Source organism: Numenius arquata, chromosome 22 (genome assembly GCF_964106895.1).
Source record: "Numenius arquata chromosome 22, bNumArq3.hap1.1, whole genome shotgun sequence".
In the NCBI taxonomy this organism is placed as follows: domain Eukaryota; kingdom Metazoa; phylum Chordata; class Aves; order Charadriiformes; family Scolopacidae; genus Numenius; species Numenius arquata.
This window is the reverse complement of record NC_133597.1, coordinates 6,949,084-7,091,831: the sequence shown is the minus strand read 5'-3', so window position 1 is coordinate 7,091,831 and position 142,748 is coordinate 6,949,084. Positions and strand designations below refer to the sequence as shown.

Genomic DNA, 142,748 nt, shown 5'->3' with positions numbered 1-142,748 from the left:
AAAGCAGAATTGCATTGATTTTCAAGGATAAAGCACTATCTCATTGCTAACTGGGACCTGCAGGTAGCAGATGCTGTTATTACTGGATTTTTCCTCCATAAACCTGGATCCCAGCAGTATCATATGAGTCAGCCACGCACGTGACCCAACCATGATGGTATTTTTTTCCGTATTTTGAGACACCAAACACCTTGTCACTTCCTAAAAAGAGCAGGTTCCATCTCAACACCCATAAATCAAAAAGCCCAAGCTCAGAATTGGACTCACCCACATCTTTGAAGCATGCTTTAGTTTGGGGTGGGGTGGTGGCTTTTTTTTCCCCCACTCTTTCTGAAAATTATTATTTTTTAACAAACTCACTGCCAACCAAAGACAAATTTTCTTTGAATGTCAAAACAGGATGTTTTTGACAATTTTAGGACATTCTAAAAGCTTTTTTTTATTTTCTTTTTGAAACAGGAAGCTCGTTTGAAAGCCCTTTCCTGCAAACGCTTTCAGTTGTGACAAAACTAGCACTTTCTGACAAAGTTTTGAGGTTGGTTTTTTTTTTTTTAAAAAAAAAAAAGATGCCACACGCAAAAAAAAGTTAAAAAAACCCCTCTACCAGATTACTTGGTACTGAAGGTGTGTGTGGATTTCTGTCCCTAAAAAAGCCCATAAATGGGTGATATGCCAAGATTGAAGTACCGCGACAGCTGGGTGGTGGGAATGGGGATGCTTGACATGGATATTTGGAGACCAAGGTCATGGCAAGTCATTGAAATGAATGTGTCCATGACATATACTGAACCCAGACATCTACACTGCACCTCCAAAACTGGGCAGGTGGCACCTTTTTGGGTGCAAGTGTGATGCAGGAGGGAATGGAGGTGGCAGAGGGTGGTGGAGAAACCCCGGTGAAACACGGCACTGCCCAAAATGCTCAACTCTCAACAAGGAACTGAAACAATATTTGCAAGTCAAACTCTTTTCCCCTCTTTGCACGCAGAGGGAAATGGGGCTAAGGCAGGTCAAGGGGACAAAAGATGGGTCAGGGGGGTTTATAGTGGGCTAAAGCATAGGAGTTCTTCAGTGGGGCTGGAAGGTAGTCAAGGCTTTGTTAAATCCTGGTTGCTTTGCAATGTTCCTTGAGCTGGATTCTCCACAGACCACCCGGGACTGCAAGCCAGGGAGCAGTGTTGGCTCCTCTTCCTCTGCCCCACTGATGTATTTAATCTGAGCTCTAGATAGGATTGCAACAGGATGAAATCCAAGCCACATCACTACCAAAAACTGATGCGAAAGGGCTAACCAGGGTCTCTGGAATCCTGGATCTTAACACATTAACCTGGATGCATTGATGAAGCTGCAGCCTTTCCAAAGAGGTGTCCTGCTTTCTGAGTCCCTTAACCAGCCCTGGCTCCCTCACAATATGGGGACAGGAAAAATAACCTGTTTTACACACAGGCACAGGTATTCCAAGCCGTTAGTCTTTTATTTTATTAGAGATGGGACCAGTACATCCTGGTCTGGCTTTAAACCATCACCACCTTGCTTGGTTCCCACCTGGTCCTCAAGAGGACGAGCACCCAGCTTTCCAAATGCCAAAAGAGCAGATACTTCATTGAGACGTCTCCTCCAGGGGCTGCTAAATGTGGCCTGGGCATTGCATCTGCGAAGCTATGGGAAGTCTCCATGAGATCCCATCTCTGTCAAAGCTCAGTATCACCCACCAACCACAAATGAGCCTGTGTGGGGCAGCAGGACCCCAAACCGCATAAGAGCGGAAAAGGTGAAATCACCATTGAGCACCAAGACTGGTTTCTGTATTGTTGGGTGGTCTGAAAGTTATGGGATTAATATGATGCATACACAGTACTTTGCATTCATCTTCTCTATTTTTGCCAGGTTTTTGTGGTGACTTGCAAGAGAAGTCAATGTCAGAAGGAATGTAATGAAATATTCATTCCTTCTGTTAAGGAAATTCAGAGAAAGGCAGGAAGAAGGAACCAAATGTGAGATCAAGACAGTAAGATGTGTCCTGCTCATTTCATTTGCATTTCTGTAACCCAGAGCAGGGAGAGGAGAAGTCTGTCCCGTCATCATCATACTGAATACAGCAGCACAAGCAAAGAGCAAAAGCAGGACAAGGGCACTGATGGGAGAGACAAAAATCTCCTTCTTGATCCACAAGAAGAGAAGTGCAGGTTTATTTGAATTTTAGCAAAGGGAGAACATTACAGTGAGAAATATGTCTTGATTTTCTCCTGTACAGCCCAAAGCAGCAGGGCTTCGGTGGTGGAAACAATGTTCACCTTCATCCGCTTGCCCCGGACAGTGCGGTTGCTGAGTGGCACTGCCTGGATGAGTTAATGCTCCAGCGCTCCCCATCAAAAATGTTCTACAGGAGTGCAAAGCACTAATAAAATTGTTCCCCAGATGGGATTTTCAGACTCCTTTTTCCTTGTCTTTCATCTAATTTGATTAACTTAGCTCATTTCCTGTTCTCCCTGTGATCTCGCTTATGAGATGTGCAATCACAGGTTTTATTGCAGCCTGATTAGGATCAGTAAATGACAGGAGGGAGCTTTGCAAGCACGACCTCAGCCCGACTCAGCTGCTTCCGTGTCCTCTGAGTTCCCCAAGCTACGTCTCTGTACCCCGCTGTTGGGAGAAGAGGTGGCCTGATGTGGCCCGAGATGGGCCGAGGTGGCCCAAGGTAGCAGGAGCAGGCTGGGGGCTACTGGGCTGCCCAAGGAGCGTGGGAGCATCTCAGGGCTGCAACTCACAGGTTATGGGCAGCCCAGGACCTGCTGTGCTTGGGCATCATGGATAACGCAGCAACGTGCTAGACGGACTCCAAATTTTCTGCTCTTGCTCTGCTTTTTGGGGGTACCAGCTCTGCACTGCTCTGTGTGGAGCATCACCTGATGTGCAGAGAACGGGAATTGGGCGCTTGTGCTCCCAGCCTTGTTATCTGCTCTGACCTTACTGTTTAAACAACTTGAAGCCTTCAAAAAATAAATACGCTGGAAAGAGTTTGGCTTTATTCAGCTCACCGCCTGGCAGTGCTCCTAAAACATCCAGGAGTTCTCCAGAGTTATTTAGCTTAATATTTGACACTTCTATCACTCCTTTCATCCTGAAGTGCTTCTCAAACCCACGACCACCACTGGAGTCAAACTTCTCATCAGACAGCAGGATCTTTCCCTAAGGACCAAATCCCACATCATCCTGCAACCCCCGTGCACCCTCCATCTCCCTAAAATCAATGAGAGCTCAGCACATTACACATCCATGAGGATATAGCTGGGACAATGCGACTGCAAACAGGTTGGGAGCACAGAAAAGTGATCCTGCTTTTAGAAAAAGTGGTGCCTTTGGAAAAAACATGCCAAAACTATACAGAACATTGCATTTGGCTCTGTAATACTCTGCTGGAGCACAGGCTGGCAGGGTGTTGTTGTCAATAATACCCAACTCAGGACAACAACCTTCCTAGAACTGAGTCCTGCACAATTCTACGTTTGGAGCAACTTTGTGTCCAGATAGAGTGATGCTTTCTGGGCTTTAGTGGTGAAAGAGCTCCGAAGACATCAGTCTGTCCCAGGACAAGGATGCAGGGACAGGGTGAGGGCAACACAACACCTCGCTTGACACCTCCTGAGGACAAATTGACCTTGGGCTTGTTTGGTTTTTCCTGTCTGTCTGCCCTTGGCCAGACCCAAGCATTTAAACTTCTCTTTCTACCCCAGTGTAGGTGAGATGAAGAAGCTCACCCCATTTTTGCAGAGTTTAGATCTCCCTGTAACACTGTTTATTGAGAAGCAGATAAAGTCTTGGATAAAAAAAACACCCCATACTTAAACCCGACACTCAACAAACACCAGTATGAAAAACCTCCAGCGCAGCATCGGGTCACAGCAGCCGCACAAAGAGGGTTCAGTGCAAAAGGCCCTGTTCTGATGTTGCACTTGGACTCGGTCCTTCCAGCTCAGCGAGATTTTAATCTGTTGTTTTCCTTAAAATCACCACAAAGAGGCAATTGGCCCCAAAATCCTTGTTCTTCTCGATGCTGGGCTGCAGGAAGGTATTTGCTGAGTGTCTGAGAGGTGGTAGAAGATGCTTTTGGGTCCAGCAAGAGCCAGTTTGTGCTAGTGATGAAGGGATATTTTTAGTTTGGAGAAGAGGAGGCTGAGGGGGGACCTCATTGCTCACTACAACTACCTGAAAGGAGGGTGTAGAGAGGTGGGTGTTGGCCTCTTCTCCCAAGGGAATCATGACAGGACCAGAGGAAATGGTGTAAAGTTGCGGCAGGGGAGGTTTAGATTAGATATTAGGAAGAATTACTTTACTGAGAGAGTGGTCAGGCACTGGAACAGCCTGCCCAGGGAGGTGGTGGAGTCACCATCCCTGGAGGTATTTAAGAAACATGTAGACATGGCACTTCAGGGCATGCTCTAGTGCCCGAGATTGTTGGTTTGTGTCTGTTTGTGGGTGGGTGTGGGGTGTGGGGTTTTTTGGGGTTTTTTTTTTTTTTGGTTGGACTCGATGATCTCAAAGGTCCCTTCCAACCATGAGGTTTCTGTTATTCTGTGATATGTTTCCAGGCAGGCTCTGCAGAAGCATCCTTGCAATTTAAGGCAGGATTGGTAGGAAAAATGAACTAAATCTTAAAAAAAATGAGGCCGGGGCTCTCTGCGGGAACTCTCCCCCCTTCTCCGGACACCCAAGTATTGCCCAGCCCTGGAAGTTGTCAGGCGCATGGAAATGGGGTCTGGCTGTTGTTAAGCAGGACGGGGACCGGCAGGTTTTATTGGCAAAATGCAAACAGGATTGTAACCGAGACTTGAGCGTGTGTGGCTGGGGCAGCAGGACACGCTATGGGGAGATGTTCTTTGGGGAAAGAGCACATTAACCCCTCCATCACTGAGCTGGTGGGGTTAATGCAACCCCAAATCTGCCCCTGCTTCATCTGGCTTTTGCTGGTTGGGCACTGGAAGAGGGAGCAGGGTCCAAGCAAGGTAGTTGGAACTGGAAAGTTCGTTAGAGAAGGATGGCATCTCCCTGCTAATGAGGCTGGCGATGGGGAATGTGCAGCGTGTTGGGGAGCTTCCTGCACAGCCCGGGCTGAAGTTAAAGGGAAGGCAATTATATGATTACTGGCTAATAAAGGACAATAGAAATGGATAAGCCGTGCTTGGAAAAACCAAATGAGGCCAACCAAGGAGTTTCTAGGGAGACCAAACTGTTGTGATCTCAGCTGAAACAATGACTGAGGAGGAGAAAGGGAGGATGCAGACCCCTGCCAAGTCAAGCTGGGGATGATGATGTCTCTTCTGACTCTGGATCCCCAACTTTGAACCATCTCAGAACCATCACACACATCCTCCTGTACCCCAAACTCAGTTAAAGGAAGACAACAACTTCCTACAGTCTGCTTGAAAAAGGGTGAAGACAAATTACATTTGCTACCCCTGTACCCCACCAGTGATTCCTTCTTCCCCCTCCCCCCGCCCCCAGCATGGTGCTTTTTCCAGCTGCTGTGACTTCAATCACGTCTCCTAGTTCCTGGGCAGAGCTACACAATGATGTTTAATGTGTCTGACTGGGCAGGAGGTTATTAATTTGTCTGGGGGCACAGGGGTATTGGTGGTGTTTCAAGTGATGGTGCTGCTTTCATCCAGGACTCTGGAAGCAAATCAGCAGGCACCCAGAAGACGGGGCATCTATTTATTTCATTTTTTTAATAAATATCTTTAATCCTTAAGCCTTGGCTGGCCTCACAGCCTAAGCAGACCTCCTGCATGAATAGATGCTCTGTTGGGGAAAAGTCGGAGAGCCGGCTGGGCTGCGAATCCCACCCGAACCATGGTAGCACCCACTTGCCTGCATCCCTTGGTGCGGGTGAGGATGCTGTGCGTGGCCAAGGGGAAAGGGCAGGGAATCATGTTCTTGGTGTGGCAAGAAATACTGGCATGGCTGAAGGCCTGAGCAGATTATCCATAACACAGCACTCAGCTGTGTTATTTCTGCCGTCGGGAGATAAAAGGTTGTAAATATGTCCAAATTGGGTGACCCAGAGATATATTTCCTCAAGACAGGTGAAACGCTCACCAGTGGCAATTGAACCAAAAAGCAACGGTGTTTGGAAACATCCTGCTCATTGGGGATGTCCCATCCCCATTCCCAAGCTCGGTGCTGCTGAGCTGCCACGGTTTCTCCCCCTCCGGCATGGCGAGTGGGTCCAGCACACAGACAGGAGGGGGTCGCGCCGGGCTGATAACAGCCCCGGAAACCCATCAGAGACACCCAACCCCAGCCCTCTGCCTCTCGTCAAAATTACCTGCCAAAGGAGGCTCCGCTCCAGCCCTGCACCTTGTCAGCTTTTATGGTAATAGGAAACAGCTGCTTGTGGGGGATGGCGAAGCAGAAGTGAAAGGGGCTGGTGGGAAGGGGGGGGGGAAGAACCATTCATAATTTTTGCTCCTTGCCCAAGGCTCCGGCGTGAGGCAGGGATGGGGAGGAGGCACCCAGAAAGCCTGGCAGTGGGATGCTGAGGATGCTCAGACCCCCCGGAGCCAGCCCTGGGGACCTTCCCACCTGCTCTGCGGTCATGGCTGCAGCCAGCACATGTGCTGGGGTTGATTTTTCCAGCTCGGTGGGGTTTCCGATTCTCCCCAGGGGGTCTTGGCTCTGATGCTGGTTCCTGACAGCATCCCTTTGCCCCTGCTCGGGGGAAAGTTTTGCACAGAGCAGGTCCCATCTAGCACCAGGGCTGCTGTGCTTCCCAGCCCAGCCTCAAGGTCATGCCCGGGAGATAAGCTCAACTTTTCACCCAAAATAACCATTCCACACCCCAAACTGCCTGCAGGGCTCAAATCACTGCTCCGCACAGCTCACAGATCTCCAAGGAGGCCTGGTCCCATGGGCATGGTTGTCCTCTGGATGAGACAGCATCATCCCTCCCTGCGTTCCAGCACCCCAAGCCCTGCAGCATCCCAAATTTTTGTCTTTCCTTTCGGGATTTGCACCTTCCTTAGCGTTAGGAATAGGAGCGGGGTGAGGATTTACACGTGTGCCCAGGATGGGTTTCTGGGAAGAGCAACATCGTCAAGGAACCAGCTCTGTAATTGGGTTAGCTACGCTCATTTTCAGGAACAGGTTGCTGCTAATGAGTTTTAATTAAAACCATCTTCACGGTGTCAGCAAGTTGAAATCAAGGGCAGCTATTAATATCGACAGTAATTCTCCCTGCTGGATCAGCAGGCAGGCAGCGGGTAGGACCAGCCGTCTGCTGGCATTTCAGTTTTGGGGAAAATAAAGCAAAATTTGCCAACGCAAACAGCTCAAACCCCTCTCGGACCCCGCACGCAAAGCCCGCGGTCGGCTTAACCTCCTCCAGCAATGTAGATACTTTCTCACTTTCCCATCTCCCGAGCTTTCTCCAGGCTAATTTTAGTAACCAGAAGGTTTCTCCAGAGCTTAATCCCACTCATGGTGGGGGGAAGGAAGAGTTTTCCTGCTGTGGAGTCACTCTCTCCCTTTTCTTTTTTTCTTTTTTTTCTTTTTTTTTTCCATGAAAATGCAGGTTTTGGGCCCTCTGAACCTCTGGAAGAGATTTTCCCCTTCTCTTTCCCAGCCCTGGCTCTGCCCTGAGATTTCACAGCTCATTGCAGCCATGCTTTGAGTACATCTTGAGTGTTTTAAAGACAGTTCCTTTATGCTCTCTCCAGCTTTTAATGCTTGTGGGAGACGGGGCTGTGGTGGTTTCAGATGTACCGATGTTGCACTGTGAAACAGGATCCGTGCTGGGGACCATTTTTCTCATTGGAGGAGGATGATGGGTGCTGCTGAGCATCACTGGGTGCAGGAGAGGCTCAAGCCGATGGGAGTGCAGCTGCCTGCATTTGCAGAGCTGCATAAATTCACTTTAACAGAGGCCAAGTGTATTTCGTGCACAGAAAAAAGGGCCTCTGTCTCCATCCTTGCAGTTCTAACAGTTGGGTCAGGCTCATGGCTTGCTCAGGTAAGGGATTTAATTCTCTCAGAGAAAAAAAATCCAGTTCAATCTATAAGTGGAAAATGAATATTGAATTCCAGAGGCTGGCTGGGTCCATACCATTTCCCTGCTCAGACCCCGATACAAGAAGAGCTGAAACATTGTCCTTCTCAATACAGAAACGCAACGTTTTCCATTTTTTCCCACAAAACCAGGTCTCCAACCCAAACCTGCAGCTGCTGTTGGCTTTTTGTCTCCCTCTTGTGACTGGCCTGGAAAGGGTTTCCATCTGGCTCCCTGCGAGGAGCTGGGACGCTGCTTTCAGTACATCAGGTCTCAGTTCCACACTGAAGATGGGCTGAATGCGAAGGGACTGTCATGACATGAGGCAAGAATGAAAGGCAGCTCAAAGATCTGCCTTCTCAGTGCAGGACTGTCCCTAAGGAATTGCAAAGGCACAAACTCTGCATGGGCACTTGCATCACATCCTCCACGACGCCCAAGGACCAGCACCTGAGGAGAAAAGCTGAATTTTTATACAATCTGAAATCTGTCTTGCTTACCTGGAATAAAAAGACCCTACTTTGCTATTAAATAAATGGAAAAACCTGCTGGAGTGTTTTTTTTTAAGGCTGAATGGCTCCAGAGCAGGAATAGGGGGTGGGTTTTGTCCACACACGGTGTCTTTAGGACCCCAAACTGGAGCGAAAGCTTGGCTTTTCCCAGCCCTGGTCAGATGAAGAGGCAATTGGAAGCAGATGTTGGAGGCAGCAGCTTGTTGCACGGGGGTGGACGGGGCACGGGGAGGGGTGCTAGCGGCTGAGACTGAGCCCCCACTGGCAACCCAGAGCTCCCGTCGCTTGAGGGGGGGCCTGAACTCGCAGCCCCCCGGCAGCGCGCTCGGCAGACGGACTCCTAACCCAAACCAGATGGGAAAGGATGGCTTTTTTTTTTTTTTTCCAGGGAGAGAATGAGGACCTGGTGAGATAAAGTGATTAAAATAGATCATCTGCAGTAAGACAACCGAGGTGCCCCGGGAATAAGGGGATAAAATTTGGGATAAAGCTTCCAGCGATGGGGATTTTGCTGTATCTCCCTTGCAGAGATGTTCTTGCAGGGATGGCTAAAAGCATGCATGTGTGTAAAATGTCTGGAGAGTAGGGTTTTTTTCCATCCTAGGAAGCAGAGTTAATCCATTTTCCTTTCCAAGATCCAGCTTCTGGTAGGTTTGACAGTCCCCAGCTCTGCCTTCCCATTTTCTCCCCATCCCTCACCCAGATCCTGCAGTGGGAGTGAGGTGTGAATGCAGCATCCTCCTCCCTGCCCACTGCTTGGATTTCTCACGGGAAAAAATACAAGGAGAAGTCCTGGTTCCCTCAGTCCTGGGGAAAATTTGGGTTTGTTTTTTTTTTTGGCTGGGATGGGAGATGATACCCCTATGAACTCCATGTATCTGTTTGGACATGTTGGGAAGGATTTTGGGGTTGGCAGGATGCGGTGTCGACATGTAGAACACTGGCTGTCTCTTACAGAAAAAGCCCCTCAAAAAGCATGATGAAATTTCCTCTTTTTACCCTTTAGTTCAGGAAAAGCAGAGGAAATAGGACGGGTATGTCATTGCGATGGCTGATCTCCATCTCCACCACAGATTTCACGGGCATCTGTGGGAAAAACTGCTATTTTTGCAGCACCGCATGGTGCAGGGGATGGCAGCTCGATGTGCTGGCTCCGGACGAAACTGAAGTGCTATGAAAATCCAGTCTTTACTCAGTGGGTTTTTTTGCTGACATCCTCCCTGCAGACTGCCCTATACAAAAAAAAAAAAAGAAACAACCCAAAAAAGCCCTTTTCTTTTGCCTTCATGAGGCTGGGACTCTGCATGCACAAATTCCTCCCACTCCCTTTCCAAACCAGCCTTGGAAAAAAAATAAAATCATTGAATTAGCCAAGTTAATCAGGTGAGTTTCTGACGCACCTCATTTATCTTTCTTTCGAGCCTGAGCCTGGGAGACCCAAAAATGGGATTAAGTGCAGCGATAAACAAAAGATCCCAGACGGCCAAAAGATTTGTGGATTTTCCCCTGATCTGAACTCTGGGCTGAATGGTCCAACATTTGTTTTTTATTTTTGAATAATAGGAAATGACGGAATTGGGTTTTTTTCTGCCACAGTTTAGTGACCGATTAAAATAGCCTGATGGAGATGGGAGGAAGGTCTGGCAAGGTGATGGCCAGCGGGATCCATTAATTGACCTTGTTTTGGGACCTAAACGAAGGATCTTCTCCACCCTGTTTGTGCAGAAGCGTTGCAGATCCTATCTCCCCTTGCTCAGATGTTTCCCTGCCTGCATCTCCCTGTCTGGAAGGGGAACAAGAGCTCAGTTTTGGGTTATGTGGAGTGCAAGGATTGGGATGAGAACATTCATGAAGCTTTCACAGCCTGCCTGCAGACACCCTTGGCCACCTCCATCCATCACCTTGGATCCAGCCCCTGTAGGCAATCCATCACTTGCGGGAGCCCTCTCTGCCCACAGCATCCTCCTGATGCCTTGCAGACACACAGCTAAATCCCCCTTCCTCCCCACCAAGCCCCTGGCCAGCCCTTGGATACAGCAGAAATCACATTTTCTGTTTAAAAAAAAAATCCTTTCCTTGCAAACATTCCCACCACCCATCACTATTTTATGTTCAGCGGGGGATTTTGGGTGCTACGGAGCTACTGCTTACACTGAGCATAAGCAGCAAAGCAAAGATGGTCTGTGTCTGGAGGATGTCACAGCAAATAGAAATGCATCCCTAGACCTTTTTGGCAGTGTTCTAGTTTGGGGATAAGTGGAAGTCCTTTGCTAGGATTATAAGAAATAGAGACATAGAGGGTTTCAAAGTCCTTGAGTTAAGTGAAAATTTTCTAGCAGCTTTCTCCTTTCACATTTGGCTTTTCTTCCCTGAATGAAATATGTTCCTTCATCTGGAATTTCCTGAGAGGAGCACAGAAACCCATAGTCACGGTTTGAAAAATTATAATTGATCTCTTCAGTTCTGTATCTTTAAGGAAACCTTTTTCACTGGAAGATTTTAAAGGTTTCATTTAAAAAAAAAAAAATCCTACATGGACAGCAATGAGCATCTTTCAGTGTAAACTCTTTTAAGAGCTGCAGTCTTACTTCTAAGGCTCCTAAATCAGCATCATTCGCAAATACTGAATCTAAGGAATACATCTTCATAAGAAAATGGGTAGTTTTCCTTTAATTTAATAGAGAAACCACACTGGAAGGACAGAATTCAGTGCTGGATGGAGGAAACTGCCTTTTTTTTTTTGCTGTTTAAAATGGCCTAAAACTGGCCTGCAAGGGTTTGGGTGGACTGTGCAGGTGCTGAAGTGGGCACGCACTGATCTGGACATAAAACTCCAGACACACATCCACCACAATAAAACTCAGCCACCGCACAATTTTAAGCAGTTATCCAAGTGCAAACTGTATTTCTGCAGAAATCAGTAAGAATTTGTTTACGGGCTGGTGGAGGGGGAGAGACAGGGAAATCAAAAGAGATGTTTTCCAAAGAATAAGTGTTTCACACCGGCTTACATGAGCATTGAAATTTAACCACTCAGGTCAGCTGGAAATAGCTCCCAAAGACCCTATGAGCCAGGAGGTTTGGGTTCTTCCTTTTCCCTAAGACCTTTCATCTTTTAGGGTTTGGGTTTCATGTTTCCAGCATCCCAAAGATGTCCCAAAGCGTCCCAAAGGAGTGAAGCTGGGCTGGAGGCAGGAGGAAGAGGAAGAGGAGGAGGAGGTGGCCTTCTGACCCCAACCCAAAAGGAAAGGAGACATCTCTGCCCTTATAACCACTAGATGGTGCCAAGAGAAAGAGTGTGGGAGAAACATGGTTGAAGGAAGGAGGTGGGGGGCATCCAGGCCACCAAAAATTCCTTGGGGATGGGGGATGTTGAGCATCATTGCCAAATGTGAGTCTTGATAAACTGACTGCAAACTGCTGAGCCAAGCTTCGCATGGAGAAATGGACAGTTAGCGGCTGAAGACCTCCCAGATGTTGTCCATAGGGAGTTGGTAGGCTTCACCCCAGCTGTGGAGCACTTAGGACATGTCCAACGGCTGTGCTGGGTGATGCAGGTATAGTAGGAAAGTCCTTGGTTGGTTTATACTGGGTTTGCAGGCTGATTTCACGGCACACGTTTTTGCTTGCACCAGGGGTGTACCTCTGTCCCCATCTGATGTCCCTGGTTTCCTCAACTAACGGAGATGTGACGCGTGGAAAGAGGGAGGTATCTCTACCATCACATTGGAAACTTGTAACTATGGTGAGAAGGGTCCTGACCCACTTATCTATGGAGATGCCCATGGAAATGAAGTGCTCCCTGCACTGTAGGGGATTTTCTCCTGCTAGCTGGGCACCTACAACTGCCCTCCCCACAGACATCTGTGAGCTGTAAACTTGCTATTTCCACCAACACATAATTTGGAAACCTAAAAGACTCAGGTGGATCATATAATGTCATCAGCAGATCTTTTGTTTGCAAATCCCTCTGCTTTTGAAGCCAATCTGTTGTATCATCTCCTCTATTCCTCCCTTGCAGCCAGAGGTCCTTTTCCACAGCCGTCCCTGCTCTTCTTCTTGCAGCTCTTGCTCTCTTCCCAGTTCTATTTTACCAATGATTTACTGGTAGAAAGCCCCGCAGCTATTCTGAAATCAACTCCTGGCTTTCCTCAGGTCGTTGCTTCATCACTGTGTCATATCTTGATATCGATCTTGTCCACATTCATAATCGAAGCCTAACCTCTGCAGAAACCCAATGCATCTTCAGCTCCAGGGGAACATTTCAGAGAAACCTGATAAAGTATGACCACGTCGCTCAGGCCACACATTACCTAAATTCAGCTGAACCAAGAGCCAGAGACGTAACTGCAGGTTTGCCATGCTTAGATTGCTCATAACAGTACCCTTGTAGGCTCCTGCTACAGGAGAAAGCATGGATGGAAATACTGCTGGGGCGGGGGAGATTTAGGTGCATTGGGTGGGCCTGCAGATATTACAACCTCCTTGCAAATTCAGGGTATAAAAGGCCTGGAAGGATTTGGGGAGCATCTCTCAGTTGCGTTTCAAGATCAAAAGCCAACCTCATTTGGCTTCATTTCAATGAAAGCTGAAAGCTTGAAAAAAACTATAAAAGCCAAGTGAAGTTTCTCTGTATCTGTCAGCCTGCTGAATTTGCCTGTCCATGCCAGGTTGCCTGAGCGGGTTTTGTGTCTCTATATTTCTATATTTCTCCTAAAAGCCCCAGTTCCCAGAATCCCATCACTACAGCTGAACCTAAGCTTTCTTTTCTTTTCAATTGAGGTAGTTTCTGATCCTGACTCTACCTCGAAAACATGACCTCGGGGCACCTCAGAGGCTCAGAAAATTCTTGTCTGGTCCCAGAGGATGTATAAAAAGAGCTCATGAACCTTGAGGTCCTCTCCACGCTGGGGAGGGGAGAAGGGTGGGCTCGTGATGCCGTTTCCATCTGCCTTTCAGTATTCATTTGCCACGAGAGGAGCTTCATCACAGCCAGCCAGGTTGAATGGGCCAAACTCATTGCATATGCAAATGCTTCAATTTTAAACTGGAGTAGGAAAAGAGCCAAAAAGTGCAGAAAAAGGTAGAAATGTTGGGTTTCCCATGGCTTTCCCATGGTTCCCATATCTCCTGTGTAATAATGAAGATCAAGGAATAACGCCATGGCACACATAGAGATGAAGGGATGGGATCCTCATCACCACGCATGATGCTTTCCTGGGGAAACTGAGGCACAGAAGGATTTTAACTGTACTGGAAATGTGCAGCACAGCTGGTAGCTGGATGTAAACATGCTGAGTGCCCTTTTCCCATGTGTTTTCATCCTAAAAGGCAAGAAAAAAATCCCCCGCAGCATTGGCATTTCTCAGGACTTGCCTGCAGTCAGTCAATAGAGCTGGAAAACCAGTACGTGGCATGGGGATGTGTCTCCAGGCCCCCTTTCACCCTTCTTGTTCTCTTCTCAAAGTCCTGGGATTTGCTTTCTTCATCCTGTATCATCCAGGCTGGAAAATGGATGTGAAAGCAGCGCTGGGCTGGATTCTCTATCCACAGCATTCCCAAAAGTGGTAGTTTCTTTTCATTTTTTTTCCTCCCTTATCCTGCAATCAGTAAGGGGGGTGAGCAACATGTTTCCAGAGAAGAAACCACTTGAACTTGTCCACCAAGCCAAGCTCTTTTTTGTTCCTCACGTTCTGCTGCAGCTCAGCATGGAGCAGCTGTCCACCATGGCTCAGCTGTGCTGTGCTGCCACATTCCAGTGTCCAGGAGCTTTTCCTCTTTTAAAAGCAAATAAAAAAAAGGAGCAGATCAAGCTTGGAGCCAAAACCCAGGGAGAAAACCCCTTCTCTTAATAAGCTGCGTGCCAAGCATCTCCCTCTCGCCCCTTCGCCCGCACGTCTCCATCCTGGGGAGCCAGCTGCGGCGTGTAGGAGAAAACGACCCTGTCATGGCTGTCTGCGCTGTGTTATTGTTAGTGTTACGTTACAAATCCCCTTTCCATGCGGAGGTCCCGGGGGGGTCATAAACGGGGGGGGAAGGTCAGGACCCTGCCAATAAACAGGCCCCCCAGCCCCACCGCGGCCTCCCTGCAGCGGCTGGAGAGATGCAGACGGGATTTACTTGCTTGTTTGCAGACTTGGTCCTCCAAGATCCTGGAGATGATCAGCATCCATTCCCAGCCAGGCAAGACACATAAATCCCCTTGGAAATCCAGCACAGCAGCGGTGTGAGGAAGCCGGCGCTGCTTACAACCACTTGCAGCTCGATTTTGTGGATACGAGGCTTTTACAAATAGGTATAAGCAGGAATTGATGTTTTTCCCCCCTAATTAATTTATGTGTTTGGCTGATGTTGCCTAGTGGCAACCTCCAACCAAGAATTACTTTCCAGTGCAGATTCGGCCTCGACGATCTCAATTTGGACTCGATGATCTCAAAGGTCCCTTCCAACCATGAAGATTCTGTGATTCCCTGCACAGCTCGGTGGCTGTTCATAGGCATGTAAGGGTGCAAAAACACCTTTTAAAAAAATCAAGTGTGGATGGAGACTCGAGGTTGATACTCTGGGTCCGTTCCTTGCACACAGCATTGAATGGCTTTGCAAAGGCTTTTCAGCATCTCCTGGTGCAAAGATGATTTTGAGAGCATCCTGGTGGGAGACACAGCATTTGGGATCCTGAGCAGCAGCAGGGAAAGGGCAAACGCGAGATCCCACAGGAGATGGATCCCATCAGAACACATTAGAAAGGTGCACAGCAGCCCACTGGGCAAATATCAGAAGCATCTTACCCTCTTCTCACTGTCCTCCCCTGGACCATGCCACTGAGGATGTTTCTTATTAATTGAGGATATTTCTTATTAAGTGAGGATGTTTCTTATCCTATTAATGTGTGGATTTATTTTGCTGCACAGGCTGGAGAAGCAAAAATCACCCAAGTGAGGCCCAAAACTCAAGCTCTTCTGCTTGCATCCTCTTCTCCCACAGTCTTCTCCAACACCTTCTGCCCTCCCATGGGCACATCTAAAGCCCTGGGTAGATATTTGCAGACCAGGGGGACGATAAAGAAAAAAAAGGGACTTATCCACCATGAGGACAGAAATAAAACTCCGCAATAAATCACAGATATTATGAAGACCATATAGTTCAAAGCAGTGAGGTTTCCAGATGATTTAGGAGCTTGAACCTCACTCAGATGGGGTTGAGTGAACCTGTGCTCCACAAGCAACAAACGTCTCATAAAAAAATCCCTCCCGCGGGGCCTGTGGGAGGGTTGCAGGGGTGGAAGCAGTAGTTCATTGCCCAAGTCCGAGCAACTTTCGGTGATGCCTCTGAAAGCCCAACGCCCAAGGAGCAGTTTGCTGCCCACACACTGAAAGAAGGTCCTCCTGCACCTGACTCACGCACCCAGGCTCAGCTGCTGTGAAACCACCTTGCAGGTAGTTTGCTACTAAGAAAAAACAAAGAAAAAAAAAAAAAAGAGAAGAAAAGATTATAAAAGAGGGAAAAAAAGAGAGAAAAAGAAGGGCTGAGCTGGAAGAAGCTGCTCAGGTCAAGCTGGTGATGGAGCATCTGGGACCACTCTTAGGTCCAGCATAAGAGCAAAGTTTTAATAGCCAAAATCTGTTTAAAAGCAGAGTTTCTACTACTGCAAACTGAAACTTTTCAGAAGGGTGCAGCTCATGCTTGGCCCATTAATCTGCATCTGGAGGAGTCAATAAGGGACCCACATTTCTTATCGTATTGGGCCATATCGCAAGGGATCCTCAGCAGTAGAGGAGGCTTTTGGGTGCTCTCCATGCAACGAGACACGTCGGTTGTTTTAAACATCTCTTTTAGGTTGCATCTCTCTGAAAAGCAAAGTGTGTAGATGCAGCAAAGAGATTTCTACGAGTCCTCTCATGCTGAGATCCTGAGTGTTACCATGTACACCCAAAAAAACCCGAGGCAAACAGTGTGGTGACTCAGAGGTATGTGTGATATCGGTTTCGGGTAGATGTGAAAAGAGTTCCCCGTCTCATTTCTGCTTGCGGGTCGGGTTGGTAACAGCTCCTTTTTTAAAGGCAGGTTTGTTTTTTTAATTTTTTTTCATGTTTTGTTTTATTTTGCAGATGGTTGCTCAGAAGCTGAGCAAAGTGCTGGAATCAAGATAAAGGGCTGAACAGCAACAGAGGACTCTGTGATAGCAGAACAAAATAAATAGGTGTAGAGAGCAAAGAACCACAAGAGTCAATACTGGGGTGGTGGTTGGGTTGGTGCTCTGGCTCTTGAGCAGTTCCATGGTGGAGAAACCTGGGGGACGATTCAGCTGGAGCAGAAAATGGCTTTATGAGCTTCAAGTCTTTCCTCCAGATTACATTTGTAAATAGAGGTGGAGCATCTTTCCTGTAAGAACTTGCAGATCAATGCAAATCTACTGAAAGGGGTCGAGGTAGGAGAGAAAAATGCAAGAGCTCCTGGCCCAGAGGCTGCCATAAGCTTTATTTTGGGAGATTTTAATCCTTTTGCAGATCAAAGCCTTTAATTGCATCATTTTTCACTGGAGGATGACAAAGTCACGGTGTGCTTTGCAAGGGTGAAAAAACCCCCTGCTTGTAGAAACAAGGAAACTGAGGCAGGGTATGGGGACGTGACTTGGATGGGATAAATCATAGCCAGCTACAATATTTCACATTTTCCAGATTTTGGTGGAGTAAATCAGGAGCTGGTAATAAACCAGTAAGAAAATATTCTCATGTCCAGGGCAACTTTGACTGAGTCAGGGGAGGAAACGGTGCTGAAAAGGTCAAGTTCATCCCCAAAAATGCAAACTATTGTCTATTTTGACAGTCTCCCTTTTTTTCTGAAGGCAGCTGATGTTTTCCCATGTAGGTTGTATTTTGCCCATTAAGAAGAGGAGCCTCCTTCCCTGTTCAAGTATCTCAATAAAGGTTTAATAAATAAATAATGAAGAATATGTTCAATTAAGAAGATATATAGGCATCCTTGCTGAGTCCTTCTCTGTCCCTCAGTCAAATGGAGAGGTCTGTGCAGGAGCATCAGCAACTTCAGATGAAAATAAACTCTCCCCTTCCTCTCCATTCACTTTTCCTCCCAAAACAGGCTTTTCTTTGGAAACCAGAAACCTCCAGGATCAGAGATATTCAAACTTTCCATCTTTCTTTTTATGGGAAAATTGGAAAGAAAGCTTCCAACCCCAGTGACAATTTGCATCTAGTAAAATCCTGATTTTCCACGGATACATTCATTTTTTTCTGATCAGCCCTGAGGCCTTCCCCTCCATGAGAAAATATTTTAAAGGTCTCAGAAGAAAGGAGCAATTTGGGCTCAATTCAACCCAAATATCAATAAAAAAGCAAAGAGCCTCCACCTTCTTCAGCTTGTTTTGCCAAGTGGTGAAGGGCTGGAGCATCCTGGGGACCAAGGACTTCGTCTTCATCCCCTCTTTGCCCATCTTCACATTGAAAAGCAGTTTATTAATGAAGCCTGGTGTAATTATAACCCCTCCTCATGCTACTGTAATCTTCAACAGTCTCTAAATGAATGGATTTATTGCATTTGATTCCCATTTTCCTTCCAGCCCCATCCCCCCCCGGCCCAAATTTCCTCTTCCCCGCCTCATAAAAGGATTTTCTCCTCGAGAAGTGCAGTTACTATTTTACTGATGGGGTCAGGACCTTTCTTTTTTTTTCTTTTTTTTTTTTTAAATCCATTTTATTGCCCCCCGGGGAGTGAGGCTTTCCATCTGGGGAGATATGTAATGCAATCCAAAAATAACAATGTGGCCAGAGAGCAGGAGAAATGGAGATGGACAGTAAAGCCCTGCATCAAAACATCCATCCTGTGATGCAGGACCAGCACTGCACACGTTTGTGAGGAAGATTTATATATATATATATATATATTTGTATATTTATCCCCAAGGCACTGATCCTGAGCGTTGCATACTTAAAGAAACCCTTGGTTATTAAAAAATGAAATGGATGAGGATGGGAGCATCTTAAACTAGCTTTGGCTCCATAGAGATCTTGGCAACATCTGTATCTGAATTATTCCCCCAAAAAAGCTGTGCTTCAGGGTTGATGCTGGGCCAGCAGCACAACCCCATGGATTCACCCTAGTGAAAGGGAACCCGAGCTGGGCAGCATTTTCCTTGTAAAAAAGGGGGGAAAAAGAATAGTGTCTTGTTTGCTTTTATTTCACCCTGTGGCCAATACTGCAGAGCCTGAGCCATGTCCAGATGTGCAGGCAGATACTGATAATTCACCTGATAATGATAACCCCAGTGAAATGCTGCTCTATTCCAGCACAAGGTGGATTATATGCACTTAAAATAGCACTTTTCTTATTTTTTTTCAACTTTCATTAAACTTCCTGTGCTTCTTGCTGTGTCTCAGAGCCCAGCAGGTACCTGTGCAGGCATGAGGTCCACCAAACCCTGCTGTGGAGGAGCTGCAGGTTACCAGGTCCACTCATCTCTGGAGCTCTGCCTCAGGCAGTAATGAAGCAAAACCACCTTTTCCTCCCAAAGAAGTGGGTGTGTTGGCAAATCCACTTTCCCCCTCCAGCTCATGCTTTTCAGCATCCCATCTCCCTTATCTTCTCTTTCCATTTTGCTCACCTATGGCTTGGTGTCGCCGTCCCCCTCCCCACCCACCTGCCTTCTCCTCCAGAAAAGAGAAAAAGCTATAAAAAGAAGAGTGCCCTTTGGCATCGCCGTGTTCTTCGCCTCTCACCATCTCTCCCTCACGCTGAGCATCATCACTCATCTGGTCTGCACAGCCCCACCACCTCTGCATTCATCCATACTAATCATTAGTATTAATGTTCTTATCACCCATAACGTAATTAAGGAGAGGAGGGTGTCCCTCCATCCTCACACATTGAGGTCTTGCTGTGTTATTTTAAGCGTGGGCTTCTCAAAATGGCATCCGGCATCCAAGCTTTGTGAACGCCATCAGGATGTGGGCATGAAGCCCCAGGGACCATTGGAGAGGTGCTTTTGGGCTTGCAAACCAGTAAAAAGGGCAGGTTGGGGCTCAGGGTGGGCAGCTGAAGGATGTTGAATTTGGGGTCCCTTATGCAGAGCACTCCACCAATGTGCACACACGAAATTGCACCAGAAAACTACATTTTGAAGCCAAATTCACACAAATCTGTCAACTCTGTAGCTTAGATATCTCCCCAAAATAACCCAAGAACGACCTTGACTTTGGAAATCTTGCCCAGCCTGGGGTACCGCCTCCCCCAGCCCCGTCCCGGTCCCCTGCACCTCTGCTCCACCCTCCCTGTGGCCTGATCTTATCTGTGCCCCAGCCTCAGCAGGCGTTAGGTGATGCCTCCAGCCCTTTGCAACCCCTACATGGGGGGAAAACAGTGGCTTTTGGCATCGAGAAAACACCCACAGAAGCTGCCAGACTACCGAGGACCGACCCAACTCGTGTCACGCACCACCCAGCCCCTTCGCATCAGAAGGGATGGGAGAGACATTTTTAGGCTGACAATTCAATATGACATGGGAGATTTTTCTGAAAGCCACTCTGAGCACAGGCTATGAGTCTCCACGTGAGTTATTTCCCCTGGATACACACCAAAATACCCCCTCCATCCTTTTTTTCAGGTTCCTGCCCAAGCCTGTCTGCCCCTGGAGATGGATTCTTGGGTAGCAGACAGCAGAAATCCACCCCAAAACTTTTCACAGCCCAGACTAAAAAAACTGCCTCTGTCTATGCCCACTACCACCCCTAGAAACAGCTGTTTCTGGCCAAAAAAAAATCACACCCCTAAACCAACAAAGCTACAGCATAAATATCAGTGTGGGGGGCTACTTAATGTATGAGCAGAAGACAAAGCTTCATGTCTCTTATGGAAAACTGGGATAGGATATGAAGGACAGGGTGGCTTTGGGGATTATTTTATTATCTATGGTTTATTTAATAAACAAACGCCAAATATACAAGGAGGATGCTTTTCAAATGGGATGCTTTTCCCATTCTCCCCTTTGTTAAAGAGTTGCAGCTTCCAGCCAGGAAATCTAATTCAAATAATTTTTTTCCCATTGCAACCAAAATAAACATTTATTTATTTTAGAAACACAGCGTAGAGAGGGACACGTAAGCTCTTCATAAATCCACCGTCCCTGTCAGGTCCCAAAGACCCCTGAAAAGTCATTTTCTTTGGAAATGGAGAGCGGGGAAAAGTAAAGGTTAATAAAAAAGACTGGTCCCCACATAGGCCTGTTTCTCCTCCCGCTGCATCACTCCTCCTTTAGTTTTCAAAAGGTTTTTTTTTTTCAGTTTTGAAATGAGTGTTCACCCACTGTTCGTTGATTCAAAAGGTGCAGAGAGAAAGGTCTCAACCGGTCGAATGCACAGCTCTTTCCACAGGTGTGATTTAAGAAAATTAAATAAAAAACCCACAAACCCCAAGGACTGAGGCTTTTTCTCTTCATTTAAGGAAAAATAATAGGAAAAATATTAAAATTGCTTCTTTTTGGGGTGGTTTTTTTGGAAGCAGAGCTGACCCTCAGCACAGCCAACACCACTAGAGGGCCCAAAAAGTGTTTCAAGTGATGCTGGTGCCTTAAAAATGGCAGGGCTGCTTGAGCATCCCCCAACCCCTCCAGAAAAAATCATAGTTTAAAAAAACCAAAGACCTGAAATTATATAGGTACTGGCGGTAATTTAGAAGGATTTTGCCATAGAGACTCCTCCAAGTCTCCCACAACAGCGTATCTCAGACCCCGTTACAGTTGCCACTATGTTTATAGGTATTTATAATCTGTATTTTTGGTATATTTGTACCTGTTGAAAGTTCTTTTGTATCAATACAATTTGCCTGGTTGTAATTCCCCTTCTCAGGGGTGGAATTCAGCCCCACACTGACCCTCCTTCCACAGCTATTGCCCATGGGCTGTGGGACCCCATCGGCTCCAGGCAGCTGCGACTGAAAATTGATAATTATTTCTCCTGGGGTTTTGAAATTGCTTTTCCACATTCCACAATGAAGTGAAAAAGGGAACTGCTTTTCCTGGCATTCTTCCGTTGCGATATTTGGTTTTCAACTTATAAAATATAAAGGTTTAGACCCCACAGGAGCCAACCCGGGGGTATTTCGGGTGTTCCTGTCATGAGGACTCGAATGGATGCCTCCAAGGCAGGGATGTCAGGACATGTTATCCCCAGCCATTCCCAGCTGTCATCACTAATTGATATCTGCACCTCCAGCATCCCGAATTAACCCTGTGGTTTTAGCTAATTCCCAGGGAGGGGGGGCAGAGACATTAAGAGCAAGCAGCATCTCCTTGGGGACACCATTAAGGGGGAGAAATGGGAAATGCAATATTTAATAGGGGATGGGATGAGGGGAGAGATGGTCGAGATGGTCTTGCAGGAGACCTCAAGGTGCACGGTCCAGAGACCCAAGCAATCACCCCAGCCCAGCTTCTGACCTAAATTAGGGGATTTCCGGGGCTAAATTAATTGAGATCTCTGTGATTCTCAAGCACTTTCACATGCAGTGGTTAAAAAGCCCTTTCAGGCAGGAGTACAAGCCCCAGGGGGACATTGTGATGCCCAGTGAGCCTCTCTGAAGGGCCGGAATGGAAAATCAATGTCTATGAAGATATTGGCAGAGCAGAGCAGCTTCCTCAGCATCCCTGCGCCAGGGGACCATGCCGCGTCTGGGGCGCAGGAAGGGGCTGGGCTCCCCTCCAACGCCGACACGATGCTCTCGCCAGCGGTCACGAGCGGCCAAGATGTTTCCTGCAATTCTTGCCGGCCCTGACCCAGCTTTCGTTATCGAGTGAGGTCCTGATGCTCAGCACCCACAGCAGCCGGCTATCGCTGACCTTCCCTGCTGAAGTTGAGCCAGGCTGCAGCATCCCCCTTTATGCCGGTTTATCTGTCCATGGCTCTTGCTTCCTTTGACGTCTTTAGATTAGGATGGAGCAGAGGTGGCTTTGTGGGGTGGATTATACAGCTGGGGAGCATCGCAGACTCCTGTGTCCTCGAGAATTGCGGGAATGTGCATGGATAACCCCATGAGATGCTGGAACAGGGTGGGAAAGCCTGCCCTGCCTCCAGCCAGTGCTGGAAGAGCAACCTAAGATGCTCACATTGTCCAAGAGCAGCTCCCTTGTTACTAGATGCCTCTATTTAAAATGGCATTTATGTAAGGTCCTGGCTAGATTTAGGGTGTTCTTGCAAAGTCCTACAAGCCTTGGTGTGGAGCAGGAGGTGTCACTCCTCCTCTCAAGGCTGTTGGGATGCTCAGTGAAACAATGGTGGTGTCTTAGATCATAGAATCATAGAACGGTTTAGGTTGGAAGGGACCTTGAAGACCATCCAATTCCAGCCCCCCTGCCCTGGGCAGGGACACCTGCCACTTGACCAGGTTGCTCAAGACCCCTCCAACCTGGCCTTGAACCCTTCCAGGGATGGAGCAGCCACAGCTTCTCTGGGCAACCTGGGCCGGTGTCTCACCACCCTCAGAGTGAAAAATTTCTTCCTGAGATCTCATCTAAATCATCCTGTCCAACATCAGCCGGGTGCTGTGTCCCTTGCCATGGCAAGCCAGCATGCATGGAGGTACCTGCACCCCATTTTGGGACATGGAAAACCCAGAGCCAGCAATGGGGAGCTCCAACCGCCAAACCAAAAACCCTCAGAGACCATCCCACATCAAACTACCCAACCCTACAAAAAAAAGCCAGCACAGCTCTGTTGATGGGGGGGTCACAGTGCATCTTGGGGAACACTCCCCACCCTACAGTGGCCAATTGCAATCCCAAGCTCACAGGAGCTGAGCTGCATCGCTGCGTTACCATCCAGCATGGCGGCCTTGGCCCCGCGGCGTGAACAGCTCGTCCTCACCAGCCTTTTCCATCCTCCCGCTCCCTATTGTTTGCTGGAGCCTGGCCCTGACCCCAGGTATTTATAACCCCCCTTTCCGGCAAGGCATTGTGTGCCGGCAGCCCCGGCGCGCACCCCACGTCCTGGATGAGCCAGGGCTCGACTCCTCGCTTCCTCGTTTTCCTGTTTACGAGGCTCAGGAGGAGCCGGTCGCAGCCACTCCTCAGAGACCTCCATAAAATCCTATTTATCCTTCCAGTGGAGAAAGGGACGGTGGCTTGGGATGGGTTCAGCGAATCCATAAAGCCCCTGAAATTTGAGAAAAAATGGGTTGAGCAGGGATGCGCTGTAAGACATCCTATTGCTATTGCAAACAGGTCATGCATGCCATCAACTTGGAAACCCTGATAAGTTTGGCCCGAGACTGATCACCCATTGCAGAGGAAAAATGGGTGCTGTCCATGGGAGAGCAGCTCCCGCGAGGTTTGTCCGTCTGTGGGATCAAACCCTCTCTGCATTCATTGTTTCCTCCAGGACAGGTGTATTTTGCCCCAGGCAATGAGATCTGGGCTATCTCAAGTCCTTTAACCTCCTTGAAATGTTGTGTAGCACCAAAACAACATCCAGGCTCAGATTTGGGCCCCAAATGGGCTTTTTCTTCTCTCCTTCTTCAGTGATTCATGACCGTGGCCATGCCTTGATGCAGACAAGTCTTGTACATATGCTGTAGTAGGAAAGGGGAAAAAATACCTACACTCTGCCCTGGTATCGTGTGTGAAACAGTTTATTACAGCAAAAAGAGACCTTTTGCCCGAATACCTTTTATTGTTGGGGGAGGTAAATTAATAACGCTGGCAAAGGACCTTCGCGAGGGCGCGGGTGTTGCTGAGAGCTCACAGGCATTTCCCCCCGGCCAGTCACCTCTGCGACAGAGCTGGGCCAAAACAGGATGGGGTTTGGGCTTCTCTCTGCTGAAGGGATTCATTTCAGGCTGAAAAAAAAATTAATGAGAAAAGGTGTGTCCAGAAAATGTGAGCGCCCGACCCCAATTTCAGCTGCTTTTCCTTGGGTGGGTGGATGAGCGTGAGGGTCCCCCAGCCATCACCATGGTGCTGTGGGACGCACATCCCTGCAAAAAGCCAAGGCATAGGGAAAAGGCATTTTACTCATGCCAGAAAGAAGATAAAATTGCAAACAGGAGGAAAACCAGCCCTTGGGTTTACTCCGAATAACTTATGATCAGCAGATCGAGCATAAGGGTGGCCTGTCCCCACCATCATCCTCTCTGCGCTGCACAGAGGGATTTTATCCCCATTTTTTCCACGTTTTTTTGCCTAAAGGGAGACATTGCTAATGCCATAGTTTGCAAAGGTTACCCACAGGGCCAGACTTCATTCCACATCCAACATCCTTGCTAGTACTGTCCCCTCCCGCCGCCTCAAATCCGCCTGGTGCAGTCCCAGCAGCGGGAATTAAACAAAGCCAAACAAGAACCCTCCCAGCGTTAATCTAACCCTTGCAAAAGCTGGGTGGAGCGAGGGCTGCAGGAAACCCCCATTCAAAGCCATTCATTAGTCAAAACGCTGTATAAATAATTATCTTTGCTGCCGGTTCCCCAGCCTTCAACCTCTGGGTCCAGGTGGGGACGTCAATCTCCGCGTCTACTCATCGCTGGAGGAACACGAGTCGTTTTTTCCCCCTCCGACGTGCAAACAGCGGCATGCGAACAATAGCCTTGCGTCACCCCCGGTCCCACTGCCGTGGCTCATGAAGCTCCAATATTTGTGTTTTTTTTCTCGGTCCTGATGGAGAATTACCCCCCAAAATCCCACCTGGAGCCCTGGTTGGGCTGTCAGATGTGCAGAGCCCATGGCTGTCACTTAACACTTATTCTTTATCTGGCTATGACAGGCGAAACAAATATATTTCCAGATGTTTCCTACCCCAGAGCCCAGCCCAAGATTTTCAGATTTTTCAGCTTTGGGCTACCCACTCAGCCAGGCTGGGGTGGGGGGAGCAGCCAGCTGCAAACATTGATTTTCTCACCAAAAAGATAAAAAAAACCAAACCAAAACCCAAGAATTCCATAGAGCACCTATTAATCAATATTTAATATCAAAATAAAACCTCATGTGCGTTCTTATTAGGTCATTGATATCACTATTTGTGGTGTTTAGGGCAGGGGAGAGGGATGGATAACAGGAATAATCCCCCATAAAGGAGTTGGTAGAAATGTCACCGCATCATGGCTGTGTTCATCAGAGCTGGTCTTTGCAAGGAAACTGATTTTCCTTTGCTGAGGATGGTAACACATGGGAAACCCAGCTGAAGGCTTGCCCATACACTCCACAGGTTTCACCGGTCACTGGTAGGAAAGGGACTGAAGCAGCTCCCAGTATGATTTTGAATGTGTTGGTTTGGGCAAAACCAGATCTCATGAGAAAAATTTAAAAACTAGACTTTAGTTTTCATTTTGAATTTTGTTTTAATTCTAAAGCAAAATAGTGTGTGCATTTTCCATGGAAAGCCCTCCCTCTGGACGTCACCATCTCTGAGGTGGAGCTGGTGAACCAGATGCAAAGCATCCCACCCACATCCTGGCAGAAGGTCCTGCTGCCAGCATAGGCTGAGGTTTCTTGGTGCTGTGACTATTTACTCATCAGCTAAACGTTGGTGCAAAATGAGCTTTCCCTTAGCACTGTGCATCCATCTGCTGGTGTAAATCCCATCCTGCATCACCTTCATCTCCCTGAAACTCCTTCTGCGAACAAGCAGCAGCTGGGGAAGGAAAGCAATTTCTTGCAAGCAAGGTGACACTTTTTGGTGAAAGAAATTGTGCATCAAGGAACAAGGGGGTTGTGCGATACGTGAATTTACAGCTGGGAAATGTGCATTTTTTTCAGGACGAAAAGAAAGGGTGGTGCTGGTGACACACCTCAAATAAGCAGGGAAATTACAGCTGATGTAGCTGAGGTTGGAGACCCATCTTCCTTCAGATGGTGGCCAGGATGCTTCTGAAAGAGTTCTGAGATCCTGCCATGGGTTTACCCCAAGTATTTCCTCCCTGCATTAATTCTTCCTTTGGACTGTCCTGGTTGAGTCCTTACACAAGTCCCTGGCTGTATTAATGGTCCTGGTGCTGTTGATGAGGTGTCCAGACATCAACTCATCACTTTCTGATCTCTCCCTCATTTGGAGGAAAAATATAGTTCCTACCTGGATCTGAAATCTACAGTCCCTAAACTCCATCCCTAATTAATAAGGAGAAGCAGATAGAGAGAGAGCAGGGTCACACATTGATGGTGTAATTAAAAAAACCTACGGTTCTTCCAAGTCCAATGGAGACTTCCCAAAGCCTTCGTATGCTATAGGACATCAAGCCCAGCTGGATGTATATTGAACATTTAAAAAGATCTGAAATAAAGTGATTGGAAAGGAAAATCTCTTTCTTTAACTGACTGGTTAGTGGAGACACCAAGGCTTTAGCTACGGGAAGTGAAATTTCACTTTATTTATATTCAGGTCATTGGAAAGAAACACTGCAAGTTGTGGGTTTCTTTATCTCCTGGTCTTCTAGATGAAAGGCTGGACAAGTGCTCGGTGAGGTGCGCAGTTGTTTTTGTTTGCTAAAGGTGGGACCCATCTTGCTTGGTACAGGTCATTGAGATGTCTCTGTGGGGCTAATGCCCTGGACTTTGTAGGGACATGGGTGCAGGGCTCCAAAATCGGCCCCTTGAAACTATGGGAGCAGTTTCAAAGTGCTCTGCAACTGCAGAAGTGGCTGTTGGGTAGAGGTGGTCCCATATGCCACATCCTCATCACACTGAGTAAGTGGTGATGGTTTGGGCTACCTGGGGACAAAACCACTGGGGCACGCAAGTTTAATTTCCCCCCAGCCTCTCCTGAGATGAAGAAGAAATAAATCTCAGCTCTACACCCATAACACCCGTGGGTTTCAATCCCTCTTGGATCAGCCAAAGCCCATGGAGCCCCTGTGTCTCTCAGGGCCATCTTACTTCACATCCCGGCATCTACACAAAGCCACGTCGCAGCCTCCCACGCGCTCCCCTCGCCTCGCTGCTGTGACTCAGGAAACCAGAGCCTCCCTGTTTGTAAACTCAGCAGCTTTTATCAGAGCCCGGGCCCCAGCGAGGGGCACGGGGGAGAGGACACAGGCTGCTTTGTTGTGCAGGCAGGCTGGAAGGAAGGAGATGGCATGAGACCTAAAAAATGTCCCCAAGCCACAGCTGGGTTTGTGGAGTCTGCATGACATGACACTGCCCACATAAACCCACCCATTCTACAGATGGGGAAACTGAGGCAAGGTGTTACAAGAGAAATAATGATACTCTGTGGCCTGAAAAACTTGCCTAATCTTCCAAATTTATTTCAGAAAGCCACCTTAATTCTGTGTTTCTGGTCCAGGCTGGTGGCTCTCATGAGAGATGGGCTGGTTGGGGCTTTTTTTTTCCGAATATAGGTAGGCTTTCAAAGCAATTTGGCTCATGCCTAACCACACGTTGTTCTCATTCACACTGTGAGATGTTGCTGGCTCTGTGGTCTTCACAGCAGCGCAGCAGAGAGCAAAGACTTTTCAAGGCACATCTGCCTGTCCCCATCCTCCCCTGGGCTTGACCCTGAAATTTCTGCTACGTAAGATCACATATTTATTTTTAATATAACTTTATAAATGCTTAGGATAGTGCTACAGCACTCGCAAAGGTGGCTTTTCTTCTCTGGGGAAGAGATGGCTTCAGCATGGGTATGGCAAGAAATGCCGGAGGAAATCCCAGCCCATGTCAGATGCTTTGGGATGGTGCTTTGGGATGGAGCCAGGACCAGTTCCCCCAGGGCAATCCAAAATTGTCTGGAGGGTGATTTATTTTACCGAGGGCAGGGGAAGCGATATCGTTTATAGGATGGGTTTTCCTTCCTATAAACAGAGCCCAAGCGCAGCTTAGCTGCCCTTCAAGCCCAGGATGAAGCTCTGGGGTAAACAAGAACGTTGCAGGGATTCGATGGGAAAAGGGATTTAGAGGAGCAGGAGAGCTCTTAGTGAGGACAAACAGGAGATCTCAATGGCAGGGATGGGAAGAAGCCAACGACAGGGGTTTGTGGGAACATTTGTGGACCTTTAGAAGCTGGAAAATCAGTGGATATGCCAAATCCCACAAACACCCACCCTTGTTTCCCGCGCGCACACACACACACACCCCCTGCCCTGAAGTGGAGGTGGCTATGGCTTCCTGTGCTCAGGATGGGGGAAGGAAGAGCAAGGAGGGTTGGAGTGGGGAAAATTGTCCATGGTGCTGGCTGGCATGGGATGGGGAGGCTTTGCAGAACAGTTCAGCCCTGAAAAGGGGGAATTTTGTGAAGAAATTCACATTTTTTGGCAAAAAGCCCAAAAATTCTTTTCTTTCTTCTTAATTATCCACTACTTTTGGTGAGAAAGCAAACTAGTCCCCTTGAAATTTTTGAGGTTTCAATGAAAATCAGACGCCTGCCCCTCCTCGGATTCACCCAAACCTCTTGCATCCATTTGTGTTGCAACATCCCTCTCCCCATCCCAGGATAATAAAACTCACTTCCCTACCAGCCCTTCCAGAAACCTTCCCAAGCTCTGATCCCTTCCCCCTTTATTTCCTCCAGAATCATCCAGGCTGTGAGGAACCAGGAGAAGCAGAAGATTGTTTAGGCAGGAGGATAAACACCCTGTGAGAAGAAGATGTGTGTGATACGGTGACATGTCCCCACTGGATGCACCCATGGGGCATAGGGACGTTGGAATGGGACCCTTGGTGAGCGGCTTTGGGCAGGTCAGCAAAAGCCCATAGAAATCCAATAGTTCCTCCAAAAACTGGCTCTGGAGATGTTGAGTTTGAGTCCAGCTTACCTAGGGACATTTAAAAATACTCATCAATGTCTTCATTGCATCACTGTGATGCCACCAGGCATGGAGAAGCACCCGCAGAGACGCTGCCCCATTCCTGCCTCAGTTTCCCCAGACAATCAGACGGGATTAATGATCTTTTCCACCCCAGATCAATGAATACCTGCATGGCAGAACGGATCCATATAATAAATACTCTTTTTTGATTCCAGTCTGGCTTTAGCATCTTAATCTTCACAAGAATGGAGCCAGTCAATGGGCACCTCTGCACCATGAGCTATTACAAATCCATTGCAGGGCTCTTTGTGGGGGGACAAGCATGGAGAGAAGGTTGTCTTCTTTTGTTTTCCAGTGCACTTCAAAGCTTTGGTGAATATAATCAGGTCCCTAAGATTTTTTCCCCAGTGGTGTTAGTCCCTTTCCATCCACTTGCTGAGCAGAAAAAGGTGAAGGGCCATGTATTTGCCAAGCCTCCCTCTGCAGCTGGGAGATGTGACCTGCCAGTATTGATACACCATTAATAACAGCAAAAGGTGCTTTGGAAAAAGAAGAAATTCCAGGGAAATTAAAGAGTGAGGCAGGATAATGCAATGCCCTGAATTGCCCCACAGGTTGGAGAGAGCTGGGATAAAGCCTCAGTGGGTCCCCATCCTCTGCAACCCTTGGGGCAGGACCATGTGTATCTCCAGAAGTTGTATATGCATAGCCTGGACATAAAGAACAGGTTAGTTTGGGAACTACAGGATAAATCTCCTACACAGGTCAGTTCAGATGGTCTCACCAGTGCACTGTATCCTCTAAAACTTATAAATCTCTTAACTCAGGACTGCTAAGCTAATTACAGCTGGTTACACTTCCAGCTAATAAAATATTTGTCATTTTTAAAGCACATGGGAGTTTTTCTTCAGCTTAACCAAATCACCCTGACAATTCCTTCAACTAAAGAGATTCCCAGCAGCATTTTTGCCAGAGGTAGGAAAAATCTGATTATGTGAGATGATAAAAAGGTGCATTCCTGCAGTTTTCCTGGCTGGAGCATAACGCAGTGGATGGAAATGATGCATGGCTGCATCGCTCCGGCATCACTCCCATCAACAATCCAGCAGCAGGGATGGAGGGACAAGGAAATTCTGGATTTGAACCTGCAGGAACCCGTTGGACACTTGGGTTTGAGGGGATTCATCACTTTGGCTTCATCCTTAAGCCAAGTTTTTCTGAGCCTGGGAGGATTCAAGTTCACGTCTGGTTTTTTTGGTATTTTTCATATCCTGGCATGCTTGAGACATGTTTAATTCAGCAAAGGAAAGCAAAGCCTTTTGAATGAGTTTCTGCATCTAAAGACAGCTTTTTTTTTTTCCCCTTCTATCTTCTCTTATTATTTAATGGACTTAATAAAAAAAGGAAATGTATTAGCCAAGTCCAGCCCATGTGTTTTTAATAACTCAATTTAATTAACATCTCCCAAACAGTCTTATTAAAACTAAATTAAATCCTTATTTGAGATGTTTAATAGATCACACAGACTTTGTGCAGAGACAACTGCAGCTGTGAGAGTGCCAGAAAAAGGAGCTGAGATTTTCCTTGCTCACCTTTGCAGGGGCCAGACTTGCTCCTTCCCCCATTCCCAGGCCACAATCCGGGTCTCCTTCTGGGATAAATCAGCATTAATTCACTGGGATTGGAGAGAACTGGGGGGTAGAAATGGGCAATAGCTCCCCAGCTCTGTAGTCTATCCCGGAAGGCAACAAAAACTGGCAATGCAGCAAATTGTACAAAATATACCACTCTTTCCATGGTGTTTTCCATTTATCTAGACCGCTTTTTGACTTAAAAAAATGAGGATGCCCAGGTTAAATAAGAATTATCCCAAGAATTGCACTGTTTATGATACACATTATATGGGAAAAAGTTTGGCTTTGGGTTTTCCTGGAAGCAAGTCATTTTTTTGAAGAGAAACAGGGAAGAGCAAGAAAATACTGATTTCTTTTTCAAATGTTTTCTCTCAACAAGAAGTCAGCAGGAAAGTGCCAGCTCCATTACCCTCATCTTTTGTTGAGAAGCTGGTGCCTTCTCCTTGTGCCTTGTCCCTATCATCTCCTCCTCCTGTGCCCTTTTCTGTTTATTTTCCTTTGCTTCCTTTCCACTTTCTGTGGATTTTTCCCTCCCACCCTCACCCCGCCCAGCTTTTGTGGATGTTCACACTCCCCAAAACCTCTTGCCACGTGCTTCTGATCATGCTTTTCCCACCAGGACCTCCAAAGCCAGAGAGTCAACGAAGACGGCATCTGCTTTCCATCACACCTGCCAGGCAGGGCTTAGATCTCCTCCAGTTTAAGACATGTCGGGTGCATTAAATGTATCCAACCAGATTAAAACCATGTTCAAACAACCCTCGCTCGTGGCCGCTGTGGCCCAGCGGGTTGGAGTTCAAAGGAGTTTGTTGAGGGCGATGGCCTGAGATAGCACAGCCTGAAGCTGTTGGCAAGGATGTCTTGGACCTCATGGATGGATGGACAGGACCGAAATGCTCGCTGGAGTTTTTATTCAACCTCTGCTGGCTCATGTCAGCCACCGAGGTGATGTCAAACACATGGCCCATCTCCTCCCCAGTGCTCTGGATGGATGGGCTTGGTAGCAGGGTTCAGCTACTGCTTTTTCCCTGCGGGAACGCAGAGCTGCCCCGGCTGGATGGGGGCACCCATAATGGTGGGAATGGCCAGCCCCTGGAGATAATGTCCGTCTGGAAAACGTCTCAACTAAATACGGAAGACACTGTGCAAAACAGCAGACGCAAAGGCCACGGGATTTGGGGAGAGTCATGCAAGAGGGCTCAAATCCTTTAAATCCAGCTGGGCAGAAGGTCAGCCCTCAGAGAGGGGTTGGAAAGTCCCACCCCTCGGTGGGTGTATGAAGCTTGTTTTCCCTGGGCACAAAGCAGCAGTGGAAAGTCTGTGATTCATTCATTTGTGAGCCCAAAAGACACCCCATGCCTATCAAAATCAACCCCATGTCTCAGCCAAGAGCATGGGGCACGCAAGGGAGGGCTACCAAGATGGGTCAGACACAGGAATCAAGCACTTGGGGAAAAAAATGCTTAAAAAACATATTTAAAAACACAGTAATCAGTTCAAAAGCCATTGTTTCCTCATTTTGCTTTAAGAGAGCAACTTTCAGCCAGCAGCTGGTCGTTTTGCAATTCTGTTGACAACGATTTTCCAACCTCACGTCCATTCCTGCTGACGTTCGTGGAGTTATATCACCTGGAAATCTGCTCCAAATATGTCTCGAGCAGCATTGTTTACTGGAGTTTTTTAATCCTCCATTTACAGCTCCTCTGATGCAAAGTTACGCTGAAGTCAGTAAAGGCATCTACAAAAAAAAAATAGGAAAAACAAAAAAACTCCTTTGTAAGTGGAAGGGGAAGGAGATTTGAATCATTGAGTGCTGGAAAACTTCTCTCATCTATTTGTTCCTGGGCCTGACATCTTAAAAAAAAAAAAAACCCAACCAAAACAACCACTTTCCAAAGCCAGAGAGGGTCTGGAAAGGTTAATCCTGGCACAACTTTACCATCAGCCCTTCTGGAAGCCATGTCCCATCAGGAAACATTATCTTTGGTTGGGTTCATTATCTGTGGTTGGGTTGGGGTGCCCCTGGATGCTCTGCTGTGGGGAGGGGTGAGGGTTAGCCCCTGCGCTGTGTTTGCACCGTAACTCCTTTTACTGGAAGATAATGATCATGTGATAATTGCCTCGGAGCAGAAAAAGATAAATTTTCAACGTTTCTCTGCCATTGCTTCTACAGCTCCAGCCTTGCGCCGACCCTGCTTGGGGAAACTCTCCCTTTTTCCTAAAAATCATTAAAAGGATTGACGGAAAACTATCACTGGGCATTTTTCTTGCACGGCACCTTCCAGGGGCAGCCCATGACTTCTCCCAACGAGGATTTTTGGGTATTTTCTTCTCATCACGGGGCAGCAGTTTTAGGGAGGTGTGTTGTGGCGTGTGGTGATGGCTTCAGCAAATGGTGGCATCTCCACTGGGTTTGGCCTGGAGCCTCCGAGCATTTCAGATGAAACATGGTATTGTTTCAAAGCTGGAGATCTAGTTAGAAGAGTGATTTAGAAACTGAGCTCTGTGGGTTTTAAAGCTGTTATTTTCTTTCTATAAAATGTCCTTAGAGCCTCTTACTTCTTGGTACCAAAACTCTGCTCTTTCCTGATAATTCAGATTTATAGCTCTTTAGTTAAGCCAACCCTTCCAGCATCCCAAGCAGGCTGGCTGCCATCATTAAGGACACACAGAAAATCAGGCAAAAGAGGAAAAAATGTAGAAATTCTTTTTCTCTTTTATAAAAGCCCTTTCCCCTCTCTGCCACCTTGGCCTTTTTCATCTGTTTCTTTCCCTTTCACAGAGTAGTTGGTTGAAAGCGTGGTTCACCTTCTCATTTTCAGATTGAACTTTTCAAAGAAAAATTTTCAATCTTAAAAAAAAACATTTCCAGGGAAATGGCACAGTAAAAAATATAAATCACTGTCTTAAGTGAAAAATAATGGTAAAAAACCAAAGTTATGGACAGTCCTCTTACTGATCAATATGCAACCATCCTCCTAGGTTTTATTTTTTGGGGGTTGCTTTTTTTCTCTTCCCCAAGCTGCCTTCCTCTCCCCCAAGGGCCCTTTCAATGGTGTGAGCACCACAAAGAACCCATGGAAGTGAGGTCTCCATCGCATGGACCCTTGGAGCTTCCTCCTCTCCCCTTCATCAATGCGATAACCTGAACTTCCCAGGGCAAACAGGAGCAGACATCAAAGCCAGGGGGAGTTGGGGCTGGTGTACAGAAGCCGGGGGCTGGTTTCAAGGGTTTCAGGAGGCGAAATCCCCCCAGTGAATCTCCAGTTTGAACCGGAGAGGTTAATGTGGCCATTTATAGATGGGAGCAGAGATTAGACATGTTGAAAGGGGAGAGGAGGAGGAACCCAGCGTTGCTTTTGATCCCTCTCTGCTGTTCCCCCAAAAGCCACCATGTGCCCAGCACCTGATAAATGCTATTTATAAACCTGGAGGGGGAGAAGGGAGGCCATAAATCTTCCTCCTTTCCTTTTCTCTGTGGATTGAGAGGAAAATTAAAACCATGCGCTTGATTTCCCAGGGATACCCCATCCTCCTGCCCAAGGACAGAGGTGGTCTGTGGACCTTCCTGTCCAGACCCTGTGATAACCTAAGTCAGGAGGTGAAATCCACACACCAGTGAGGGTGGTGTATCATGAGGTGAGAAATTGCCCTATAAAACTAGTGGGGAAGAAATTTTACTGATGTTTTGGTGGGGTTTCACGTGAAAAAAACAAGGCTCCGGGTTCATAAATTTCGCTGCTGAACCTCCATCTCCGGCACTCTGTTGATGACCGTATTCCCTCGAGTCATTACCAAAGCCATTTTATTGGAAAGCAGAAAGCTGATCGCTTTTGGTAGGAAGTGAAACCCTTGATATTACCAGGCAGGAACCACAGGGTTTCCACTAGGCTTATGGAAGCTTCAGTGGAGATTCTCTGATGTCTAATAAGGGGTTGAGCTGGTGCTGCAGCCCAGCACTTCTATGCTCATGATAAATTTGGTTGCTGGATCCAAAATTCTGGGTGAAAAGGTGGGTGCCAAGCAGACAGCACACTCATACATCATCAGGCTCAGTGATGCACAGCACCATGCTGGAGCGACGATGTCCCCACCAACACAGAGTTAGCTGCTGATGGAGAAAGCTGCTTTCCTTGAGAGCAACAGGTCAAAGGCCAGTGCCACCAAATTTGACCCACATGGATGACCTCGTGCAGGAGTGAGGAGCACATCCAGATGCCAAAACTCATCACGGGAGCATTGGAGGCAGTGATAGGGGGAGATAAGGGAGGGTGTGATGCTCCCTCCTCTGTCCCCACCAAGCGGGCCAGGGTGAAAGGGGAGATTGCTGGGCAGAACCAGTGACCCAAAAGGCCACGGGTGAAGTAGGAGCAGATGTTAAACAGAAGCTCGCAGTGTTGCTGTGGCCAGCAGGAGACTGCCCTGGAGGAAATGACCCTGCGTAAGATGCATTGTCACCGAAATTTCTTAACATGAGCTGGCGACTAACTGATTAGGACAAGCCGCCCAGGGGCGTCAGCTGCTAAAAATACCAGGAGGCAGAAAAACTGGCTCCTCCTGTCCCTGCAAAAAAGGTGCCATTGGGAATTCTTTGCATGACAATGGAAATGGGACTTTCCCCCAGTCTGGGGTTTTTTTCTCATTCCTCCATCCTTTCCATTGGTGCTGTTCAGCTCCATGTCCTGGATCTAAAATGCAGAGGCTGGGGATCCCTTCTGCCAAAAAAACCCACAGAGAAGTGCTTTTTTATACCATTTTTAGGGTGGGGAAACTGAGGCACAGCACAGGGATGGATATTTCCCTCCCCTTCATATCCTTGGGATGAGACAGGGAATTTTGTGCAAGCTTTCATGCAATTCTGGCCAAAATAAAAGCTGCTGCCTGGCTCCCCATGGACACATGTGATGCCCTTCACCCAGAGCAATGCCACCCTCCACCCTGCTGCCCAAATCCATTTGCATCCCCTTTCTCTCTGCCAGAGGAAAAATAAATAAATCAAATAAACTGAGTCGTCAAAATCCCTCCTAAAAGCCCAAGTTCTCACGGTCGGCAGCGAGGAGCCTCCCTGCAGTGCTTTCCTTGGAAAAACTTGGGGTTTTTTATTTGAGTAGGAGAATCAGAGCAAAAAAGAGCTTATTTCAAAGCCACAAGTCCCACGGTGAAGAATCCAACGTGGATACAGAGAACCACATGCAAGAACCATGTTTTTGGGGTGTAGTTGGGCACAAAATTGGGAAAAGCAGCAAAAGGAAAAAAGGTAAAATATCCTCCAGCACCCTCTCAGTGTTTCCTAAGGCTCCTGGACTGGGCTGTGTGCGCAAGAAAACAGCAATAATTCAGTAAATAGGAGCAGGATTTCAAGCATTGGGAAAAGCAACGTCTGAAGTTTCCAGAAACGTCCCACAGCACCTGCGTAATATTTTTTCTTGCTGCCTCCCCCCTAATTGCATCCATCTGGGACAGAGTATCTCTTTCAACGCTGCAGTGCGTGGGCAGGAACCATTGGTTTTTGCCCCATTTTTTTCTCACAGATCGCAGATAAACATGACCTCTTCCCTCGGAGAGGCTCTTAGATGCTACAATACTGCAAATACACGGTATTATTCTTACAGTGCTTTCAACAGAGCCTTTAAGAAAGAATGTTTTATAAAATTAATTATTTTCATTCTCTTTTCTTCATATTTTTGGGGAAGGGGGGGGAGAGATTCTGAAGATAAAAAGGAAAGAGCAATCTCAGCTTTCCTTTTTTTCCCAGGAGCATCACTGGGGGATACAGGCACTTGCTGCCAACTCCTGTGCCTGGCTGTGTGCCTCAGTTTCCCTGCTTATCTTAAGGAGATGCTAAATCCTCATGCTTAGGTGAGCTTTGCCAAAAAAACAATGTTTAAAGTAACATTTCCCTGTGCTGTCCCCAGGCATTATGTTCCCTCAGTCGGACCAGAGTCAAACCAGCAGGAACTTAAAGAGAAAGAGAAACTGGTCCCATTATGCATTGAAACCTCTGCTAGAGGGATAACTCCTAGGAGACGAGGGACTGGGGGGTGGGTTGAGATGTTTGGAGTTCAGCATCCCCCCAGGGAACAGCATGAGGTTGCAGCGGGGGCTGGGATTGTCATCACATTTTTTTAACATTTCTATAAAACATCCAAGTTTTCTTCTGGTGGGAAAGAGCTGCAGCGAGGGAGGATGGTTGTTTAGGGGGTCTGGGGTTGGTTTTTTTTCCTGATTGCAGTTTTCTTTGGATGGACGTAGAGCCCTGATGCTCCAAAACACCCCAGAGATGGGGATTCTTAGGGACACTGACTTGAAAACAATCTTTTTGCTTTTTGACACCATCCAATAAAGTCGTGGAGAGATTTATCTCCCCATCAGAATCCTCTATCAATCACTTCCTAAACACTAGGGACAGGAGATCATTTAGCTGCCATTTCAGTGAAACCTCATTTAGTGTTTCGAGAGTCCGTCTCCCCTAAGTGCTCGTATGGTCCCTTCCACTGCAATTAGTACCATGGCCATCTTTTGCTGAGCTCATTCCATATCATGCAGATGGAGAAGGGAGAAAGATCCAAACGTGAGATGCCCAGGGATGGAGAAGGATCAGGAGCAAGGATTGAGACCCAACCCCTTGGGTGACATCTCTGTTTCTCATGGCAAAAAGGTTGGGATGAGATGCTTTAACATCAAGTGGTGGCACCTGAAACACCCATGGGACTCACAGAGGTCTTGTAGGATGGTACAGCTGTGATGCCACCTCAACACCCTTTGTGCCAGGGTGCCATGAAACCACTTGCCAACTGAATCATAGGAGGCTTTTCTCATTCCCAAGGTCCTACCCACTCCCCCCAGCCCAGCCAAACTTTGTGCAGGGAGAGGGAAGAGCTGGTCAGGGAAGTAGAGAAGGGGGGCAGAAGAGGGAGGAAGACGAGGGAGGTTCAGGGCCAGTGGATTGCTGAGGTTTCTGCTGTTGTTTCTATTTTTACTCCCTTTATGTTTTTCCAATTTTGAAATTCCACTTAAGAAAAAAAAAAAAAAAAAAAAACCCTGCCTGGAATTTCTTTCATGCCCCGTTCTCAGCCTGCGTGCGTATTTCCCAACGCGTCGTCAAGGGTTGTATTGACTCAGCGGGGACAAGAGCCAGCTCTGGTTTCTATTACCAGTGATTAATGCCAGGGAACATGTTTAGACTCCCAGGGCTTACACGCTGCTCAGGGACTCGGGGAATTTTTGGTACCAGCTCTGGTAAAACCCTTCATTCCTCCAGGGCGGCTGGGTTCACGTTACCGGCTGGCGTTTTGAAGTCGGCTCCCCAGGAGGGTGGGAGCAGGGCGGTGGGGCAGGGCACCCCGAGTCCCAGCGGCTTTCCCTGCTCTTTGCGGAGGATTTCTTCATGCCCAGGTGCTAGTTTCTTTCTTGGGAAACCCAGTGGTGCAATATGGGGAGGAATGGGAGTGAGTGGTGGTAAGAGCTTTGCAATGGCAATCACAAAACAAAGCAGATCAAAGCAATATTCCTCCTTCTCCATCTGCCAATAAAGTCCTGGGGACATCAGAAATAACCTCCAGGACCAACACCTTCCTCACCCCAGCAATTTTCAGCTAACTTCAATCCCTTCCCTATCAAAAGGATCACTAAATTAAATTTTACTTTATGCCTTATAGTTTTATTTGCTTTGCGTAGTTCAAATTGCAAAGACTGGAGCTGGCTACTCCCAAATCCTAGATGATTGAGGGATTTTAGGAGGAATCAGGAAAGCTGGGAAGATCTTCAGGGCCATGGAATTAAAGCAACATTGTCCAACCCATGGACACCAAGATTGGGGTTAGGAGCCACCATGCTCCTGTGGTTGGGCTTCAGAGGTGAAGCCACATCTCTCCTGGGAGGGTTAAACCCCATGTTCCCCTCTTCCAAAGGGACCATGACAATCCCAGGCTCACTCGTAAAGCTTTCCCCACTCTGGGTTAATTGGATTAGCCCCAGGAGGAAATGCCCAGGCTCCCCAAACTCCTTCTCCAACAGATGTTCAAATAACACTGCATTAAAAAATAAAGTTTCCTCTTCCAGGTAGCTTTAGCTGTCAGCGATGTAGAGCTGAAGTTTATCCTTTTGCTCTTGACAGTATAAATCCTTTCCTGGGCTTCAGGCCAAGGCAGCTGCTGTTGAGGGGCCGATAGATGCTCAGAGAGTTAATTCCTGCTGCCCTCACACCAGCCAGCCCGGACCTATTGGGGGAAAATCCCAACTGCCTTGAAATCCCATGGGGTTGCCCCATTTCCAGCTTCCAGACTTCTGCCTACCCAGAAAAAACAGGTGGCCTTGGAAGTGCATGAATTATTCGGGGTACTTGGGTGGCATCACCATGCATCAGCAAGACCTCAGCAGGTTGGTTGGGTCACCTCTCTCCACCCAGGAAGATGGAGGTATCTATCCCTCTCAGTGGCCTCCAAAGCCTTGGATGGCCACTAAAAACTCCAGCCACCAGCACTGACCTCTGACAGACATTGCAGTGGATTGCAGACCCTTAAGAAACCCCATTGACTCTGATTTTTTCTGAACATTTCCCACATTCACCTCCATCCCCTGCTCCTTCCAAAAGGATCCTCAGGGCTGGGCTGTCTTTGGAGACAGAGATTTCTGCTACCCAAAATATCAGCACAGGGTTGCTTACAGACCTGGGGGAGATTCCAGCAACGAAATCGTATCTGACTTAACTGTCACAGCCAACTTTTATCTCCTTTACTGCTTATCCCTGTGCCTACCGGAGATGGGTAACCTCTCTCTCACCTCAATCTTATCAATGTTGCATTATCAGCTTCATCTCAGAAGATTCAGCTCTTTATACCTGCCCATGGTCAGCTATTTCTAAGCTTTTGAACTCATCTCATTGGAGGGTTACAGTTCTCAAAGCAAGATTCAGGGCTTGCTTTTGCAAGAAAGGGCTACAAGGTGTGGAAAGGGATGGAAGAAAGAGCCCCTGTGCCATGCTAGGAAAACTGCTTGAGTTAGAGAATCCAGTACCTGGGAGCCTTTGGGAGAGAAAGATGTTGGGATTTTCTTGGAGAGCAGGTCAAGACATGTTTTGATTGAATTTGGTTCCTCTCCACCCCAGAAAATTGTTATTTTTCAGCTGCGAGTTAAACTCTACTCGATTTACTCCCACACAGAGCATTTCTGTGTAAGACTGTTGATTCCTTCCCCTCTTTTGTAACGTCAATCCCAGAATTTCTATGGAAAGCAGACATCTTTTTAAAAAAAACTACCAATGTATCAGAAATCCCATTCTTCACCTAGAAAATTGTCTTGAGGGATTGTTGCCTTTTCCAGGAATGCAAATTATGTCCTTTTCAGGCTTTCCTTTCATTCAGCAATTTAAGCCACCAAGAAGCTGGCAGAGCCACAGGGCTGCAGGGTAGACACGTCCTGCTTTTCTGAGCATCCGGCGTGGAAGAGGAGAGCAAGCTGGGGCTGCTTTGGCCCGTTCAACTCTGCTTGAGGTCATGGTCCCCTGTGTTCATCCTCCATTCCTGGAAAGCAGATGGATATTGTCTTCTCCATCCTGACTTTCAAGCCAGGCTTCTTGCTTCCCAGCCCGTCCCACAGTCTCCTGCGTGGAGTTGGAGCAACCAGCTCAACCCCAGCTTTGCTGGTGATGGGGATGAAAAGCCAACATTGCCTCCTCCCAACCATGTTCCTAAATAATAACACACGCACACACAATCGCATACTTCCCGCTGACTTCGGCGAGACCTCTTGTCTGCTTCCCCCCGTGTCCTTCATGGGGAGAGAGAAAGTGGTGGGAAAGTTATTTCCCAGGGCACCCAGCCGGCTGCGGCAGCATCTTCAGCCTTGGAACAATGCTTGGAAGGGAAGATGGGGAAAAAATAGACTGGGATGATGATGTATGGACTTATCCAAGTAGCAGCAGTGCATAGTTTGTGGTGGAAATGTCCTAGAGTTATTTCCTACAGAAATCTGGTTTAGGTTAGGCAGCCCTGCTAGCGGGCTGAGATCTTCACAGCTCCCAGTTCCTTTGCTGGACTTTCATTCATTTACCACCAGCTTTTCTGCTACAGGCTTTGCTTTGCCCAAAGAAGAACTGTTGGCCTCCTCCCTGGTTGGTTTTTCAAGGGATGTTCCCAGAGACACATTTGCCGGTGGCTGAGATTTCATCCATAAGAGGACACCATGGGACTCCCCACCTGCACATACAGGGCTGGAGTCCCCCAAGGCTGAATCTTTGCTCTTATCATCCATCACATCCCTGTGTTGGGGCTTCAAGAACGAGCCAGGGACTCTGGCAGAGATTTTGGTGGCTGCACTTGGGTGAGATGAAGCTCACAGAGAGGGTTTGTCCAGCAGAAATGGGGACATGCATGGCTTGGACCTCTCTGCTTCTGGACCATGACAAGAAAAGCCAATGGGCAACTGAGTCTGGGTATTTCTCCAGTGACCCTCAGCGTCTTGGGAGGGAAACAAGGAAGGTAAGACCTGAATTCCCGTTTGTCAGCACTTCTAATATCTATGAGGACATGAAGCTTATCTACTAGGTGCTTTTTGAACAAATCAGCCCTTGTTGATTTCATCACTCATCACCACCTTCATCACTCATAAGACGTGCACATGGGAAGGCACTAGCGTTTTTTCCTGTTGCACCTTCATGCATGTCGCTAAGTTTGGACACCCCCCCGCTCAGTAGCTCCATCAGCTCCTACTCGTGACACTTTGCCTTAAATTCTGGGACCCCACTTTTAAGGGCTTTGAACAGCCCTGTTTTTTTCCCAGAGAACGTCACCAGTGCTCTCCGACAAGCCGCCCTCTTCGAAGCATTTGGAAGTTGAGTGCACAGAAGTTGGTCAGTCAGAAACCACAAGTCATTTATATCCACCACCAGAAAACTTCTGTGTTTATTTCTGTAGTTACGGCAACCCAAAACGAAGATCTCTACGGCTTAAAAAGAATGTCTGAGAAAAATGTCAAGGCATTTGAAAGACCATCCAGGGAGAGGAGGGATGTGCTCAGCAAAGAGAAAAGGATGCTGGTCCTCATGCAGCGCTGGAGGACCATCATCAGCACTGTGCTGGTGCTCCTCCTGCACCACCTCGTTTGGGTCATGGTCAAGGCAAGATTTGGGGCTAAATGCTTCAAATCCTTCTTCTGACCACTTTCCTGAATTAATCCAGCCCCTATCTGCGATGGGTCATCTCCACACGTGCTCATGGGGAGTGAGGACCAGATTGCAGCTTCGTGCAAACCCGGCCGGCACACGCATACCAGCCTACGACTGATTTGTATCAGTTTTGCTTGTGTGGTTAAGCAAGTTTGAATCATAAACCAAATTGTTTATTAAACTAATTTAGCTAAAAATGTGCAACTTCTAGAAGCAGCCTGAGCTCTATTCCCCCCCCCGGCACCTCCTCTCTTACAAGCCTGGTGCTGACAGTGGGGGAATCGAACGCTCCAGCTGCCGAGATTTCTAAATCCACACATAAAACTTCATTTGTTCTCTTTCTGTTTATCATTTCCATAAGCCATCCCGGTAGGAATTGCACATTCCTCGTTGCTAATTTTAACAGAGAAGGATTGCCCAGATCCCCAGGCCGCCAGCAGGAATGCTCCTATGGAAATTGCATGGCCTTTTCCTGCCAGTACGTTGTGTGTGCACTGGGTGGCTCTTCCTGAGAAGACTCACAAATGGCTTTTTGTTGCGTTGTTGGACTCGCCTTGGCATTTTTATTCTCTTTGCTGGTGGGTGAGCAAGCAGTTGACACCACCTCGCCGGTCTTGAGGTTGCCGATGACTCACCGTGACCAGGCAAAGGCAACTTTTTCCCTGCGTGTCTGGTTCCAACCACCCTTTTGGGTTGGGGTTGTGAGGTTTTGAGGACAGGCACCAACTTTACTCTGGGCAGCCCAAGGTGTTTGGGAAGAAAAAGGCAAAAGTCCCATTTTGCTACTGCTACAACATCGGGATTAGTGAGGGATGGGCTTCCCATTGGCACCAAGGTATGTTTCCAGCTCAAAATAAGATTTGGTCACAAAAAGTCTCCCAAAACTCATATAAAAATCCCAAGTTTGTTGTCAGCATCTCTCCCTTGGCAGCTTGGTGGGGTCTCCATGAGGAACTGCTGTGCCCTCTGCATTTTTTTGAGCCAGAGCAAATATTCAAGGGGTTGGGGGAGCAAAACAAGACCCCCCAGGCTCCATTTAAGCCACAGTAGTCATGACCAAACACTTCCAGCGGTTAACGAACCTTGCTGCTAAATACGCCTTCCTCATTTCCACTTTCAATTTGTTCACTGCCCGGTTTTTGTCTCCAGATTCCTCAGCCAAATTTGTCTTCCCCGCAGGCGGAGGGAGCCGGATAAGCCCTTTCCTACCCGCAAGGAGAGAAACGAAGCTCCCGAAGCCTCATTCCAATCATTTTCCTTGCTCTGTCCTGAATCACAGCCAATTCTGCAGCTCCTCCACTCCAGCCGTAAATATTGGTGCTGCTGGAGCCCAAAAGCTGTCACCCTGCGGGGATGCTCCTCACTGCTCCTAGTTCATATCCCCTGTTTATTCCCCCCAAAATCAGACCCATATATTGTCAGAGCCATGAGACCAGGCACTCCTTTTTTGATTGTTATCCTTATTTTAGCTGGGGAGAAGGATGCAGGGACATTAAATTTGAGGACAAAACCTGTCAATCCCTGCGGCAGCACCAAAAAAAATCTCACACAGCGAACAAAATCTTGGAAAAAAATCATCATTTCTGTGATATCTGAGACTATCAGATGCTTCCTTAGCTGCTGAAACCACTTTGAATTAGCCAGCCAGCACAGGGCAAAGGCACCCATGGGTGCTGGGAGTCCCAGGGGGGCTCAGGCAGGTGCTGGGGGGCTGAAATCACCGCAGGAGCTGTTGACATCCCAGAGAAACCAAAATAGATTTGACACTGTGGGATCTAAACCCCTTGGCACAAGAGCTTGGCACTGCCTTTAAAAAAGTCAGCGGTGACAGCAATTTCCAAATTCAACTGGGAAACAGGCTGTAGGGTTTAGATTCACACTTAAGGGCATAAATCGGTGCGGATCCATTGCTTTGCACCAGCAAAGAGGTTTTCCCCTGCATCACCCAAGGACAATGGCGAAATCACACCATTTTAAGACATTTCCCCCATAATAATACCCACAGCAGCCAGCAAACTCCTTGCATCCCCAAGCCCCCTTGCAGCCCAACGAGTGCCACTGGCTTGCCTTTATTTATTTATTTTGCATTTCATCCCCTCTGTCTCCTCTTTCCCTTGCTGGCATGAAGCCCCCAGTTTCTATTTTTATCGCCAGGGATTGGATCTGCCACGAAAGCTGCCACGTGGGACCTCACAGGAGCAGCACCGCGACCCCAAAAAGGGGGAAAGGAAAAATAAATATACATATCACCCCATGCCAGCCTGATTCTCATGGAGGAGGGAAAAGCCAAACTGGAGCTGTGCCAGTTTTATGCTGAGTGCGATATTTCCCCCGCTTGGTTTTGGGTTTTTTGTTTTTTTTTTTTTGGGTGTCTTTGTGATGAAAAACAAGCCCCCAGTGATGCAGAGCCCAGTGATTTACGGGGAGCTCTGCTCCGACAAGGGCTTTCCGCTTGGCCAGCCTGAGAGCTGCAGAGGAGAAGGGGTTTTTGGGGGGGTTCAGGGGGAGACGAGCACAAACTGGTAGGCAGATTGGAAACAGATGCTGATGGTGCTCACACCAAGGGCTGCGAAACATCTCCAGCCCAAGCCTTCACCCAGGGTTTGGAGCAGTTGCCAGGGGACACGGTGCCTCCATCCACCTTCGCCCTCACCTAGGTACAGCTACTGCCAGCAACCCCATTTCAAGTGTCCCTGAGCCCTTTGGACCCCCAAAAAGCAGGAGGGGTGCAAGCTGGATGAAGCAATGCTCTGCAGAGCAGGGTTTGGCTTTTGGATGTCACTGAGGTCCAAACCCACCCAGGTTAATTTTTAATCCTTGATGTTAATGCCTCTGCTTTCCCAGCTGTCAATCATCTTCCCAGAAAAGCCTTTTGGGGACCCAGGTGAGGGTATTTGGGTAAACATAACCACTAGCAAAGGCTGTTCACAGGGAGCAAGTGCCCTGAGATCTTCAGACAGAGCATCCTACTGACCTTTCCATGGGACCCTGATCCCTGCAGCCCCATGCAGAGGGTCCCCAGCCCCCAGGTTTTGTGTGCGGTGTCCCCAGGGAAAGCCCAGACAACATCGTCCGGTGACCCCCATCCCTCCCTCCTGGGACATATTTGGGGTAGAGCTGGGGAACAGCTGTCAGAGATGGGTTTATTCTGGCCAGTAGTTATTATGGGTAGTTGGAAAAAGGGTTTGGTGAAACAACATAGCGGTGGTGGAGCTGGCAGGAGCAACCATCCCATCCCGTTCCCAAACAGACATCTCTGGGATTCATGTGGCCTTTTTAAACCAGGCAGGGAATGCTTGGGAAATAGGTTTGCACTCAGGAAAACTGAGGCAGGGAGGGTGAAAGGAGTCAAACTTCCTAACAGCTCCACAAGTCAGAGCTTCTGTCTCCTAAACCCACACTGTGGGACATCTGCCAACCTCTCCTGCTCTTTCAGACTGGCAATAAACCTCTTTCTTGCTGCCAGATTCCCCTGCCTGATTTCTTGAGCTCATTTATCAACAGGTTCGCCCCCTTGAGCGGAGCCCCTAGCATGAGGACAACGATGCCATCACCAGCGCAAACCCACAGCTGGGATTTTTACAGGAGCAACCGGGATGGGGAAGGGGAGAAACACAAAAACCCCCACAGAAAAACCCCAATGTGGGCATTTTTATTTTTAATTTTCCTTGGAGCACCTAGTCCCTCAAAGGATGATTCCCCCCTCTGAAATAAACCCCTTCCTCTGCCGGGGTTTGAGCTCAACAACACTTTTCTCTCCCTTCCATTCCTCCCAGCCCACACAGATGCCCGCACTCAGCTCCCCATGAGCCCTGGGGCTTCTTGGGTTTGGGCTCGGGCCCCCGGGCTCACACTGGTGGTCTGCACCGAGCCAATGGTCTGCACGGCTCTGGCTTTGCCTCGTCATTTCCAGCTGGTAAATGTCATTAATTGAGGCTGAAAATACATGGCACTGTTCCTGTGATGCTTTTTCCACTGTGCAGGAGCTGGAGCAGGAGGAGATGGGAGGGAGGTGGCTGAGGATGATCTCAGGCAGGAGATAATAGGTTTGGGATGTCAGGAGGGGAAAAGGAGAAGGGGATGGGAAGGAGAAGGGATGTAGAAAGGCAGGTAAGAAACAGCACAGAGCTGGGCTGGGGCATGGAGAGGGAGGCAGGGAGTCTCATCACTCTGGGTCCACCAAGGGCAATTCAAGCTGGGGGGGAGGAATTAGAACATCCTGGGTTTACCCCATGCAAAGATAGTGCTGTCTTAAGGAAGAAATAAATAAGCTCAGGCTGAAAGTGCCCTGCTCCCATTCCAGACCCCGAAAGGATTCTGCAGACAAGAGGGGATGCAGCATCTCAGGCAGCATCTTGGGGAGCATCTCCACCTCAGGGATGCAGAATTTTGGGGACCATCCCTACCACAGGAATCCAGCATCTTGGGGAGCATCCCTACCCCAGGGATCCAGCATTTTGGGGAGCATCCCTACCCCAGGGATCCAGCATCTTGGGGAGCATCCCTACCCCAGGGATCCAGCATTTTGGGGAGCATCCCTACCCCAGGGATCCAGCATCTTGGGGAGCATCCCTACCCCAGGGATCCAGCATCTTGGGGAGCATCCCTGGCCCCAGGCTCCCCTCGGGGCAGCTGGGTGCTGGCAGACACAGGCCGCCCCCTCAGCAGCCAGGTTTTGGCCCCGGTGGCTGCCTCCCCTCCAGAGGAGCCTGGCACAATAGCTCATTGTGGGGCCAGCTTTCAAGCGAGGCCAGGGAACGGCAGCACTCGCCAGTGTGGGGGAAAGGCCACTGGAGGAGCCGGAAAGTTGCTGTTGGATGGTGTTCAGAGGCCTCGGCGCAACAGGAGGGAGCTGGTCGTGGAAAGCAAACAGCGCGTGGAGTGGAAAGTGCTGACTCCAAAAGGCGGCCCTGGAACCACCTGCAGCAGCACCACCCTGGGCACGGTGAACCCAGGGTGGGTAAATGGGACCCAAGTGGCTAAATACCTTCCAGAAACCCTAAATCTGCAGTTATTCTGGTGTAAGGCCCTCCTTGTCCCCAGCAAGCTCTTGGCCATGAACAGCAAGGGTGTGCATGTAGCTACATGTGTGTGCATGGATGTGCAAGTTCCACATCACCAAGGGAAGGAGCAAAGCTCCTCGCCCTGCCCCTGCAGCACCCCAGTCCACCTCATAGAATCATAGAAGGGGTTGGGTTGGAAGGAACCTTGGAGATCACCCAGTCCCACCCCCCTGTCCTGGGCAGGGACACCTCCTACCAGACCAGGTTGCTCCAAGCCCCCTCCAACCTGGCCTTGAACCCCTCCAGGGATGGGGCAGCCACAGCTTCTCGGGGCAACCTGGGCCAGGCTCTCACCACCCTCACAGCAAAGAAGTTCTTCCCCACATCTCATCTCAATCTCCCCTCTTTCAGCGTCAAACCCTTCCCCCTCCTCCTATGGCTCCCCTCCCTGATCAAGAGTCCCTCCCCAGCTTTCCTGGAGCCCCTTGAGGGACTGGAAGGGGCTTGAAGCTCTCCCCGGAGCCTTCTCTTCTCCAGGCTGAACCCCCCCAACTCTCTCAGCCTGTCCTCACAGCAGAGGGGCTCCAGCCCTCCCAGCATCTCCGTGGCCTCCTCTGGCCCTGCTCCAAGAGGTCCACGTCCTTCCTGTGCTGAGGCCCCAGAGCTGGACACAGAACTCCAGGTGGGGTCTCACCAGAGAGAAGTAGAGGGGTGGAATCACCTCCCTGGACCTGCTGGCCATGCTTCTTTTGATGCAGCCCAGGATGCTGTTGGGTTCCTCGCACCTCTCCCTCTCCCTCCTCCAGCTGCCTTCCCCAATATTCACGTTTCTCCTCCTTCCACACCTCTCGCTTTCTCTCAGAGATTTCTAGAGAGCCTTTCCCTTAGTTCAGCCTTCAGTAATTTCAGTTCCTGTTTCAACCTCTCTTTATTTCCCTCAAGGCCCAGTTTAGATGTCACATTTCAAGACACCGACCTGAAAAAGACCCGTTTGCTCTCTGGCCTCTATTTCCAGCAGCAGCTCTTGGCACGTGTGGCTGCTTTTGAGCGTGCAAAAAACCACCCCCATCCCACAGGCCCCCAGCCCCCGGGATACGCTGCCTCCTGCTCCACCGCTGGGTGCACACATCCCTGGACACATATACGCTGGAACCTGGAAAAACGGAAAAATACCCTGCTCGCTGCTCTGGCTTTAAATCACACGCCTGAGCAGCGACACAACAGCACCTGGGGCCAATAAACTGTGCAAAATCCTCCTAAAGGTGCAATTCCCCACACAGGCAGGTTTTTCCTGCTGGGGAGCTCATCCCTCCCAGCAAACCCCTTCCTATTAAGCTCAATTTCGATGCCTTTTTAAATTATTCACGGCTTGCAACAGCTGGGGACTGCTTTTGGGGTGCAGAGCTGCGGCAGCGATGCTTTTCCCATGGGAAGAGCTCCGGCTCCCTCCCCGAACCCCGCTTTCCCCATCCCAAATTTCTTAAGCGGGTTATCGCAGCCGGTGCTGGTACGGGGAGCCTGGGCAGGGGAAAAACTGATGGGGGGACAGGGCAGGGACATCGAGGGGGGAGCACTGGCTTTGTCCGCCACCCCCGGTTCTTCCTTTGGGGGAGCAGGGAGGTGGGGTGCTCGGCTGCCGGGGCCGTTAACTGCTGGCCATCATTTCCGTAGCGGGTACCCCAGGTGCATGGGGGGATCCCCCGACAGGCCACCGGCCGGTATTTTTAGTGCGAGCGTTAAAGCCATCGTCTGCAATTGCTGGGGGCGGGGGGAACGAGGGATGCCGCCCGTCCGCGGCGCAGCTTCCCCTTCAGCTTTTAATTCCTCTCCTCCCCTCTCCCTTGCGAGGACCAGCAGCATCCTGGGGTTTTGTGGAGGTTTGTGCAGCGCTGGGCGCCCCCCTTCTACAAGGGGAGGGCAAAACCCTGCCAAGAGCTGGGGCACCATCACCCCTTTGGGTTTTTTTAGCCGAGAGGCCACCAGCTGCAGAGAGACTTGAAAGCGGCGGATTGGGAAAAGGAGCTGCGCTGGCCGTTTGTTTTCGCAGGGCGGCCGGGCTCTGCCGAGCACGAGGCCACGTTGCCAGCCCCGGCAACTCCAGCTGCGATGAAAAGAGCCACGGCAAGATCAAGGTCCCTGCAGCAGCTCGGCCGGCGGCAAAGGAGGGCTCCGCTCCTGCCTGGAGCTCCCTGTCTCCGAGGCAAGGATGGAGCCAGCTGGGTGCTCGCCTGGCCGGTGTCCCCAGGGTGTCCCCATTTTGGGGTCTCGCCTGGTGCCAGACCCTGGTGTAATTAAACTTGGGGATTCGCTGAGCTTTCGAAACACAGGGGTGTCCTGCAGGCGTCACGGCACCACGCAATGAGGACCATCATGGTTCTCCACCCCTCGTCCTTCAGGACTCATTCTTTCCCCAGGACTTCGTGCTTCCTGCCTGGCTGCAAGCTGCCTTACTATAAATGGAGTTATTATAAATATTCCTTATCCTGGATTCATCTGTTGCATCCTCTTTACGCCGATGACTCCTCCGCCCTTCTTGGTATTCAGCAAATCTGAGGGGTGCCTTTCCGCGCCCAGTGTCTGATCCCCTTCACGCTGATTCAGGCAAACCAGCCTCAGTGACACCGTCCGCTGGGAATTTCCCACCACGCAAACTCACCAGCCCCATGAATAAGCGCCAGCTCCTCCTGGACCATGAACCTCGCCAAGAACCCCGCCTCTTCTCCCAAGTCACAGGCGACAGGACCAGGGGAAACGGCCTCAAGTTGCGCCAGGGGAGGTTCAGGTTGGATATTAGGAAGAATTTTTACGCTGAAAGGGTTATCAAGCATTGGAATGGGCTGCCCGGGGAAGTGGTTGAGGCATCATCCCTGGAGGTGTTCAAAAGACAGGTTGACATGGTGCTGGGGGACATGGTTTGGTGACGGGGTTTTTTGTCAGAGTTGTCCCTTCCAACCTAGATGATTCTATGATTCTATTCTAAGATGCTGGCCTCGTCCAGCAGCCCTTCCAGACCTACATGCTAACAGGCTCCAATCAAACGCCTGTTTAATTAGGCTCAACACAGGTTTCCTCCTGGCTTGATGAAGACAAGAGCCACCATAAAACTCACTGGGGAAAAAATAATGTATAGAACTATATGTATTTTTCAAAGACCTGAAGCGCAATGGCCTGATTTGATCTATTAGGAGCCCGGAGGCAGATTTCTCCTCTTGATGGCCCACAACCCGAGGTCTCCAGTAGGCAAGCAGATGCCCAGCAGCATCTTCACACTGCGGCGAGGGCGAGCTGGTGGCCATGGGGCTTTGGGAGCGGGCTACCCCTTTTACACAAGAGCCAGATGAAGAAAATACCACTGGAAAAGTCATTTGGGGTGGTAAACCACAGATATCCCAAGCTGCCAGCTATGATTCAGGATGAAAGATGGTTTTGAAACCCTGGACTTGCCTCCGGGACAGCGATGTTGAGTGGTGACGGGCTCCAAGGATGACCCACGAGTCCTGCTCCCAAAGCAGGGTGAGCATCTTCCTTCTCTGGCCCCCAAGACCAGAGGCTGTGATGCCAGACCCTGATTTCCTATAACCACATGATTTTATTCAATAAACCAAAGAAAAAAATCAAAGTCACTGGGATTTCAAAGTTTGTGCATCGTTTTTTCCACTCTGCTCCCCAAATTTGAAGAGTAAAGGCAACCAATGAGCACACTGACACAGGGGGGTATGAATTATTCCTCTTTTAATTTCACATGGTTTAAAATACGATATGAAATAAGGCTACAGTATATAAAAAACTCTCCAGCAAAATGATGTGCCAGCATCAGCAATTAAAACAAAACCAATCCCCTCCTTCTTTAAGAATTCAATGTAGGAGGGACTTTTTTTTTCTTTTTTTTTTGTATCCTTTAAAAAACAAAATGAAACGAAACAAAACAAAACACAACACACGGACACACACACACTTCGCTACATCTCTAAGCTACCTCAGCTCAGTTTTTTTAAAAAGCACCTGCTTTTTTCCTTTTTTTTTTAATCTTGCTTTTAAAATTTTTTTCCACTTTTAAAAAATATAAATTATATGAAAATACAAGTTGGAAAATAGTCAAACAGCACAATATAACAATCTCTTTTTTTTTTCTTCTTCTTCTATGTTTATCAGCTTAAAAAAAAATCCCATGTGTAAAAACAAAACAAAATAAAACAAAGACTTTTTTTTTTTTTTTTTTTTTAACTGAGGCAGTTAATTCCTGGAGATATTCCATTATAACATATATGTATACATAGATTTATCATTTATTTAAACCTCTTTGGAATGTAGACAACAGCTCACGGATGTTATATAGACCCTACCAGAGAGCAGAGCACGCCAAGGCATCCAAATTTTGCGACGTTAATGCGGAACAAGCAACCTAAAGCCCTAAAACATCGCAGAAACCCCTCTGGAAGGGCAAGAGTCAGAAGGCGGAGACGTTTCCCACAGCATCTGAATTTATCGGTGCCTGCAGGGACCTGGTTTTTTGGAGGAGGTGTCAGTTTGGAAAGACGCGAGAAGGTTAAATCATACAGTATCTTGGATTTCTCCACCTGAACAATCACGTCTGGTGAAAATAAAATGGATCTACGCTTGCACGAGTGTCTGTTGGTTACGGTCACCCCACACACGGGGATGGAGAGAGACGGGCAGCAGAAAAAGTGCTTGAGTTTTTCACCTGGTTGTGTTTTTTTTCCCTTTTCTGAGGTCCCAAATATCAACTGCCAAGGCCCCATAAAGCTGCTTGCAAGGCTCTGTTGGGGGGACCAAGGGGACATGCCCCCACATGGAGAACAGCAGATCACGAGCAGGACACAGAAAATATGCCCCAAAAAATCACCAAAAGCACCTGAGACATTCCAAAACAAGACAAAATTACCCAATTTCCAAAAGCCATGTGTATCTGCTGAGGGTGAAGCTCGTCCTCACCTAGAGCCCAGCACAGAGCGAGTCCATCCCCGGCAGATCTCCATCATCCCCTCTCAAACCCATCCTTCTGGTCCAGCACGTGGCAGGGCGGGGGGGGAGGGTTTAAACCAAAGTTTCACGGCCTCAAAAAACAGAAGGGGTTGGGTTCCAGCACATCCCTCGCCAGAAGTCAACACGCAATTAAAAAGCAGAAAGAAAAATTAAAGAAAAAAAGAAACAAAAACAAATCTGCAAATTTCCAGTGTATAAACAGCACACAGCCCTCTCCGGGATGGTCTCTAGACTGGGAATAAGAAGTAAAAGGAAAATGGAAAATGACGAACCTGATGTCCCTAGGACTGCATGGCCCTTCTGCCCCTGCCCTTGCACACAGGTTGTGAGCTGGGAGGGCAAACGGCCAGGAGAAACCACAGAGAAGCTCCAGCCGGGGGCTACTTTCAGAAACCAGAGCCACTTTCCACCACTCGCCGTTTCTAACCTTTAGACCCTCTTCCCAAAATCACCGGGAACACACGGGTTCAGGTTGGAAACCTGGAAAAAATAAGCACAGCGGAGTGGGGGAGGAATTTAGCCTGGCAGAAGGATGGGGCTGGTACCCGAACCCGTGTCTCCATCCAGAGGAGGGAAATTTTATCCCTGTTTTCTGCTTGAAAAAGGCACTTGGGCTGCAGTGGAGCATCCAAGCAAAACAGAAGCCGTGTCCCGTGGCACGACATGGTACCCAGGGCAGGAGCCAGGGGGGCTGGTGTCCTGGCAGCACCCTTTCCAAGGGTGTCAGGGTGGGGTTTCAAAGCCCTGAAGGGTAAGTGAAGAGCACTCTGCAGCTGCAGGCAAGGCAGCAACCCTGAATGCCTTAAAAAAGCCCACCCGGCTGCTGCAAACTCTACCCAGGACATGTTGGGATGCTCTTTAACTGCTCTTTAACATCTTGCCCAACTCCCCTCTCCAGCCGGCTCAGCGAGCCTTGGCTCTGCCGTACAGCTCTGCTCCTGGTGTCCTGTCGATGGGGGGACCTCATCCATGATATCCATGTGACCCTTTCCTCTCTCCAGCTGCTTTCTCCCCATCTGCCCAAGGAGACAAGCTGAAGTTCAACCTCCCAGCTGGCAGCATCCCTCTCCTCCTCTGGTGCATGCTCCTGTCACCTCCCTTCAATCTCATTTCCCTGCCTTTCCATCCATCTCCCCCTTTTCTTTCCATACACTTCGTGGGATGATGCGCAGTCCCTGTGAGCCAACAGCACAATCTCCCTGACCAAAACCACCAGCTTCCACCCACTTTGGCTGGAGCTCCCTCTGGGCTCACTCATTTCCCCTCCACCATCACCTTTTTTTTACACACGCAGCGGTTTTGGGGCTGATTCACCCCAAAATGACCAAGTGGGGCCACAGAGGTGCCGGAGAATGGAAAGCCCAGCACCTCCAGTGTCACCTTGCCCCAGGGTCGAGCTCCCCATCCAATCCTGCCCCTCTGCAGGGGGTTTCTGTGCCTGGATATTTTGGCTCTTTGCACCCAGAGCCCTGTCCTGCCAAGCCCTTATATCAGCCTGTATTGGGCAGGCAGTGCCCAGCGAGCTTCTCTGGAGAGCTTGTCCCCCCCTCGCCCCCACTGCCATCTCACAGTGCCTCCGTAAGGAACCAACTCCCTAAAACACACAGACAAACAAACAACACAAAAAGAAGGTACTTTTGGTTCAAATGCGTAATACTGTCTTTAAAAAAACACAGTGCCCTGTGGCTCTCAGGGGCCAAAGACCCTCATTTCGGCAGCCGGATCCACACGGGGGTCGGATGGGGATATGGAATCACTGCCCCATCCTCTAACTCACACCGAGCCCACCCGAGCATCCCTGGAATTGCTCCCGGGAGTCGCTCGGCGTGGCAGGATTTAACACTCTGAAGGCAAAAGAGCTGGAGGAAAGATGGAGCGGCTCCCCCGGGGAACGACCCCCTCGGGCAAGCCCAGGAGACCTCTTGTTTGACCTGGTCATATGCTTTGTGTTAATCACTCCCCGCCCGGGTTCGGGTTCGCAGGATCAGCCTTACAAAGAGCAGTAAAGAACCCATTTGCAAGGACAATTTCCTTTCTGCACGCACCCAGGCTGCTTAAGACACACAGCAATAAAGATAGAGCTGGTGGAAACAGGAAGGAAAAAACATTTCCCTTTGGTTTTTCAATTTTTTCCTGATTTTTTCCCCCCAAATCAACTTATATATTTTCCATTTACCACATTCAAAACAGGGAAAATTCTCCCCTTTCCGCTCCAAAAATAAAAAAAATATTCTGAAAGCACCGAAGTTTTCCTTGAGCAAAAAAAAGTGATTTGGAAAATGTAAAAAAAAAAGACATTTTCCCTGCAAATCTTGATAGGTTTCGTGCACGAAACAGCCCCCGTTTTTAAGGACAAAGAAAAAAAAAGCAGAAATTTCAACAAGCTTTATCAGCAAACGACGGAGCAAAGCGTGTGGCGCTGGAAGCAGGAGCCAGCATCACCAGGAGCCAGTTTGGAGTTCAATTTTCCTTCACATACGATTCGGAGCTGGCGAGCCGGAGCTCTACACTTCTCCAGTGGGGTCTACATAAACTAATTTGCCTTTTTTTTTTTTTTTTTTTTCCACTTTTTCCTCACTGATAAAACTCTCTGCTGGCATAACAGAAACAAACACACACAATATTGCAATACTGAGACCATCTTAGAGCTTAAGACTATTTAAACAAAAAAAATACTGGCACAAAATTTAATAAAATAAAACTTTAACAAATTTTTTTTAAAAAAAAAGTCTTGATCCCTCCAAGCAAAAATTCTGTCTTTTGTAGAAAAGCCGACAACCGACAGAAAGGCGATGTAACAAGAACGACAAAGAGTTCTTGTTTTTTTTCCTATATTGCCCCTCCCCAAAGCAGGAATATTCACCCATGTTGGTTTTCCCACCCCCAAAAAAAGTTTAAAATCCTCCATCCTCGGGAGCACTGTCATTTCCTGAACTGTCAGTTGGTGTGTGAATGACACAGAAACCGAAGGGATCCATTTGATAATATTTTTTCCAAACAGCAAGGGATGGGGAGGGGTTGGTTGGTTTGTTTTTTAAGTGAGCTACATTTTTCTGGCTTTCTTAAAACTCAGAATTTCACCCCAAAAAAGCCTGTCTTGGAGCTTTCAGGAAAGAAAAAGCCCATCCTTTTTTGAACCAAACTTTTTAGGTTTCAACCAAAAGTTTGCCTCTTCCGCCACCCTCTCTCCCAACATCCTCAAAGCATCAAATCTGAGTTACTCTTTTTCAAAATAAAAAATAATGAACAACAAAAATAACAGCAAAAATTAAAAAAAAAAAAGAACCAACACAAAAAGTCCCATCGACTCTCCGAAACGACACGGGGTGATCCTTCCCCCTGGCCCACCCGTCTTCACTCATCGGCGTCGGGCTTGACGTCCAGCATGGCGTGGAGCTCCTCAGGCGTGTAGCCCAGCAGGCTCTGCAGGTCGCAGACGAAACGGTAGACGTAGCGTTTCCCAGCCGTCTTGTGGATGATATTCTTGTCATAGTAGTAGCGCAAGCCGCGGCTCAGCTTCTCGTAGTTCATCTTGGGTTTGTTTTTCCTCTTGCCCCATCGCCTGGCCACCTGGGAGAAGGGTGAGGAGAGTCAAGGCAGGGATGCACATGGCAGGGAAGGGAAGGGAAGGAAAAATCAGTCTGGCTTGGTTGGGCAGGCAGCAGTGCAGGAAAAGAGGGGAGAGGACATTCCTCGTCTTTAAGATGGATACAGATGGGTCACAAGGATTAAAGATCGGGAAAACCAACCTCCATGCAATAGTAGAACATTGCAGAGGACAATATGAGGATATATAAGTCAGGGAAGGGAACAAGGGAAAATCAGTCTGGCTTGGTTGGGCAGGCATCGGTGCTGGACACGAGGGAAGGAAGAGGACTTCCCTCGTCTTTAAGATGGATACAGATGGGTCACAAGGATTAAAGATTGGGAAAACCAACCTCCATGCCATGGTAGAACATTGCAGAGGACAATATGAGGATATATAAGTCAGGGAAGGGAATGAATGTCCCATCCATTCCCAAAATCAGTGGGAAGCCCCTCTCTCACCTGCACACATCCTATTAGCAGATTTTTGGCACTACGTCTCTCTCTGCACTGTTTCAGCTACTTCCCACCGACTCTGCGCACAAATTACTGGTTCTTAGGTTTTATTGCAGCCCAATTTTTAACAAGTTTTCAGCTGGGCTCTAATTCCTTGTTTTCCCCTACACATACCCAAGAGCAGAACAACGTGACTGCCCAAATCTCAGCCCTGTAGGGAGGAGAGGAGAGTTATCCACGCCAATATTTTAGAGGAATTTGGGATGTGCACTTAATCCCAGGGCACTCTACCTCGTCTGGGTCGGAAAGCTTGAATTCCCAGCCATCACCCGTCCAGCTGATGAAGGACTGACAGGATTTGTCAGTGAGCAGTTCCAGCAGGAATTGCCACAGTTGGATGGGTCCACTGCCTAGAAAGACAAAGGAAATATGAGACATTAATGCCAGGAAAAACAGAGGGGAAAAAAATAATCACATGCGAATGGTGCTCAGTGAAAAAAAAATAAAACCTTCTACTATCAAAAAAAAGGACCAGAGGCCACAGGGCAAGATCTGGGCTGGGATGACAGCTTGAGAGTTAAATCCTGCAGGTAAAAGAGCTTCCCGTTTGCAATAAAAGCTGAATATTCATGCACTGGAATGCTTCACTTCGAGTTACATAAATAGGATTATTTTTCTGGCATGCAAACAGCAAGGAGTCATTGTCTTGGCACAAGAGCACCCCCGTTTCCTCCGTGCCAAAAAGCTCCTGGCCATCGCATGAACTCCAGCAGACTCCCGCTTCCCGACCTTGACTCTTTGCTCCGTCGCTGTTTATGGAGATAAGGGGGGGGGACCCAGGTATGAAAATTATTTGGCCTCTTTCCAGGGCATGTTGCTGCAGGACTGGGCTACGCCAGCTCCAGCGTGGGGAAGGCAGGGGCTGACTGGCTCGACAGGCAGATCTCACCAGCTCAGGACTGGTGGATCTCCCCATCATGGTCTTGGCATGGTCTTGGGGTGCATTAAAAGGAGCGTGGCCGCAGGTGGAGGGAGGTCACCCTCCCTCTCTGCTCTGCCCTGGTGAGGCCACATCTAGAGCACTGGGTCCAGTTCTGGGTCTCCCAGTTCAAGAAGGACAGGGAACTGCTGGAAAGAATCCAGCTGAGGCTACAAAGATGATGAGGGACTGGAGCATCTCTCTGCTGAGGAAAGGCTGAGAGACCTGGGGCTGTTCAGCTGGAGAAGAGCAGACTGAGAGGGGACCTCATCGATGCTGAGCAATAGCTAAAGGGCGGGTGGCAAGAGGATGGGATCAGGCTCTTCTCAGTGGTGCCCGGTGACAGGACAAGGGGCAACAGGCACAAACTGGGACACAGGAAATTCCATCTCAACACGAGGAAAAACTTCTTTCCTGTGAGGGTGCCAGAGCCCTGGAACAGGCTGCCCAGAGAGGGTGTGGGGTCTCCTTCTCTGGAGATATTCCAAACCCACCTGCATGTGTTCCTGTGTGACCTACTCTGGGTGACCCAGCTTTATCAGGGGGTTGGACTAGACGATCTCCAGAGGTCCCTTCCAACCCCTATAATTCTGTAATTCTATGATTCTCAAAGCCATAAGCAAATCTCAGTGCAGCTGCTGGTTCCCCTAGTCCAGCCGGAGAGGCATGAGGTGGCAGCATCCCATGCCACGTACATCCAGCTTCTCATTAAAATGCCACAGTCTCCATCTTTCCCTGGGGTGCTAATTTTGGCCAACATCAAGTTGCCTCGTGGTCCTGAGCCTGACACCTCTAAACTGCAGCACCCAGTGCACCCCATTGCCTGTGGCTCCACAGCCTGGTTTTGGCTGGATTCATGGTGTACGTGGAGTGATTTCGAAATATTTATCTCTTCTCTGCGCTTGTGTCCCAATCAAAGGTAGAGGAGAAGCCCTCAAGCCACAAGCTCTTTGATGAGCAACTTCCAAATGCGGCCGCACCCAAAAATACTGCACTTAGCTCTGGGCAACATGTTTCGGGAGAGATTTTGCCATGTTTTAAACGCAGCTTAGAATATATCACTAATAATAAGCATGACAATAATAATCCTAAGCACAGCCAGGGGTTAGAGGAAATTATTTATCACCAAAAGGAAATTATTTATCACCAAAAGAATTGCACAGGCTGGATGAGGATGGCAAACTGGGGTAAACCCATCTTCTGAGAGCCGTGAGTATACAAGCTTCAAACAGGGAAAAAAGTTATTTACTCAGAAAAAGGGATGGAGAACAGCCTCTTTCCACGAATGACAATGAAGGCTGTCAGAGCTGTGGCTGAGGGATCGATCACCCACAGAGGGAAAAGAGCCGTTCCCCCTTTTCCACAAGGTTTAAAATGACTCAAAAGCAGACAAGCTGCTGGGGAGGAGGAAATGAGAGAGCTGGCTCCGGGACAGGGGAATCGCTGTGCCCCGACCAGTCCTCCCCAAACTGTTTCCCTCCTGTTATCCCTAAGGAACCGCTCCAAGGTTTTGCAGGCACCGGATCCTTCGCCAAGCCCTGGGGGTTATCTCAGAGCCCTGGGCGGGACGAAGCAGGGAGCTCACAGCATCTCTCTGCTTGTAAATGGGAAGACGACACTCAGCAGGGAAAGGCTCCAGCCCATCATCCTCGGCAGGAGCTTGCCAAGACGTCGACTCCACGACTGCGCTCTCCGGTAGGGATGGAGTTGGGTTCTCCATGCCAAAACAAGGGAGGAAATTCAGATGATGCCTTCGCCTCTCATCCGAAAGGGAAGAGCCAAAATCCTGGCCTGAAATGGCACCACATCTGAAAGCTTCAACCTATTTATAGCAGCAGGCTTGAAATACAGAGGAAACATCAGGGAAAAAGGTTATTTCAGCTGCCTGAGGTCCTCCACAGGGAATTGCAGGTGAATTCACATGGGGCCAGTTTCTCTTGGCCCATTCAACTTTATACCTATTCCCTAACGCATACAGAGAGCAGCCCAAATCCGGTTGACAGAGAAACAGTCCAAGGAGACAAGACTGAAGCAAGACTGGGTTTGTCGCCTCACATTGATTTCTCTCCTGCCCAACCAAAGAACAGGGATTTTTTTTATTCCTTCCCCAAAATAAGACATATGGAAACCCACCACATGGGCGCCAGGTTCTTGCGTGAGCAACCGCCCTCAAAATACCCCCGGGCCACCCTGGCTTTGCAGGAGCCTTTCAAGGTTCAAGCATCACTAACCCCAAGCTCGGCTGCCAGCTGGCATGGAGAGGTGTCGGGAAACCCAGCAATTTCTCGTCCTCTCTCCAGCAAGCGAGGTAGAGCTCCTGCCACTGCACCGGGTGCTGCTCTGCCGGGTATTTTGGGATTTTGAAGGAAGCGGTGTCATCCTTGGAACAGGGATTCCCAAGGTCTATTCCGAGCTGCCTGCAGGACAAGCGTAAAACCCCAAATTCCTCTGTGTTGGACAAGCAATTATGTGAAGAATGTGTTTACTGCAGGGCTCGCAGGCATGTCTCAGCTCCTATAAACACACGCCCTGCCAGAGGGGAAGGCAGCAGAGGCCCTGCAGATGTGCCGCTGCCGCACCACTCCGAAATGTCAGCGAGGTGGGCGATGCACGAGGTGGCAGGAACCAAACCCCGGCACATGCCCAAGCCTGCGTGCAGAAAACAGCTCTGAGGAGATGGCAGGGCAGGAGTGCTGGAGGTCCACGCATCAACTGGTGGGCCAGTCCAGCTGTAATTAGTGCTGGGAGGGCCATCTTCAGAAATGAGCTGCTTTTGCCCGCTCTACAGACCAGCAAGGAGCAGGGAGTTCCTTTTCCCAGTGCCTACAGGATTTCAAGGTGATTTCAAGGGGACCCCTGGCTCGCACAGAAGCAATCCCCCCAATATCGCATCCCCAAATCAGGGCAAGCATGAAGCTGTCGGGCTTGTCTCTGCACCCCAAACCTCCACCCCCACAGGAGCTGGGAGCAGTGCCCATTTTCCACCCTTCCTACTTCAACCTTTCTGCTTGTCCCCAGCCAGAGCTGGAAATCCCCACTGTGACGCCTGGTCCTCATCACTTCATGGTCCAAGCACGCAGAGCCACACCGGCGTGGCTCGGTGGGTGTACCCCACCACGCGACCTTGGTTATCTCCAAAAACAACCACCACTGGAGTGTTCTGGCAGCCTTTTTTTGGATTCAGCCCCAAGCATGGGGTAGAGGGACACAAGCCACCCTTTATGGCGCTGGTCCCGCCACATGCATCCAGGGGCTTCCTAGACTAAACTTGGCCCTGGCTGGGGAATGGGGGCAGCCCCCGCGCCCCAAAAGACAAGGCGAGGACTCAGAGGGTGGTGGGATGTCCTCCCACCCCACCACGACCTCTGGCACCCGTGGAGGCTGCTAAGAATAGCCCCCGCCGGAGGGGCTCACTGGCCAGACGGGGCCACAATGGGGTCCCTGTCCAGCCTCGGTGGCACTGAACGGAGTCCTTCAGTGGGGAGAGTCACACCGAAGGAATTCTCCCGCGTCAGGGGGAAAATATGCCTCTTAAGCCGGATGACAGCCGGCTGCTACAGCGGGAACTGCTGGCTGAGTGGTGCCTCCTCGGCACTGGTCCTCTGATGGCACCCGTGGGTGTCACCAGAGCAAAGGGTTTGCTGTCACGCCACCCCTGTGCCATCCTCCCTCGGTCAGGATCACAGGTCCCCTACCACCTTCTTAAACAGTGGCTCTGGAGGGGTTTGAAACTATAAAATATGCACAACAGCCACTTTCACTGGCGTGGTGATGGTGGTACCACCCAGCTGGGGCAGACAGGCACCCAGGAAGGCACAGCCCGAAACACGTCATCCCCACGCTCTCTCTCGACGGTTTCACACCCCCACCCTCTCAACGGCCTCTGCTTTGTTTTCCTTCTTTCAAACAGCGAAAAAAGAAGAAAATAAAAACCCTACTGAAAAAAAAAAGAGCGGCGCACCTATGCTTTGCGCTCTGTGGTTTGTGGTTCCAACCCAACAAAACAATTGGGCATAGCAACGTCTCCAAAACAGCCTTCACCTCCTTCATGTGCCCACCTTGCCCAAGCCCCCTTCAGTGGCGCTGTGGCACCGACAGCCCCCAATTTCCCCATCCACTTTGGGGGACGGCAGAGCTTGCGCCCATGGCTCCCTTGGTAGACCAAGCTCAACCACCTCCTCCCCAGCTCTTGCCCAGACTGGTGCAGGTAGTCACGCCACCGTGAAGCGTGGGGTGGGAGGAGAAGTGGTGGAGCTCGGATGGAAGCATCTCCAAAGAGCCAGCTTGAAGAAAGTGGGGAAGGACCCAGAAAGCAGGGAAGGACCCAGAAAGGACTCTTCTTGGGGAACCACATGCTTTGGACCATGCGTATAGAGAGGAGAGCAACCAGATGGGCCACTCTGGGCCAGTTCTGCTTTCCTGATGCTTCTCCTGTGTTTCGAGAACATACTGGGAGACTGGTCTCACTCCCGAGGCAACTGGCAAAGCATAAGGGTGTTGTGAGGTTCACATCTCCTCCTGAAGGTGGTCCTGCAGGCCAAGAGCTGCTGTGCAACACTCCGGCTCATTGCTCGAAGGAGGGACTAAGCCACAGTGGCTGCTTTGCTGCTGAGAAGCCGGTGGCAGTGGCTGCAGCAGCCCCGGTGAGAGCTGAAATGCCGTCACGGTTGGGCAGCGTCGCGTGGGGCTGATTTCACTGTCATTTGCACATGTCTGGCAGGTGGGGCAGGAGCCACTGAACCAGCCCCGGACCCAACCCTCCAGCTCCCCACCTTGCCAAAGCAAAAAGGGCCACTGAGCCCCCACGAGCTCTGCATCGAGGGCAGAAGGTGGGCAGGAGCCCCTGGCTGGTCACACCTGAAGTCACCCTTTGAGGGCAGGTAAAGGGTATGACTCAGAAGGAGTGAGTGAATAGCATCCCCTACATCGCACAGGGTGCTGTTGTGCTGCTTCTGATCACTGGGGCAGCTGTCTGCACCTCCAAATTCCCCTCACCCAAGATACAAGTGGCTACGGAAGCCCGTACAAGCAGGAAGGATGCTGATCTTTCCAGGAAAGCTTCTGCACAGAGTCTGGACATCAAGGACAGCCAGATCATTGGGCTGGAAAGGCAGCTGCTGGTGGATTTTTGGATGCTGATGACCACAGCACATCCAGGAGCTTGCTGGTGGAAGCCTCAGGCCAGCAGCAGAGGCAATAAGAAGTGAGGGGAAGGAGCACACCAGCTCTCTTCAAAGAGAACACACTTTCTTTGGCACCGACTTGACTTTCTTGCAAAAACAGCAGCTGCGGTGCTTTCACTTCTGTGTCACAGATAAGCATCGCTCAGAAATGGAGGCTTGTCGAAGGCTTCAGGATCTGCACCGCAGACAACTCGGACAGGGCAGATGGGTTTAGCAGGCAAATTTGGGCCCTACTGACATGGTGCTGTGAATGCTGATAGCAAGGGTCAGGGTCGGATCTGGCCTGGGCGAAACCCTTGGGTAGAAGCTCTCCTGGGTGCTTGGGCGAGATACCATCTGCCAGAGGTGGCTATTTCCTGCAGTACTTTCTGTCTTCTTTAAAGACAGCGTGATAATGAAGATAGCATCAATCTGTCGCCAAGTGAGACACTCAGGTCATATGCGATATTAGCTGGGAAGGGGGCATTAACTCCTTAGGTGCTGAGATTGTCTATAAAGGCCTCAGCAACTTCCTAACCAGGTCCATAAGAAAGGACAGCATCAGAAACGCAAAGCCACCCTGGCAGATGAGGGATCAAGGCTTGGTGTGCTCTCACTTGACTGTCCTCATCCCTCCTTCCTCCCTTCAATTCTCGAACACGAGGGGTATCGCTCTGTTCGGCTACATGGAGCAGCAGCTCGGCACATCGCAGCTCTGATGGTGTGACAACTGCAGCCACCACCGTGAGATGGAAAGCCCCGGCCTGCACAGACGATGCTGAGGTCCTACATACCGCAAAGCAAACCAACACCACATCTTGGCTATAAACCCACGCAGGTGCTTTGGGGCGCTCAAGAAAAGCCAAAAAAAATTCAGTCCTGAGCGGCTATCGCCAACCACAGGGGCAGAGGGAGGCTCTGAACCTCCGCTGGACCTGAATCACCAGGAGGACAGCAGCACAAGTAGGTCAGCAGAGTGGAAAAACGAATGTAGGGCAGAAAGGCCAAAGAGCAGTCTGGTCAGACCCACGCAATCCTCTGCATGGGCTGCACATTTCTCTTATCCAGCCCGCACGCACTTATCCATGTGGTGTCAGGTCTCATGAAGGATGCTGGTGGCCACAGTGTCCATCGGAGGTTGCAGCCTGTGGGATCCAGCCAGGCAGGGCTGGAGGTGGCACGGAGGCAAAGCTGAGCTCGATTTAGCCCAACCTGGCTCAGATATGGAGGAATCTGTGCCCACGTGCCAGCATGCACCGAGCACGAGCTGCCCGCCCACACCAAACACTGCGCTGCTGCATCAACGAGGAGCTTAAACTGAGCTCGGCTAAACCACCGTGGGGTTTAGCACATCTGCCTGCAGAGAAGACGCCTCCTGACACACCGCTTGCCTAAATTTTATAGATGCATTCTGTCTCCTAGGTCACATCTAAAAAACCCACCATCTGGCTTAATGTAAGACTCAAGTTGGCCAAGCTTTGAGAGAGCTGGCTCCAAAACCAGAGGTGTCCAGAGCCGGCCCTCCCTGCAGCTATGGAAACTGAAGTTCACCAACTCCTGAGCAGTTACATTTCTCCTTCAAAAAAGATAAGAAAATTGCATCAACCTCTATCTGAGCAACCATGGCAACTTGTTAAATTAGGTCAAGATGTGGGGGCAGATAACGCAGCTTTGAAAAGCTGCTTGCGAGCTGGGTGAAGAACACATCAAACACAAGTGGAGCTTCCGCCAAAATGCACCTTCTCACCAAAGCCTGCGCCTCCTTGGGCAGATACCATCAGAGATCTGCCGCGGCTGCGATAAAGCACTGTGCCACCTCCCTGGGCCACCGGCAAAACAGGCCCCTGGTAACAAAACCTGAACAATATTGTCAAGGTCTTAAAGTCAACCCAGAGAGCTCTGGAGATGAAGGATGTGATCTCCCAGGCTTCGCCCTTCCAGCCCTAAAAGATGCACACCGTGGCATGTCTGCTGGGTCTCCACTGGCTGGTGGCTGGTGTTGGACCTGTGCTAGCAGCATCATCTGAGTGAGAAAGGGAAAGCAGGGGTCCCTGGGCTGGTAATCCCCTGCTCGGCTTGTTTGGAGGCTCCACCTCCTTGCCAGAGCTGCAAACGGAGCCCAGACTTCAAGTTCCTCTGCTCTAGCTGTTAGACAGCACTTCCTCCCACGAGTAAAGTAAAAGTCATGTAAAGCAAAGCAAAAAAAAAAAGAAATTACCTAAGACTTCTGCCTGAGAGTCCCCACGCTCCTCGCTCAGCTGCCCCAAGAGACAGGTCCAGCACTTCTCAGTGACCAGCCTGGATTTTTCTCTTTTTTTTTTTCAGAAATACACTAATACAAAGCAGTTCTGAGAGTGCCCAGTTCTCCTTCGGTTTCTAACGCTACATGTTCTCACTTGCTCTCGCTGTGACCTGCTTTCTCAGCAACCTGCCTTCGCTTTGCACCCGTGCTGGGCTCCCTTTGCATGGAAAGCGTAAGGTGGTGACAGGTCAGGAGGCTTTAAAAAGGGACAGGGGACATCTCTGGAGTCACATGCCTGCAAAGTTCATCTGTCCAAGGATTTTTTCCAATGGTAAATGCAGGCTGTGGCAGTTTGAATATTGAATTATTGCTTAGCAGGCTTCGGAGCAAACTCTCCGGCCCAAGGATTTCCGAGTGACTGCTGATTCTGGAAACCTCTGATTTTCCTCTTCCCATTAAAGTTTCTAAAGTGAAGCAATGCAAAAAAGAAAAAAAAAGAAAGAAAAAAATAAGGCACTCCGATTTATTGATCACACCGAAACGGCTGGGCCAAGGGATTATCTTCCCAGCTCAAAACGGGGTTTGAAATGAGGCAAGGGAAAATGTTATGCAGCGCAAAGCGTTTGGAAGTGTGCTCTGGCATTGCATTAACCAAAGTCTCCCCTTCCTGGCGGCAGGAGTCCAAGGACACTCTTTGGGGTGCTAATACTCCTTGGCAAAAGACAGGGTCCAGCCTCCGGCTCCAGCTCCTCGCTCATGGAGGGAGCTGGGAACGCTGCCCCTCCACGGGGGCGGCTCTTTTCCATGAGCAAACGTGGAGCGAAACATCCAGCTTGGAAAATTACAGCTCCTCGTTTTGCCAGTGCCTCTGTGCCTCAGTTTCCCCAGCTGTTAAAACGCAACCAACTGTCCTGCCCAGACACTGGGTACCCAAAACACTTCTACCCCTAACATCTCCAGGCATTATCTGGAGAAAATAGGAATTGAAGTTGCAGGTTGTGCTCACTGGTCTCTGTTCTTAGGAACATCAGCTTCCGTGGCACAGCGGAGGATGGTGTCTGGGGGTACAGCCCCTCCTACCACTCATGTCTCTGCCCACCACATCCTCCCACCGAAAACCATTCAGGAATAGCAGAGCACACTTTTATTTTGCATAGACTTGGTTGAAACAGGCTCATTCAGCAGCCAAAGCTGAGCTTTCTTTCTAACTAAAGCTATAGCAACAAACCACTTCCTTTTCTACACATAGCTCCTAAAATTATCTTTCCACTTCTCCTCCCCTCTATATCTCTCCCCCCCCCTTACAAAAAGACTAGATATCAGCCCCAAGATGAGCCGTGCGTGGGAGGAGATTTCAGGGACAGTCGCACCTCAGGATCTGCTCTGAACCTTTTGATGATCTTTATCTGCACAAACTATTTCCACCACTTGGCTCCTCTGGGCCACAGCTGCTACCAGCTGGGGCAGAAGAGATCAGCATGTACGAGGGAAAGGGGAACTGGCAGGAGGCTGCCCTGTGAATTTGACTTGTAGCACAGGGAAAAGACATGGCACAGAAGGACTGGAAAGGATTATCTCAATTTTAGCTGGAAGCCCCATCCCACCAGGATCTCTCTCCATGGAGATGCCAGATTGCTGGAGGGCTGTCATATAAAAAGGCAGTTTCCATGGCCTATCACCTTCTCATCTTTCCCAGTGCATGGAAGAGAAAACGTTTGGATCTGCTTTGGCACCATCCCATCCCTGCCTCGCACCAAGGTAAAGAGCAAAACCAAGTTCTTCCTTCCTGCCAGAGGGCAGAAGATCATTTCACATCACACACAGCAATGCTGGAAACGCAGTCACTCCTGCCCGAGGTAGGAAACCACAAGCAAGTGGCCAGCACATTGAATAGAAGTGTTGGAGAGGGAAACGAGGGCTCTCTACTACCTTGTGTTCTCAGCAAGACAAACCAGCCACCAGTTCCTACCACACCCAACCAGGAGGCATCCAGGCATAAATGAAAACACAAGGCTGCTTCAATCCTGCTTTGGCAGGGGAGTTGGACTAGATGATCTTTATGGTCCCTTCCAACTCTAAAAATTCAGTGAAATTCAGTGAAAGGCATCAAATGCTCTGCACTCAGCCAGGTTCTTCACCCTCCATGAGGTCTGGAGCACCCATGCTTGAAGGACATGCAGCCTTGGGGGGCTGCATCTACTCAGCTGTGCCCATGTACATGTGGCTGAGCCCAAGGACACCCCAAAACTCCTCACTCACAGACTGCTGAGCCAGTGACGCAGACACTGGGCAACCCAGAGACCCTGGAGGCTCTGCCCTCCACCACTGGAGAGGCTCTACCCAAGATGAGACGGTTTCCTGAGGAGTGTGACCCTACCTGTGTAGCCAGCAAGGGCAGCAGCAGGAATGACAGGCTTGTCCTTGTTCATATCGGCCCGATCTCGAACATAGTCCTTGAAGGTGCCCTTGGGCTTGTGGTTGGGCAGGGCGGCTGGGTAGTCCTCTGAGTCAAAGCTGTCATAGGAGGGGACGCGCTGCAGGCTCTGGAAGGAGGACTGGCTGCTCCAGGACTGCGTCAGCCGGTCGCAGCTATCATAGCTCTCTATGCTCTCGAAGGAGTCCTGGCCGCCCAGTTTACCTGGTGAGAAGGAAAGGCATGTGAGATGTGCCTGGCCAGCATGGGGATGCTCTAGCTTGCCACAGCCAGGAGAAGAATGCTTCACCTGCCCAGGATGCAGTCAGAAGGCAACCAGGCAAATGTTGCTGTCCCACCACACCTCATCTCCAAACAAACTTGAAAGTTTGGCCTGAAACTGGGATTCTTTTGTTATTTTCATAACTCAGAGCAGGGCTGTCTGACCCCTGGAGATGTTCAGGCACCAGAGCAAGGCAGAGAGAGAGTCAGGGGGAAAACCCAAAGTCCTGACTCTCTACCCAAGACTGATGCCTGGGGCTAACTGGAAATTGTCCTGTTTCAAAAAGGCAATGGCAGAGAAATAATCTACTTCAGACAGATATTCAAGGCTCAGTTTAGGTGCCAGGACCTCTTGCTCTTGCTGCTGAAAGATATAGGTCTCCAATAAGTCCCATATTATGTCTGCCAGCCATATATAAATGCTGCTCGGGTGTATTCAAGGGCACTGGACACCCAGCTTCTTTACTTTTGATGTTTCCCACAAAACTATACAGCAGCCTTTTATTGCCATATGTTACAACCAGCTTCCACCCGCCAAATCCCAAAACAGCAGCAGATTTGATGGAGGAGGAGAGCAAAAGGCTGAGAGCTCAAACAGCTATTTTTCCAGTTCTGGTAAGGTGAGCACAGCTGGGTTGTATCAAGGCTGCTCTCTGGGGTATTTTTAGTCAAGACCAGAACACGAGAGGCCAGATCCTCAGCAGCGCTATGCTGCTTTACACCCACTAGAGACAGCGTAAGTATACCCTCTGTACGTAAAACAACCAAAAAAGGATCCAAAGAACAAACTGAAATTGCTCCCTCTGATCTCCCGTACGCTGCCGATTGCTCAACATCTTTACTGACAAACTCAGAGCGTAACAGGATCATTCAAGTTCACTAATTTCCCAAACCGGGCTAAAAACAGCTGCTGGGATTGTGCAAGAACTCCTGGAGAAATTTCCACTGGCAGCGCTACCCGCAGCTTGGGCCCAGAGAGTAAATCACAGGGGAAGAGGAACGTGGAAGGGCGCTGGCACGCACCCCCAAATATTTGTTGTGTTGTAGTTTGAAGAGCACTTGCTGTGAAAAGACTCAACTACCGTGGGCTCTGCCCCGACTTCTGGCCTGGAATCATTTGAAGTTTGGCCCCATTGGCTTGATTCCGCTGGTAATATCCATGCTACAAACTCATTTTATTTTTTTCTTCTGGGTTTTTTTTTTGTTTTTGTTTTTGTTTTTTTTTTTGAGAATTTCACAGCATACACTTCAATCACTTCCTGAATCCTGCAAGGGGAAAATTAACACCGCTTTCTGCACGTTCATTAATTGGCATAACCACTTCCCTGAGAAGTCCTGCGGCACAAGCTCATTTAGAAAAGGAATTAAAAATCTGCCAGATGAACAGCCGCAGTGCTGGAGACGTGACTTGGGTCATTTCACTGAAAATTCACCTAAATTTGACCTAAATGCGAGCCTTTGGAAAAATCACGCCTTGCACCTACTCGGGAGAAACTTGTTAAGAGTCTGGCAGCTGCACTTTCCAACCAGACGTCCTCGCTGATAAGGCAGAGTGAAAAAACTCCCATGGGACCACAAAATTAACTCCTAAAGCCCACACAAAGAAAAGACAAAAGGCGACTGTCTGGAAAACCTTCATCCTAAATTTCCCACTGCTGAAACGCTTGACTTTGCGACAGACTAATCTTTTAATACAGTGGAAGGTAAAGACGTACGTAAATATAAATAAACTGGACTCTGCTTTATGTTAAGGCTTCTTTATACCACTCTGGGAGGATTTATGCCACATGGCTGAAATGTAGCGTTAGCGTAAGCATGGCCATAGCCTGTTGCATTTCTTTAATTGCAATTAGTTTGTTAAAGTGTTTGCTAACACCAGGGCACCTTGAGCCCCAATGCAGAGTTAAGGGCTCTTTCTTCCTTCCCCTGGAGCCTTTTCAAGCTCGCCAGTAAGAACAGGCTCCAGGTACAATTGCAAAAGCATGCCTGAATCATTGCGTTTCAGTGAGAATTATTTTGAAATCACCTATGGTAAAGAAAAGGTCAAGAAAAGGGAAAGCCGCTGATGAAAGACAGCCAGAAAAACAGCCCCAGAAAGAGGAGCTTACCTAAAATTATAACACCCCTGCCCTTTTGGCTCACCGTATCGTCCAAGTCACCTCTGTCATATTAACACTCAGCCAGCAGCAGAAGCAGAGGTAATAATACAAATAATAACTTTCCTGTCATTAGCTCTCCCAGCTTGGAAAAAGAATGAGAAACTTAAAATGAGCTCCGCTGGGCAACGCGTGTGCGATGCAGACCTGCAAAGGGGCTGCAGCTTTCACAGGGAACCAGCACATCTTCAGCTCTCGGAGCCGGATGAATGGGTTTAAACATTCCAACATCAAACCTGGCGCACAGCAACATGTCACTATAATGAATTTTAGGCATGGGGACACCTGGATTCTATTCAGGGCGCGACTGCAGGCAGGTCAGATCTCTTCCCCGGGCCTCAGGTTCCCTACCTGGAATCGGGAGATAACGATACCCCTTTGTAAGTGACTTTGAGCTCTATGGATTAAATTTTGGCTTTGAATATACACTGTGAGCCAGATCCTCAGCCTCGCATTAAGCGATGTAATTACAAAGTAGTTGGGCATCTGGGCCCCATGTGTTCAGAATTTAATAATATTAATTGAAAAGGCATTTGGGCTCAGATCCTCAAAAGTGTTTAGGTGTTTAAATCCCATCATCTCAAACAGGAATCATGTACCTATAACTCTTTGGAGATGTAGGGTTGCAGCACAAAGATTCAGGGGGTCCTTCAGCTCTGCCGCCAACTCAACCCATGACATCTGCATCTCCTAACAAAGCACGGGGCTTGGGTTCAACAGAACAGATTATCAGTTCAAACAAACAGACCTCAAAATCAATGGAGATAATGGATAAAGACTTTGAATCACCAAGTGTAAAACTTTTCAGAGCCTTGGACAGTAATTCCTGATGAGAACTTCTGAAGGATTTGTGGGGTTTTGACCGGTCTTCTAGGAAAATGAGATTTATACAACCACACAGCAGTCTCTGTCCTCCCTAATAACCTTAAAGCCTGTTTCCATTTCACTCAAGTTTGACATCAAAGTACAGAGCCAGAAATGCTACATTTTTGCTGCAAAACCAGGCAGCAGAGTAGAGAAAAGAAAGACCTTCTTCATGTTTTCCCCAGACAGAAAGGCAGGGAGGGCTCAAAGCCATCAGGGAATCCATCTGGAAGTTCAACCTCATCAGAGATATGGCTTCATTACTGGCATTGCCCAGTACGCTGATGGCCTTGGTCCCCCCAAAATACATCTCCTACAGAAGGGAATGTTGACATAGGTAGAAGTGGCAAGAACACAAGCAAACCCTGGGAGATGCCCAGCTTTACCTCGACTGGCACGTCCCATGCACATGTTGTCTGGCGTTACTACTTCTTGCTTGATCGTGAAGTAGTCTGTCTGCAGGGACTCCGTCTGGACCGGGTCACGCAGGATGACTGAGGGATAGTCGTTCTCGTACTTGAGGGACAGGAGCTCTTCCGAGCTGATGGGATGGAGGGTCTGGTAGGACTCTGTGATGAAGCTGGGCTCAGAGAACTCGGAGGGAGGCACACACTGTGCGTGCTCGATGCCATAACCTGCAGGCAGAAGGGGAGCGTCAGAAAGAACCCACACACAAGCAGCAAGCGTTGCTCGCTCCCCCTCCAGTCTCCCACGGCACAGTGAGATCTGAGGTCTGTGGTGCGAGAGGAGACTGTCTTTGGATATAAAACACCTGGAGCAACTGGGCACTAATTTTGAGTAAGGTTTCTAAAAGCTACAGAGAGATTGTGTCTTATAATTGCAGCAATTTTTTAAAATAAGAAATCCTCAACCACCATCAATGTGGATTACGCCAAACTCCTCTCAAGCAAGCTGCTAGTGGGAAAAAGCTGGAAAATCATGATGAGCACAGTCTCAGCAAAGGGGTTATAAGGCAAAGAAGCTTCATTGATAACTGTGACAGATGAGTCACTTCCATGGTCACTTCCTCTCCTCACTGGTCAGAGCCTGGAATCCCAATTCATGTGAGTTGGGTTTTTTTGCTGGTTCGTGAAATACACCATGGATTTCAAATGCCCTTAAAGAACGTCTCCACCCCAATGGCAATGGGAAGGGCAGGAGTCTAGATTGATGACTCATCTCTTTCCTTGCTAGGCTCCTACCTGGCAATTCAGAATTAAGCCTTCTTCCCCCATACACCCCCTTTTTCAATATTTTTTTTTTTAAATTGCTAATGTTCTGGGGTGTTGAGGTTGCTTTTCAGGTCTACTGAGCTACAGCTTCAAACAAAGAGTGCTTCCAAAATCAGGTTACGGCACCTCAAGGCGCCAAAAGATGGCTAATAAATAAACCCAAACCACTAGGAAAGACAAAATGACACACCTTTCATGCTCTGCCATGACAGAGCAACAACTGCCTGGTACAATCCTCATGCGGTGCTGAAAAACCTCTCATAGATGGCACTTTCATGCCTGGAAGCACCAGAATGATACTGATAATTGAGACTTACTAATGAAGTAGTCTGAAGTATAGCGGGATTCTGGATATGTCGTATTCACTCCATTTGCTGGGTAGGGTTTTACCTCTTCTGCAAAGAGAAAAGGAAGGAAATGTCACATGTCCACAGGCATATTGTGCTTCGCAAGACTTGCTTGTAACGCAGAGAGGTCTGAACTTCCTAAAATGTTCCTCTCCGGGTTAAACTGGGACATTCAAAGGCACAGAAATGAGTTTGGAGCTGAAATCCCACCGAAACAAGTGCTCGATGAACTTGGGTTCCTTTGGGGATTCTTGCTGCAGGCATGCCCAAATTTAAACAAAACAAAACAAAACTGCAACATCTTTCTCAATCAGAGGCTCCAGGTGGTTCTGAAATACCAGTTGCATAATTTCCTTGCTTGCCTTAATTTTTTCGTCTTTCACTCTCTTGAGGATTGCTTATCACACTTACATGTATGAGCTCGTGAAAAAAAAATATGCACCACACAAGGACAGTTGTTTTCCTGAAAAAGGCCCTATTTTTAGAGCAGCAGTAGGTGTGTGCAAGTGAGTGGGTAATGCATACCAAAACCAGCTCCTACAACCCCAAATTAATGCTAATTCCCAGCCTACGCAGCCCCTTTTGCCTTGCACCTAATGGAGGCAGAAGATCCTATGCTCAAAAAAGCTTCGCCGCACTGTCCATCACCCAGCTCCTGATACAGACCCCGTGGTCTACGTATGGGCAGCAAGTAAAATTTTAGCCTTTCTATAGGCATAATTCACTGAGAAAGAGCACGTTTTGCATCAAAGCATAGATTCTCTGCTTTTTCCGAGCACTTTGGGGCTCCTGGGCTTGGCGCTGAATTTGCTTTCCCATATAAAAGCCACATTGCTCCTACCCTGACCAGTTTTTCCATTAACACCTTACTCGTTCCAGCACGGCGTGTGGGCAGAGATACCGGCATGGCAGATTTTATTTTCTTTACAGAGGGTAACCAAAATAAAAAACACACAGACAACGCTGGGTTGTGTTTATTTCTGCTGAGGCTAAAGAGGACCGAACCAAAGATAACGCACGTTCGTTTGCAAGAAGCCTAATTTTGGCCCTCTCTCCTGGGGATTGCAGAGTGGAAAATATTCTCTAACAAAAGGAGGTTTTGTGCAAACAGAGAGACCTAATGAGAAACGCTCTTTTCCTCTCCCCACGGTGTCTGCCAAGGGGCAGGGTGGGTGACCACAGGGAAGGAGAGCAACCTTCAGCTACGCTTACAGTCAAGCGGAGGGCACTGCTGACTGCTGGTAACCGAAGAGGTTATTTTAGGAAGAAATTTGGAAAAATATGCCTGAAAATACCCAAATCCAGGCAGGGAAAAGTCGCCCATCTGCTGCCGTTTTTAAACCCCGAGCAGCCTGTGGTACGTGAGTCACTCAAAGTGCTCACAAGGGAGGCATGTTCGCAGGAGGGACAGCAAGGTCACAGCCTGTCCCAGCGTGACCTGATGCCGGCGGTCCCACCGCTATAGGTAAAGCCAAACATTTTGGGGTTAACCACCACTCCCAGCATCAACACCCCCAAGCGATGATGGTGGGTGGCTGGGGAAGACGGAAGAGCCAGGGACTGGCCAGTTGGACCCTGACTCCATGGGTGAAGCCTGGGGAAACCTTGATTTCTTCACGCTTCATGTCCTCAGCTGCAAAATGGAGACAACCATCTCCTCTTGCATGGGGAGAGATGCGTCAGGGAGAATTTTGCACAAACACAACAGAACCCAGATCTTCTCAGGGGTTTGGAGATGTACTATCAGTAAGACGAGTCCCATGACTTACAGGGAACAGAAATTAGTCCTTGGGGTGAGGCTGGTTATTTCTTGGAAGCTCTTCTTAGTTACTCTCCAAATACTTTGCAGATACTGCCCTTCTGGGAAACGTGTGAAGAACCCGCCATAGAAGCGAAGGCTTAAGACAGCTTATGCAAGAGGTGACAAAGTCACAAGTAAACCTGAACCCAGAACAGGGACTTCTTGGTTCCCAGGGCTACACCAACAGTGTCAAAATAAAGAAATTCAGCTTTATTCTTTCTCATCCTTTTGGAAGAAAAGCTGCAATGGGCACAAAGATTTCCAGTTTCTTTCTAAAAGCTCGTCTCTGTCTCAGGCCTTTCGCATCCTCGCGACTACAGCATCCTCACACCCGCTTGGGTCAACGCTATAAGGAAAGGTGATCCCTACTGTGAAACTCCAGCACCAAGTTCATCTCCGTGCCGTGGGGAACCTGCAGGAAGGAGCTGCAAAGCCAGCTCTACTGCCTCGGTCAGTACCTGCAGCACATCGCACCCTCTCCAGCGGGTTAGAGCCCAAATGAAGGAAGGAGGGGAGGGTTGCGGGAAGGCACGGCTACGTTCTAGGCAATGGCTTCCAGCAAGGAGAAACTGGACTGACCGCAACATTTTGCTTTGTTTGGTTAAACTGCTTGCTGTTGATATAAGCACTCAATAAAAATTATGCAAAACGAGAAGAAGAGACCAGATAGAGAGTCAAAGAGCAGAAAAACAGCCTGTCGCACACAGACCCTGGGAAGAGCCGTGTTTACCTTTTGCAAACCACAGGTAGCAGTAAAATTAGTAATCAGCAATTAACATCCATTTGTCAATGGTTTCCTGGAAGGCATAACTTTGCCCCCCCCCCCCCCCCCCCTTCCTGCCACCAGCAGAGGCCCGCTGACAAGCACGCAGGGTCGCTATGACAGCGCGAGGGATATTCCAGGAAAGCAAACAGCTCTGCACAAAAATGAGCCAGAGACAAAGCCCAGATTTGTCGCTGCTCCTGCCTGTGGTTCCGTTAAAGGTGTTAAGCTCTTCACCCACCCTTTAGAAACTGTTAAGTGTTGCTTGGGCATCCAGATGCTATGAAAATCAACACCCAAGAGCAATGTGTGTGTCCCCGGTCTATGAAAATTAATGCTGTCATGCAGGGACTGGCAGAGATGGCTTCTCCAGCAGGGGACACGGCCACTCTTAAAATGCCATGACGCCTTTTGGGACATGAAACAAAGAAAAGCAACTTCCAATCACAACTGGGAAATTAGGGTGGGATTTTGGTGGTATTGTTGTAGCCAGTTCTACCGGAGGAAGTAGTAAAATTCACAACAGGAGCGGAATGAGCCAAGGAAAGAATGCTTTGGAAAATCCCACCGCCGTTTCCAGGCAAGCAGAGCGTCCCTGCCCGCTGTGGGTTCCTGCCAAGCGGCCGGCGCAAACACCCTTCCTCTTTCAAGCAGTGCCAGGATTTGCATTGCCCACCAACGCTTGGGATGCCCGTTTGAAATCTTACTGGATAGTTGGGCTTTGAAAGCTGCTTTTCTTGGGATTAAAGCCTAAAATGAACACCTCATTGCACAGCCCAGCTGCCGGCCAAGGTCTTTGGAAAGACCCAAAACCAGGCCAGCCAGGACAGCATGAGCCATTCACCCTGGAGACTCCAGGACTCACCTTTCTGCAAGATCTCCAGGTGTTCCCAAAGGATGTCTCCCACAAAGTCCGGCGCTAGCTCCAAGAAGCACTCCTTGCCCAGGGCACAGAGGGCAGCTCCGTTCATGCAAAACTTCTGGAAATCCACTCCCTTCAGGCTAAACTCGTTCACCGCCCACATCACCCAGTCCCGCACGTGCGTCTCCGTCCACTGCTGGGGATCTGCACCAAGGGGTTGTAGAAGACATCCATTAATGAGCAACCACAAGCCATTTCCCCAGGAGAAAAGGACACCAACAGTGCTAGAGCTGTCCCAGGGGATAAGCACCTGCAGAGTTTCATCCCATAGAGACTGACAGTCCATTGGCACAAGGGTAAAATGTGGGCAGGGAACACCATAATTACAGTTTGGATCAACCCTATTTCACACACGGAACGAGCTTTCTTTTTGTTTGGGACTTTGAACAATTCCACCGTTTCTCTGACCCTTTCTCCCACCCTTTTCTCTATTTCGCTTGGTTTCTCCCTGTCATCAGCCTCCTGTGAAAGGTCCCTGCTGCTTCTCCATATAGTGGAGATGACTTGCAAATAGAAGTCCTGGAGCTGCCTCCAAAAGGAGCAGGTCAGGTCCCCAAAGTCACAAGAGCAGCCATCCGGCAGAAGTTAGCAGGACAGATAGGCACAATCTGTCAGCCAGGTGTAGAATGCAAAGTACTGAAAGGCTTTGCCTGCATGCCAAGATTTTTTCTGGAAAAAAATCAAGGCAATACTACCTGAAGAGCACCAACACAAGAGGTGGCAGATGTGGAGAAGGGCAGCCTGGCAGGAGGACATGGTCTCTGTCTCCACCACGGCTGCTCTCTGGGAAGCCATGTCTTACCTTTGGGGATCCCCAGCCGCTGCTGCTCTTTCGCAAAGCCGCTGAAGGTGGCTTTCAATGCCTGAGACATCATTTCTTTGCTGCTGGGAGTTAATAAAGGCACATCTGCACATTCCATATCTGAAAGAAGAAGGAGAGAAAAATGGCCGTAAGGACATGAGACTGGGAAAGACGACAGGAGTCGTGCTGGTCATTGAATTGTCAGAAAAACAGAGAAATCTTTTTTTCTTCTGAAATTTTCACACCCAGACCCTCCAGCCCTACACCCAAACCCTGCAAAGTCCATGAGCAGACTTCTTAAATGCAAGAAACACAATCTTGTGCTTATAATAAGCCTGTACAAGGGCATAAGCCAGGTCTGGTGAGGTAGGTGACATGGTGCACGTGGTCTCCCTATGAGCCAACCATGAATGTGCTACTGGAAATTTGATAGTGATATCAAAGACCTTTCCAGACATCAGCCTGCTGGGGTTCATCACCCCAGGTGGCGTCTGGAGCCTGGGAGACAGCTGAGCAGCTCCAGACATAGATGGAGGTAAAGAGTCCTACACCAGGGTGACCAAGAAACACAGGGAGAAGAGCATCTCTGAATCACCACTCCAGCTTTGAGCATGCCAGCCCAAAGAGAAGCAAAAGGCCAAAATTAAATTTTCAAGATTCACGGGCAATCCTGGAAACATGTAAGCTGACAGCAGGCTGAGGCAGGATGAAGAACCGGCAGAAAACCCATTTGAGGAGGGAGGGAAAAACAAAAGAGCTGGAAAATCCCACATTAGCACAGAGTTACATCATGCGCAGTCCATAGCAGGGAGCGACACGATTCGGGGTGAGTCACTGAACAATGCTCAGCCGCCCCCATGGGAGAGCGCGGGGCCAAGCCAAGAGCCGGGCCTTGGAGTAAGTCCTGATGAGAAGCAAAGCTCTTCCTTTCTTTTCTTTTTTTTTTTTCCCTTTTTCTAATTTATTTGGAAGGAGGCGGATATTTGTAGCCAAAGAGTTTAATAAACAAAAGCAACCGTTTGAAAAAAACCAAACCTCCTCCATCTGAATAAAGGTTTGGCCCTTTTTCATATATTTTAAGCATTCCTGAAAAACATCTTTTGCAGGGAAGGGAAGCCTCATCCAACCACCATCTCAAACGACTGAACTTTATCGGTCTCATATGTAAATCTCCCACCTGAGGCTGGTTTAGCACTGTAACCTATCGGAAATTTTTCAATGAAAACTGTTCTCAGCGGAAAAACGGCAACGCGCAAAAGCTCTTTTGGTGTTTTCATAAATGTCTGGACGTAGACATCAAGTCAAAGAATTCTCTGTTTTGTGGAAATCCCAGCTACCCCAGCTTACCATCGCCCTAAGTTAATTTAGGCTCTGATTTAATAAACCTGCAAAACACTGGCGGGTGCTTGTTTCAAGCAACATTGAGCGCATCCCTAATGCAATGGTGAGTCAGGGCTGAAGGCAGCGCTGCGGCCGCTGAGCACCAGCAGCCCAGCATCTTTCCAGTCTGACCAGTCTGGGGCTCCCGCTCCACTCAAATCCTCCACAGCCAAATCCACAGGCATCACTTCAGGCTCAAACAACACAATGTTGGGGTTTTTTTGGAAGCGGGAAACCAGGGGTTGGGTCAATGAGGACCCACCTGCAGCTCTGCGGCACAGGGGGAGGTTGACCACGCTGCAAAGTGTCCCCAAATCATCAGCCGGATGCACCAAATGCGATTCCTTCACCAAACCAAAGGGAACCACTTTTCTGTCTCCATCTTTGCACCTTTCTCCCTGTTGTCCCCAAATAAAAGGCTGCCCAGAGAGGTGGTGGAGTCTCCTTCTCTGGAGATGTTCAAAACCCACCTGGACACGTTCCTGTGCAACCTGCTCTGTGTGGACCTGCTTTGGCAGGGGGCTGGACTGGATGATCTCTAGAGGTCCCTTCCAAGCCCATAGCATTCTGTGATTCTGTGAAAAGACATCATGCAAATTCACCTCCTCTATTTGCAGCTCCCTCTAAGGTTAGTCATGGAATGATTTGCATGACTCTTTGCTCAGGTAGGACTAGTAAAAGCCCTGACACCAAGCCTCTCGGGACCTGATTCCCTCCCTTAACCCCCACCACATAAATCAAGGATTCCCTGCCACGGTGGAAATATCATGACCTTCGAAAGCAAATAATACATTCAAAGGCTATTTGGCAAATTACACTTCATTATTTACTGGATTTGGCTGGAGAGGGCATGGAAAAATGAGCAGCCACCCTCGCTATCTCTGTTCCCCATCTGCTGCTTTGAGATAACGCTGGGAGAAAGTGGTTCGGTGCCCCTTTCCCTTCATCCTCATGTTACATTTTAATGCTTTGCTTTCTGTGCTCTGTGGTTACAGGGACCACCCAGGAATCCTCCCCTCCGCCGGCTGGTTAAACGGCAGTTCACTGCTCCCGGGTGCTATGGGAAGATGAGTCAGAGTTAGGCTAAGAAAACGATTCTAACCCCAATTTTTACACTGAATCACTCGCAAAAAAAAAAAAAACCCTGTGTGGAGATGACCTCCTTAGGGAAGCCACAAAGAGCACCAGGGTAAGGTGAGGTGTGTGTAGAATTGTATGTTTATCTCAGCGATACAAGGGAGTACCCATCACCGAGCCCCCCCGTTTTCTCGATTTGTGGGGCTGGGTTTGCACAGACCCCGCGAATCAATTTTTTCAGTAGCAGGGGATAAGGTTTCGGTTCAGGAAGGTGAATGCTGAGCTCTGCACAAACATGTCAAAACAGGGAAGACTTAAAAGTGATTCCCAGGGAGAGGTCATCGGGGAAACAAACGGTCTATTTTCAAATTTAAAAAAAAAAAAAAAAAATTTAAAAAGCAAAGTGCCAGAGGAGGGTTTCTATTTAAACACCAAAATAAACCAAAATGTGCATTTCAAGGCTTCTCCTTCCAAATATCTTGCACTGGGCAGATTTAGCATTGAAACATTGTCTGCTTTTTTTCCTGTTAGACTGTAGCTACTGGGTAAAATTTCTTCAGAAGGCAAAACAGCCAGAAAGCCCCAAGCCTGCTAATGCTTGCAGAAGCCTTATTTTAGTCAGCAGTGGCCCACATCTAGAGAAAAGCTCACATGTGTAAAGCAAAACGTGTTTGTAAAGCTCTGCAGACGTGTTTGTGGACAAGCCTTAGCCCTGCGATCTGAAAGAGACGGGGGGGGACGGACAGTTTTTAATCTAAATTCTGCCTCTGCTGGCTTCGACGCACTGAATTTACTTAAATAGAATTTTCTTTGTTAATCTCCGAGTGTCCAGGGAGCATGATGGGCTTTAGCGGCTCTGCCTGGTGGAACTTTGCTGGGTGCAGGGGTTTTAGTTCCCAAGGAGGAGAATGGAGCCCTGGTGATGTCTCCAGCACCCGCAGATGAGTCCTTCTCCCTCACTTTGGGATGCCCAAAGGTCAGAGCCAAGCAGAATTGCGGTAACAAAAGCAACCCCGGCTCAGTCCCCCCTGGTTTCAGCTTTCACTGCCATCTGAAACCTGTTTCCAAGATTTTAATCAAATCTCGCACAAATAAAATGTCTCTTTTTGTGTGTACCTCCTGCTGTCCCCAAAGTACACAGGCGCATCCATGGCGGCACACACACGGGCGCGGGAGAAATGCATCGGACGGAGCATTAACCGGCACCAAACCCAGCTGTTACACCCAAGCTCAGTCTAAAAATTTCAGGGTTTTAAGCCGAAAAGCCAGTACAGCAGCGGGGGCCGGGCGACCACGGCGTCGCATCCCAGGCTGGGTTTGCTGTATGGTTTTTACGACACCCATGAAAGCCTCATCCACACGGCTGCCACGTGCGGTTTGCTGCCGAGATGCCATGTCCTCCTCCTGCTGCCGCTGCACCGCCAGGGAGCTGCATCTGATTTTCCTCCGGGGAGACCAGGCAGGGTGTCACGGTTTGAATTTTAAATACTAACAGGAGTTGCAGTCGCTCTGGAAAATTATGTCACCAGCATCTCTAGCATCTGTAGAGCAGAGAGAAGTCATTTGCCTTGCACGGTGGGGAGGCGGAGAGGGACATCTATTCATCTGGCTGCAGCTTTCCAAAGCAAGGAGGGATCTGGGGGTTCGGTTTGAGACCAGACCCCTATTTTTTCTCCAGCTCCCTGACATCCCTGGGGATGGGACTTTAGCCAGACAAGAGGATAATAACAACTCTGATATTGCTGCATCCCTATATGGGTTCTAAGCTACGAGGGATCTGCCCCAAACCCACCGTCCCACTTGTGCGAGGTGTTGCACCAAGAGACGTGGGGCCTGGGAGAAAAGCAGCCGGCAAAGGGACAAAGAGGCCAAGATCACCGAGTTCGTCTCCCAGCCACGTTCCCACTCTGCTCTCACCAGGCTCCGCACGTATAAACTGTTTCTATGCATCTGATCTTTTTAAAGGACTACGATTTACAAACTTTAGGGATTTTGACCTTAAAATGCAAAGTGACTCCGCTGCACGCCAAAGCATTAGCATCTGATTGCATAAGCAAAATAAATGGCAGTAAAGGAAAAAAAAAAGACGCTCTGAGCAGGAGGATGGGAGTAAAGTCATTTTTCACACAAGTTTCCACTCGGGGTCAATGCCTCTTTAAAGCTCCCCTCGGCCACTCACTTTTTTTCCCATCAAAAGCCCCAGTGTGTCCTTGTCCGGTCCCCGCTATTTTGCCCGGTAGCCTGTGCGTAAATGGATGTACGGCGGGTCAGAGTGGAGCCAGCTGACCCGGTGGCCTCTTCCTGCCCTTGCTCTGATGGATGGACACCAAGGTCAGGAACCCAACACGCTGTTGTCTCAGGTAAAAGCCCGCTCCCTGCCCGGCCTCCTCATCCTCCCCTTCCCAGGCCTGAGACCAACCCCGCAGCATGCTGAGGATTTTGGGCCCTTTGATGACTTGAAAGAGGCATGGGGACAAGTCTGGGAGAAGATGTGTGTTGGTTTCAAACCACATCATTTGCAGAGAGACAAGAAAAATCATCTCTCTGGGACTGTGCATCCAAAGGCTGCACAAACTTGTGCCTATATCCCTTAAAGGATCTCAGCCCTTGAGCTTGAAGCTGAGATCCTCCTGAAATCCACCGTGCACAACAGCCACCAACGCTGTCCCACCTCAAGGTGCCCACGGTTGGGGACATCCGCCCAGCGCTGGATGTCTGCAATGGAGCAAGAGGAGTTTCTCAGAGGGTCTGCAAGGAGGGCCATGGGTTTGCTCTCTTACCCTCTTCCCGTGTGCCCACGGTGAGCCAGTGACCACCAAGCCCCAAGATTCCCTACCTCCAGCCCGTACCAAGCCCAACACTGCCCAAGCTTGTCCTCCCACCTCACCGAGCCCCCTCTATCCCAGCCTTCACGAGGACCAAAACCAGGGCAGAAGTAGGGATGGGGGAAGCTGGAACAAGGCAGATTTCCCAAAGTCCCCCAGCTGGCAGGGTTCAGCAGCTGAGAAACCTTTCTCAGGATAACAGGAGGCTTGGGGAGAGGGGGGCCAGGAGCCGAGACCCTTCCCACGCTCCCCAACAAAGCAGCTTGGGCACCATGGAGCCACCATCTCCCCATCTCAGGTTTCCACCACCAACACCACCAGGCACCTCAGTTCCCCCCGGGGCAGCTTTGCCTTTTCCCAGGTGCCCCCAGCACCCCAGCAAATAACCCTGGCTGAGCCCCCTGTTATTTAGGCAGGATTAGGCAAAAATTTGTCTGCACTTTTGAACTGTTTTCACAAGCGTTGCCTCTCACTCCCACGCAGGAAGCAGGAGAAGAGCCGGCCTGTTCCAATTAGGGCTCCTTGGACCAAAAGGGCAGCAAAATTAAGGGGGGAAAGGGAAAGTGGGACAGAAAGCTGGAAAAAAGGGAACGGAGGGAAATCTGGGAAGCAAGGACGGATGGGGAGAAGGGGCAAGCACTGGGAGAGGTGTTTGCTGGGGATGTGGGGACAGGACAAGGGGAGAGAGGCAGAGGACCAGGCAGTACAGAGGGGAGATTTGATTCCCCTTCCTGCAGCAGCTTGCCAGAGACCGGCCCTGCTTCCCTCTGCAAGGAATGGCACAAAAGGCACAGACATTTGCTATTTTAATGTAAAATAAATATATTTCTTTTTTAAAAAAAGAGAAAAAGAAAAATAAGTCCTTTTTTTTTTTTTTTTTTTTTGTCCTTCAAGCAGTGAAAAATAAATACTCTGAGATGAAAGCTGGGCTTCAAGAAAAAAAAAACAAGAGAGGAAACTGAAAGCCCACACTGCTTAGCGCTGCAGAAAGCACAACAAAGCTGGCTTTCTTCCGGCATTCAGCAGCTTTCTTATGGAGATGTGGTGTGTCATGGGGGCGAGCTCTTCCCCTAAATAAAGGGCCTGAAAACTGTCTTCCTTAAATGCAGATAAAAGCATTTCTTCCAAGTTCGGACTCTCGACACTTAGAGCATCACAAGGAGTGAGGAAGGGGAAAGGTTAAGAGGAGGGCGAGAGTCAGGATGCTCTGCTCGGCCTCGAGCTTTGGGGTAAATAGCTTCACCCCTCTGTAAAATGGAGACACCCTTGCACGGGTGCAAGAAGAGGATGGTCAGGGGATGCCACAAGGAAAACTAGACAGAGAGCATTGGGTTTGGGTCTGGGTATCTTACATCAGAACCAGCAGGTGAAAGGATGCTTCTATCCTGACGCTCTCAAAATGTCCCTCTAAGCCTTTCTGCTGCCCTCGTTCAGGCTCCGTTCCACTCTCTCTCTCCAGCTTTATAATGTGGGTGTTGGACAGAGATCCTGGGAAAGCGGCATCTCCTGCAGTCCCAGGAGCTCGCAGGGGAACAGCAGCCTGGTGGTCAGCTCGCTCGGTCCTCCCCAGCTTTTGTGGGTGAGAGGAGGGAATGAAGTGCTGGAGAAACCCCTGGATGAAGCTAAGCAAAACCACAGGGCTTGAGGCAACGCTGGCTGCAATTCCGGGAAAGTGTCCCCAGCTTCAGGAGGCTGGGATGGGATCTATGGCTTGTCTTCCCACAGCAACTCGAAGCGGGGCTTCCCTTGGTGGAGAGTTTTGCTCCATCCTCCCCATCTCAGCTGCTGGAAGGAGCACACACGGATAAAAGCAAGCACCGGGGAGATGCGGCCACCTCTGAGGTCGGGGAATGTGGCCACGGTTTAACACCACTCATCAAAATTATGCAAAGCAGTCAGCAAAAAGATTTTTCCATCAAGAAGAAGCGACAGCAGAAACTGGGCTGTGTGAGGTTTAGCTCCGGCCATTAACTCAACACACAAGTCCCCCCTGCAAAGGCAAACACTCTTGAATCAGCTTCCAAACAGCTCCTGTCGCTTTAGATGTAACAGCATCACAACTAAAACCTAGCACAAGCCTCTTCCGAACCCACCGGCCTGACGGCAGAGCCCGGGGTTAATTAAACCTGTGCAAAGCCCGTGCGGAGGCTGAGCTCCCGGGTCAGAGCTGTGTGAGAGCCAGCCCAGGAGGCTGCAGCCAACGCTGAGGCAGCGAGGAACAACCTCCACGTGCCCAAACCGCTCCTGCTCAGGAGCCACAGCCTCTCCTTGCAGCGGGTCAGGCCCTTATCACCGTTCACCCTCCCATTTTCCCAATCGAACATGACATGGGCCAGGGCATCCCCTCTGAGGACATGATTAGCATCTCCCTTTTCAGGCTCGTTTGCCTTCGGTCCTTCCTCAGCAGGGCTGGGAGGACACTCCCTGCCCCGCGCAAACCTCTGAGACACGCTTCCCCTGCGATAATTCGCTCTAATCCCCGCTAACCGCGCTGCTAAAGAGCCCTAATCCCCGTGCACAGGCACACAGGCACTAATGGGAGCGCAGGGTGGGCTCAGCAAAGCCTGTAATGGACACCCAGCCCCGACTGAAAGGAGGTCAAGTGTAAATAGCAAGTCCAGGTCATGCCTGTGTGGGCTGCCCCACATCAGTGCTCCAGCTCCGGGAGATGCTGGTTTGCAAACACGCGGCTAAAAAAACCCAGCTCCTCACACTCCAGGTCCCAGCAGCGAAGCTCAAATTGCTCAACAGCAATGAGGGAAAAAAAAAAAAAAAAAAAAAAAGGAGAAAAAAGAAAAACCTACCAAAACCCAGCGATCCCCACCGAACAAACAACTAGATACTCATTTGCTTCTTGGAAGGGTGCCCGAGGTATTCAAATGGCTCACGCCTGGGACCAGAAGCCTCTTGAAATTCCTTGTTCTCCTCAGGCTGGGCTGGGAGCCCTGCAAGGCCAGTCGTGCCGGCTTCACCACCCCGGAGGTTTCCACAGCCACAGGAGCATGGTCCAAGCCCTCCCAAAGCAAACCCACAGCTGGACTCCAGCACTCCAAGGAGGAGAGAGTGGTCCAGGCTGTCCACACCCAGAGTGTCCCACCATCCGCGAGAACATCCATTTCTTTCCAGCCAGGTTGAAACCAGGAATTCTGCTGTTCTCACCTCAAATCTCTGGCTGATGATGCCATTTCTGGCATCTTCCATGAAGAAGTGATGTGACTGGAGGATTTGTCCCTACAGAAGGATGCAGCCCAGTACTCTGACATGGATTTATTCATCCTGGGGTGAAAAAGCACACACGGGATACTACCAAGGTCAATCACACCCAAGCAGTTCAGACTGAGCATTTCTCCATCCAAAGAAGCCCTCACTCTCTCCTCTAGATATTAATCTCCTTCTCCTTCATCATCCAGGGATACAGAAAGGCACTTAATGGGAACTGAGCTCCAACACCTCCAGCTGCTTGTTCTGGGGAAGGATGGAGCTGCCAAACCACCCGTGATCCTCTCCCAGAAAAGGGAGAGCAGAGATTTTGCAAGGCCGGGCTGAGGTTACTCAGCAGCACACTGTGCGAGGAAGATGCTGTCAGGACCAGAAGTGTGAAAAAGGAAGGCTGAGATCTCTTGGCAGGGCTGTCCCCTCGCAGCAGGGAGAAGGGCCAAGGAACCTTCAGTCATGTTGAGCTCTTTCATCACCCCACAAAGAGATCCCAACCCCTCGAAGTCGGCTCAAATACACCTGAGAAACACACTGTGCCAACACATTCTGCAAGCAGCTACACATGACCTCACGGCTCAGGATGATTTCATTGCTTATCTACGGCCACATGAAATGACTCTGTGCCCAGAAAGAAAAAACAATTATTTGTGCTGTCTGTCACCATGATACGACACACTTCTGATGTAGATGGACTCCACAGATGTCCCTGCTGCTGGGAGCCCACTGGTCCTAAAAAGGAGCCTCAATTCTCCTTTGGAAAGGATTAGACATGCAGACGCTCAGCCAAATGCCTCCAATCCATCCGACTGAAAGAATTCCCCACCTTCACTTGTTTTTCAGCCCAACTCCTGCATAAACTGATCTCTCTGTGTCCTGGCCTCAGCCCTTGCTCCCAGGCTGAATCAATGCCACGTCATGCCAGACACGAGGGTACCACATGGCAAGATGCAGTCTGAAGTGCCCTCAAGCTAGGATGATGTTCAACCCCCAAAATATCTCCTTCCACATCAAAGTCACTCTCTCCACTCACCAGCGCACTCATTCATAAAACAAGAATGTTTGCTAAAGCTGGAAGGGCTGGACCTGCTGTGGAGACACGTTGGTGGTGTCCACACAATAAAAGTGCCCATCAGTCACAAATGGAAGGTGCCCATGGATGTTCCTGCTCCGTTTCTCAAGCCCAGGACATCTCCACACATTGCAGAGAGCACCAAACCAGCTCTGGGGAGACCCCACCTGGAGTACTGTGTCCAGCTCTGGGGCCTCAGCACAGGAAGGACGTGGACCTCTTGGAGTAGGGCCAGAGGAGGCCACGGAGATGCTGGGAGGGCTGGAGCCCCTCTGCTGTGAGGACAGGCTGAGAGAGTTGGGGGGGTTCAGCCTGGAGAAGAGAAGGCTCCGGGGAGACCTTAGAGCCCCTTCCAGTCCCTAAAAGGACTCCAGGAGAGATGGGGAGGGACTCTGGATCAGGGAGGGGAGCCACAGGACGAGGGGGAAGGGTTTGACACTGAAAGAGGGGAGATTGAGATGAGATGTGGGGAAGAACTTCTTTGCTGTGAGGGTGGTGAGAGCCTGGCCCAGGTTGCCCAGAGAAGCTGTGGCTGCCCCATCCCTGGAGGGGTTCAAGGCCAGGTTGGATCAACCTGGTCTGGTGGGAGGTGTCCCTGCCCAGGGCAGGGAGGGGAACTGGATGGCTTTCAAGGTCCCTTCCAACCCAAACCATTCTATGACTCTATGATTCTATGACAAGGAAGGGAGGCTGAGCAGCTGTGGGTCACCTCCCGAGCACGCAGCCTGCCCCAGGGCAGCGCCGTATGGGGGCGAAGCTTGCCACATCCCTCTGCAGCTGCAGATTCCTGCCGCCCATCCCACCCCCACCTCCGCAGCCTCCCGTGGCCAACCCTTCCCTTCAGGGCAACACCAGCCCTGACGACGTAGAGCCAAGGCGGCGATAAACCGCGTCCGATTGCTCAACGGGAGGGTGCAAGTCGCGGCGTATCACATCCCCGGTGGATTGCAGAGGGATTGCCGCTGCTGCCTTCCCCAGAGAAAGCCCTTCTTCTAATATTAGGCTTTTGATAGCATCTTTTTTTTTTTTTTTATTTATACAGCAGGGAGTGTTTCGGCTCTGCCCAGGAAGCGCAGGCAGCACTCAATGAGCAAGGCAAGGACATGTGGAGGAGGAGAAGGAGCCTGACAGCTTTGCCCTGTCCCATCTGGTGACCACCAGGTCCCCATCTCTCCACCTTGTCCCTTCCTGTCTAGGGACCTGCCACCGCACACGAGGACTCCAGGTCTGTCCTCCCTTATCAGGCCGAGCTGCCCAGCTGTCTTTGCAGTTACCGGAGGAGAAGACGAGAGATTAGAGTATTTAGCTTTGAAATCAAACAAATAATTGCACAGGCTTTATGCAAACAGATGAGGGTTGGGAGGTCAGAGCGCGGCTGGCAAACCTCAGCACTGTTTGCCCTGCCTAAATAATATTAGACCAAGGATAATCAATCATTTTAATCAACAAAATTATTTATAACTCTTCAGAGCAAATAGTAAACTCTGCTAGCAGCTGCCAAGAGATGGCAGGCAGCGTAACGATCCACATACCTCTAATTCCCCTGCGCTAGATATGGATTTACTTCTCTGCATCACTGGATTTACTGCCGCTGAAGACTTGCACTTGCAAGTGCTTTGACCCCTCCTCTCTGAAGGTCTCTCCCCGTCAGTGGCTCACAGATGCACACAACAGCCCCCTGCAGCTCAAATCGACACCAAAGCAGCTCACAGTATCCACTACACACTCCAGGCACCTTCCCTGTGCCGGCGGCATCTCTCAGCACCCCAGCATTTAACAGGAGGGGAGAAAGAACCAACTAAACAGAAGAAGCAAAAGATGCTCAAAGCAAAGGACCTGCTCTCTTTGCTTTGCTGCCTGAGCCAGCCCCATCTCCTCAGTTCCCCAGGCACCCCTCAGGGTTGTGACTCCACTAATGCTACAAATGACACCTCCATGAGCACCATCCCCGTCCCAGCCCACAGACAAGAGCCACAGGTGCTTTTCACCCATTGCACATTGAGTGTTTCCACCCACCAGCCCCGAGACAGATGCGCTTTGCAGAGCAGCAGATGACCCCAGCAGCCACAAACGGGGAGGATTTTGCTGGCTGGGCTGAAAGCCGTGCGAGAGATGGTATCGAGGGCAAGGTGAATGAGGGTCAGCTTCACACTGGCCTTGGGGCCAGAAGGGGATAAGGACAAGGCCATCCCTGCATGCTGCTTGCCAGCCCAACACCGTTTCACCTCCCTGTCCCCAGAGAGTGAACCAAGCTGCTCAGCTCCTCCAGTGATGGAGGCCAGAAAGGGCCTGGGGAGAAACCTGGGAACCAACACTCTCCAGCCCACGCCAGAGAGAGTGCCTCAGAAACACCGGTGCCAAACCAATCTCATTTCACAACATCTCAGCAATGATTCTCCCGGTATTATTTATTTTTAAGCAGACATGGAAACGAAGGCAAAGAACAGGAGGATTTTCCCCAGCACAACAGGTAGACAAAGAGCCCTGAGATTAAGTTTCCTCCATCTCGTCGTGTTTCAGACATCGGGTCGGGGAGCAGCACCGCTCTCCTGAAACCCAGGGCAAGCACAGAGCTACTGGCATTTGCCCCTTCCAGGCTACACCGTGCAACCTCCAGGTTATCAAGTGTTCCCATGCAGGAGAGCAAAAGTTTTCCCAAACAATCCTGAGAAGGCCTTTTTTTCCACCTCCAACTTCTAGGAAACTTCCCACCGGGAAGAGATGGGGCCAAGCAAAGCCCTGGGAAGATGAAGAAGGTGGGAGTGAACTGAGGAAGGCAGCCAAAGATGAACTGGGCTGCCCCATCAGCTTTGGTCATCCCCACCCCAGAGCCAAGGGCTGTCCAGGACAGGGATTATGTCACCTATTGGCCTCAGCCCGGAGAGACGGGAGAGGGAAGGGAGGGCAGGGATAAATCAGAGCGGCTGGAGGTGCTTGGATTTGCCCAGAGGAAGCCCGAGCTTGGAAACCTCAGCGAAGGCTGGGGGGAGAGAGGCTGAGACACTCACAGCCCTTGCATCCACCCCAAGCGCAGCATCCGGAAGCTATTAAGGAATTACAGCCTCCCTGGCCCCGAGCCTTCCCCGGCAGAAGTGCCTGGGAGCAGATGGTGAAAGGGCTGATTGAATTCGGCTGCTCAGGCCAAGAGGCCATTAGGAGGAGACATAAATGGAGGAGGGGGTGGAGGGGGTGTCGTTCAGCGACGCGGGAGCTGGAAGCCCTTGCCAGGAACTCCGGGAATCCTCCACTGACCATCCGTAAGAAGCTTGGAGGAGCTTTGGCAGGGCCCTGGATGGTGGGTTGGGGGTGTGAGTCTCCCCATTGCCCTCGGCAGCTGAGCCCCAAGCTCCTGCTGCTTTGGGGCAGGAGCGAAACCAGTAAGTGTATGGGGAGCAGGAGCCACAAGCTGATTCCTCTTCCTTCCTTCCTTCCTTCTTCATCTCAGAAGGCAGTACGGCTGCCACAGTGAATGGACACCCTTCCAGAGAGGCAGGACGCCCACAGAGAGCCGTGTCCCTGCGGTCACAGCCCCAGGAGCTGTGTGCTCCCGAGCCTTGATCCCGGTTGAGAAGGAGGCACGAGAGCTGTCAGCTCAGCAGCCCTGCCCGCCCACGGGGCCAGCCTTCCTCTCAGAAAAATGCAGGTTTGCAAAAGTCCTCCATTCCCAACTTGGTCTAATCCCACCCCATCCCCAGTGCCCATGGGAAGGCACTGGGAATGGGACCAGACCTCCCAAAGTGCCTTCAAAAGGGGATGAGACTCGGGTGGCTCTGGATGGGGAGGAGGTGGGCGAGAGAGACACACAGGATGAAAATAAGCCAACAGGCAATATGATAAATATTAATACGATTCTCAACTCATCCACGGTGCCAGCCCTGCTGAAGGTAATGCCAGTGTCTGAGCAAAAGTACTGATGAAAGAACTGAAATTGCCTGGGGACAAAGGAAGAGGTTAAAACCCTCCCTGGGAAGCGAGGGAAGGAAAAGGAGGAATGACCCAAAAATCAACACAACCCAACTCTGGGCTCCCTGCCCTGGCAAGCCAGCTCCAGCTCCCCACACCCCTATGCCCTGGCGGGGGGACAGGCACCGGCTCTGAGCTCCCGTGCCATCCCTGTCTCCAAATCCATCCCTCTTTTCCCAAGGGAGAAAGGTCCGACAAGTCCCCCCAGGCTGCCTTGGCTGGCTGCCCCGGCTCCCCGAGGTTGGGAAATCGGGAGCCTCGTCAGGGCTGTGCTGGAGGGGCGGGCACGGAGCGCTCCGTGACCATTAGGGGATCTTTTCGGAGCAATCTTTTCCGAGACAAGTCATGAGATTATTTCTTGCCTGGAATTTGCTCCCGCGGCTCCCATCGGCCCCGGACTGCTGAGTCAAGAGACCGCCGGGGCTGTGCCCTCCAGATGAGTAAATAAAATGCCATGGGGAGCGGTGGGGTGGCTGGAGGGGGGCGGGGGAGGAACGGCGCCCCGGTGGGGTGCGGGATGAAAGGAGGGAGGGGACCCGATGACTCCTGGAGCCTTCGGCCGGGGACGTGGCCCAGCTTGGCAGCCGGCTTGGCTGCTGCTCTGCAACGCACCGAATTAGTCACCAGATTAGCGAGCGCAGTTACACACGCTGGCGCACAGCTGTTTAAAGGCACACTATCCCTCCCCTCTGCTTTTCCTCTGGGTTTTTTTCCCCCTCTTCTTCCTCCTTTTTTTTTTTTTTATTTATTTATTTTAAAATTTTTTTAGGCCTAACTCCGGCTTTCAATGAGTGCTTGGGAGCAGCCAGCAAACTCCTGGGGAAGCCAAGCCCTCCATCACAGCCGGAAGATGCCAAACGGCTTGGGCTAGCGGCAAGAGGGCTGCTCTAGCCCAGAACCAGCTCAGAGGAGGGTTAGCCCCCCCGCTTCCCTCCTGTTGATGTTACGCCCCTCCAACGGGCAGCCAGGTCACTCTATAGGATCCATATGGCCCTGGCTGCTCGGGGTTCGGCCGTTTGAAAGCAAAAACGGGCAAGAGTCATCCAGCTCGAAGGCAAAACAGGCACAACGGCCGGGGCCTTTCAAGTTGCGAGCTTGAGAGCCAGCTTCAAATCTGGAGCCGCTTAAAGGGATGGAAACCAGCTCCAGTGACTAACCACCCTGCCGGGCCACAGCTACCGTGACGGCTCTGAAACCCCACTGTGCTGACACGGGAAAGCGAAACTTTCCCAGCGCCACGGCGGCACCGGGCTTCCCAGAACCGGGGACAGCCCTCTGACATCAAGCCCAAAGTTCTTCGCATCCCTTCGGAAGGATGGGTCCGGGAAACAGCATGGGTTCAGGACATGGGATGGGGAGCCACAGATGTTGGTACCAACCTGCCGGACTCACCCGCTGCCCGCAGCTGATGCTGGGGATTGAGTAAATGAGTTTTCCCCCACTGCAAAGGAGGAGGAATTGCGTTTACTGACCTCACAAAGCGGTCCGGAGAGATGGAGCGGTTGGGTAACATGCCTTGAGCATTTTAAAAGAGAAAGCACTTGGCGCTGCATTTTAAAACCGCTTCTAACAATAATGTGTAAAAAAAGAAGGGAAGAAAAAAAAAAAAAAACAAAACAAAAAAGACCCAAATTTCACGTGTTCTGCTACAGCTTTTTTTAATTTTCCAGTGGAAAAAGCCAGGAGTACTCAGCTTTTGCAAGTTGTTTCTTCTGATGGTTCGGGTTTCGGTAAACAATTTCTCAAAACTAAAAGGTAAAAAAAACCCCAAACCTTGCTGCTTCCAGAACACTGACCAAAATTAAGTGGTTTTGCACAAACACATGCAGACACCTACGAAAAAAAAACTTTCATGTGGGTCAAAAAGCCACATTTTGATTATTGTGATAGATGGTGCTGACAGGGGAGGAGGAAGGGGGGAAAAAGCAACAGAAAACAAACCCGAAAGCGCTTCCCAGTGTCTGACCCCAGTTTCTGGGATCTACTGGGTGCCGATTTCCCTTAGTCAGCAGTTTTCATCCAGAGACCTCCAAGCCCATCCCAGGAGAGGCAGCATCCCAGGAGAAATCCCAGCCCAGGACTCCAGCCACCACGAGGACACACAACCCTCATCCTGCTGCGCATGACACTGTGATCCCTGGAGGGACGCACGGCTGAGCCATTCGCCTCCCCCCCAGTGTAACTCCCAGCCCAAATCAGAGTCAACCAGTAAACCCAAACTGGAAATCCCGAGAGGCAGATTGGTCCTGGCCTTCCTGGTGCTGCGGAGGAGACAGTACGGCTTAAAAAAAACCTAAATACCACAAGTAGAGGGAGACCTGGAGCACACAGCGGGGGATGCTCCCACGTCCCTGCTGCAGTGTGATGGGGGCACCGTGCCTCAGTTTCCCCTAAAACCAGGTCTCATCAAGCCTTTCTTCAACACCTTTTGGGGTCAGAGGCTCCAAAAGCATGCTGCATTTAAAAAAAAAATAGCAAAATCCCACTGGCTGGCTTCTCCTGCGCTCCCCACCAGCCATCTGAAGAATGCCTTGGAATCACGTCAAATATTTGAAATGAGATGGGGGGGAGAGGGGGCACGGGGGGAGCAACTCCGCTTTTGAGTCAGTGTCTGGCTTCTTTCATCAAACCCACATTCCTCCTCATGCCATCACCCTCCGGGAAAGTGCGACAACGTACATAATCCATGTGGAGCCAATTTAAAATCCCCTCCGTGTAAGAAAATGCATTTCGTTCATTAACGAGCTCCGAACGTTTCGCTGGGGTTGGGAGCCGGCCTGCAGCTCCACAGCCACCCCAGCACCACGGTCTTCAGCTGGAAGGGTCTCCAGGTCCCACAGGAGAGCAATCCCTCCTGCAAACCCACCAGGGTGGTGGAGGATGCTGAGCTGGTGTGGCTTAGCCCATCAGACACTTGTAACCTGAAAAACACTGTTTTTCTGCACCGGCCACCCGAGATGGAGGTCTCTGCCTCTTCTGGCTTTATAGGAAAGGTTTAACAGGAGCAAAAAAGGTGGGAAGAAGGGGATTGCTGGAGCAGGGGATTGCTGCTGTGTCGAGCACCAGCCATGAGATGACAAGGATGGGAATTAAAGCCCCGGAGCCGGACAGAGGCCTGTGACTTCGCACATCCCAACCCGCAAGGGAGGCTGCCACCAGCACAGCTCTCATTCCCAAACCGGAGGGAACAACAGAAACGAGGGGATTTTCCTCTCTGGGAAAGAAAGCTGCTATTTCGTCCTTGCATTTGTAATACTTTTCTGGCGGGTTATATTTATCCACAGGCTACAGGAACCAGATGGGGGACTGGACGGCATCCTGGCTTCTTGCAAACAACAGGTCCACCTGCGCAATGCGCAGAGCGGGTCTCCGGACAGAGGGAGGCAGCCATCGACAGCAACTCCAGGATGCCAAAAAATTGTGTATGGACAGCAAGAGCAGGCCAGGTGATGGGGAAAAAAATGTATGGCCTGCCCCGGTCCTGCACGTACAGATATTGCCTCAATGGCTTGATGCTGTTTGCGGAGGAGAAGAGCAACCCAGGTCTCAGATTTTTGCCAGTCGAGTGGAAAAAAAAAAAACAAAAAAAAAAAAAAGAAGAAAAAAACCAACCTCAACACAAATGTGCAGTTTCATCTCACAGTTCAGAAAGAGGTGAGCAACGGTCTGCCCCCAGCCAGGGCTGAAGAAGCCAAAAGTTACTCTGAGCCACCCACCGCACTCACGAAGGGGAGAGAAGAACTGAGAGCGCTTTTGAAGGCGAACGCCAGGAGCTTTGCCCTCATCTAAACACACACGCAGCCCTGCAGCAGCTCAGGCTTTGCATGCAAACATTCGCAGCCTGTTAATGCTACACACTTTCAGATCCGGCGGGTGTCTGCCATCTAGATACGAAGACTGAGCCTTTCAATCACATTTCAAACTGAAACCACCCTGATTTTTTTTTTTTTATTATTTTTTTTTTTTGCCACCTCTCTGGACCTGACATCGAAGCACGTATCATCCCCGAGTCCCTCCCGTGTTCAAGGAGATATTCAGGCAGACAAAGCGACTTGCAGTTTTGCCCATTTTTACATAATTACCAGCACTCACAGGCACAGATCCTAAAACTGGGGAAGCTAAGATGGACGGGAGAGAGCATATCTATAGGATCTGGATGCACAGGGCCATACAGCAGGACTCAACCCAGCCTTCCAAGGGTCACTTTCGCATCCGAGACCACCAGAGAGCCCTTATCTTTGGAGCCATCTCACAATTTTGCCATCAGCAGGACTCGAGTGGCCCCCCCCCCCCACAACTCAAATTCCACAGCACCTGGGAAAAATGTAGGAGCTTGTAGGAGAATCAATAAATATTTATTGTTTAACCAGCAGTATTTTGACTGGAGATGTAAGCATGGCCCGGCGCCAGGGAAACCAGAGCCTTCTTGGCCAGCGCTGCAAGCAAATTTTTTTTTCTGTATCTAGTTGGAAGATTATAAACTACACAATGAAAAAAAAAAAAAAAAAAAAAAGAAACACAGGCAGCGACCAGCTTAGTCACGGAAGAGGAACAAAAGAGTTGAGATGCATAACTATGTCGGGCGTTAAAAAAAAAAGGGGGATGCAAGCCCAATTTTTGGCTGCAAGACAGCTGTAGAGTTTCCCTCAGCTACAGATTTGTCCCACTGGCTTCTGCAGCAATGAGGCTTTACGCTGGATCAGAGGATATATCCCTGGCTTCAGGGGAGCTACGCTGATTTGGAAAAGCTGCAAACTGGCCCGTGGCTCCCAGCCGAGAAGGAAACCTGGGGAGTCAGGTCTTGACCTGTGGAGGCACAATCTTGCACCCAGAAGGAAGACCCCAGTTTCCATGGGGAGCCCCCAACCCCACAGTGCCATGAAGAGTCAGTCCCTGGCTCCAGGGGCTTTTTAATGCCCAAGGCAGATCATCCCTTCTTTCTTGACTTCAATTAGTCCCTTGGCACTGTCCTACCAAGCACAGGGCTTGCCCCAAGCAAAATTTGTCAGCCTGGAAGATGCCAGCAGCTCCATCCTTTGGAGCCATTCCAGGGACAGCAATGACACCTGCTCTCCTAGGTGATGTCATTTCCTCACCTCGTGCCCAGGCAAGGACCATCAAAAAGGAAAAGACCCTCTTTTCTTGTCTGGGACAAATTCGCCTGAATTTGTTCCTTTCTTCCCCAAAATCCCAGATGATACTGGTACCACAACTGACAACAGCCATCTGGGATGACAGATCTGCCAGTTTATGTCCCTAAACCTTATTCAGACAAAAGTCTGGTCTTACACCTACCTCTTCCCCAAGTGCCTGAGATGTATCTGCTCTCCGTGAAGCAGGGACTGGTGGAGAACACCAAGCCACCTTCCATTTTTGCCTCCAGCATCCAACTATCACTTGGTTGTCAACCTTTGCCCCCTAAACCCGGTCCCTGCTGCCCCCCCAGCTCAGCCCCACAGCAAGGATCCATTCGGGAGGACACAGCGGCTGCTTTTTCACTCCAAAGCTGGTTGTCCTGGTAAAACTCGGCGTGCCACAGACCCACGGGAGGGCACACACGCTCCCAGCTATGTGCCTGCCGCTTGCCCACCAGCAATCCGCTATGGATTTGGGAGAGCAGGACGGCATCCACCGCCATGCTCATCAGCTCCCTTTGGAGAGCTCGAATGCAGCATTCCAGCATGAGACTGCGTTATGCCTTCATTTTATAAGGCCTATCAAAGCATGGCATGCTGTAATTACATGGCAAATTAGCGGCCGCTTCGTGTAACAACACTGTAATTACACAGTTGTGACATGCTTTGGGGAGTTTATGATGAAAAAGTGGAAGGAATGGGGCTTTGCTCCTTTTTCCTGGAAATCTCCCTCCCTGTACTCAGGTTAAAAATGCACTAGGTAAGGGATGCGCTTCAATCTGTGTATCCCTGAAGGAAAGGTCTTGGAGTTGCCCTCTTTCCACCTCTTTTCATGGCTTTTTCTTGTAAGTAGACAGAAGTTGACACTAAAAAAGCTGGAGCTGGTGGCAGCCAGGTGCAGCCAGTCCCCTCCTTCCTGGGAAGCTATCACTCCCCCATCCTAGCTGGATACCACAGTAATGGGCATTTTGTAAGTGCATAGAAAGATAATTGCTCTTTTTCAGTTCAAATTCTCACCTCCTCCACAGGCAATCAGCATCGAAAATGCCAGAGGAGCCCAAAGCCCCGGATTTATTAGAGTCTCGCCCTTGTTGGCTGATGGATTCATGCCCAAACAGAACAATCCACAGCCAAAGCCGAGCTCTCACCTCTGATGTTAAGGCAGAGGCAAAAGCATTCAGAAAGATGCTGGATGCAATCCTCTGCAGCCCTGAAGTCACCTTTCGGTGCTTGTTTCCTTTCCCCAGGAAAACTTGGCTTTTCAGGCAAACACTCTGGCATTTCGTGTGCGCGCACCCCATCCCGGTGAGGACAGGGAAATGCTCTTCCAGTACAACCGACGCAGAGGAAGGGAAGATATCGCACAACAGAGAGGGAAATGCCGGTGTTCTGCTGCCGTGTTTCACCCCGCACGCGAAACCGTGACCACGCAAGCCACCAGCAAGACCCATGTCTCAACAGCAGCAGGGAAACTGAGTCGCCCAGCGGCCGACACAGCTGTAGGGACCAGCCTGGAGTCCGAGCGCTTTGTAAGGATAACGCAGGGTCCTTTTTGGAAGAGATGCTCCAAGTCCCTGTGCGCTACTCTTATGCCCAACCAGCTGAGCAAAGTGACTCCCTTGAATGGTCTCGTCCTGCTGTGATCCCATTCCGTGCACACATACAGAGACCTAGGAACGAAGGAATGGCTGGAACCTTATCCTCTCTAGACAAGACAGAGGGACGGATGAAGGATCCCATCCTAAGACCGCAATGAAGACACATTCACACTCACTTTTCCACTTCCCTGAAGCAAGGCACTGCGGAGGAGGGTATGCATCTGCCAGAAGACTCGCTTTAAATGCAAACTCCCTTATTTGCCTGCATTGAAAGTGAAAGCAAAGGACAAAAAGATTGCCCTGGCTGTGGGAAGGGGAAGAGGCATGATTCAGGCAGGTCCTACATCCAAACACAGGCTGCAGAGAAGCTGTTCCGCTTCCCTGTACCCCGCAGCAGCCACAGCAGGAGAAATCTTGCTTCAGCCCTGACCCAACATTGTCCCAAACCCTAAACAGAGGGAAAGGCTCTTGCCAGATAAAAATACACCCCTGGGACGCCACCCACGCACAGGCCGATGGAAACAACGCGCCTGTCTCCCAGCTGGCCTTAGGGTAGGCATGGGAAGCGCCGAAACACGCAGGGTCCTTCCGTCCCCCAGCAGAAAGGATTTCTACGCTGTGTGTGCACAGACCAAATTCCTCTTTTCCTGCCAGGCAGGAATAAATCCACCACCGTGTCCGTAACACCCCTCCAAGGAAGCAAAAGGGGATGCAGGATGGGGAGCCCAGCATCTCTGCCTCGCATCCTCAGATGCCCAGCATCCTCACCTGCCATTCCAGCCCTTCTACCGGACCTGGTGGGGCATTCTGGGGACAGCAAGCCAGCAGCTTCATTAGCAAGAAATGTCATTATCTCTCAGGACTCGGATCCCCAATTACGCGTTGCCAGCTTCCAGCAAGGGCTGCGGAGCTGCTTTTAAGTCTGACCGCAGAGAGCAAACAGAGCTTTGCAGAACTGGAGGAAACAAATTGATTTGCGGAGGGCAGCGTTTACCAGTCGCAAGGTTAAGTTCCCATTAGGGTTGATTTTTGCATGGTTCGGGTTTTTACTGTCTGAAAAAAAGCCGGTAAACTTAAGTCCCACGGACCCATTGGTGGACCAGTCACATATCTGCAATCAAAAGTGATGTTACCATCTACTCTATCAGATCCTGTTACCATGAAAACCCACATACATAAAACTTGTGTATGAAAGGAGAAGCCCACCACTGTGGTTTCTTGGCTCCTGACCTACTCATCTCACTCACACATTCTTGCCGGCAACAGCGTTGGGGGGGGAATCGGGAAGCTTTGTACAACTTCACATCCCTTTCAGGTTATTTTTAAACCCTTTGGACACACCACAAATCCCACCTAACTTTTACGCGCAGAGGCTGCCTGCACGTGTGGGCTGGAGCAGGGTTTGATTTCGGGGGAGTGAGAGGGGGACGGTGCAGCCAAGGCAGAGCATCTCTGCAGTTTTATGGGGCACCAAGCACCTGGCACATGAAACATCTTGCACAATTGAAAACCTATGCCTGTAACGACTCTTCCCTGCGTAAGGTTAACCCTATGGATACCACGAAGCAAATCTGCTTTGCTGCTTGTTAGCACGTAAAGGAATGAGGGGCTGGACTCATCCTCAGTGAGGCCAATGCCCATTTTGAAAAGAAGGGCAATGGGCACATTTGGTGGCAGATTCAGCCATGACCAAGGGCCGAAGGAGCCATCAGGGAGCAGCGAAGTCCTGAGACACAGCCCAAACCAGGCAGGAGTAGAGAAAAGTCACGTCCCCAACACAGGGCATCGCTGGATGCCAGAAACGAAAGCCAGCAGCATCCATACTCCCTCTCTCAACATCAATCTGCCCAAGCAAGAAAGATTCAGCGTTCTCTAAAACATTAGAGGGGAAATGAGGTTAAGCCAGCTAATTGACAACATTGACCTTTTTGGCTCACAGTGTTAGCGCAGCCACCAAAACAGAAGCGACTGCAGCTGAAGTCGATAGGGAGTCAGCTCTTTTTTACCTTTCGGGTTGTTTTTTTTTTTTCAGCTCTCTTCCTGCCCAAGTTTAAACTTTGGGTCAACTCTAAAAATTGCTTGCTGACATCAGCTGCAAAAGACCTTTCATGGAGAGAAGAAAATGAACTTAAGGCAGCGCGAAACACCGAATCCTCACTTTAGGCACAAGGTAATTCCATTGATCCGATGCTCAAACACCTCGACAGGACAGATGCCTCCATAACACACTCTCACCCACGCCAGGAGATGTGTGAATTTAAACAGGTACTTCGGTCTGAACTGAAAAACAAACCCCACATCCCCCCAGCCCTGCCCCAATGGACCAGGTGTTTCTTCTTATCCCATTCTCTTCCCCTGCAAGCGAACAGACAGCCCTCACCACCTGAAGTGCAGGACTAAGTGTCCAGTAAATATTCTTTTAACCATTTTTTTAGGAAATGGGCACAAACAGGTCCTCAACTCCACCAGAGCCTCTCAGTTAACCTGCAGAGGTGCTTTGGAAAATCACCCTCAGTGTCCCCATCGCGTTTTGAAGCCTGGCCCTTCAGAGCCCACACCTGAAAGCCAGGCTCAGCCTCTGTCAGAGGCACAGGGCACCCAAACAACTACAATCAGCAACCATGTAGAGGTTGACCTGCACGTAGGTCCCCTCTACGTGCAGGTAGAGTGGGATGATGGACCATGCAAATGACATTCTCCCCGCATCAGACACCATGTAGCCCATCGGTGGCAGATCCCCCAGGCATGTGGTGACTTACTGGAGCTCTCTGCAGACGAGCTGATCCTACACAAGCAACTATTTTAAGTCTGAGCACCAGCCCCTGTGCTGCTCCGGCCCCGCTTGCACTCAGCTGTCATTTTATTTCCCACATGTAGCCTGAAATCATATTGCCTGGCAGGAGTCGAGCCCCCTTTCTGGGTTTCCTAGAAACTTGCTAACTGGCAAAAAACTGCACGGTTCTACCTTTAATTCGATTTTCTTCAGCACACCGGCGCCACACAAAATCCAGCAACCTCCACTTCAGCGCAGTGGGAATTACAGCAGGGAGAGGCGAAGCAACAGGACTCATTTCACCCTCCCTTGTGCCCAAAAAGAGAAGGTTGTTTCCCTGCAGGCCCTCCAAGCCCCATCCTCTACCTCGGCTGAGCAAGGCAGGAATCAGTTGAGCATCTGGGGTCAGCAGGCAGTCAGACGACATCTCAGTATGTGAAAACAGCCCTTATTATGGTAAAGGGTCAACTATTAGCATTAACCACAGCCAGCAGCAGCTAAACTTATCGCTACGATAAAAAAAAAACCCAACCAAAAACACACGCCTCGTTTCAGTAACATGTTGCTATCTCTCCTGATAGCTCCCGCACCCTTCCTCCACCCATTTCTCCAGCTCCAGAGAAGGGATGGGAGGGGGAAATCAAAGCAGCGGGCTTTCCTGGTTTAAACGCGGTAAAATCTACAGAAGGTACCGCTGGAGTTTTGTTTCCCAAATACTAGGAGTGCTTGGACCACACAGGACATTTCCAGGGAGGGATGGGGGGGGAACGTACACCCCAGAGAAGGAGTTTGTGCAGGGCTGCCAGCCCCGGCGTGGCTCACCCACTCGGGAACGGGTAGGGATGTCCTGAGGAACTCGTAAAAAAAAAAAAAAAACACCCATCCGAGCGCATCTCTGCTGCCTCCCAGCCGGAGGTGCTTGCCTACATCCCCGCAAGGATGCCAGAAGCATGAGAAAAGGAGGCTGGAGGGGCGGCGGGTTGTTTTTTAAAAGAAAGGGGGGGAGACTGGAGGGGCGGAAAGTCTTAAAACCGCTCGGGAAGCAAGTTCGCCTTCCCCCAGCGGTGCTGCGGGGCAGAGCCGGCGGAGCGCAGGGCCGGGCGGCAGAGCACGGGCGGAGCCGCTCCGCCGCAACTTGGGGGGTGCGTTTCATTTTCCCTTCCCAAAGAAACACACCACCCCCCCCCCCAAAAAAAAAAAAAAAACAACCCAACCCTCCGATATCTCCCCCCTCCTCCGCCGCCCTCGCTGCGAAAAAAGGAGGAGAAGGGATCCACCGGGCTCCCCGGCGAGCGGGGGGACAGGGAAGGGCGGGCAGGGCGCTTACCGGGGGACGGGAAGAGCTCGATGTCCACCTTCTCCGTCTTGATGATGGTCAGGTCCACCGCCGCCTTCATGGCTGGGGCAGCGCCGCGGGGGCGTCCCGCCGGGACCGGGGGGGGCGGCGGCGGCGGCGGCTGCTGAGCCCCGCCGTGCGCGGAGCGGGGCGCCCGGGGCAGAGGCGGCCGGGCGCCTGCCTCCCTCTCTCCCTTCCTCCTCCTCCTCCTCCTCCTTCTCTTTCTCCTCTTCCTCCTTTTCCTCTTTCCTTCCTTCCTTCCTTCCGCGCTCCCTCGCTCCTCTCTCCTGCTCCGCTCCGCTTCTCCGCCGCCCCTTCCGCGCTCGCTCGCTGCCGCTCCGCCTCGCCCGTCCCCCGCCGCCGCCGCCGCCGCCCCGGCCCGGGCTGAGCCGCCGAGGGGAGGGCGCTGGGCCGGCCCCGAGCGGTGACAGCGGCGGGGAGGGACCCGCCTGCCCCCGCCCCGGAGGCGGCCCCGGCACCCGGCGCCGCGGGGAGCGGAGCCGGCGCTGGTCCGGGAGGGGAGAAGTCCGAGGGGGAAGGAGTACGGGGGGATGCGGGGGGATGGGGGCTACAAGGGGATGGAGGATGCGGGGTGATGGGGAGTACGGGGGGATGTGGGGGGATGGAGGATACGGGGTGATGGGTTTTGGGGTGATGGGGGTACAGGTTGATGGATGACGCGGGGTGATGGAGGATGTGTGATGATGGGGGGTACGGGTTGATGGGAGATGTACAGGGTGATGGGGGATACGGGGTGATGGAGGGGGTGGATCACATCCAGCACAAACTTGGGTGCTGCTGCACCTCTGCCACAACCTCCGCTTGCATCCCAACCCCGCAAGACAAAGGGAAAAAAGGAGTTCCAAGGGAAAATGCTGTTGGCTGCATGCAGCCCAGAGCTGGAACCACAGTGGCCTGCCAAAAACCAATGTTTCTTGAAACTAGACCAGTTGCCTTCACCCTGCCTGTCTCAAATCGCCTTTGATGCTCGCATCACCCCTTCACGCTCGCATCAGTGCTGCCTGTCTGGACCCACAAGCGCATCCGAATGTGCGGGTATGGTCAGCGTGTGTGCACAGGCACGCTCAGTTGTGTGGTGATGGGTGATGGCCAGGGGTGGTTGTTCAGGGCACGCCACACACAGGTGGGAGGCCAAAAAGATTCAGGAACTGACTGGATAAAAAGTATCTTAAAGATGCAAGATGAGTATCATGCCAGCATGGCATGAAGTTAACAGAAGAATATCGGTTTTCACATGAAATATGTTTTATTATATTTAGGTAGCACAAACTTCAGACCACAAACGGTAGAGCAGAAGGGAGATTATGACTCACAGATGTCAATTTACCGGTACAAGTGTTAGAAAAAAAAAAAAAACAAAAGTCATTAGCAACCAGCTCTTGTGGTTCTCTCACTCCGAAAGTCTTAACAGTCTGCGACGCGCTGGCAGAGACCGGGCTGCTCTGATCAGAGATGGGCTCAAATGAACATCCCGGCTGGAATGTGGGGAAGAGGCAGCCACCTGAGCCAGCCTCAGGGGCTCAAGGTTGTGCTAAACCATAGGATGAGCCAGGGTCCTGCTCACAAACACCATTGAAACCTTCAAACACACTGAGAGATGAGCTGCAGATGCAAACGTTACAGCTCAGGATTATTTCTAGCTTCTTCAGCAGCGCCTTTCTCAGTCGCCTAAGACGTATTTATAGAAGAAAAGTTCGTGTAACTAAAAGAAGCTGTGAGGTGCTGGGGCCAGCAATCGAGAGCCTGATTCTGGCTCGCACGAGCAGCCGTTTTTACCCAGGTGGAGAGCTCGAGAGGCAGCCAGCAGGAAGTTTCAGAGCTAGCAAAGCGGGGCAGGCAGTTAGCTCCAGCCCAAAGTGCATCTTTCAGGCGCCTCACTCATCGACAAGCGCTCGCGTTTCCAATTTTACAGGCAATCGTATTTCCAATTTACTTGCAAGCTCATTTATGAGCAACCTATTCCTGCAGCAGCAGAGTAGGACCAGCGATTCACTGTGTGACCAATATATAAACTCCCTCCACTGATTCCTGGGTGCTTTGGAGAACCTGGGTTGTGCTCAGGCAGAGCACAAAGTTTGAAACCTTGAGTGGTGGGTCTTTGGATTGAAACCTACCACAGGAATGAACCTGGAAATCCAAAAGTGAACGGAGGATGGCTGTAAGGATAAAACTCGGTCCCCATTGCCTCTCCCCGTACAGGATAACGTTCTTGCACCTGCCCTTTGCTTTGGGTTTCTTTTCCCCACACAGGATGGACAGCAAGGACTGAAGGAAGAAACTATAGAGAGGAGATTTAGCAGAATGTTTTCAGTTGAAAATCAAAAGGGGATTCAGGAGAAACAGCTGCCTTTCCATATGATCCCTTCCAGAGCTGGCTTGGGAAGGGAAACCCGATGCAGTTATCACAGCCTGACAATCTTTTCCTTCCCACACTTCCCTCGGCACGCTGCAAGCTCTGCCTTGATCCTGTGACGGGGCAAGGGTGGGAGAGTGCCGGCGCAGGGGGGACCGGCTTAGGCAGCTGGCCACAGGCTCTGTGAAGCCATCACAAAGCACCTGCAATCCCAAACGTATTGAAATGACCCCAGCGTTCCTCCCGAGTCAGCGGCACTCCATAATCCACCCTGCGAGCACAGCAAACCACAGTCCCCAGACTGAAAGAGCAGAGGAGGCGCGTGGGGAGGTTGCTGGGGCACTGGTGGGCACTGATGGGGACGGGATGTCGATGCCACATGGAAGAAGGCTCTCGTGAGCAGAGATGGTCCCGGATGGAGCTGCCGGTGGGATTGAAAAGCGGCACCAGAGGAGGCAGCGGCTGCCCCCGTGGTGTCTGTGCTTTAGCCTTGCTCCCATGGGCCGATGGATTTGGCTTGGCCTCTCCTGCGAGTGTTATGGTCTTAAGGACTGGCTGAATTCCAGTGCACCTGTAATGGGCTCCTTCTCTTCTGGACCAGTACAAAGGCTCTAATAAAGATCTTTCTCGCAGCTTGTGTGGTTTTTATTAGGAAAGATACACATGCTCCTGGCATCCCGGCTCAGCCCTGATCCTGCAAAGCCGATGACACTGAGCCACAGCTTGGTACAGCATGGCTGCGGCGAAGCTTTGAGCTCCTCCGCTCCCCTGCCTCACCCCCTGCATCCTCCCCCAAACTTCTGTTTCACTTGTGAGATGTATGGGAGCCCCTAAGTGCAGGGTAACTAGAAATGCTTCCAAAAGTAGCACTGGGGCGAAAACCCCCAAAGCGGAGGAAAAGAACGGAGAGGCCGCGGACAGAGATTTCCTCCCAGGACAGCTGAATCTTTCCTTCCAACTCGACTCCATCCTAGCGGCCGCCTTAATTTGTGTTCACTTCAGAGCCTGCAACATGAAAGCCCTGGCTCTGAACTCCAGCTGAGTCGCTCAATGGCTCAGTGTTCGCAGAAGGCATGGAAGGAATCCATTGATTAGTTTCTTCAGCTGGGATGTGACCATTTGGAGTCCAAGACCTGCCAAACATGACTTCGCCTCAGCAACTGGTTCCTATTTGCTGCTTACAGGCTTTAGAAAAATCTTTCCTCTTCCACATCCAAGTCTCACCCTCCTTTTCCATTCTGTCTTATTCAATGTTAATATCTATTCAGGCTCTCTCCTGTCGAGGGAGGATGCTGAGCTGTGGAGAACAGCCCTCCTGCCATTAATATAGCCAAAAGATTTTGCCGTTGATCAGAGATAACCATCTGCCCTCCCTCCACAATGCAGCCTGACTGTTTTTCAACAGTTTGGAACAAAGAGAGGACGGGCAGTAATGCCACATTGTTCCCAGGGAGGCTGACTAACCTTGGTTCAAAAGAATAATAATAATTATTCATTTAGCGTCGAGGAAGGGTATTACGAGACTAGAGCCTTTGCTGATTTCCGAACGCGCAGTGCAGGCAGGACCGCTCTTCCATGACTTCTCTCCCAGCTGGGGCCAGCTCTTTCCCTTCAGCAGGGCCAAATTCGCTCCTGTCACAGCCCGTTTAACAAAGGGGCAGCAGCTGGCTCTCCCCCAGATGTTATGGAGCTGGGACAGCTTCTCCTCTCCCTCAGATATACCCATTCTCATGACAGCAGGCTCAGGATTAGGTGTTCCGGGTAGAATGGAGAAGGAGCTTTTTCCCTGCACTGCTGCTACCAAAACGCGGCCACCTTTGGGGTGAAATACAACGGCTACGTAATAACGTGGAGCAGCACCACCCAGCTGTTATGGACAGGAAATGAAGAACACCATACCCAATTAAAACTGCAGGGGGATATTTATGGCAGAAGGTAATTAGCCAAATTGGAGCCTTCCCCAAAACTGCCATGGGATTTTTAATGACCGCGAGCGGTCAGGGCTTCAGTTTGATGTTTTGGCAAGTAAACAATATCCAGAGGGCATGAGACAAAAATCAGGAGCAAAGGGGAAGGGAGAAAAAAAAAAAAAGCGTTGTGCAATTCCAGGGAGAAACGGAGACATGAAAGGACTCATCGTAAGGGGGACATTGTTGGAAAGAGCAGCAGCCACCACTCCAAGAAAGGAAAGAGCAGGGAGGTGGCTCTGGGTGTGGAGGTGGCCCGCTGCAATGAGAGGAAAGAGCAAGCAGCTGCCATGACCGTTCCCCAGGGAGATACCTTTCCTGGAATTTAATATGATATGAGAAATTCTTTCAAGCGCCTTGATGGCTGGGAAGTATTTGAGTGAGTTGTTTTACGCTGGTAGAAGGAGGCTGGATTAGTAGTCCTGGCGACTACAGCCTCCCCATTTTGGTTAAACAGCGGGCACAGAAATGGAGCTCATTAGCCAGCACGGGCACAGAAATAGAGCTCATTAGCCAGCACGTACTGCGTGTGCCCCCGGGCTGTCTGTGGGGAAGGCAGGCTCCCCTCAGATCTGGCATTTGTGGCCAGGAGGTGATGACCATCACAAAAGTGTTGGCTCCTCCGTGACCCAAATGGCTGTGGCCTCTGGGGTCCCCTTGCTTCTCCTCACTATGGGGCTGGAGTCACGGGAAGTCCCCATCCTCCACGTTTTCTGCATTAAAAGCAAGTTTGTGTTCATGCTGGGGAGATCCAGAGCTCAGTCCTGAGACATCACTGCCACAATACCATCCTCAGATTGCCCTGCAGGCACCAGCAGAGGAAGCCGCCTCCAAGCCTCCCCGACTCCTGCTCTCATTAACTTCCCAGTGGAGATGGCTCACAAAAGCATCTTTGTGGCCAGCTAGGAGTCAGGACTCCAGCACACACGCATCCCCGCGTGGCAGCGGCGAGGGAGCCACAGCTCCGGTCCACACGCCATGAGTACCTCAATCAACAGTCTCACAAGCTGCTTGAGCATCCTCAAGTGCCTCCTGTGATTGGTTTCCAGAGGTCCCATGTTGATTCAGAACCTGATTAGCTGATCTGGGCTCGAGCGATGTAATTCTGCCTTGAATTTCGTTGGTGGGGGGTGCTGTCACTCACTTGTCACCCTGCTGGAAGCACTGGCTGGCTGGAAAATCCTCGTAAGCTGTTCTGCAGCGCTGTTTGCCCTCAGCACATTTTCCCTCTGCTCCTCAAGTAACAGCACTGAGTTCTTGGTAAACATAACCTGAGGATTTTTTCACTTTAACTCTTGATATTTGCAATTACTCTGAGCACACACAGAGGACACACATCAAACCTCACCTGTAGGGCCTCTCATCTTTGGTCGCATCTCTTGGGCAGACTCCTTCAGAGCAGAAACAAATGCAGCCAGCTCAGACTTAAGCAACACGTCTCTGCTTCCAGCTTCACCCTCGGCACTCACCGATCTCTGGCGACAGAGTTTACTGAACCAATTTCTGATAGTCCTTGAGATCCCCTTCCCTGGGACACAGGGGAGGGATTACAACGGAGAAGCAGTGGGATCATTGCTAATGAAGCAGAACTCCTGGACAGCTAGACTGCATTCACTAACACATATATGGTCTTTCAATCTTTAAAAAAAAAAAAAACCAACAACAACAACAAAAGACCAACAAACAAAAAAAGACCCACTGCTTCAAGAAATACCAAGTAACAGCCACATTTCACTTTCATGAAGGTGCCAGAAGCCACACAAGCACCTCCCAAGGAAGGTCAGTCCAGCACCAACCTCTAATATAGAAATTCAAATCCTAAGGAACAGCAGCCACCAGAAGACCAGAAGAACAGGCTTGCACGCAGCTGGCTGGAAGAGGTCAGCGTGGAGAGATAAAACACTTGAGTGCAATGATCCCCAGGTTAACACTTGTGAGCAGGACAGAAGGGTTCAAGAGATAGAAGTTTAATTCCTGGTCAATATTTCCACATGACCTCTTCCAAACCTTTGTGCCTGCAACCCCCTTCTTTAATGAAACGACACTTTCTCATTTCACAAGGGGTTGGGAGCACGAGCTCAGCAGTACTGAAGGAAAAGCTTGGGGATGGGGTCTTGGGGTCTTGGCAGCGAGAGATTTTAGGGGAGAGCTTAGGGAAGAGAGCTGCGATTCCCATCCCTTGTCTCACAGGACCCTGGGAGGCATAGATGCTGCACCCATAATGGCCAAGGTCCTCCCAGCTGAAACTCCTGTACCACCATGCCCATGAGATGAGAAGTGCACACAGCCAGTCTATGGAGATGATTCGGCAATGGGCACCAGTACCCCATGTACACCATGCCCACAGCAAGGGAAGTACAGGATGAGACCCACACCAGCAATTAAAGCCCTAAAGCTGCCTGCTCCAGCCAGGCTCTGCTGGTGAAGACACCCCTGCACTGCTCCTGGGATGAAGGATTCACTCGCGTATGTATTTCAAAGAGGAAAAGCCCTTGCCCGGTGCTAGAAACCTCCTCGCTGGCGATTGTCTCCGCTTGGCAACCCGGCCCGATAGTGAATAAACGACAGAGAAATATTCCGCTCTACACGTGTTTGGGTTTTTCGGGGTGGTTTTCTTGGACGGCGATCCTGGCCCTGCAACAATACCCGTCTTGTTCGGCCCCACGCTGCAGAGCAGGCTTGAATAGATCTGTCTAAAATTATAAGCGGGCAGCCCCTGGGCTCCCAGAGATCACAGGCCACATGCTGGGGCTGAACAAAGGCTCTGCTATTTCCTAACAATTAGCCCAGCTAAAAGGACATCTATCTCCTTCCATTAGAGCCACCACGTGCCTCCCAGTCAGTCCATTGTAAAGCTAATTAAATAACACGCCTCTCTCCCCATGAGGGTCTCCTGATTAGTTCGCCTCGCTCCTAAATCCTTGCTGGTGTAAATGGGGAAGAGACAGCTGGGCGGCAGGGGCTGCGATTCCAATGGAAGTATGGTCACCATCTACAGCTATCACCATCGTCACCAGTTATTTCAGGTTTTTAATTACCTTCGGAAAGCTGTCGGACGGAGATTTTGAGATATAAGGGGGTTCAGCACACAAACTGGTTTGCTTCCCTATTTGCTTCCCCGCTGCCTGCAGCAAAAGTTGTGAAAACAGCTGATTTATTTATTATTTTGGGGGGCTTTGCTGCCAGTTCTGCCAGTTAGAGGAAAAAAGGAGACGTAAATACTTTTTCTAAATATGTTCTGGGTTGAGGCAAACTAGTTGTGTGGGTTTTTTTTTTTTTTCACACACTTCCCATTGGGCTAAAACAGCAAAAAGAAAATAAACAAGGAAAATGGTGTGTCATTCAACCTGAGCTAAAACTTTCTGGTTTTGCACTTTTAAAATGGGAAGAAATTTCAAAATGAAAACAAAAAGGTAAATTAAAAGTAATCTGTTAACTAACTTTCTTTTCACTCAGTTAATTCACTTCTTTGAGGAGGTTTCTATGGGAGGGGTAGGTCTCGGGGTGCGAATGAGCTGAAATGAATCTGCCTTTTTAGCTGAAAAGCCTGATTCGTGCTTTAGCATCATGAGTGAGATGAAACAAAATCTATCTCTGGTGCTTGGAGTTTCCTTCCAATCTGAAAATTAGTTCTGGCAAGTGAAGAAAATTCATTCACACGATACACCAAAAATCACAGGGGCTGTCTGTATCTTGAGCAAGGCTTCAGGTGGCCAGGGGCCACCACGACCCATCATCTGTCCCTGGAGGAGGTCAACATGGCTCTTCTGCAATGCCCTACCTAAACCTGCTCAAGCCAAACACCACGAGGGTCTTTTCTCTCCATCAGCCCATCCCGGTTCTTTGGGGTGAGCCAGGTTTACACCACCAGGAGTGCACAGCCTCGCACAAGAGCACAAAACTGCTAAATCACTCCAGATGTTCAACACCTTTTCTCACACGCTCCCAAGACCCGGAAGAAATACAGTTTCCTTCTGCCAAGTCTACAGTCAGAAATAGTTGAGAATATCCCCTTTACCCCTTTAAATCATTATTTTCCACCCTTGGCTATTTAAATCATTATTTTCACACTGAAAGAGCATGGCTGGAAAACAGGGAAGGTAGGTCAACAGACTAATGAGCTGATTTCCTGTGGACCCTCAGCTCCAGGCTTGAAACAGCTGAACCTGCCCCTACAGCCAGAACTCTTTCCTCCACTCGAGGAAAACAGAAAGACCCCATTCCTCAGCTCTCATGGTGGGAGAAAGGACATGGAGGAGGAGGAGGCAGAGCTTGGTTTCATTCTAATGGGAATGAAAGCTTGCTCCTGTTTTCCAAACCCAGGAGCCTGGGTTGGAAGATGTTGGGAAGCTTTAAAAATGCATCAGGGCTTGCCAGGAAATACAGTAATTACTGTGTGTGTCTGCATGTCCATTGGATTTTATTGTAAAAGCACAGGGATCAACTCATTGCCCACTGCTATCAAAATTATATTTACCTTATGCTCAGGCAATGCAAATGTTCTACATTGAATAATCAAATTTTACAGGGACATATTAACAGGGCCAGGTAAATCATCATTAAAAGATGCTACATGACTCACTTGAAGGCCTAGAAGGGGCTAATGCAAGAGTCAAGCCCAAAACACAGTTTGAATACAGCCTAGGAGCTTACTGTTCAGCTCTCCGTCTGCTTTCAAATCCCAACAGCCAGGTCTGACTGTTCATTCATTGCAAACCTACCAAAAAAAAGGTAAGAGCCAAGAAAAAGATGTCTTGTATTAACTGCCTGCCTCCCCTCACCCAGCGAGTGCCCTTGAGCCCAAAGCTATGGGAATGGCTCCACAAGCCACTTGATTAATAAGAGCCCAGGGGGGGGAAATCGTTTATATAACCTCGTCTTCTCTAAACTTCCTAAGTGCTTCAGAAAGTGGCTGCCCTGGAAACCCAAACTGGAAATGAAAAATATTATCTCTTCCATTTATAAACATCTCCGGCGCTAATGAAGTGAGGAGCGGCAGCAACGGGGAGGGGAGCGTCACGATGCCCTTGGCAGGCGTGGGAGAGCCCCGATAAAACCGTTTTGTTTCAGGTGGGTGTGGAGCAGAAAGTCCTCCCACCATGGTCTGGTGCCACTGTGGGCTGCGAGGCCTCCAGGGAGGGATCTCGGAAGACGGATGGTTATGGAAGTATCTGCTATATTAAACAGAGAGGCAGAACAACAACATTACTAGGTGCCAATGTGGAGGGAGGGAAGACAGGGTGACATGCAACAAGGCAAGATCAGATGGATGAAACCTTAAAGGCCTGTTCCCTTGGCTTGAAGGTGTAGCTTGGATGAAGCATCATGTCCTGACATTGGAAAGCAGGGAGCAAGTATCAGTACTTACTCTGCACATGTATTTTATGTCACAAACTGCACAGGCCAGCCTCCTTGTGCAGAGAATCATAGAACGGTTAGAGTTGGAAGGGATCTTAAAGATTATCAAGTTCCAACCCCCCTGCCCTGGGCAGGGACACCTCCCACTAGAGCAGGTTGCTCAAAGCCCCGTCCAACCTGGCCTTGAACACTTCCAGGGATGAGGCAACCACAGCTTCTCTGGGCAACGTGTTCCAGTGCCTCACCACCCTCACACTAAAGAATTTCTTCCCGAGATCTCATCTAAATCTCCCCTCTTTCGGTTTAAAACTGTTTCCCCTCGTCCTATAGCTCCACTCCCTGATCAAGAGTCTCTCCTGTAGCCCCCTTTAGATACTGGAAGTCAGCTGTAAGGTCTACCCGGAGCCTTCTCTTCTCCAGGCTGAACGACCCCAACTCTCTCAGCCTGTCTTCATAGCATGTCACAGAGTACGTCTGTTTACACCAATCTGGGCTAAATAAACACACGAGTGGTCCTGATTAAGCTCTTGGGTTCAACCACCCTCTGCCTTGCAGCCCTCAGACACCCATCTGAATCAGAGAGCCAGGAGAAGCGTTCAGCAGAACAGTCCAACCTATTTCTCCCCTTTCTTTCCATGCTGGCATTTCCCACGGAGATTTGTTTTTGTATCAACAGAGCCAGCACCAGAAAACGCTGAGTTTTGGCTGGAAATGTTTGGATTTCGTTTTGACAAAATATTGATGATTTCCGCAGAACAGTCTGTCACTTTTGGCAGCAATGAGAAGAAAAGTCAAAAAGACGTATTTCATCTAAACAGGGGACGGAGCTGACACCCAGCCTGGAACTCAGCACAAGTGGAAGGCAAAGCAGGCTACTGGGTTGCCTCGTTATCCTGTCATTTTGATTACTGTAAAGCAAGGGAAACTGCTACTACTTTCGTGTAGTAGCTGTTTGCCTGGATAGAAACACAACCAAAGCTGCCAGACAAAGGAAGCATCTGGTCTCCTGGGGTTAGGCAGTAACTAGATGCAAAGCAGGGGAAGAGAAGGTCTGATCATCTCTGGAGACATTTCACAGGAGATGTAGATACCCCAAGGTTGCCCTGTGACGAAGAGCTGGTCCAGGGCAGGACTGAGATGCCAGCTTTATTTCCATCACTACCTTCCATAATTATTCATGCCTCTTGAGCCTGCAAAACTGGGTTGAAATCTCCCAAGTGCAGGCTCTTCTGTGAGATGCCTGGAACTGACCAAATTAGAAATTTTCCATGAGCAGGCTCCCTTGGGGCATCTCCTCCTTTTTTCCTATTCTACCTCAATGCTGACATCAGTCTGGCCAAATCGAGTGCCTTCTGGTCTCCCTTGAACTTAGGATGTGGAGAGTGAATCACACAAACCAGGGGGGAAAGGCATTTCTGACTCCTGAAAAATAGTTGCTGATGAATTGGAGAGAAGCAGTTTGGGCCAGCTCTTCTTAGAAATCCAATCTCCGCTTTGGTGGAGCAGTTTCTTTTGCTCCATTCCATTTGTGCTACGGGAAGCACGAATATCTGCAAGTGCTTTTACCGCCCTGCTCACGCAGCGTATGCCATGTCAGTGGCCTTGTTTCCCTTTCCAGGAAGGGAAGTCCTGTCATGAACTTTATTATATTGCTTTTTGGTGTGTGCACCCACCCCCTCCGTTGCTAAAATCAATGGCAGTGTTCCCACCAAGCGGGCTAAAGCCAACCCTGCTTTCCCGCAGGCTCACCGCGGGCTTTAGGGGTTTAAAGGTTAGATCCCGGCCTTGAATCCAAAACCTGCCCTTGCAGAGTCGTGGGGGAAGAAAAAACAGCAAAAAAGCAGCCCTTGCCTCTAAGAGGGGATCAGAGGTCTCCGAAGGCAGCTCCCAAAGGATGGACCTGCACCGCTTGTGCTGGCTGAGAGTCTCCTTTCATAAACCTAATGCTGAAAATAAGCCTGCACGCAAATTCCACCCTCCATCCCAAGCTGTTCCCACACCTCACTCAAGTCATTTGGAGGCCGGCAAGCCGCCCGCTGCAACTCTCCCATGGCTCTTCTGCAGAGAAACCAGCATCCTGATGCACACACACAGCCTCGTTAGCCAGAGAGGCAGCTCCCTCCCCGGGAACCAGCTGCAGGGAGAGAAACCCTATTTCATCCATTGTCAAACAGCCAACAATTGACCCGCTGCAACTTTTTCAAAGCCTATTGATACAAAACCCCACAGGGGAAGGTCCATCCGGTGGGCTGTGTAAACTCCAGCACGTGTTCAGCAGCTTCAAGGGCTCAGCCGCGCTAGCAGCCCCGTGTTGTTTAAGATGTCTATTTTTTCTATTTTTTTTTACAATACCAAGCACTTGTACAACACCATTCTCCAGGGACTTCCAGCCACTTGCCTGACCTCAATGAATTAAGCATCGCAATAAAATGTGCAATGAATTAATCATCTGCATCTCCAACGTGAGAAACTGCTACGCACTGGCTCACAGGCAGCCTTTTGAATGATTTAGGCATCTCACTCCAGTGGAAGTCAGTGGGGTTTAGACGCCTAAAGACTTTCTGTTAAGTGATGTAGCCAAGGTCTTCCAAATCCCAGTTGTAAGACCCTCTAAGCTCAGCCAGATCTCCGAAATCTGCTGTTACTATCCCTGGGAACTCTTCCTCCATGGAAGACTATAGATGCTGGGGAAGAGCCACCAGGACTGAGAGCTCAGGTGAATGAACCCTCCTACATGGTCTGCAAAGTGAATGTTGCATCCCTGAAGAACCCCTGGATTGCAGGGTCCTTCCAGTCAAACAGATGATTGCTGCAAAGCAGGGATGAAGAGGAGGGATGCTAGGAGACCCACAGACCCCATATTTCCCCCCAGGATCTCCAGACAAGGTGAGAAATTTCACCAAACAGGGTCTAGTAAACACGGCGCAGAAAGCACACTGCATTTGAGAAAGCTTAGACCTGGGTCTGGTCTGAAAAGGAGGAATCATTTCCATCCACAATTAACAACAGGGGCAGCTTGAGCTAATTTCTATTCCATTTCAGAAAGAGAGCAGAGAGATGCAATCCCTTACAGGGTTTTCAATGAATATTGGTCCTAATCCTGTCCTTACTCTTGTGTGGCTCTAGGCATGGTATTTCTCCTTCCTGCTCTTCAGCTGTCCAGCCTGCGTATAAGCTCCTTGAGCGGCATGGGGCAGAGGAGAGTCCAATCCTCCTGGAGGTGTCTGTGTGTTAGAAACAACAATGAAAAAACAAGACAGACCATCCTAATGCAACTTGCCCTCCTCTCCTAACGTCTGACAGCCTGGTTTCTCAGACTGAAGTGATGCAAATAGCTCAGATAAGGTTCAGATAAAGTATCTGAGCTCTCAAGGGCTTATCTGAGCTGAACACCAACTCCAAAAATTCTGCAATTTGCCCCGTGGGACTATCTCCACAGAGCTTGATTTCCATCTGAAGCCTCGACCTCCAGAGGCTGCAGAAACAGCTACTGTTCAAATGCATTCTTGAGATAGCGGGGTGGGACACGGCAGGTCTGCAGCCCCCCTATCGCACGCTATCTGGGGATTTGCCTTCTGGTGGGGATGTCGCAAGAGCCAGGCTGATGGCTCAAGGAACCGGTGACGGTACCTTTCACCGCCAGCGTTTGCACTGTAACAGATGAGGTAAAACCTTCTTTGGGGGCGTCAACGGAAAGTTCACTTTCCCTTGGGTACAAAGTGCTCCGTGCTGGCTTTTCCTTTCAGCCCTGATCCCTCTCAGTAATTGCTGGCCGAGGGAAGGCTTGCAGGAGAGTGTGAAGTCCATCCCAGACTGTGTCAGCATGGGCATCCTGTGAAGATTTGGGGTTTCCAAAGCAGCCTGGATGCAACAGGGTACAAAACCCATCTGGGCTTCTCTGAAAATCTCAGCCTGGCAGGATGAGTCGTCAGCAATCGCGGTGAGGAGCTCTGATCAAACAGACCCAGGCTCACAGCAACGGACAATCTCTAATATTCATTTACGGTGATAAACATTTGTTCTTAGAGATCCGGCCTTTCTGAAACACAGATAGCTGCAGCGGTCTCAAAATGTGTGAGACCTGGTAGTGAGTGTCCATTTATAGTATGCAACTCAGACTGTGAAAGGAGCCAGGGGAAGTCTAAGGGCAGGCTTAGAGAGGGTAAATTGAGATCTCTTTGTAAAGTTGGTACAAAGGGCCCATTAGCTCACTTACACCTGGGCTATAGCTGTTCTTTGTCCTGCAGAAGCATCAAGGGTCCCCCATTTTACAGGCAGATCCCATATGCTGGGTACTCTACAAACACAGGAGTAAAAGACAGCAGTAAGGATCCCTCTCTGAAGGGTTTGCAACCAAATAATCAGTATTCTAATCATTTATACACCTAAAGCAAATCTCACAAAGATGAAAAAAAGAGCTTTCTGAGAACCATTCAAAGCTCTGCAGAAATTGCCCCCAAATCTCGCTGATTCAAGCAGAGAAAGATTTCCTCTATGTAGAGGTTTGCAAGCGTCAGGCAGAGTTCTCAGGCAAGAATAACTATGAAATTCTATAGGATGGCTCATAAACCATAGAAAAAAAAAAAAAAGATTTCATTTCCTACTAAAAAATTCCCAACGGCTCGTTCCCAACGGGCCATCATGCCAAAGGGCTGCTGCACAGTGCTGGCTCCCCTTCCGCACCGGTGCTTCGCCCTGGCTAAGAACCAGGGAGCCGGGGAAAATGCGTGGGCAGGCTCCGGGCTCTCCACAGCTCCCCAGCGCTCAGCTGTGTTGGCAGCACCAGGGTTAACCGCGGCGGCGCCCTGTAATGCAATGATTTCTGGTTTATTTCAGCAGGGGAAGTGTGTCCCGGCCTGATTAGCCCAATGGTTTCCTCTTTTCCCATAACCTCCAGACCCCCATGGCCTAAGTGTTTACTTTCTGAAATAAAAAATCTGCTAGTGTTTTTCTTTTTTCGGGGCATGTGTATTTTGGGAGGATTCGGGGGGAGGAAAGTGGAGAGGGGGAGTTGAATGGGATGGGAGGCTTGCATACACCTCCCTTCTCTCTCCCACCCCTCACCCCCAGCTCCTTTCCAGCTGCAACCTCTGAGCTGAGACTTCTGGCTTCAATGTGAGAGGGAAAGAGAGAGAGAGAGAAAGGGAGAGAGAAACGTATTAATGAGAGAGTTCAGTCTCTTGCTTCAGCAGCTATAAACACAGCGAACATCTGGAGGGAGAGAGAGGTGCTTCATGCTGCCAGGAGCTGAAAGAAACAGGCTGTTTTCGGGGTCCCAGCCCCCCCGTGCTCCCCATGTCCCCCTCTGCCTGCCCTGCACATAGCTCTCCTGGCATCACCCAGCCAGCCCTCTCCATCCAGAGGGAAAGTAGTAGTTCTGCACTGCTCTCCCTGCCAGTGCGGCAAATCCCACCGAGGTGCTGCTACAAGAAAGGCTGGTCACGTCCAACCCAAGCCCCCTAGAGAGGGGGCCCTGCTGCTTGCTGTCCCCCGAGGCAATCACTTGTGGGTCCCAGCATGGTGCTATAGGGAAAGAAGGCTGGGAAAGCTCAAAAAAAATAGCAGCTGTGCTTTGTATGGCGTGTCTGAAGCGAGCGTTTGGTGGCTCAGGATAGTCATCTCCTCTGGAAAAAGAACCAGGTACATCCACCTCACTGCATCCCTAGAGGGGGATCAATCCTTCTCCAAGACCAACCCAAAATGAGACATCTTCTGCAGTCACCCTCAAGTCACCGCAGAAGCCCTGGACAGCTTGTTGCTTATGCCCTTTCCTCCTTTGACTGTACATCAAGTTATTCCTTCCCCATGGCATCCCAAAGCTGCCAGTGCTGCTGCTCCTCTTCACAATGGTCCTGGTGTAGCGCCTAATTTGCGTTTTCCCTCTTGCTGAGCTCCTGTCCCCCTGTTATAATAGAGGCAAATCCACAGGTATCACCCCAAAACCAAGCAACAACCTTCCTGTTTTCACCCAGCCACGTCCAGGGGACCAACGCCCTGTTCGGAGCACGATTCCTCCCTGCGCGGCAGCCGATCCCCAGCTGACACCAGTCTGTGGCTCAAGTGGGAACAGAGCTCAGCGCTCATTCTCTGGTGATGACCCAACACCCAGGGAGCTCCCTTGGGTTTTGCCTTTGAGAGGCAAGACAGGGATTTTTCCAGAGTCAGGCAGGAAACAAATGGAAAAGCGAAAGCCTGGATTTTTGTCATTCTATCGCTTCGGCGCAAATAAACCTCTCCAAGTGCTGACTTGCAGCAGGTTACGGCAGGGAAAGCAAGGAGCATCACTAGGTATCGTAGGTGTTTTCCTCAGCTGTGAAACAACAAGGATCCACACAAACCAGACACGGAGTCCAGCTCCCACTGAAGACCAAACCAGTAACTTGTCAGTGTCCTTCACAGGGCCCTCGTGAAAGGGCCAGGAGAGACTCGGATGCCACAGGCAGCCCACAGATCTGCAGGTCATTCACAAGGCAGAGAGAGATCTTTTCTCTCCACTGACGGATTGGAGTAAGTGCTCTTAATGGAGAAAATAAATGGAGAAATTAAAAAAAAACCTGGAGCGCCCAAGTATAGTAGGTGCGGCATGTCTTTAACTGGAGCCAGTGAAACACCCAAAGATTGCCAGGAAGAAAAAGGGGCAAAGAAAAACCCATTCCAACCAGGCAATAACCAGCGCCAGACCCCAAGGCTCGCAAGAGGCTGTGGCACGTCGCTGGCCAGAGGATGACAAGAGTGCCCAGCAGAAAGGGCTCATTCATCCCCTGGGGCCCGAGCCAATGGCCAGGGAGGGCTGCAGATCGGGGGAACAAGCAGCAGCAGGTTGGGAAGAGGCAGGATTCTGTGCATGGCTTTTGTTGAGCCTTGAAATGAATCAGCATCCATCACCTCTGCTCTCCCTTGTCCCTCCCCGGGGGGGCTCACCCCTTTTTATCTACACCCTGTTGTGTTTCCCTTCGCTTTCCTCCATGCCCTCGTTTATTAAGGAGGGAGAGGGTGTATGGTCTGGTCCCAGAGAACCGCTGGTGAAGTCCTGCTAGTTCTTGCAGATGTGAGTGCCCTGTGAAAAGACGCCCATTCATCTCTCGGAGAGCGTGCGGGGGAGGCAGCAGCAGCGCAGGGGAGGGGGGGAAGTGTTGGAGGAGGCTGAGAAAAGGAAGGAGGCCGCAGTTAAAAATAGGATAAAAGGACATGAAAAAAAAAAATGCAGATTTTTTTTTTTTTTTTTTTTAAAGCTTCGCTTGGAAAATGTGCTGCAGCTGGAGAAGCCATCGGGCTGAGCCTGGTCAGCTTTCACCTTCCCTCCCCCCCCCCCCCCTTCCTCCTCCTCAAGCCCCCTTCCTCCGAGCTTGGGCCTGGAAGACGGCCCAGAAACTGCTCACAGAAAGAGCTTTCCTCTGGGGATCTCCACCACGGAAAGAGCAGGTCTCGCAGCGAAGGAGGGGACAACACGGGGAAAAGCAGGGAGAGTTCGCCACGGAGGCAGGCGGCTCCCATGGGACCCCTGCCTGCAGTCCAGGCTGAGCTGAGAGCTGGGCTCGGAGGAAGATTACAACCAGAGTTAGCAGGGTGGGGGCAAAGGGAGGGCATGCCAATTTTGTGGACGTGGGGCAATGTGGCACATTGCAATCTGTTTCTCCAGCTGCAAGGGAGAAACCTGCCAAACCCAGCACAACACCACCATGGCCCAAGCTGCGGGGACCTGATGTCCGTGAAGGACCAGGGGGTCGGATGCAGGTTGGCTGCATTAGGGATGTGCTACCCCCAAAGCTAATAAAGCCAAAATATTCTGGGCTGAGAGGCGGCACCAAGCCAATGTGGCCAGAGTGTAAGGCTGGTCTCTGCGCCCTGCCCTCCCATGGCACTGCCTGAACCCTGCTGGGTGCTGGGGATGAGCCCAAGGTGATGCCTTTTACTTGTGACAGTGTCTCGGTGCAAGAAGCCTGACTGAAATCAGCACGATTGCTTTCGGAAGCCGAGTCAGTCCCGCAGCTCTTAATTTCTCCTCTAGAAAAGGCTTTTGTTTCATTTCTTGCCTTGCAAAATCCCAAAGACACTCCCTCAAACGCTCCCAAAGTGCTGGGAGCACCTTCAGTCTAAGGGTGCCAATTCAGCACAACAGTCATAGAAATTTCTTCAGTCAGAGTCGTTTCATCCCTCGCTTGCCATTAACAACAGCTTTATCTCCCCTATCACTAAGGAAAACAAACCCACTCAGAGTGGAAGGGGTTGTCAAAGTGGCCTTGGCTCCAAAAGGCAGCGCCGCCAGGACTGCGTCCGTGCTGAAATTGTATCACTGCTATCAAATCTTTTCCCCCGCTCCGCTTTTGTGCCTAACCTTGTCTCGGCCAAAAAGGATACTATTACCTTAGGAATTAAACACACGGCGCTCAGTGTGGCTTTCAGCATCCTTTCAGCAAAGCTTGCCATCTCGGGCAGACACATGGCACCCGTAATTTTGGCCGCCAGACGGTTCAGCCGAGGTGCAATGGCCTCTACGCTCCTCTTCCCACCCGTCCAAGGGGCAGGGACAGTTTTCATGAATAGGCAGCAGCTCCCTTCTTGCTGTTTGTTTTCTAGCACCTCTGGGATGTGCCCTTTGTGGGCTGCAGGCTCCATTTAGGTCAATTCTCTGGGCAGTGATAGTCCCAACATAGGCACCGGAGGCCGTGGTAGCAAGCTAACAAATAAAACTGACTCCATACCATTTCCAAATGTTTGCTTTTTTAAAGAAAAACCAAAAACCCATCACCTTCTTGTCTCAATCAACAAGCTAAATCCACATCAGGCCTTCCTTTATCCGTATCACTGAATAATCTAATCGGACATCAAGCACAATGTAAATAAACTCACCCAAGCTTCAAAAGCAAAATATTTCTCTAAACGCAAGCAGCTCTAAAACTTATAGAAATGCTGTGGGTTTCTATTGCAAGAGGATATATTCACACTTGCATTTTCCTTGTTGACTTGTTTCTTTCACCAACATCAAGACCATGAAAACCAAAATAGCCTCTAGTACACCAGAAGAATAGATGACAAATGGTTTTAATGTGCACCCGAAACACAAAGGAGAAATGAAAGACCGTTCCTGGCGGTATATACAAATGAGAGTTTCCTCTCATTTAAATTTAGCAACTGCTCTAGACTGAAGAAACACCAGTATTAAAAAAAAATAATCAGAGAAAGAGTACTTTGCACTGTAACAGGAAGAACTGAAAAGTAACTCTTAGTTATTGCAAGAGAATCAGAGGCCTGTCCTGCCCATCCTAAAGTACCAAAAGTTTGATCGAAACCTGTTGGAGACAACGGCAGCTTTTTTTATTGTCTTTTTTCTTTTACTGGCTTCACTGAGGTTTGAACCAGGCTCCAGTCTCTGCAATGAGAAATTTCACAGACCCAGCATGGGGTAATGAAGATCTGGGTTGCAGATATGTTGGTCCCTGGAGAGAGAACTTTCACAGAAAAGGGGAGAGGGTAGGGAAAAAAAAAAACACAAAGAAAACTTTCCAGGCACAGATTTGCAAAATGTTTGAGTAAATCCAAATGCTGCAAGGGCAGATTTCATCAGAGCAGAGTTGACATCATGCTGAGAGAGGTCACCCACAGGAGTTGAGCAAATAGCTGAAATAAGAACGGCTGGGAATATGCAGCAGAAGTTTCACTCCAGCCACAGGCGCAGCACTCTGTGTCCATCTCCTGCTCACACACGAGTGCTCACCAAAGGAGAAAAAGAAAAAAAAAATCAAAATGCCTGAATATTTGCCAAGGAGAGATTTGGAACTGTACATTTGACCGCAGCAGTCGCTGGTTCTGCTGAACTCTTTAGCTGCAAAATGTCTCTAAACATCAGGACTTTTCCCCTCCCAAGAGGCCAATGTGCATAACTAACGAGCCGGGAACAAGTCACAAAAGACCAGCACATGCCATGCAAAAGCTTACATGGGATTTAAGTGCTTCATGATAGGCTTATGTGGGACTTAAGTGAAACATAAACTTCATATTGGCCCTTTGCAAAGGTCACATTTGTGCAACTCGAGCTCTTTCTTGAGTTCCTGTGGTTGGCCTGTGCCATGGTGTACCTGAGTCCTCTCCTGCCGCAGCTCAACCAGGCTCTTTGGTGGTGCCTCATCACCCGTCCCGCAGGCAGGAGGACTGACTTGCCGCCCGACATCTGTCCTGCCCGTCAGTTATACAAGACACAGCCCAAACTGCAAGCTCAGATTGAGTATTCACGGGTTGAACAACGTGCAGGGCAAGAATTAGTCACCGGCGATTTTGTAACGACTTTCAAATTATGAATGCATTAGAGAAGATGATCATCTAGTCCAAGTCAGTGAACTGCTTTAGCTGTGCAGCACATTGCAACTGCACAGCCCTGACAGCACAGCGTGACCACACATCTCCAGCTGTTGTTGCCTGAAGACCATGCCACTGCCCTCCCTAGGAGGAAGGTGATGAGCAACAAGGGCAAAAGATCCAAAATTACAACCACAATTAAATTAAAACTCAGACCTCTCCAGCTCCTTGCAAGCCTCCATGAAGACCACATTGCCTTACCAAAGCCACCAACAAGGACATCAGTCCTGCAAATGGCATGAGAAATGCTGAAGAAGCAACCAACAGGTTGGCAGGTCCACCTTGCCCATGGTATCCTCCTGGAAACCCCCATGTCTGTCAGCCCCCCAGAGAGCAGTAACCATGGCTGGAGTCCCTAAATACAAGGAGGGACTTGCATTTGATGATTTTTTTTATGTCCTGGACATCATAATCACCACCCAAAAAGAGGAGAGGGGTAATCCCAGCCAGGCATCCATGCCATGGTGGAAAAGAAGGAAGCTCTCATCCTTCAGCATCACTCAGATGGGAGGACAATAGTTAAACAAAGCAGGTTTAAGGTTTTTATCTGCTTTCTGGCCCCATCTCCATTGAGGAAGACTCTTGAGGGAGGTATTGACCTGGTGATGCTGTGGTAGGTGCCCTTTGGCTGCAATAAGGGCAAAACACCCCAATAAATTATGTCAGGACTGGGGCAGAAAGAAATATAGGAGGAAGGAGACAAGGGACACACACTGGACAGCAAACAAGATGATTCTATTGTGGAGCTTTAAGGCACAAGGGGGAAAGGTGCCATCCTGGTTTGCAAAGCCACCCCCAAAATGGTGTCCTACCCGTGCTGTAGTGCTCCAGGCCAGTGGGCACCTCTTGTGTGGCGGGCTCATCCCAGAGCGGGCAGCACGTCCTGGGCTGGCAGCAGGCGGCCTGAAAGCCGCAGGTCACCCAGGGATCCTCGCAGGGGCCGGCAGCACCTTGCTTCTGGGAGCAGCAGAGGGAAAAAAGCGTCAGGGGAGCGAAATGGCCGCCCTGTGCAAGGTGGCAGAGCGCTGTCACACCCCCCCCCCTCCCAAATTCAGGCACAAAGCCCTGAGACAGCAGGGGTTGCTCAGGAGAAGCTATGTCGTCCAAACTCACCCGTCTGAGGGGCATCATGTTGAGGTCAAAAAGACCCTTTTCTAAACAAACTTGAGGTAAAAATAATGGAGGCCTGCAGTGAGGCTGTGCTCAGCAAGATGGTGGCGGGGAGGGGGCTCTCCTCAGGGCTGGCTGTGGGGAGGACGCCCTCCATGAGCGGAGGGAATGTTTCAGCCCTTATTTTTCATCGGCCTGAGGCAGGAGGCCCCACAGCCCCCCAAAATGTGGGGGCCTGTGAGGAGGTGGGGGGCCCTGGCCAGGGGGCAGCCCTGGCACCATGGGGGAGCCTGGCCCATGCTGGCTGGAACTGGGGCAAGGCATCCTGTTCATGTTCATATTCCTATTTATAGCAACATTATTTGTGGCTATATTCATGTTTACATTTATATTTGCCTTATTCATGTTTATATTTGTGTTATTTATCTTTATGTTCATGGACATGTACATACATACATGTGTATATACACGTGGTATGCACACATGAAGTATATACACACATGTATATTTATATAAACTTCTGTATTATTACAGGTATATTGCACAAGACATCGTATTATTATATGCTTACAGGTCATATATTATAAATATATACATGCATTGATATGTGTGATATATGCATGTATATAACCACACATATGTAATCCTCAGTTATAACTGTCATTATATATTACATATGTTTGTTTTTATTGTATATAAAGTTGTATTTAAACTTTATAAAGAAAATATATGTATTATTTATACAAGCATGTATAGGTATATGAAAATATCCCAGGATATAATTTTCATTTTATTTTATACAGAACTATTTTATACAGATATATTTATAAATATGTATATATAGTGTATAGATATGTATATACCTTATATACATATTTATGGTATGTACACATGTGTATATACACATATGCCATATAATATATGGTACATATAAGTGTATATCTCTATGGAAGAGGATAACAACATATATGTACATATGAATAAATTCAGGATGTTTTCAGGTAGTATTAGCATTGGTATTTCCCTGCAGGGAAATAGTTTTGCTTCATTGCCAATCAATATTTTAAAGCTAAGTGCATGCTCGGAACCCCTTAAAGGAAAAATATCGAGCTGCGTTAGAAATATTTCACGTGTCAGAGTAGTGTTTTCTTCCTCATTTGGTGAAAATTTTGCTTTCTAGCACGGCTTCTGTGCAGGCCGGTGTCTTGGCTCAGAGTTACAGCTTTCATCTGACCAGAAATAACGGCCAGTATTTCTTTGGACAAATGTATATTAATGTGATTTCTCTAAATAAAGGTCTGATTTCCCTAAATAGAGGTCAAAGCATGGTCAAACCCATCCCGTAGCTGCTGGCAGTCGGCATGGGGATGCCCAGGATCCCACTCTAACATATATTATCCATAACCACCCATCAGCTGCACAGAGAGGAGCTGGCTCAGGAGAGGGAGCACCAAAATTGCCCCAGAAAACCTCCATCCACATCAACCAACACTTTCCCAGAGCCCGATCTGCTTTGTGCTGGTCCCGCTGCCTCTGTCCCCGGCAGGTGAAGGTCAGTGCGGGGAGCAGAGGTTCCGAGACAATGGTTGCCCAAAGAATTGCAGAATCACGAGTTGATTTGGGGTTGGAAGGGACCTCTGGAGATAATCGAGTCCAATCCCCTTCCAGAGCAGGTCAACCCCGAGCAGGTTGAACAGGAACATTTGCAGGCAGGTTTTGAATGTCTCCAGAGAAGGAGACTCCACCACCTCTCTGGGCAGCCTCTTCCAGGTCTCTGTCACCCTCATAGGAAAGTTCCTCCTCATGTTTAGATGGAACTTCTCATGTTCAAGTTTGTGCCCGTTACCTCTCGTCCTGTCCCTGGGCACCACTGAAAAAAGACTGGCCCCATCCTCCTGACACCCACCCTTTCAGTATTTATAGGCGTTGATCAGATCCCCACTCAGTCTTCTCTTCTCCAGACTAAGAAGTCCCAAGTCCCTCAGCCTTTCCTCAGCAGAGAGGTGTTCTAGTACCCTCATCATCTTCGTAGCCCTTTGCTGTACCCTCTCCAGCAGTTCCCTGTCCTTGAACTGGTAAGCCCAGAACTGGATCCAGTGCTCCAGATGAGGCCTCCCCAGGGCAGAGTAGAGGGGGAGGATGACCTCCCTCCACCTGCTGGTCACACTCTTCTTTATGCACCCCAGGATGCCATTGGCCTTCTTGGCCACAAAGGCACATTGCTGGCTCATGGGCATCCTCTTGTCCACCAGGACTCCCAGGTCTTTTTCCTCAGAGCTGCTCTCCAGCAGGTCAGCCCCCAACCTGTCCTGTTGCAGGGTGTTATTCCTCCCCAGGGGCAGGACCCTACACTTGCCCTTGTTGAATTTCATCAGGTTCCTCTCTGCCCAACTCTCCAGCCTGTCCAGGTCTTGTTGGATGGCGGCACAGCCTTCTGGTGTGTCACCCACCCCTCCCAGTCAATCCTACTCCCAGTCCTCCTGCCAGCACAAGTGCAGGAAATCCCACGCAGAGACCCCATTCTCTGTGGAGGGTTTGCAGGCTCCAGAGGCTCAGGTAAGTGCCGGGTAAACACTCGGCATTTGGACATGAAACCTTGGAACCATTTAGCGGCCAACGCCGAGCACTGGCAGCGAATGGGCTGGCAAAGTCACAGCAGCCAGAGAGAAAACTGCGAGGGATGGAAAAATAACCCAAATTCCCTTCTTACCATCACTCCAGGGCGAGGCAAAGGATAAGGGGCTGCGTTGCCGATGGTTGTGTCCATATAGTAACTCATCATCTCAGAGGGGCCTGCAGAAATGGAGATGGACATTAGGGAGGCATGAAAATTGGTAATATCGGCTAAATCCATGCTTTCTCACAGCCATATACAGCTAGGACCAGGCTACCAGCTTAATGAGTTTAAGCTGGAGAAGTTAAGAGGAAAATATCTCCATATGAATAGCAGATATTGTGATTAGACGTGTTGTATCAACAATGGGAACGCACAGCTCCGTCAGCCTAAACTGATGAGAGCCTGACAATGGTGAATGAATTATCACCTGGAAGCTGATGGAGCTACTCGGAGGGAAGATGAGATCATATTTCCTTTGCTGTAGAATCGGTGGGAAATTGTTGCCAATTTTTTTTCTTTTGAGAAAAAAAAAAAAAAGCCAGTTTGTTGAGATCAACACTTTTCCTGTAAAAATTTTGTCAACAACAGCCTGTTTCACAAAGCACTTTGCTGTTTTCAAGAGACACCTTCTGCTTTCCCGCATTGTTCCCCTTGCTAAAGCTCTGCCTTGCATTGCTGGGACTAATTCCTGAGTAATTAGCGGCGCAGCAATCACTCATCCCAGCCCACGGGAGCGGGTCACGGTTTCACGCGGCATTCCTAGCATGGGATGTACTCCTGCGAGCAAGTCCTTCTGCCAGTGCTGTCCATGAGATGTGATTTTTAATCACCCATCAGCCCATTTGTGTAGGTGAAGGAGCTGGCACCTGGCTCTGTGTTTCAAATATGTGGATGTTTTTCCCCCTGCGGAAAACGCAGGGCCAAGGCACTTTCCGTGTTTTGGGGAATATGACTTAGAGGTGCCGGGAGGGAAGAGTAAAAGGGGAGTAGCCTGGGCTGGGAAGGGCTCGCTCCGGCAGGATGTGACTCGGAGCCAAGGGGAATGGCTATTTTCATCATGATACACGGCACGGCCTGCGAGATGGAAGAGCTGCCACTGTTTTAACCTCTCTGAGGACACAGCAGTTCCCCTGAAATACCTCCCTTTGGGTTTCTGCCTCCTCTGCTACCGACGGTAACCGCTGTGGAGGCAACACTTTTCCGAGACGTCGTGTACAGCCCCAAGAAGAGAAGGCTCCGGGGAGACCTTCGAGCCCCTTCCAGTCCCTCAAGGGGCTCCAGGAAAGCTGGGGAGGGACTCTTGATGAGGGAGGGGAGCCATAGGAGGAGGGGGAAGGGTTTGACGCTGAAAGAGGGGAGATTGAGATGAGATGTGGGGAAGAACTTCTTTGCTGTGAGGGTGGTGAGAGCCTGGCCCAGGTTGCCCCGAGAAGCTGTGGCTGCCCCATCCCTGGAGGGGTTCAAGGCCAGGTTGGAGGGGGCTTGAGCAACCTGGTCAAGTGGCAGGTGTCCCTGGCAAGGGCAGGGAGGGGAACTGGATGGTCTTTAAGGTCCCCTCCAACCCAAACCATTCTGTGACTCTGTGATTCTATAAAAACACGGGCCTAGGTTGTCCAGAGAGGTGGTGGATGCCTCATCCCTGGATATTTTCCAGGTCAGCTTAGACGGGGCTCTGAGCAACCTGGTCTAGTCGAAGATGTCCCTGCTCGTTGGAGGGGACTTGATGGCCTTTAAGAGTCCCTTCCAACCCAAACCATCTGTGATTCTGTGGTGATTCTGTCTTCTGGACACGGCCAGTGCAACCACGCTACCTTCAGCCTCTGCTTCTGCACTTCCACCAACAAATAGCTCTTGGAGGCACTGGGCTCTGCTCCCAGCCATCCCTCCACCCCTTCCCTGCTCCTGGGACCAGGGGCTTGGCTACTGCTGGGGGCCAGCCAGTGGCTACCAAACATCCAGGCAGTGGCCAGAGCCTGCTCCAGCTGCACCTCACTCACTGCTTCAGCAAAGAGGGGCTCCAGAGAGTGTCCCCCACCGCGCTCTGTGACAAATGGCCAAATGTGAAACACCTGCACGCGTGTGTGTGCGCATTAAATGATTATCATCATTTCCTGCTTGGTATTACTAACTTTTGCTCTAACACCAGTATTTTCTATATTTTTTTTTTTTAAACTTCTTTTTTTAATTCACAAAACCCGAAACTACCCACACGGTGGCTATTTCTCTTTGCGCGTCGAGCCACCCAAAAACACACGTATTGCAAGTCGCTGTGGCTGAGAAGCCTTAACTAACCTCAGCATCGGTGCACGCCCCCCCCAGCCTGCCCTCACCCGGCCTTAAAACAGGTTTGCTCCAATCTCCTCGCAGCTGGGTGAAACAAAGAAGGTGCGTGGAGCTCATTGCTGCAGTTGGGGTTGGGCTGGGTTTTTTTTATTTTCCTTTGATCAAGAGGCTGAAGCGGCAACAGTTCTGGAGAGCTGCTTTCACGCCTCGCTGAAGGTCGTTTGCGTCTTTCTCGGGACACCCTCGCCAGTTGAACCTTCCAGCAAAGCACCACACGTTGATGCTCGAAGCAGCATGTTCTTGGGTCACCGGGAGAAGGACTAAACCCATCCTGACACCCAGGACAAGGCTTCATGCAGTAAAGAATTGCCAGAATAAAGCAGCAACCACAACCCTCTCCCCAGCCCTGGCCTGGAAAAGGGGAATTATCATCTCTAGACAGCAGCTCTAACAGACTGAGAGCAAGGAGAGGTTGCTTTTCAGTTTGTCTCCGCTCCAACCTGCTGTTAAAAAGCTCTAGTGGGGTCAGACACACAACCTCCATGCCCCCATCAAGCTTAAATGCAAGTTAAATCAGCCCCCCCCCCCGCCCCAAGCCTGATGCGGGTTTAACAAGGCTTAAACAACAGAGAGATGCAGGCTCTGGGCTGCCGAAGGGACCTGGAAGCTGAGCCCTGCTGGAAAAAGGCAGGTGAGGCGATTCTGTGTGCAAAACAATCATGCTCTGGATAAACAGATACGCGAGGCCGGGTGACAGCAGAGAGGGAGCTCTGGGGTGCTTTGTCCGGGCTAATTTTAACAGAACTTCCATCACTTCCCATAGGAAACTACTTCACAGCCCAATACATCTCTCACTGTCAGCAAGTTTCCCTGATGTTTGAGCCATATTTTTCTTCTCTCCAGCTTCCTCTAATAAGGGCCTAAATAGTTCCTCTCCTCCCCCTGGATGCCATTAGAAGGCTTTAATGACCGCTCAGGAGCTTGCAGCTGAACTAAATTCAATGATAGTGCTCTTCGTGGCAGGTAACTTGGCCGATATTAAGGAAATCACTGCAGATTTATACCAAGATAATCAAGATCCACGGCCTGCTGAGAGCTGTTAATAAATAGAGGGGAATCAGAGCCATTTGGTAAAATCCTTAATGACTTAACAGCTTGACTTCAGTCTTATTGTTTGCTCTTATTATTCCCGTCTTATTGTGAAAACATGTGTGGGAGAAACAGCATTTATTTTGGGACTTGATCAAGTACCAGCCAAAGCTATTAGACTCTTGGGTCATTTCTAAACTAAATTAAAATTTTAATTTCATTTCAGCATCCATCCCTCCTCTTTTGCAAGAGGGTTGGTTGTTTTTTTCTTTTATAAACGAATTACCAAGCTTAGTTTAAAGAGGGAAAAGCTGTTTGTCCTCATGATTAACACACGCAGAAGTTAGGAAGGAGTGAAAAATGTATATTAAGACAAAGCAAAATTTTATCTATTGGATATATGAAGACCCTTTACAGTATTCTCATATAGTGGTTCTCTATTATATTGTTTTAAGGATGGGGAAAGGGAAGTGGGGTGAGACCACAGTGACTTTCCCATGGCAGAATCAAGACCGGCAGCTCCCACCCCTGATTCCCAGTTCAGGGCTCTGTGCTCGGGTCTCCTCTGTCTGTTGTAAAATCCTGTGGTTCAGATTGCTCCCCGATTTCTGAGTTGTAGGAAACTTCAACTCCTGCCCATCCCTCATCTTTCAGCCCAAGTTAAGGTGTCACTGCAGCTGCAGAACAGCATTTGGGCGCTTTTCTCCATCCTAATAAACCGAGAGTCCCTTTCCTCGGGGTTTGATGGGAAGCCAGGAGGATGAGGCAGCACCAGCAACCCCATCGCAACATTTCTGACCTCGAGAACATGAATGAAGACTTGAAAAATGAGAAGCCGCACCTTCAACATGTCCATCCTCCCTGGGCTACCGCGCTGGCAGCTCTCTGGCCCAAAGCTGCTTAGTGATAGCCATTTTATTTTTGCATCAAGCAATAATTTATCATCTTTGAGGGGGTGGGGGAAACAGCTCGTGGAAATGACATTCTTCCGCAGGGCCTTAACCCTTGAAATCCTGGCACTTTCCAGGCCGCCTGCCAATTCAGTTCTCAGGGGAAGGAGTGTTTGTTGTTCTGTTGGCATGTTAAAAACCTCATTCAACTCATCAAACCCTGGCACCAGCTTAAAATAGAAGGAGCATCCCTAAAGCAGGGTTACGAGCGGTAGGAATGAGCATGTTCCTCGTGCTGCCTATTTACATACCATGCTTTTTAACAGATCGGCCACCTCCTGTCTCCCTTTCCCATCAGGGCATGCCACATTTGTCAGGATTTTAAAACTTTGAAGCGTTCCCCGAGATAATACCTGTTTTACTGAAGGGAGGGTGGGCAGGGCAGTAAATAAAGATGCTGTGGTAAATAGGGCAATATAGCAATTGCCCTCCTGCACCCGCCATAAATACTGCGAAAGATTAAACCCCTTGGCGAAGGTCAGAGGGAGAAAGTGAGGGTGAGAAGCCGGGCATCCCAGCCCCGGAGCCACTATCTCAACCACACGATTGCGGCCGGATTAGCGCTGCCATAAGAAGGTTGTTCGTGCTGTTTCTGGGAAAGATGAGGCTGGAAGGGGCTGGGGCAGGGGGGTGTTGCCTGTCACCACATCACTCTCTGCTTTAACACTGTGCCCTTTCTTCTCTCAGTAGCTGTTGGATCTGAAGGGGATGTGATGGTACCTTAAGAGCCTTCCCGTTTGGCTGGACACGCTCTGGCCAGGATGGATGGCAGCGCTCACAAGATAATGCCAGGACGGCTGAGGTTTGGACCAGTCCCATACACACACATGCACCCACGAGCCCTCGTTCTCTGTGCGTGGGAGTGAACTGCTTTCTGTTTTACACTTCTCCGTTACCCTGCTCATTCATCTGTTACTCAGCTGCTATTTTATAATTAATAATGCCACCAAATCTACAGTGAGTTGACGGGTGATGGCAAAGAGAGGGGTTTCGGGGGGATATTAAACAAGAGAGGCTGTTGCCGTTAAACCCCGCCGCGCTCTCTTGGATCCTCGCAGCTACGTGCTGTTGCAGGAAGATGTGAATGGGTGTGGGGGGGGTGTTAATTAGGTCATCTGTTATTTGACTCATTAATTTCCCTCCGTGAAATAATAGACTTACAGCACGTCACGGGCCAGATCCTCAGCTGGGGCAAAGAGAAGGGGGAAAGAACCAGATGAGTTTCCTGCTGTTCGGTGAGGGATCCCCTGCAGCAGGGAAGGGTCTGGCCCCGCAAGGAGCACGCACTCCCTGTCTCAGAGATCCCAATTGCCCCATGGCAAAGGGGATTTGGTCAGGGATTGGTGGTCCAGCTGTAAGTCTGTGGTTTACTCCAAATTCCATGTGTGACCCGCAGCAGGACGCTTGGGACCAGCCAGGGCTTTGAAAACCCCACTAAGCACCTCTTCATTAAGTATCCAAACCGCTTTATAAAGTTAGGTTACCTTTCATTTCCCTGTGCCTCAGAGAGCTCGGAGGAAAATAGCACTGGGGTGTTCCCTGATTTGGGGGTGTACCTGGTACCCCAAAGCTGAGGGGGGAGATCCCAATGCACAAAACGCCCGATGGGCTTCCACCCAGATCCCAGCCGCCAGGTGAGCGGTGCCATTCCCTGCTGCCCGAGGTGAAAATGCCCGGGTAGCCCAAAAAATCTTGTTTGCCAGAAAATTGTTTACACGCCAGGCAGGGGTGAGCTTAAAAAACCAGCTGGATTAGCGGCAGCGTGAACAGCCTGTGAGCAGGAAACCACTCCGGACCCAGCCCACAGCCCCAAAAGGTGTCAGTTGACAGCACAGGATGGGAAGTCGGTGGTAACTGTAATACCAAATGAGTGGCCACATGCAAAGCAATGATTTAGAGACTAATGGGAAGGGGGAAGGCCTTGGCTGTGCTCCTTGGGGACTCGAACCTCCCACCAGCTCTTTTTGGCTGGGTGAGGGATGCAGGATTGTGCCCTTCCCAAGGAATGGCAGCGGCACATCCCTGTGGCTGTCATACCCGGGGCTCCGATTCCTCCCAAAAGCAAATGCTGGCACCCGTGGTGCTTTCTGCCCTTTGGGGGATGGCATCGCTATTGAAACCATGTGGAAGTGCCACAGCGAACCCCTTTTCAAGCATCTCTCCAAAGGCAGGAATCAGCCCTGGTCTGAGGGGTTCGCTCCTTGTCTGTCTGTCCGTCCGCAGGGCTGGAGGGAGCATCCGACCTCGCTTCTCCCCCCACCTCACCACAAAAGCGAGCCAGCCCCCACCCGAACCAAAATGCAACCCAAAACATAAAAGGAACTGCAAATTTAATCCACTGTGATCATGCCAAGGCGCAGCCCTCTACCTAGACGAGCGAAACAATAACGTTCTCCTAAACATACATATAAACTTTATATACTCCACATATATATATATATATATATAAAAAAGGATTTTTAAAGGGAAGCATCAGCTCAGACATTTATATACAATCCTGCAGTACTGTTAGCAAGCACCTGAATCAGCTACTGGGTGAAACTGGAAATGGAGAGAGTAAAAGTAAATCCCCAGCAAAGCAAATCTTAGAGATGTCCTGAAAATGAACACAGGTACCTACAACCCACCAAAGAGTTTAAAGCGACTCCCTCCCCACCGCCACTTACTACTTAGCTGAAAGACCAGGGGGAAAAGCTTATGTCCTCCACGGCTTCCCACACTTGTCTCCGATCTCTTCCCAACTACCTGGCGTTATCCTCCGCGCCGGAGCCGGAGAGGATGGAAATACCATAGTGTTTGCAGCAGGGCCGCCTATTCAAAGGGAGGGGGAGTGGTCAGTCCCGCATCCAGGGCGGTGGGAAAGGCGAGCTCCACGCCGCTCACGCTCCGGCCGGGAGAAAAACCCACCTCTGGCAGATGTCACGCCGATGGGATAAAAAAAAAAACATTGCTTGGAGGTGGTCTTGGGGGGCGGCCCCCCCGGTGCGGGGTGCCGGGCTGCGGTGGTGGCCTTTGGATCCGGGCTGCTCCTGCGTCCTGTAAAGCAATCCGAGGGCTCCTCAGACCCCCGAAGTCCCTGTGAAGTGGAGCTTATTCTGGCACGGTGGCTAAAAAGCAGGCATGGAGAGCACAGCCAGGGTGAGAGTTTTTCCACCCTGCTCCCCGAACCTCAGCTCAGCTGCCGGCTCTGCCTGGAGGTACCTAATGTCAGAAACTGCTCCTTCCTCCTGAAAGCTCCCCTGGGCACCTCTGCCTTTTCTGTGCCTGGGAGTATCCCAGGGCATCGCTGGGCTTTCTGGTGCCTGCCTTGCCCCCAACCCTGGGAAGGATCCAGCCTGGTACCATACCCTAAAACCCCTTTTCACGTGCCTCTGGTACCAGGCGTGCCAAAAAAAACCCAAAAAAAACCATGGTAGCTGCTGCTTGATTTTAAAAGCATAAAAGCTGAAGAAATATCCCCTTACGTATGGCACCGAGAGGGAAGACGCTCAGGCAGCGATAAAGGTGGATGGTCCCAACCTGCATCACCCCAAGGACTGCTTTTAATGCAGATGGTAAAGGAGGCCACAGTCTCTCGGGAGAGGAGAAGGGTGCCAGGACCAGAAAGGCAGGGGAGCATTTTCCAGGCTGGGCAAGAAAAGAGAGGAGGCACAAATACAGGTTCCCACCCCCAAAACCTCAGTGTAAATTACCCAAATTACCCGTTCCACTCTGGGAGAGCAGGACCTGGGGCTGCCCTCTCTTAACACCCCTGCCTCCCACCTCCAAAGCCCCAGATGCTGGCTGCAGGAGGACGTGCCCATCCCGCCTCTCCAGCTCTCGCTCTCCAGGCAGCAAAAGTGCCTTTTCCTCCAGGAGAGGGCTCCAGGCTGAAAATCCTCTCTGGCTCCAGCACAGATCCCCATCACGCCGCCCTAGTGAGCATCCGCTCAGGCTGAGCCCCTGCCAGAAGCCCCAGGAGCAGGGCAAAGCCCAGGCACCAAGGCTTACGTATATGCTGCTCTGGGATATTTTATTTATGGGCAAAATGGGAGGCTGGGAAGAGCTGCTGGGATTTTCCCCAGAAATTTTAATAGCAAACTGTAATATCACAGCCACAAAGAGGACACAGCCGTGGGACTCAGCCCGTATTGCTCCGATGCCAAAATATTCTGCTTGCCAGGATATTTGCAGAAGTGGCTGGTTTTCAGGGAAGTTTGCAGCATCCTCACAATAAAAAAAACGCAGCGTGTACATCTAAGTACTGTCACTGGAAATTCGGGCTGAAGCACTGATCAGTCTGGGGAGAGAAATAATTCCTGGAGAGCTCCTTTCCCAGTCTGAAATGGGTATTTTGGAGCTCAGTGGACATTTGCAAAATGCAGACCTAAACTGAGTTTGCTATCACGTGGATAATTTCTGCCTGCACAGGGCTTCCGTGGCATCCACTGCTGCCAAATGCTTCCCAGAGAAATCAGGTGTGCAACATTGTAGTGTTCACAGGCATAAAGGATCCCCCTGTTCTTCACACCCCCACCCCGGGAGATTGTGAAAATACACATAGTGACAAAAAATCCCCCAATATTTATGCTTATAAAACTATTAACAAGTCCTTCGAGGATTTTCTTGAGCTCCTAAGAATGAACCTCTACTTTAGCCATTGCCTGAACTTAGAAACACGCAGCTACAGGTGGCCCAAACACACGTTACCTGTTGAACTCCCTCCCAGCCGTAAGGCACGGATCACTCTTGTAGCTATTTTAATGCAGGAAATTATTTACAGGGTTCCCATCTTCTCAGGAAGGTTTCCAGCCTCCTGGGCCTTTGGTACAAAGGCTGGGTCACGTCTGAGCGCCAAAGGGGTGGAACGAGTCCAGCAATCAATTTTGAGCTGGGCAACTCTTCCCGCGGCTGCAAACAAGATGTCCTTCCCCCGGCTGGAGGCTTTGCTCCTCCGATAGAGTAATCTATACATTAATAGCCTCTGCACTATGGCGGTCCAATCGTCTGCAGAATGGAGAGGCTTCTGGCTTCTTACGAGGCAGGAGGATGTCTGCTGCGTGCAGAGCAGCTCTCTTAGCTCACAGAATCATAGAATCACAGAATCGTTGAAGTTGGAAGGGACCTTTCAGCTCATCGAGTCCAACCATCAACCCAACACTGCCCAAACCACCACTAACCCATGTCCTTCAGCACCACGCCTGCCCGTCTTTTAAATACCTCCAGGGATGGCAACTCAACCACTTCCCTGTTTCAATGCTTATTAATATCCCTTTCAGTGCAAAAATTTTTTCTAATATCTAATCTTGAGGCTGTTTCCTCCTGTCCCAGGCGTGCATGTGGGCGCTTGGTTTCGGGGTCGCTGCTGTCACATCGGTCACCTTAGCCAGTGGCTTCAGCTTGCAGCAAAAAGTTGGGTTCGATTTCGGGTAGTTCATGGAATTTATCATAAAGCCATTGTTGCGCATCGAGAAGTACTTTCCATTCCAGATGGTTTGGATTTTCTTTGTACTCGTAAAAAAATGAAATGATCCCTTAATATTTAACTGAGGCAGTTATTGATGTTTTTACCGAATCTGAGCTGTCTTGTGGATGTTTCAGGGGTTGTGCACTGGCAGGCTGCTAAAATTTAGGGGCACACAGGCTCCTTCTGGAAGGCGCTGGACATAAGTGTCAGCAGAAACAGCCCCTTTCCCAATAATCTAAGAAATCCTTCTGACCATTTCGCAGCTGAAGGAATGAATGGGAGGATGAAAGCAGCATCCTACCACTGGAGAGGGTCAGGGTTTGTACCCTGGACCTGGGGATGAAGAGGGATCACCTGGGCAAAATTCACCACAACCAGAGCGCTCTGAGTGTCACCGACTGTCACCTACCACGATCCACCCCCCTGCAGCCCCAAATTACTTTCCAGGGAGAGATCCTGCAGATTCATGGTCCACTTGAGGACCATAAGCCACTAAGGGTGAGAAGCTGCGTGTAATAAACTTCCACATCCCTTTATGGGTCTGTAAGTATCATCATTTCCATATTACCCTGGAAAAACAGAGCAGGAACTGATCAAATGAGCCTGAGCACCTGAATCTGCTTTCAGTTGGCGTTTACGTGCTGACCCCTGTCCCAGGAGACAAAGAAAGGGGATTTTGGAGGGTTCCCTTCCCAGCCACCATTTGCCCAGGGAGAAGGTGATACAGGCAGATCAAGGAGCTGCCTGGGCTTGTAAATATTGTGGCAGGTTTGCCCAGGCTGCAGCAGCGTTCCCTCTGGCCGCTCCTCAAAACCGAGGCAACGACAGGCAGCCTGTGCCCCAGATGCTTCAGGAATGGTCCACCAAGAGCCCTGCACATCTGGTCTCCAGGTGCTGGGACTTTTCCGTCACTGGCTGGCCTCGAAAGCAAACCAGAGGCACCACCAGAGCTCACCCCTTCTGCCCAGCAGGCCAGGGACAAACACCCGGTTAACTCCCTCCTTGGATGGAGCCCAAGGATGCTGCATGCCCCCTCCAAGTCGAGGGGCAATATCTGTCCTCAAAAGCAGGAAAATTGGGTTTTTCCATCCCGGGGTCAGGCAGGAGCTCAGATCTGTCACCTCCGATACAATGTGATGGATACAAAATCCACCTTTTAGTGCATCTGAAAAAGCAGCAGTTCAGGGTGTATGGGAGCATCCTGAACGCTTGAAACTGGTCCACACGTGAGGCTCTGTGAGGTTAGAAGCTGCTACAGTTAAATCTCCTTCATATGGATCGAGTTAATTGCTATAAACTTGCTCGTCCGTGTTTTATCTCACTTCTTTAAGGGGTACGAGAAGGCTGCAGAAACGGGCTTTAAATAATGTTGGTGTCTGAAGCTGTTAGACCGGCCTGGGTGTGATACAACTTGCAGAAACATTCCTTCCTTCAATTCTGAGTTCTCATTTTCAGTCTATACACACGACCACAAATACGGATACATACCTAGATACGATAAAACCCAAACTAACAGCAGGTCCCATCCACATTTTCCTTCTGGAAGAGGAAGTGAGAACTTTCCACTCAGCTCTAACTCTGCTGTTAAGCAACATCTCTGGGGAAGTTCTAGCCATAATATTGCCAGCCTGAGCCCTTAAGATGCAAATTGGTGAATTTTGCCATGTAAGTACAAAAAATAATCACTTTTCTACAAGCCAATGTAAATATTATCATTTTAATCTCTTTTCCGCAGGTGCCTGTCCCACTCACACCATTAACAATGCAGGGGAAGGATGCTCAGGAACTCCTGACAAAGGTAAATCAATTGTTGTTTATGAAAATGTTAACTGGAAAATCAGTCATCATTTACCAGTTCTCCCATTTCAAGAAAAATTAGGCCTGTTTGGTTGGGAGTGGGATCTTTTATTAGACTATCTGATACACTCAGAAAAAAACCAACCAAACAGATAGGGTTTCGTCCCACATACCCTCTTCAAATCTGTAAATTAAAATTCTCATCCAAATTCATTTAATCTAGGACTATAAAGCCAGATTTCAGAAGTGCTCTTTTCCCAGGCAAGCACATAAATAAAGATCAGATTTACAAAAACGCTATCAACTAACAATTCCTGCTCGAACACATCTGGCCAGATTTCAAAATGAATTCAGCAGCCAGTTAATCACTTGCTCTTTATTACTTAACTTACTATTAGCATGGGGGTAAAAAAAAGAGAGATATTTTTATTTTCTTTTATCTGTTCAAATATTCCCCGCATCTCGCTGCAGTGAAATTCAAAACCTTGATAAAAATGTTGACATTTTTAAAAAGTCAACTGCTTCTCAAGCCATTATAAAAATACAGAAAATGAATTGAGATCATTTAACTGCTTCCCTTTGCATCTTCTTTTTTAAAAAAATAAGATTAGCACCGCAGTGAAAATGTCATATAAAAGCCATTCTGGAAATAATAAGCAGCTTATTATGGTTAAACTATGATGATAACGAATGGGAAGCTGTAATTATCATCTGAAAGCTGGGTCCCCTCCTGCCGCCTGCTCTCTTTACATACTGGTTTCTGTAGCGTAGGTGGCCCTGCCTGGAGAGCAGGGTGCGGTGGCTTTGGTGTCCTGGGCTTGGAAGACCTCCCTCCAAAAATGCTGGGGAAGGGTTGAACAGCAAAAAAAAATGCTCCTGCTCAGCCCCAAAGGACTGTCAGTGGGGCCAGAGCAGCGTCTGGAGAAGGGGCTGCAAAGGGAGAGCCCAAGCTTTCCATTTGGCTCCACTCAAGGTGGTCCTGGAGACCTCGGGAGGTCTGGTTCCCCCCCGAGAGAGGACACCTCAGCAGCACGGCCGAGTCAAGCATCTCAGCTGCATCCATAAATCAGGTCGTGGTCCCCATGCGTGATCCGGGGCCTGGAGAGAGGAGCGGTTGGGTTTCCATCACCGCCGCTCCATGACTCATCGCTTGACTCAGGCCCAGCACAGCGCGTCCTTTGAAGTCGCTGGGCTTCTCCTTTCATGGCTCACGTCTTTCCAGTGTCAGAAACTCCACTCTGCTGGGGGTGAGGAGAAAAAACTTGCGTGACGTAAGAATTAAAGAGATCTCATTGCATTTGGGTTATATGGCCAGCTGATAAACCTGGGAAACTCTCTTTTCTTGAGACCTTTTCCAATATCAAACTGACCTTTTTGTTCTCCCTCAGCTGGCGACACATCACAGAGGACAACAAGGGTCTGGTGGTTTTTACAGTAATTTCTAGAGGTCCAAGCTGAAATCTGTCCCCTCCTGGGTACCGCAGCCTGGCCAGAAACGTGAGTTATGTGCTCAGCAAAGAAAATAGTATTATTATCCTGTGTTTCGGTCTGAGGAACCGTAGGGCAGGGAAGTTGTGTGACGTGCCCTGAACGCAGACTGGAGACATTTCAGCACGGGGCTCTAACTGGATGTCTAAACCGATGCACAAGTGTACGTATCTTACACCACACTTCTTGTTATGAGAGTGAGCAGGAGGGGGAAAAAAAATATGGTAGCAGAAACGTGAGGCTCATTTTTGTGGAAATGAGTTATTAACATGTCCTTTACCTTTCTGTTTATTTTCCACATGGTTCCAGGTCAAGGAAAGTTTGTCTGTGACAAAGATTAGGCCTTCAGAACAGCTGCATCTTTTCATATTTAATTCCTGAGCTCCACCGAGCCAGGACGGATTCTCTTCTGTATCCTCCGCTGATTATCGGGGGAGCTCAGGCAGGATAACAGGACACAGGTGACATCCCCCCAGAGGTGTGACGTTCCCCTCCGTGAAGGACACCAAGGGCTCCGGGAGGAAGAAAGGGGAAGAGCAGCGCTTGTACCGGCAGGCGTAAGAGGCACTGTCACCGTGGCTGCCTGGTGATGGAGGGGTTATTTATGGCCCCGGCTCAGGATCCAGGCGCTGGGTCCCACATGTGAAGTGAAAGTGGAAGTGTGTGGGTGGGAGGGGAAGCAGCAGCCTCTCATTTATCAGCATTCCCGGGGCCCAGCAGGTTTCCACCCGCACCCGGGCTGCCTTGAGGAGCCCTTCACATCTCCCATGTGTGACCCCAAGGGCATGGCCAGGTCCCACCATCTGTTGCCCGAGGATGGGTGAGGCATGGACACTTCCCCAGGAGAAGGAAGATCCTCACCAGCATCCTACAACCTGCTCTAGGTGCTTCATTAACCTCCCTGTCCTTATTGCAGCTCCCAAAAAGCTGCCCCGGCTGCCTTCCCCCCTCCCAGCCCTCCCGGGAGTCTGCGGGAGCCAGCGTGGGCCTGCGGGTTTTAAGCAGAGCAAAGTGGGGATGGAGGGGAGGGGGTGGGTCATGGCGGGGTTAGCTGATGAACAGCAAACAATCCGAATTTATGCAAAAAGCAGTCTGGAAAAAATGACATTCCTGGTCGTCTGCATATATAACATACAGAAATCCTAAATAAAGGAGCCAAAGATGTGTCTATGAATTAGACCTTTATCCTTCCAGCATCCCAGAGCTCAGCCCATGAATTTGGGTGAGTTTGCCTTTTTAATTGCTCTGTCTTTCTAATGCAGGCTATTTAGAAACTGCACGGACAATGCCCTATTGGAAATCAAACAGGTCATTTGGGCTATGGCTTTTATCGGGGTTTCCACCATCTTAGACAACAAACAAGCCATTAATGTCTGGAAACACAGCTTTGATTTCAGCTTCGAAACCACGGCCGAGATCACTGCCAGGGATGCCCAGTGTCACGTTTAAGGCCAGCCCATGTCTCAGCGTTGATTAATTCCTTCCCTGACCTTACACCTGGATGCCCGCGAGCACCTCCCATCTCAGTGGAGATGCTCTGGGTTTACAGCCCTGGAAATTAGACCGCAGTTTGGCTTCTTCCAGTTGAAAACTCCCAATAGTAAGCAAGTACGGGCTTTGCTTTTAGTCCTAGATTTGGCTTTCCATTAGGATAAGGAGGTTTGCAAAGGATCTCTGGGCTAATTGCTGGATCAACTGCAGCAAACAAGCTGTATCTTCATTAACATGCATCACCTGTGCCCTTGAATAACACCTGGTTTCTGCTGATGATGATTATCCATCTTTTACTACCTACAGGGTCTCTGCCCAGTCTTGTCCTGTTGCAGATGCTCCTTGGGATAACCAGCATACCCAGCACCAAGTCCTGGTATCCTTATCCTTCATAAGCTGCAAACACTTGAGTTTTCAGCACAAAGTACAAGGGGAAACTGCATCCCAAAGGTACCTCTGAGCCTCTTGCTCCTGCTGCTGTCGCTGGGTACCCAAATGTGACCGCTTGCCCATGTTCCTAGTGTGCCAGCCTGTGGGAACCTGCATCCCGGCAGGTTTTCCCTAAGGTTCTTTCCCTCAACATTCCCAGGGCAGAGCTGGCAGCTCCAGCTGGATGCCCTGCAGCAGGATACGGAAATTTTGGCTCAGGCTGAGAGCGGGCAAGAAGCGGAGCCCGGCTCACAGGAAGGGCTGATGGAGAGCACCGTGGCAGAGTGTCACCGGGCTGTCACTCCCATCCCAGTTTTCCCAGATGGGGAACGCCTCAAGCTTCACCAGGCAGCGCTAACATGACATTGGGTTTCTCTTAGTCCCTTGGGCAAGCTCCAAGACTCAATTTTCCACTGGCAAACCTCAATGTGCCTTGTCAAGGGGCACTGAAAGCATTTGGGGACCAGGGCACACATGGCAACGGGGGCCAGAGTTCCCAGCCCGACAAGGGTGAGGTGCCCTTGTTCCCCAGCCTTTCCCAGAGCTGCAGGTCTCAGATGGATTTTCTATTTCCCACCCGCAGTACAATCTCATGGTGCAAAGATGACGTTTCTCCCTTCTGACTGAGGGAGGAACACACAGGACTGGTGACATTACCCTCATCCTTATCCGGAGGGTCTTGTACAGCTGAGTCCTTGGGTTTTGAAGTCAGCAGGGGTCTGGCCTGGGGAAAGTTTACAGGATGAGTTTTGGCCGTCCTGTTTGAAGCTGTGTCCAAAAATCAGCGAATGCCATTTTCAGCCCATCACGAGGAACCGAGACTCACAGCGTCGGTTCACTCGGTGCCTATAAATCTCCCTCAGAGACTTTATAAATCTCAGCCGGGAGTTTCGTTTTATTTTGGCCACCCTGGGCATGAGCACAGGGCACTGCCGCGAGCAAGGGATGCAGCCTTGCTTATCCTAATGGAAATAGGAGGAGAAACTGCTTTTTTCAGTCCCTCCCTGAGCATCTGTGGGCTGAAAGGGACCTTGCTGAAACCCAGAGCAAGCTGAATTTACCTCCTCCCTGAACGAGCTTCATTAGCTCACGCAGCCAGCTCCAGATTTTAATGGATGCAGCAAATGGGAGAAATAAAATAAATACTACAATCAAAGTGCTTAAACGTACGCCTCGTCTATGCCAACACAAACCCTGAATCGGAGGAAGCATTAGGCTAAATATAGATCCACAAGCAAAATCGGAGAGCTTTTATTTTTTTTAAATTTTTTTTTTCTAGGTTCATACTGTAAAACATCTGCTGAACAGTTTCCTATAACTGTTTTTGGCTTTTAAATCAAAGAAAGAAGAAACAATGTCCCATTTTTGTAGGGAGAAAAGGAGGGGGGGAATAATAGACCTTCCTCTCAAAGCAGGATGACAATAAGGATAGAAATAGAAAGGGGAGAGCTTTGAAACATCTTGAGGCCAGACAACAAAGTGGGTGGATGGCAGGTTCAGGTATCTCTGCTTGCTTTGGTCGCTTCCCATTTCCAGAGAGAGCTGGCAAAACTGCTGACAGCCCAAAGGGAAAACCCACGGGCAGAGCCGGGTCGTGCCCGTGGGGCCGGGGGTGAAGAGGGAGCAGAAAATCCAGGGGGGATGCAGCAGTGCTGGGGGTGCGTGGGCAGGCGCCTGGGCTGGGGGTTTGCCGGGAGGAAAAAGACATTATTTAGCAGGAGAAAGAAGGGGAGGGGCTGTGCTGCAGTCGTAAGGGCTTTCTCCTCAGCCTGGGAGAAAATCCCCTGCTCCTTTCAGCATCTCATGGCCACCTCCCAGCTCCTCAGCAGCCACATCCATCACCTGCAGAGGCCAGAGGGGTCCCCTGCACCCAGGGTGGGTGGCCTTGGGCTGCCACCTCTGCGTTTGGTCCCCTTGGCACAGCCCTCACATCGCAGGCAATGGGTTGCACGGAGCCACCTCCATCGAGGCCACCGAGCCCCTTCCCCGATGGCCCGCGGCAGGGGGGACACACGGCGGGTGAGGGGGGGACGTGCAGCCCACGCTGTCACACCTCTTGGGCTTCTTGGCAGCGGTGCCTGCGCAAAAGCCTTTCCTGCCAAGTCACAGGATGCGATGACGGTGCGGCTGGGAAAACTTCAAAACAGCCCAAACAATCAGAGATTGTCTGTGGAGAGCGGGCTCTAAAATTGGCTCCTTGGATTAGCACCAGGGTCACCCCCGGGGCCTTTGTCAGGAGCGCTGGGCTCAGCAGCGATGACGGAGAAGGACCTAATCTCGCTTCCCATCTGCGATACGGGTCGCATTTAGCCCGGCTTTGCAGGCTGCTCTCGTCCCTCCATGACCCACTGGCATCCAGGCACCCAGACAGTGGCCGGGACTGACTTCCCGCTGCCAGGAACCCTGCAGCGCCTATAGGACCTATATGACTCAGGACACAGCAATCCTGGTTTATTTATTTCCCCAAAAAAGTTGCTTAGGAACCCATATCCCCTCCACAGCCAGATTCCCGTGCAGCTCCGGAGGGTGAGGGTACAAGAATTGCTCTTTTTTAACAGCTTTACCATGTTTTGGGCTGGATTCTCTCTTTTTAGGTAAAATTTTAGGTAGAGACCCTCCTGCTCGTAGGGGTTTCTTAGCACCTTTGGTCCTTGGCATCAGGGTCTTCTGCCACAAAGCCCCTGCCGTGGGCACCAGGGACTGGGGACAGGGTGGTAACGTGTCCCCATCCAGCCGGGAACCTCTTTCCCTTTCTTTTATCCCATGGCTTGGCCCCAGTGTCCTGATCCCGACACCTTTGCAACACCCACACTCTCCAAATCTGTTTCCAGGGATGTATTAAACGTGGTCGGTGCGTGTCTAGTGACTCCGTGGATGCCTGGGCCGTGCAGACTTGCTTCTCCCTGCCCCACACAGCAGCATCCCTCCGGCATCCCTCTCCCTGCCTGATCTCTGGGAGGAAACCTCGGACAAAAGGAACTGGGAACAAAAACCAGGAGCAGGGAAGTGGCAGGCGAGGGCCTGTGGCAGATCAGCCGGATCCCCAGGAGGAAATAATTGAAACAAGGCTCCGGCACGTGCCGGGAGATTGGATGTGTCGGGGAGACATCTCTCTGGGACCAGCCGCTCCCCGGGTTCACCCGGCGTGTTTGGTGCTGCCGGCTGAGATGGAGAGGGACAGGAGACATCAGAAAACAGCATTTTGGTAGAAAAACCTCCTCATAACTGAACTCCTGCAGTCTGCAGGAAAAGGGCTCTGCTTTCTGCAGGAGGTTCCCCTTGGTTCTGCCAAAGCCAGAGAGAAAATGATGTTGTAGGCGCTTTCCAAGCCACTTCTTATAATCCTGCTCTGGAATACACCTTCTCCCCATGGCAGAGAGGGTCTCCTAACCTTACAGACCTGCTCTAAGGCCCATTTCTCCAGCCTGGCTTTTCAGGGGGGCAGCTGAAGAGGATGAAGGACAGGGAGCATCCTTTCCTCTGCGCTGGGGCAGTGCCCAGTGCCAAGGGGGCTGCGGGTG

General features: G+C 49.9%; 1 protein-coding gene across 5 annotated transcripts; it reads right to left on the bottom strand.

Annotated features, from left to right (window-relative positions):
• Window positions 1-50,815: 50,815 nt before the first annotated feature.
• On the bottom strand, window positions 50,816-131,367 carry ETS1 (ETS proto-oncogene 1, transcription factor). Of its 5 annotated transcripts, none has more exons than XM_074162542.1 (10): window positions 131,322-131,367; window positions 124,348-124,430; window positions 121,340-121,484; window positions 76,104-76,223; window positions 75,245-75,445; window positions 71,786-71,863; window positions 70,623-70,871; window positions 66,899-67,159; window positions 56,430-56,548; window positions 50,816-55,667 (listed from the first exon to the last, which is right to left on the bottom strand). In XM_074162542.1, the coding sequence occupies exons 1-10, from the start codon at window positions 131,365-131,367 to the stop codon at window positions 55,452-55,454; spliced, it is 1,518 nt and encodes a 505-aa protein (XP_074018643.1). In that variant the 3' UTR covers window positions 50,816-55,451. The 5 variants fall into 5 exon arrangements, with proteins under 5 accessions (XP_074018643.1, XP_074018644.1, XP_074018645.1 ...); XM_074162543.1 differs by having other exon boundaries at window positions 131,243-131,327; XM_074162544.1 differs by lacking the exons at window positions 121,340-121,484; window positions 124,348-124,430; window positions 131,322-131,367 and adding an exon at window positions 100,467-100,661.
• Window positions 131,368-142,748: the final 11,381 nt, after the last annotated feature.

What these genes read in the sequence shown, in the direction of transcription:
- ETS1 (XM_074162542.1), bottom strand. Translation starts at nt 131,367, where the DNA reads ATGGTATTTCCATCCTCTCCGGCTCCGGCGCGGAGGATAACGCCAG. An exon ending in GGCGCGGAGGATAACGCCAG is followed by an intron (nt 124,431 to 131,321) that starts GTAGTTGGGAAG and finishes CCATTTCTGCAG; the next exon opens with GCCCCTCTGAGATGATGAGT. An exon ending in CCTGGAGCACTACAGCACGG is followed by an intron (nt 76,224 to 121,339) that starts GTAGGACACCAT and finishes TTCTTCTTTCAG; the next exon opens with ATATGGAATGTGCAGATGTG.